The sequence below is a fragment of the Mytilus californianus genome, unplaced genomic scaffold, assembly GCF_021869535.1.
Source record: "Mytilus californianus isolate M0D057914Y unplaced genomic scaffold, xbMytCali1.0.p SCAF_1, whole genome shotgun sequence".
In the NCBI taxonomy this organism is placed as follows: Eukaryota; Metazoa; Mollusca; class Bivalvia; order Mytilida; family Mytilidae; genus Mytilus; species Mytilus californianus.
The window spans coordinates 91,345,258-91,489,436 of record NW_026262581.1 but is presented as its reverse complement, the minus strand read 5'-3'; the positions used below and the strand labels follow the sequence as shown (position 1 = coordinate 91,489,436).

The 144,179-nt window shown below is 33.4% G+C and overlaps 1 protein-coding gene and 1 long non-coding RNA gene across 3 annotated transcripts; both read left to right on the top strand.

Moving 5' to 3' along the window:
• Positions 1 to 49,189: 49,189 nt before the first annotated feature.
• LOC127726017 (prolactin-releasing peptide receptor-like) lies at positions 49,190 to 98,264 on the top strand. Of its 2 annotated transcripts, none has more exons than XM_052233324.1 (2): positions 49,190 to 49,405; positions 96,931 to 98,264. In XM_052233324.1, exon 2 carries the CDS (start codon positions 96,982 to 96,984, stop codon positions 97,954 to 97,956), a length of 975 nt encoding a protein of 324 aa, XP_052089284.1. In that variant the 5' UTR covers positions 49,190 to 49,405; positions 96,931 to 96,981; the 3' UTR covers positions 97,957 to 98,264. The 2 variants fall into 2 exon arrangements, with proteins under 2 accessions (XP_052089284.1, XP_052089276.1); XM_052233316.1 differs by lacking the exon at positions 49,190 to 49,405 and adding an exon at positions 76,113 to 76,306.
• A 31,865-nt stretch (positions 98,265 to 130,129) lies between these two features.
• On the top strand, positions 130,130 to 131,453 carry LOC127726009 (uncharacterized). Its single transcript, XR_007993286.1, has 2 exons — positions 130,130 to 130,450; positions 131,084 to 131,453. It is a non-coding gene; the product is annotated as an uncharacterized LOC127726009 (long non-coding RNA).
• The last annotated feature ends 12,726 nt before the right edge of the window (positions 131,454 to 144,179 follow it).

Below are 144,179 nucleotides of genomic sequence, written 5' to 3'. Positions count from 1 at the left end.
TTTTAACACTCCAAAAATAATTAATACCATTATTTTCATAAGCTTTATTACAGAAGTTAATAACAAGTTCTTTGATAGTAGTAAGGGAGGTAGTTAGAAGCACTGATAGATTAGTAGTAGAACACTTACTAGATGCGGAGATGAAACGGAATTTAAATGGTTTTTTGTGCAATTTAGGTAACCAGTACATAGTAGGGACTTTCAAATGTTCGGAAGAGGCCTTAAGCTGGGTAGTGGCAGTGATATGCTTGTTTACAATTTGACTCTCTGTGGAGCGTACGGACCTGAATGTAGATGAATTTGTAATTTCGTTTTGGAAAACTTCCGTGTAGTATATGCGTCACACCACCACTACATTATTTGCTGCTTTGTCTGCCGGTACGAACACAAACCGCTTTGCGAGTACTTGGAGTTTATTTTTTATTCTGGAAATGGGAATATCATGGACCCTATTACTAATTTCAGAATTGTTTTCAAAATGAGATATACGAATATTAACAGTATTCATAATTTTATTCAAATAACTGTCTAGAGATTTTTTATCAGATTTTTCACGTTTACACCAATTTTTACAGTAGACAGACAGAGCGTCTTTAATGATCTGACGACACTGTTTCCAATCTATTTTAGATGGAGGACGATATTTCGGTCCTTTCTTAAGAAAAGTTATGACCTCACGGTCTTCGACGATGTTGAGGTCTCCTGTAAGGACATGACCATAGGGAACATATCTAAAACTAGATGTTTCACAATCTCAAGTGGAAGGAACATTATGTTCTATATTGACGTCTGATGTAACTGACGTATAATTAAAAATCAAACTTCTGCTGGGTTATAGACTTGTTTATATTTTTTCATTTGGGCTTGTATTATATTTTCCTTCGGGTTTATATGATCCGTTCATCCTATTTCGACTCTTCAAAATTCAAGAGTCTTTCCTAAATTGAGGTAAATTATACGGCCTTCCAAATACTGTTTAGATTCCTAACATCGATCACTGAAGAGACATTTATTGTCGAAATCAGGATATGGTGAACAAATTTTTGAACCTCATGTTTGCGGTATACCATCTTTTCCGCAAGTTAATTGTTTTCTGTTTGGTATTAAATCAATAATTAGATCAATTTTGTTACATCTTGTGATCCGTTTATTTGGCAATCGCCACGGCAGTTAGCAGGATTTAAGAACATCAGTTGTTCGACCCCCCCACCCCAGAAAGTCAAATGGTCCCTGCCTAAGTATATTGCAAAGGGAAGAATATAAGGAGTCAACTTAATAAATATAATCTAACACGTAGACAATAATGTCTATTTTCTTTTACATGTCCAAATTACAAACCATGGGAACAATTTATTGGTATGCGTGAGAAAAATGTTTTTTCATGGTAACAAAGAAAATAATATAAGAGTTTTATTAAATCGTATTTCCGTGTCATATCATAAGCGCTGTTTCTTGTTTTAAGTCAATGATTTAATTGTATTGAACCACAACAGAAAATCAGTCTTTTGTGTGTAATTATAAGAATTGACATGTATGTAACATACAATTCAAATTTACAATAACTTGTTCCAAATAGGTTATCATAATTTTAAAAGAAAATATAATGCAGCCTATAATTAAACACCAGAGGTCATCTTAGTTCTAGGATATATCAATTAAAGCAACTAAGTTAGTAATAAGATATAATTAAACATAGAACGTAGCATTCTTCCAGCTTGTGTAATTTTTCAACTGAAAACTCAAGTAGTATTCAAGAAGTTGTACCTGCTTCGTCATATGTGTTTGTCAATATGGAACTTGTATCATTTCATTTAGAAATCAAACAAAATGTCCTTAGCATTAATTCAACATGTTCTGTTGACACTTACATGTGTATAATAAACTCACCAAAGAAAGATAGTGTTACATTTAGCTTATAACGGCATTAACTGATTTTGATATTTTGCATAATAGGAAATATTTTGAGTATTTCAAGTAGTCCTTATTTATATCTACCGCATTAAATGTATCTACCATTCAATGAGTGTCTATTATCCATGTTTCGGTTTCTTACAAATGGGATCATTTTCTGTTTGTATTTTATGGTAGATTTATCAAAGAATTCAAACCTTAATCAAGATGAATGTTAACTGATGTTATGGGTATATGTTGACATAAAACAATAAAAGTTATCTTTTATTTATTTCATGGATATATATTCAAACAACGATACGGTAACTGATAAAAAGAAAGAACAAATTTAAATTGGAAGTAGACGATCAAATTAGGGGGCATGAGGACTATGAAATATTGGAATTAGTTGAGCATAAAAGATGGAAAAAAATTAAGGAAGCATTGTGAGTCTCAGTTGGGCGTATATTCAGTTTAAGTGTTAATAGACTACATTTACTGGAATTACAACCTTCGTTTAAAAAAAAAGATTATTTTATATACGTTTTCAAGTTAAAATAAAGGTTAATACATTATAAACGTTTCATTAAGTTACTGTGTAACTTAGAGGAAATTTTTAACAAAAGAAATGCAACTCAGCCTCAAAAAAAGGAAGAAATTTTAGGAAAACCCAGTCGTCAAGTACCTGATAAAAGACCTGTTTATAGTGCTGTTTTGTACATCTAATCTAATCTAATATAATATCCAACTCGATAGTTGTGATTTGTCCCATTCTAACTTCAATGAGATGACTTTCGGTTATTTGTGTCGCTGGAATGCTGTCTCATTGACATATACCCCGCATTGTCTTAATTAATATTCTGCATCAATCAAAAACTTAAGTATTTTTTAAACTGTATTGTTATTTCTACAGTGACACTCATTCAATATTACGAGCCGCGATTTTCGATTACACAAAACATCAACGTAAAATTTGCACCCATATGACCAGATTCATATGAAATTTTATTGATATTTCAAAGTGTAAAATTTTCTAAACATGATATTTGACTGTAAAAGCAAATCTGATCAATTGAGCCTTCAATGTGACTTAATTTTTTTTTGGTGCAAATAATTATCTAGTCCAGAGGAGTTAAATGATTTTTACTGACCAAGGTCCGGGGTAGTTTTATAACATATGACATGGGGTTATGTTTTCTTTTCCAGGGATTTCGTTACCTCAGATTACTTAAAACCTTTACTAAATTCGTCTATAGATACAAAATTTGGTTTGGAAGTTTGGCTGTACCTGTACAAAACTTATTTCAAACGGGAGAGCCCATTCTGATTTTAAGGACATGTTGATTGCCGAGCCGGGAAAGTTAGATACGATCCGGGTAAACCTATCGATCCTGTAAATAAACTTATTCTAAAAGTTTACAAATTCAACACTGTAATTAGATCTGTAAATATTGTTCTATTGGTATTAATATTGATTTTCTTATCAGTAAATTAAAATCAACCTAAATAGTATTTTTATATACATGATTTTTTTATGCACATACATGGCTCTACAATCTGTCGATACCTGTATCTTGGCATTGAACGAAGTTATGTTGTTCTCCGACTGTTAATGAGGTTTTTACACGAAATCCATTTGATATTAGATATGTACTGATTGATATTTTAGTCATAGATGCATGATTTTTTTAGTAGTTGTTATTGGCTTTGAACTAGCTGTCAATAACTGCGAGTATTCTCAGATCTGTACTTTGTGTCTTTTTTGTTGTGGGGATGTATAAATTCCCTGACACGTCGGATCTGTGTTTTTGTTAGATATTTGGATGCTTTAAATTTGTTCTCGTCCTGAACATGCATGAAACATGTGTCACTTGACGTTAAGCAACCAACAATCAATCAGTCAATCAATCATCCAACGATTTAAGTAACTCCTTTTAAGTTGTATGGCCCTCATCACAAACCGATTGACCGTAAGAGGTTGTTCGTGTCCCGAAAGACAATATACCTTGCCCCTTTGTCGTAGATTCCTTCCTCGTTCCAGAAAGTGTCCTTCGAGTGTCTTTCATGAAGTGGGAACAGCTTACCTTTCCAGAGCACTTGAGTTCATCCTAATCTAACGCGGTCCGTTTTTATCAAATATCTTTGGTTTTCTGTGTAAAATCGTCATTGGGACAGGATTTGTTTCTTTATTTCCATTTGTCGGAAATAGCTTTGGTTTTCTACTCTTTTCTATTCGTAACTATGACTGTTTTTAAATTTCATTTTTGACCATACATAGGAGAGATTTTGGACCCAATTAGACTAGTAAAACCCCATCCGCATCTGCGCCTGAAACAAAACAAGTCCTGAACAGGTTGGTAATTGCTACGTCTTTGTCACGTTAGAGTTAACAGTTTGATATGTTGACAGTCTCTAACCAAAATGCAGAGCCGCTCGGAACGTCTGTTTTATGTGTTGTAATGTGTAATTTTGTTCCAACTGCGAAAGCCCAAAAAATTACAACAGAACATTAAAAATAGTTTAGGATTTTAATCTGAATCAGAAAAGACACCAAGTGCTTTCAAATGTTTTGGCCATTTTTTTGTTAAACATTTTTTGTACAACAGTTGGTGCTCGCGATTGAGATCAATTATTTGTCGTTATTTTTTTTATTGCCGTGCAACTTAAAGGCAAAACATCATCAGCTTCATCCTCATTCTGGTCATCTCCGGCATCTGGTTGCTGGAAGCAGGTTCAGCGACAGCATGTAGTTGCTTGGGAGCTTGTTCACCTATGACAGTTGGTTCATTAGGGAGCTTCACAAGCTAAGGCAGCTGGATGGTTACGCTTTGTTGCTGTCTGTTCCTCTCCAGTTAACAAAAAATAAGAATGCTTTCTCGTATGTTGTTTTCTGTGACAGGATTCTTGTTCTTTTTTATTTTTTTCCTCCATTTCCTTCACCTTCCGAATCTCATTAAATTTCTCGTATGTTGTTTTCTGTGACAGGAGTCTTGTTCTTTTTTAATTTTTCCTCCATTTACTTCACCTTCCGAATCTCATTAAATTTGACTGATCTAGTACATGTTTAAATATTTGTATTTCTATATTTCATACAGATAAACTTATATGATGACTTATGTTTTGTGGGTTGTTTTAAGATATTTTAATTGAAGACAAAATATTATAAGTAAACAATATTGTTGCATTAGAACTACTGACGCTTAGAATTCGTTCATCAAGTTACATACATAAACAAACCATTTTTATTTTATTTATTCTTTATCTTTTCGAACAATTATAAAACGGCTGATAAAAATAAAAAGATGTGGTAAAGATTGCAAATGAGACATCTCTCCACCATAGACCAAATTATAAAAAAGTTAACTTACTTTAATTGATCATTGCTGATATTTTCTGTCGAAAAAAAAAAGAAATTAATAAAAATACAGAACTCCAATGTAAATTCAAAAAGAAGTAATTCCGTAAAAACTGACAGAATCAAACGTTAGTCAGAATAGATTGATATGGTTCATTTTACATCCTCATAATCATACTGATGAAGAATATCTGTCATCCAAAATATTTATAGATACCTATATAATGCTTAATTGTTTCCTTTTTTAATGTTGTTGTTTTGTACACTTTCTAGGCGTATATATATATATATATTTTTAATGTATTCATTGTGTACAGAATCGTTTCTCATCACGATCTAGCGTCCTTCTAAGAAAGATCGCGGACTTATATCTAGACATCATATATATATATATATATATATCGTACCAACAAGCACTGGCTACTGAGTGAATGGTACCCTGGGGGCTGATAGGCAAAAACCAGAGATACAGACCCAGCGATATGGAAAAAAAACTGTTTGGTATGACTTTTGCCTGCAGAACACGTGGAAAAATATTTCGTCTAGCGTAATTGAATACTCAAAATATTAAGTACTAAAATCAGTTATTGTCAGTATAAGCTAAATTGAACACTATCTAATATACATATTGATGTTAACAGAACAATTTAAATTAATGCCAAGGACATTTAGTAGATTTATAAATGAAATATTTTCAATTTAATATTAAGACACTTATGCTGAATCAGCTAAAAGTTCTTGATCAACACTTGAGTTTTCAGTTGGAAAAATACAGAATTTGGAATAATGCTACTTTATATATTTAATTACACCTTATACATGTAACTAACTTGAAGTTGCTTTTCTTGATATATTCTAGAAGATGACCTCTTGTGTTGAATTATAGGCTGCGATATAGTTTCTTTTAAAATTATGATCACAAATGGAACAAGTTATAGTAAATTTGAATTTTATGTAGCATACATGTCAATTCTTATAATTACGCCTAAAAAGACTGATTTTCTTGTTTTACGGTTCGATACAATCACATCACTGACTCAAGACAAGAAACCACGCTTAGAATATAACATGGAAACACGATTTAATATAACTCTTATATCCTTTCTTTGTTACATTGAAAACATTACACTCACGCATACCAATCAGTTGTTGTCGCGATTTCAATTGGAACATGTAAACTAAAAATAAACATGATTGTCCACTTTACATTTTATAAAATGTTGACATTATCGCGTTCTGGTTATAGACAAACTTACTCGACATTTTAACGTCAAACAAGTCGTTTTTAGACTGGGTTGTTAGATATTTTTATTTTGTGACGTCAACAACTCACCACTGAAGTCGCGAATAGGTAACCTGTGGCGGATATATATAGTGATAATGGGAACTGTACCAATATTAATGAAAAATATCCCAATAATACATAATTTGTTTTGCAAAATAACAAAATTCTGCATTTTTTCCGACGGAATTAAAAAACGCAGCACACCATTTTTTTTATCCAAACATTGATACGATCCGGAGAAATTTATCAATCCTTTAAATAAACTTATTCTAAAAGATTACCAATTCAACACTGAAATTAGATCTTTGAACATTGTGTTATTGGTATAAATTTTAATTTTGTTATCAGTAAATTAAAACCATACTAAATATTATTGTTATAAACATATGCACATTCACGGTACTACAATCTGTCTATACCTATATTTTGGAATTGCACAAGGTCGTGTCTTTCTCTGACTGTTAATGACGTCTTTACACTAAACCGTTTGGATGTTGGATGTGTACTGAATGATATTTTAGTCTTGGATACATGAATTTTTCATTAGTTAATATTGGTCTTGAACTAGCTCTTAGTAACTGCGAGAACTCTCGGATCTAGACTATATCTTTTTAGTTTTTACGGATGTATAAATACCCTGCCACCTGTGTTTTTGTTATATGTTTCTTTTTTGCTTTGTATTGAACTTATGAGTTGAGCCCTTTTCAACTGATTTTTATAGTTTGCTCTCATGTTGTACAGTTACACCACTGTTCCGGGTGATGGGGAGATTTGACGCTTTCTAACATGTTTATCCCGCCATATTCTAGGTGTGCATGTCACAAGGCAGGAGCCTGTAATTGAGTTGTCGTTTATTGCTGATTCTTATATTTGTTTTTCGTTTATAGTTTTATGAGGTTTGTTCTGGTGTTGTGCCGTTACACCACTGTCCCAGTTTAGGGGAGGGTTGACGCCTCAAACATGTTTAACCCCGCCACACACTACATGTATATTTGATTGTCCCAAGTCAGGAGCTTGTAGTCAAGTGGTTGTTGTTGGTTCATGTCTTTGATATTTGTTTTTCGTAAATTGTTTTGTTATAAATTAGGCCGTTTTGTTTATCAATCGAATTGTTTCATATTTTTCATGTTGGGGTCTTTTATAGCCTACTGACTATACGGTATGAGCTTTTTCTCATTGTTGAATGCCGTACGGTGGCTTACATCATGTTCATTTAGATCTTGGTGGCTGGATAGTTGTATAATTGGCAATCATACTTCATCTCCTTATTTTAAAAAAAATAATCAATCAAATTATGGCTATTCATGCTTTCCATATTTATTCCTGATAAGAACAATTCATAACCTGACTAATATGAAATAATCCGACTTACCGATTGAATGATTGACGTTGCAATTAATTTCTTGACGCGAGATTGAAAACTCCTATATAATTTTGTGTTACGTAAAACATCTCTTTAAATCCCTACCCACCCTTTATTCAGAAAAAAAAATTGTTGCGTTTCAATATTGCCAAAAATGAGCAATGAAAATCTGAATGATGCCGACAGGAATGAATCAACGTGCTGTTGCTGGACAATTTCCCCTTTCTGTCCTTACAAAAACGGTACAGTCAAACGGGATTTGTTAATGACCAATCCTGATCAGATCAACTTGAAGTTACGACGTTACGCCAATAACATTTCATAAACAATGCCATTTGCCGGACAGATTAACGACTGCCACATCAACTGCTTACCAAGTCATTGGCTGTCATGGCAGACAGTTTATGCCAGAAATGTTCCCGTATCCTGAAATAACGCAGAATCCACTGCAGATAACCATTTAAAGGTTTACAGTTTAAAATGCATAATTGCCAAGACAGTTTGAAATGGCAGAGACCGCATCCTTATCTAAGTGAAAAATCTACACTTAAAAACATCTCCAACAGAACTGGTCGAATTTTTTGTTCATCGTTCAGGAAATAGGTTACAAGTAGTTAAATAAGTAAACTAACCAAAAAAAAAACGATCTCCAAGGAAAATTTAAAACGGAAAGTCCTTATAAAATGTCAAAATCAAAAGCTCAAACACATCAAACGAAAGGAAAACAACCGTCATATTCCTGACTTGGTACAGGGATTTCCTTATGTAGAAAACTGTGGATTAAACCTGGTTTGGTAGCTAGCTAAACCTCTTAGTTGTACAACAGTCGCATAAAATTCCATTACACTGACAACAATGTGTGAGCAAACAAACAGAAATAATATGTAATAAACAGCTGCGCCATTAGCGCATGATACGCCCGTCGCGTTTTCAAAGAATAAGGCTCAATAACTTCTCAATGTCATATCAAAAATTTATAAAAAACTAAAGAGAGGTTATCTTAATAGATATAAACCAGTCACCAAAGTTTCATAAAAACTGCTCAAAGCACTTTAAAGATATTGTCCGAAAACTGGAAAATCGCCCTTTTTTAATGAATAAAACCCCATAACTCGGAAACGTAAAATCTAAAATTTATAAAAATTAAAAGAGAGCTCATGTCACCAGATATAAACAATTCACCAAAGTTTCTTTCAAATTGGTGAAAGTGTTTTTGAGTTATTGTCCGAAAACTGGAAAATCTCCTTTTTTAATGAATAAAACCCCATAACTCGGAAAAGTAAAATCTAAAATTTGTAAAAAACGAAAGGGAGCTCACGTCAATAGACCAAATTCACCAAAGTTTTATGCACATTGGTTACAGCGTTTTTGAGTTATTATCCGACATGTTGATGACGGACGAACAACAATATACCATAATACGTCCCGTAAACGAGTGTGTAAAAATGTCAAAAAAACAGACTTCAGTGCAAACCACATGATTTGAACAATAGACGTGACGTAGTCAATTCAACGTTATTTAGACGAGTAAATAATGAAATTGATGTTTCTATATGTATTGAACAAGTACAAAAGATATTACATATTCGAAAGTGAAAATAAAAAAATAATATATTGTTGCGTTTTTAAGGTTCGTAAGTATATATCACGCCCCCATTAATCACTTTATAACTTATGATATAACCAGTGAGTTTTACAGCATCAACGAAAAAAAGAAAAACTTTATAAAATTGTCCTCATATTATTTTGTAGTAAACTACATATTCGATTATCTTGAAGTTTGTAATACATGGTACAATTAATTCTTATTCAAACTTTATGCTCTTCAACTTCGTACTTTATTTGGCCTTTTTAACTTTTTTAGATTCGAGCGTCACCGATGAGTCTTTTGTAGACGAAACGCGCGACTGGCGTAAATACAAAATTTCAATCCTGGTACCTGTGATGAGTTTATTTATGTAATAACTTTTTCATTGGCTAAAATTTATCGTCAAACCCACACTTAATATGTCATGGTCCGCCATTTTGAATAGCTAAAATTCACAAATGTTAGATTTATACAATATAAGCTATGTCAGGAAAATAATTTAATTATTTTCTCTAAATAATCTTTAGTCTTTGGTGGACGAGTTGTCTCATTGGTAATAACACATCTTATTTCTATACTTATGAGCTACTATTTGTTTTTTTCCCCTTAAGTTTAACATTAAATATACAATTTGTTCAGTACTAACTCAATGTTTATCTTAGTAAAATATGTATTTGGCTTTGAAACTTTTTTCTTGCTATTAGTATAACTTTTTGAAATTTCCATTCAAAATTATGTCTATCCAATATGAGTAAGGAAACAATTATTCATCATGGAAACAAATGTGCTAAGTATAAGTGTAAATCATAACCAGACTAAATCTGGTCTTATAATTTAACTGGGATTTTGAAAAAACAATATGGTGACAGCAAAATTGTTAAGATTATTATACTAATGACATGTTTAGGTAAAGCGCAGTTATTTTAAATCCTATATTCTAACTGTTAAAAAGATCACAGTTAAGCTTTTGTGGAAACCAATCTTAGTGTGAAGACATTGCTGATAAATACATGTGCTTCCGGGTATTCAAGAAGCAGGGAAATACCCGAAATGTCATTGTTGAATTGTTAAATTTAAGCAGTTTTCCATCATACTCTGTTAGCTTGTTGCTTTCTTCATCCCAAGTATATAGGATGTAGTTTCCTACATAGTCAGATGGATGATTGTTGCTTTTAACTTCATTTATGGAAGTATCCATTATATCAGTGTTGTTGCCGATGTTTTCAGTGCTGCCGTTTTCAATAGTTACTGGTTAGCTGTTTTCTGATTTTTAATGGCAATAGTAGTAACATCAGTTTCCATTTCATCTACTTCTCAATTTTAATGTTTGGAACAGGTATCGACTATATGGTTATCAGTTTCTTTTGAATATGATATTTAAGCCTTAAAAGCGTTGATTTCAAGTTGTTTGGTTTTGCAAGTTGATACAAAAGATTCGATTTGGTTAGCTTCTGACGATTTGCCTCCTAAATTGTTGATGTGGGTAATAGGCTTAGCTTTTTCTTTTTGAATTTTGTTTTCCTCCTGCTCATTTGTTCTTTTTCCTTGATTCTGGTTTCCAAAATAGTTGTTTTTTCCGTACATGTTTTTATGAAGTCTCTTATGTCTCCAAAGTAATGTGGCTTGCTGGACATGATTTTAAATTTTTCATCAGACGGGTTTGAAAATTTGCCACCATTTGAAAAACTCGTCAAAGAGTTTTTTGCTTATAATCAACAAATATTTAGTAATAAGTGTGACGGCTTCAAAAACTTGTTTGTTTTGTCAAATATTTTTCGACTAATTCGTGTTTCCCTGTTTTTTTGTTTTTGTTTTTTTTTCCAAATGTTGAAATGAAAATATTGTTAAATCTTCATCGAAAATAAGTTCTATGGTTTCTGATTTTTTTTTTTTCGAACACTGTTATCAGTTGGTTGTAAACTGAAGACATCTGCAAGGTTTTTGGTGTTAATACAGCAAGATGAAAATATGGTGTTGTTTCTTGATGACATAAAAGACTAATGGGTTGGCATATTGAAAATAAATCTGGATTTCTAATGTAATGAATGATTTAATTTTGAAGAATATTTGGCCGAATGTTTTACGAAGTTAAAAATTTGTAAAGATGTTGGTGAATTGAAACAGTTCGAGCTGCATTGTAGAAGTATGTGTTACATATGTTTCCTTTAAATTTCATTATTGATATGCGATAAATTCCATTGATGTCTAATACATGTGGAGAAATAAAAGGATCTCCAGCTTTTCCAGATTAGTTTTGAAACACAGCGTAGTAAATTTTGTGTAAACGATTCCCAATGAATTTTAAACACTAATTAGGGCCCCGCCGAATGGCGGACGCCCTATAGTGATCAGTCTGTCCGTCCGTCTGTCCTTCCGTCCGTAACAAATTGTGTTCACTCTATATCTAGAGAACCGTTATGATTTCAAAGTTTATACTTGACATGTATATTAACCAACACCAGATGGTGTGTCATAATGTATGTACAACTTCCTAGGTCAAAGGTCAAGGTCAAAAACTTTGGTTTCAGTTGAGAATCCCATGTCCTATGGTAAAGATCGTGTCCGCTCTATATCTTGAGAACCGTTATGATTTCAAAGTTTATACTTAACATGTATATTCACCAACACCAGAGGGTGTGACATAATGTATGTACAACTTCCTAAGGCAAAGGTCAAGTTCAAAAACTTTGGTTTCAGTTGACAACCCCATGTCCTATGATAAAGATGGTGTCCGCTCTATATCTTAAGAACCGTTATGATTTCAAAGTTTATACTTGACATGTATATAAACCAACACCAGAGGGTGTGTCATAATTTATGTGCAACTTTCTAGGTCAAAGTTCAAGGTCAAAAACTTTGGTTTCAGTTGAGAACTCCATGTTCTATGGTAAAGATCGTGTCCGCTTTATGTCTTGAGAACCGTTATGATTTCAAAGTTTATACTTGACATGTATATAAACCAACATAAAAGGGTATGTCATAATAGACCAGTTTCACATAAGCGACTTTTCAACCCTGATCACGAAATCATATGCGCGTTTTAGTTTAAATCTCGCTATAATTAATGATATCATACGTGACAGGGGGCTATCCGATTGACTCTAATATTTTGCAACACAATATTAAATTAACCGATAATACACATCTCTCTCTTGGTGTGTGCGTGAGGCAGATAAACAGATGATACCATCATACCAGTTCACAGTATGTTTGTCACGGAGATCGTAGTTATTTGAGAAGCTGTCACTAACTTCATAGATATGATAGCTAATATATCTTTGACAATTGCTGACATTAAACAATTGTATATTAATAAATGTAACTGTATTATAATTGGGACGAATACATTTATATATTGGTCCAAGATTATTTAATTTTAAGTTATTAATTATCGTTTATTTTATATATTCAAAATAAATAGTATGACCGTTTATACAGAATACGAATATTCAAAATCTTATTGAGAAAAAAATTAGAACAACATAAATTTAAAATAAGAAGATTTGGTATGATTACAAACGAGACAATTATCCACCAGAGACCAAATGACAGAGATAAAAGCAATCATAGGTCATCATACGACCCTCAACAATGAACAAAATCCATACCGAATACTAGTAGTAAGCTATAAAAGGTCCCGACACAAAACAATTCAAACGAGAAAATAAGTCTTGTTGACGTAAAGAGTTCATAACAGTGAAATTGTTTTAAACAAAAGTACAAATCTTGCAGTTGCTATCATTTGCTTACTATAGCTGTATGTCAGTTTGATTATTTGTGAAAAGAGAAAAATATTTCGTTAAAAAGAAAACAATCTATACAACAGAAAAACATTTAATAACAGTTCCGTTCCAGTATCGATTCGCCCTGTGTGAGTTACCGTAATCAATTCTCAGTTTTTCTCAAATATATTTTCACATCTTGTTGTAACATATAAGGGGTACGGCCTATAGTTAGAATTAGTACCATAGACCCGAACTTTTAATCTTCTTTAAAACGAAAGCCCGTAACTGTTATCGTGACTTTTGCGCGAAATTTTATGGGTACGAGGACCAGTTACTGGCAGTTAACTTAAGAATGTAGCTGCTTAATAATCGAAATTTCCACTTAAGGTATTATGGAAGTATAAACGAAAAATGATAGATTTTTCCTTACATATTCTTTGCCTAAGATGTAGTATATATTGTGATCTGTTAAAAAATATATAAAAAAAAACAAAGATAGGTTACTGAGCTTGTTTTCAAGCTACCGGCTGTGAAAATATGAAACATTTTGTATGGATTATACCGAGAAAAGGCATCATTATATGCATATTTAAAGGTAAACTAAATGATAGAATTTTAAATTAAGATGTGAGAAGATATAGCTCTTATCAAATGCTTTCAGAATACCAAAAGAAAAAAAAGGGTTCAGCGTGCGTTTTATCCTGCTAAAGCATACATGGCATATACCATAAAATAGAAAACTTTCTTGTTAATTGTAATAGACATTTACATTTATTTCAAATATTTCTGCTTCAGGGATATTTATAGACGGTCATGACTATAAATATAAGGTAGTTTTAAAATACGTATTAGAATTAAGGTTTATCTTAAACTTTCAAACATCAGACATTTAAACAATGAATGCAATACCATTTTAATTTCTAGGCCGACTTTGTCCAAGCAGTTGTTCAGTGCCAACGGCAAGAGTAATTTTCTACATTTTTTCATCTTTTGCAAATTCTATATAATGCATATCTTAGCATAATTTGTGCCCAAATTTTCAAAATTTTATAAATAAAAGGATACATATAATAACATTTCAAATTAAAATAAAAAAAAACCCTTATAATTTTGTAAAAGAGACAGTATTCGTGGTATTGTCAAGGATTAGTTTAGGAGGACCTCTATATAAAAAAATCTACTAGTAAAATCCTTGTTCTTGTAAAATCATGTGTTTGCTAATTTTTTTTTAAAACTGTATGAATTTACAACAAGATATCCGATTGAATATCCTGTATTTACCAAGCTTTACCATAAAATAGAATCGAATTGCTGAATGACCCTCCTCCTAAATTATTAAAATATATCCAGTAATTTCTCCTGTAAGGTACATGTATCTAATACAGAAACCGGGTTAACATTTTTAACACGTTTCTAGGGGATGACCATTTGATTTTTTTGGGAGGGGGGGGGGGGGATTTTAGAAAATGAATATCCTGGCCTAGTTAGAGCTAAAAAAAAATAATTTTGCCTAAGGCAGGATGAAAAAGAATAATCTGCAACACAAAATGCAGGAAATAAATGTGTACAAAAGTAAAAAAAAATCGCGCAGCAAAAAGAAAAAGCATGCGTAGCATATGGGACATTTAATATTGACAGTATATTATTCCCAGGTAGCAGCAGATGAAGATGAATATTCTTTCCGAAAAAATCCTTCTGGCTTCCGTCAGAATATCAAATGATCGTCCCCTTTGCATTAACTGAATGTAGAAAAGGATACGTTTTTATCAATTGTCACCTGGTGAGATTGTACAAGGTAAAACTAGCATTCCATATGGCTAAGGTGTTAATTAACTTCTTAATTTATGACCTTATATATGGATATAAAGTGACCCCCGTTTATTTATCTAATTTATTCTTCCCGATAAGTGAACGACCTCAGCACGATTCCAAGCATTTCTTCGAGACAATTAAAGGTACAAAGTCAGGCGGCATATCAGATCGTCTATTACTGCAACCAACAACACAACAGTAGTCCCGTGTTAAAATCTTTTAATGTGTCATTGTTAATTAATGAAGTTGCCTTGTCAATATATGATCGCACATATATATTTTGATTCAAATGATGCTCGTGTTGCATGAACATGTAAACGCAAACACTTAATCAGGCGATTGTTTTTCCAGGTCTGCATCGATATCATGTGCATGGTCACTGCTTATTAAAAGTTAGCCCCCAGTCCATGAATTATCGGGAATTATCGCGTGATTTCATAGTTTGGCAAATTAGGTCAGACATGCGCAGTTAAATGTGAAACTGGTGTATTTATATACAACTTCCTAGGTCAAAGGTCAAGGTCAAAAACTTTGGTTTCAGTTGACAACTCCATGTCCTATGGTAAAGATACAATTTTTTTAACGCACATTATTCACAGCGCGGCCCACTGAGATGGTTCCCATCTCAATGATATCTAGTTTATCGAGTTTTTTGTTATATTTTAAAAATGTTTTGTAACTTTTTCGACCTTTTCTGCAAACTTAAAGTGGGTGGACTAAACAATGAAATGATGATGCCTTTTTGTTTACCTCTAATGATCCCGTGACTTTATTTAGTAATCTCTTGGTCTTTATTTCGGTTGCGCTTGATCACTCAAAATATGACATTTTGGATATAATATGGTTGGCTGGTGAACTGATATTTTCGGACATTTCTACAGTGGCTTCAGTATATTTCAGCAATACCCATAGAAATCAAAACACACTCTTTGTATGCACATGTATATTTTCTTCATTGGTTTATTTGTGTCAAACATGTCAAAACTCATATTAATACTTAATTTTGAATGCCGGAAGGCAATAGCCAAAAGAATTGAAATAAAATTGACAATGGAAATGGGGAATGTGTCAAAGAGACAACAACCCGACCAAAGAGCAGAAAACAGCCCAAGGCCACCAATGGATCTTCAATACAGTGAGAAAATCCCGCACCCTGAGGCGGGCTTCAGCTGACCCCTAAACAAAAATGTGTACTAGTTCAATGAAAATGGACGTCACACTAAACTCCAAAACATATTAATGAACTAAAACGAAAAAACATACAAGACTAACAAAGGCCAGAGGCTCCCGACTTGGGACAGGCGCAAAAATGTGGCGGGGTTAAACATGTTTTGTGAGCTCTCAACCCTTCCCCCATACCTCCAGCCAATGTAGAACAAACAAACACACAGCAATACGCACAGTAATTCTCAGTTTAACAGAAGTCCGAGTCCGATGTCAGAATAGTTAACAAAAGAAAGTAAGCAAAATGACAATGATACATAAATTAACAAAGGACTACTAGCAGTTACTGACATGCTAGCTCCAGACCTCAATTGAACTGATTGAAAGATTATATCTTCATCATAAAGTTGCATTAAACACCAATAATCTATCAATATTGTTAACAATAGTATGTTGAAGTAATTTTATTATGCAGTTTTAACTAACATCAACAACATGACGGATGCTACATGTGGAACAAGGTCAGCTTACTCTTCGAAAGCAACTGATACAAATCCCTGTATTTGAAGAGGTTCATATCGTTCGTGCGCTCGACTCCCAATCTTTATTGACAAGGATTGTCAGTTTTCCTGCCGAAGGTTGTTGATTCTCTCCGGGCACGCCGACTTCCTCTACCAATGAAAACTGACCGCCTTGAAATAGCCAATAGTGCTGAAAGTCTCGTTAAACACCAATCAATCAGTATTTATTTTCTACATATTCTTTAAATGACTGATGTTTGTCTTTTTACTTTTAGATTGAAATAACTATTTTAAATTTGATTTTCCTTCAGTTTAGATAACATATAACAGGACACTATGGTGTCATTGATATATTTAATTAAACAATGATTTATATGTCTATTGACAAATGACAAGGGTTTCTACATGTCTACTAATTTTGACATCGGACGCCTCCATAATGTATTAATTACTTTTTAATTTTTTTAATTAAAAAATTTGAATTCTATATTCAGCAACAGTTTTCGAACTCTTTCTCTTCGACTAACGGCTAATCTGATGTGTTGTAAACGGTGTTACTAAAAAAGTGACGCTTTGGGTATATAGTGTCCTCTGGAAAATATAGCGGACATTCCTCTCCAATTTGTTACATCGGCGTTAGCTGTTGGGCGTTATTCTGATGATTCAGAAACCCACACTGAAGGTAGCAAATATACACAGTGTTGTCTACAACAACCTGTGTGTGTGTGTATGGCATGATAATGTCGATGACCAGAATAATGAAGTTCCTGTGGCTCGAGTAGCGGACGATTGATCTCTAATGATGTTCCGTCAATGGCTCCCACTTCGTCTCTCCATGCATTTATTGTAGGCGACTGAACAAAATTTTCTAAAGACCTGTTAAATATAGTAATAGACATGTTTATTCAATGTATATAGTTGCAACACTTACAATAAATATCAAAGAATGGCTGATATATGAAGGGTTTGATCTGTGCCAGATCATGTAAAACATAACTCTAATTGCATGAGAGAGCCTGTAATTTCGTACGGTATCATTAAGATACGCATTGATCGTGGACTATCGTAAGTTCAGCAGGCTTTCTGTGGTTTCTCTTGTAACGAGATAAAAAGAATATCTATTAGAGGAAAAAGTAGTAAACACGTCCTTTCCGCCCAAAGTTTCTATCTGTCCGTGGGAAATATCAAGTAATGAATCAGGTGGACGTTGGATCACTGTTAGTAAAATTTGAAGTAGTTGCTACAAGTAGGCTACGGCGTCAGATAGAAACCTACTTTAGGCTGGCAAAATACCGACAATCATCACTTGTGTATCATTATCCATTGTAAACTGAAGTAAATAAATACAAAAATAATAATAAATACATAAAGAGAAAAATAAATAAATATATAATAGATAAATAACAAAAATTGCATAAGTATACAGATTTATTTTATTTGTCAGTACATTTCATGATATTATCACAGTGTATGTTGCAAATTATATAAATTTAACTCTCCCTCTTTTTTTTTTGGTTTGAGTCGAGCACACTTTTCCAGATTTTGATGTTTACAATACAAGTAACGGTAATCATCAACATGGCAAACACTAATGATGCTATCAATGGTAAGTTCACAATATATATTACTATTTTAATGATACATAAATATTTATTTTAATAAAATCCGCATGACCCATCATTTTTCTACATTGCCCAATAAGGGTAAGATTTTTGGTTTATTCTTGAATTTTTCTTAGAAATCTCTTAAAAATGGTGAAATATTCGATTGCAGTGTAAAGATTTTAAAGATGTCAAAACTGCATTTATCTAATTAAACTCCTACTTACATTTGGGATAATGATTTTTTTAATCGGGGACGAGTGTTGTGGGGGAGGGGGGTAATGTACATATAAACATATTTATTTAAACACAAGTAAATGCATTCCCTCTCAAGTTCTAACTCAGATTGGCGTCTTCTAAGCATGAGCATATTTCATAGTTTCGTGCTCTTACAATCGAGAAGAATGCTTTTCCTCTTATTTTCATGATTATTTTCAAATGCATTTCATTTTATTTATTCCTTAAATGGTTCCTGTTTGACGTATTTAAAACTATGTGTTATTGTTTTATTGAACCATTCAAATGAAAAAGAAGAAAAATTGGGGTTTTTTTTGTCGGAAAAAGAAGTGTTTTTGCTTCTAAAGGCATACTCATAGGATAAGACAATTGAGCGTATGAAGTCTAACACAGCCTGTAGTGAAGTCTGGAACTCTCGCAACATTTTCACCCACCAACTAAATGTTTGGTCCACCATCTTTAGAGCTGAAAGGCAACAATTTCACATTCAATGGCGAACACTATTTCCAGGTTAATGGAACAGCAATGGGTACAAAGAAAGTCCCGTCCTATTCCAATATTTTTATGGGAAAATTGAAACAGTAAATTATAAATACTTCTCTTTCCCAACCTTTTTCTTGGTTCATATTTATTGACGACATTGACATGAATTGGGATACAACTGAACAAGAACTTCATGTTTTCATTGAGCATGCAAACAACGCTCCTCCCTCAATAAAATTTACAAATGAATGACGGAATTATATCTACAGATCTGTATTGAAAGCCAACAGACAAGCATCAATACCTTTCTCCCTAGAGTTGTCATCCAAAACACTGTATCAGCATTCCTAGTCAGGCCATTAGGATTAAGCGGATTTGTTTCACCAATTATACTGTGACAAAGCGATTACAAGAACTAAGTGGCCACCTGACAAACAGAAGCTACAAAAGAAAAGACATCGATTAAGGCTTCATTCGTGCTCACAACTTCAACCGAGACGAATCTTTATAATATAAAGGAAAAAAAACAACAAAAAAGTTCCGTTTGTTTTGACTTATCATCCTCAATTTGATAAATTGACACACCTTATCCGCAAAAAAATCCTAAGCTTTCCAATTCATTCCAGAGCAACCCGTACTGGTTTTACGTAGGCCCAAAAGCCTTAAAGATGTGTTAGTGGGAGCTGATATTTACATAGGTATCCACCCAAGGGTGACGTGGGAATAGAAATATGGCCACCATTCGTCTTCCTCCTACTGTCAGTCAAACCCTTGCCAAAGTGGGGCGTCCGTTTGGCTGTGCGGGATATACAAGTTTGCAGCCACATCCGGTCAGAATGGGGACGTTAAATCCGATGCATCGTGTAGAGAGAGTGCCACGCTCTTTGAACGCGTTAAGAACCCTTGTAACAACTCTTTGAGGGATCCGTAGGTGGCCTGATGCGTCGATAAATTTCTGACCCTATCCAATATACCCTCATTTTCCCGTGGCAGTCCAAATTTCCCCGACCTTTATCCCGGACAGCCCCTATTGTAGGACCTACCTATTGTATTAATTGTTAACTTGTTCTCGTCCTGAACATGCATGAAATATTTGCCCCTGGACGTTAAGCAACCAAGAATCATTCAATCAACATATGTCTCATCGTCAGCAGACTCTTGTAAGGGTTTGTGGGAACAAACGATGTCTGACTTGCAAAAAGTAAAATAACAAAAAAACCGAACTCCAAGGAAATTCAAAACGGAGGTCCCTTATCAATGGCAAAATCAAAAGCTCTAACACATCAAACGAATGGAAAACATCTGTCATATTCCTGACTTGATACAGGCATTTCCTTATGTAGAAAATGTTGGATTAAGCCTTGTTTCATAGCTAGCTAACCTCTCATTTGAATGACAGTCGCATAAAATTCCATTAAATTGACAACAATGTGTGAACAAAACAAACAGACATAATAGATAAAAATGTCAAAAAAAGGGGCACAGCAGTCAACATTGTTTTAAAATTTTAATCACTATAAAACAAACAAATATGTCAACAAAGAAAAACAAAATGGCATATAGACAAAGCACATAAGCAAAATTGAAAGACAAGAATACCAAAAATTACCGTAGCACAATAACACAATGGCGGGATGTATAAATACCGAGCCACGCCAAAGGATATTACCAAAAATGTACTAAACAGTAAAGGTTAATAATTTACAAAGACAAACAAAAGAACACTATAACACGTAATTAAGATGATAAACAACGTCAGTACCCAGAATCTATTCTTCAGGAGCTCACTGACAAAGATATAAAAATAAGAAGATAAGGTATAATTGACAATGAGACAACTCTCCACCAGAGAAAGATCTCGAATAGTTTAAGATGGTTCCAATTTTTTTCCAATTTTCGCGGATAGGGCGTGATCACTTGTCAAATTTGGATGGTAAGTCAGCTCAAAAGGCACTCTTTTGTTGACCATTTTCTCTTTACATTGTAAAAGTTCATCTCGGCTGATGTTGTCAGCACGAGGGAAAACCTCTATCAATAGATTTTCTTTTGTAGCCCCGATGTTTTAGATGACTGCAAGGTTCTTGTATTTTTGTGGTATCATTGGTGGAGCAAATTCGTTTTTTTTTACGGATGGCCAGGCTGCAGGGAATGCTTTTGGTGCAATATTTAGGGTGACAACTGAAAGGAGAAAGACATAAAAATATATATTTATGATTATATGCCTTCAAGGATGACGGGGAATAGAAATGTAGTAACTACAGGTCTTCTAACGACCGACAGTAAAAGGGCGTCCGTTTGGTTGTGTAGGATGTATCAAGTACGCAGCCACGTCCAGTCAGAAAAGAATGGGGACGTTAAATCCGATGCTTCGTGTAGAGAGAGTGCCACGCTCGCTGCACGTTAATAACCCTTGTAACAACTCATCGAAGGGTCCGAAGGTGACCTGTTGCAAAGCCAAATTACTGTCCCTATCCAATATACCCTCATTTTCCAGTGGCAGTCCAAATTTCCCCGACCTTCATCCCGGATGGCCTCTATTACAAGACATATCTACTGTATTTATTGTTAATTTGTTATATTGTTGTATTGTTAATTTGTTCTCGTCCTGAACATGCAAGAAAAATTTGCCAATAGACATTAAACAACCAACATTCAATCAATATATTTATATATATTGTATGTAAATTGACACCTCGTAAAATTATGCCCCCGGTGGATCGCTATCCTCTGGAAAAGGGGGGGGGGTGCGTGTCTCGGTGACCCCAAGAGCTGTGCCAGCTGGAGCACTGTCTCCTGATAGGTTCACCCATGCTGGACAGGTCGAAGGGTAGAGGCCAGACTAAAGTGATCCGAACATCGTACGAGTTGTCCGATGTTTTGAATAAAATAGGCATTCCAACCCGTAGGCCGTGGGTTGCTACCCGTGTCGGTGGTTGACGAGATCCTTGCGGATGCAGGCTGTAGTCAGACTCCTTACGGTAAAAAAATACCCGGACGGACGAGGCTATAGTTCAATAATCTGCTTTTGCTCCGATATCACCTAAACGGGAGGTCGGATGAACCCGGTCCGATCAATCGGCTGGTCACGTCGAGCCATTTTGTCAATCCTTAACATTAAGCTTTCTTGTAAAAGAGAGACGAAAGATACCAGAGGGACATTCAAACTCATAAATCGAAAACAATCTGACAACGCCATGGCTAAAAATAAAAAGACAAACAGACAAATAATAGTACAGATGACACAACATAGAAAACTAAAGTCTAAGCAACACGAACCCCACCAAAAACTGGGGGTGATCTCAGGTGCTCCGGAAGGGTAGGCAGATCCTGCTCCACATGTGGCACCCGTCTGTAACAATTTTCATTATATACACATGCATTTAAATTAAGCTATTTATATTTAGGATAACTGAAGAAAACGATGGCTCATGGGTCAATCAAGTGTTACGCTTTCTACTTCGCTTGATGGATACGCTCTGCTTAAGTATACTATTCTTGGAACATCTGGTGCTTTCCGCAGTGGATCTTTGGTGCTAATTTTGGAGACGAGCTACATTATACTTGGAGCTTGATTTCAGCATTAGCACTTCACCCCGGCTCGCCACGGAAACACACAGCATCGCCCTTGTAGGCACTCCGAGGTTGGTGGATGACAAGAATGGTGAGCCTCTCTCATTTCCTATGGCACACCAAAACCAACCCTCTAATCAGCTTTAATAAATAAAAAAAAGAAAATGTGATGACCCAACGCCCTGTCACGAAGATGACAGTTGGCCTCGATTTATTTGGTTTGACGAAAAACCAATTTCAAAGATATCTCCTTTTTTGATTCACTAACAAATCCAAAGCATTGTTGGCACTGTGAACAAAGTTTCAAAGATGAGATCAGGAAATTTGTTTGTTGAATGTTCCAACAAAAGCCAATCAATAGAATTGCTGACAATGAAAACGATAACCAACTTTACTGTTTCTGCCTCTCCTCACAATAGTTTGAACAGTTGTAAAGGAATCATTCGATACTGAAGTCAATATCTGGCTGACCTTACAGTAGAAGAAATTTGTTACGAACTTTCAAACCAAGGTGTTACTGATGTTGTTAGATTTCAAACCAAAAAGAATGGAAATATAATTAGACTAAACACTTATCTTTTAATCTTTAGAACTCCAACTCCTCCTTCATCTATTGAATTGGGATGTTTCGAAATCAGAGTTGACAGGTTTATCCCTAATCCAATTCGATGCTTCAAACGTCAAATGTTTGGTCATGCAAGCAAACAATGGCATGGAAGGCAGAAATGCTTCAAATCTGTAACTCTGAATCTTCTAAGTGTGTAAACTGTGGTGAATCCTATTTTTCATCATCTAGGGAATGCCCCGTTTACCTTAAAGAAAAAAATATAATTAAAATCAAAACAGAACGAAACATCAGTTACCCAGAAGCTAAACAGATAGCTTCTGTTTCGAATGATTTTCCAGTTTCAAAAAAACCCATCGTATGCCAGTAAAGTTGGCCTGTAGTCACGAGTCTACACAAACTCGCATGACCTGGCCAATTGATGCTGACACTTTTACAATGTTGCCTATTGGAACTGTATCTTCTGATAAAATTCTAACTATACGAAAACCAAATTATACTAAAACCAGTACTCTGTCAACTCAATCTTCCTTACAGAGCTCAAAGTCATCACCTAAAGTAAATGAAAATAAGAAATCAAGTAAAAAAAGGAGGCAATGGATATATCTGGGATCTTCCCGATGACAAAGATAATTCATCCGTCGTAAATTGTCTTCCTACATCTGCATCTAATAAAAAGTCTACTAGTTTATCTTCTACATCTCGTAAACAGTCTACTAAAGCCCCGTCTCCTCTTTGTTCTCCAAAACAGCAGAACGTCCCCAAAACGGCAGCAAATCCGTCCCCTCAGAAGTCTTCTGATAGGAGGTTGCGGGGTAGAGGTCGAGGTGAAGTAACATCAGCTGCGTCTAGTCAAGGAGATCGATGACTCTCCTCACAAAATAGATTTGCCACACTTAATGATGAATCAGAAATGGAATGCGAAAGTGTTGTGCCGCACAAAAAATCACAATCTCAGGGTGATCGAAATAAGAATGCTGGCAAACTCGATAGATTTCGTCCTTCTATTCATAAATCATGACAGACATCATCCAATGGAATTGCCGAGGTCTTAAAATTACTCTTGTCGAGTTAACGCTTCTAGTTTAGTCTTTTTTACCTATTGCATTTCGTCTTCAAGAAACTCGTCTAAAAGAAAGTGACAATGTATCTTTAAAAGGATACAACAACTATAGCACATTTTCTAAGGAAGACGAACGTGCTGCAGGCGGATCAACCATTTTTGTGAAGGACGTCATTCATAGCTCAGTCCAACTCACCATAGATCAGGGTTGCGTTCAATATCGTAGCAGCTACATAGTGCTACGTAGATTTATGACTATTGAACGTGTAGCTAGCCTAGCTGCTACATAGATATTGATAGCAGCTAGGCTAGCTACTCGTTCAGTAGGCAAAAATCTACGTAGCACTATGTAACTGCTACGATATTGAACGCAACCCTGCAGGCAGTTGCAATTCGTTTATCAGTAGATAAAACAATTGCATTATGTTCTATTTATTCCACCCAATTCAAATATAGATAAAGCTAAACTCAAAAACCTCACTGATAAAGGTAAGATCATTGAAGTCTTTGTCTCTCAAGAAGGATTATGCATTTTTAATGATGAAGCTAATACTTATCTTCACCCTGGAAAAGGGACTTATTCTATTGATATCACTACTTGTGATCCGTCTTTTTTTTTTACTTCTGTTCAAAAGAGAGTTCCACGTTCCAAGGCGGACTGGTCCTTGTTTGAGAATCTCTGTCGAGCGGAACTTCAGTCAAAGATGTTTGAGTCTGTACAAGATCAAATTTTATCTTTTAACAGTTTTAACGTCAATTGCTGACAGAACAATTCCTAAGACCTCGGCTAATCCGAAACATCCCAGCAAACCATGGTTTGATGACGCTTGTGATTAAGCCATAGATGACCGTAAAAAATCTGCAAGCCGGTTCAATCAACATCCTACGACGGTAAATTTAAGCAATTTCCGTATTTTTCGCGCTGAGGCACGGCGGACTTGCAGGCGAGCACGACCGACGGACGTCTCGGATAAAATTTGTCTCGGGGATAACATCTCGCACTCCGATGACGAAAGTATGGAACAAAATATAAAAGGTAAAAATTCTAAAGCGACGGTAAAACATTTGAAAGATGGCAATATTTTATTAACATCTGAAAAAGATATTGCGAACAAGTTTGGTGAAACTTTTGCGAAATCTTCTTCTAACAACTACAGGGGAGATTAAAAAAAAAATCAAAGGGAACAAATTAAGTTGAACTTTAAATCGAAAAATGGTGAAAATTATAATAAAATCTTTTCTCTGGAAGAACTTAAAACATCTCTGTCAAAGGCCCATGATACAGCCTGTGGGCCTGATAATATCCACTACCAACATTTAAAACACTTGCCAGATTCCTCGCTGGAAGCTCTTTTACAGCTCATGAATAACATCTTGGAATCTGGTGATTTACCATCAATCTGGAAGCTTGCAACCGTCGTGCCTATTCCAAAACCAAGTAAAGATCACACGGATCCTATTAACTATCGACCAATTGCTCTTACCAGTTGTGTCTGTAAAACACTAGAACGGATGGTCAATGATCGCCTTGTTTGGTTCCTGGAATCAAATGGGCTATTAGTCAATATCCAGTGTGGATTCCGACAAGGCTGCAGTACTGTTGATCATCTTGTTCGATTCGAATCATTTGTCCGTAACGGTTTTGCGAAAAATGAACACGTGGTGTCCGTCATTTAATGTCAGAGTAAATTCAACCATGTCTGATTTGAATGATCAAGAGATTGCCATGGGTGTACCTCAGGGGAGTATTTTATCTGTTATATTATTTAGTCTTAAAATCAGCAGCCTCGTTGAAGTTTTGAAAAGTAATATTGAAGGTTCATTATACGTTGATGATTTTTTAATATGTTACAGAAGCAAAATATGATATCTTAAGAACGACAATTACAATTGTGTCTTGGGAGGATTGCAAACTGGGCCTCGGAAAATAGTTTCAAATTTTCTACATCAAAAACGTTTGGGATGCATTTGTGTAACAAAAGGAAATTGGATCTTGATCCAGAACTCACCTTATGCGGAAACTCAATTAAAATGGTTGATGAAACCAAATTTTTTGGGTTAGTTTTTGATAAAAAGTTAACCTTTCTACCCCATATCAAAAGGTTAAAATCAAGATGTTTAAAAGCATTAGATATTTTGAAAGTTGTCGGGAGCACTGACTTGGGTGCTGATCGCAACATTTTACTTAATTTATATAGATCTCTAGTTAGATCTAAACTAGATTATGGCTCTGCAAGTAAGTCCTACACACAGATTATCGATGCTGTTCATCAACAGGGTTTTCGTCTCTGTCTTGGCGCCTTTAAAACCTCACCAGTTGAGAGTCTGTATGTAGAGGCTGATGAACACTCACTCTCCAACAGACATTTGAAGCTTGGACTTTAATACGCTGTCAAGCTAAAAGCATATCAAGAAAATCCTGCCTACAACTGTTTTTAATCCCATTTATGAAGATATATTTGCAAAACATGAAAATAAAATTCCTCCTTTAGGAATTCGTTTAAAACCACATTTAACCACTTTTGATTTAAAATCTGTTACTCAAGTTGAAATTTGCAAATGCCCTCCATGGGAACTTCCCAAGTCGAAAATGATATTTGAGCTCCGTAAATACAATAAAACTGAAACAAACCATCTTTTAATTCAACAACATTATGCTGAAATTAAGGCAAATTATTAAGATTTTTCAACTGTCTATACAGATGGATCGAAGGATTGTTACCGAGTTGCATCTGCTGCTGTCTTTGGAGACAGAGCTGCGACTCTCCGTTTGCCATCTGCCGGAAATGCCCTCCATGGGAACTTCCCAAGTCGAAAATGATATTTGATCTCCGTAAATACAATAAAACTGAAACAAACCCTCTTTTTATTCAACAACATTATGCTGAAATTAAGGCAAATTATTCAGATTTTTCAACTGTCTATACAGATGGATCGAAGGATTGTTACCAAGTTGCATCTGCTGCTGTCTTTGGAGACAGAGCTGCGACTCTCCGTTTGCCATCTGCCGCATCCATATTTACTGCTGAAGCAAAGGCAATAATTTTGGCTTTGAAATTTATTGCTTCTTCAGACAAATCAAAATTTATTATATGTTCTGATTCACTTCCATGCTTACAAGCTATACAACATACTAAAATTAAAAACCGATAGTTCTCAAGATTTTATATGTAATGAGGAATTTAAAAATTCTTCATAAAGAAATAATTTTTCTATGGGTACCGAGTCATGTTGGAATCCATGGAAACACGGTTGTAGAACAGGAAGCAAAAATGCCCTGGATGACCCTTTATCTAACTGTGATATACCATATATCGATTTTAGATCTAATATTAGAGAATATGTTTTTAATATATTGAAAAATAATAACTGGAGTAAAAAAGATGATAATAAATTATATAAACCTTTTAAAAATTTTATGTGCAGGGAAGATCAGTGTGTTATTTCTAGATGCCGTATTGGTCATACTAGAATAACACATGAGTATCTTCTAAAAATGAAGATGAACAAAGGTATAACTTGCAAAAAGTAAAATCACAAAAATACTGAACTCCGAGGAAAATTCAAAACGGAAAGTCCCTAATCAAATGGCAAAATCAAATGATAAAACACATCAAACGAATGGACAAAAACTGTCATATTCCTGACTTGGTACAGTGATTTTCAAATGTAGAAAATGGTGGAACTGCAAGTATACTATTATCCATGTTTTAATTAATTGTGTTGACTTTGCTGGTATTCGTGAAAGCATTTCATTGTCAATAATATGTATGATTCATTTGATAGTGTTCCAATTACAAATAATACAAGTTGGAACATATTATATTTTACATTTGCTATAGCCTGTTATTAGGTCGATACCACTGACAATCGGGCATTGGGCACTAAGGGTATACGCAACAGTCACCTGCTAATTAGTGCTTCGACACTGGTGACTGAGCCTCTTTTCTCTTGCAATAGTATTAGATAAAGGCAACAGTAGTATACCGCTGTTCAATAGTCATAAATCGATTAAACGAAAACAAATCCGGGTCACAAACCAAATCCGAAGGAAACACTTGACTTTTCTACCCTTTACGTAAGTATTCCCCATTCCCAATTCAAAGACAAATTAAAAGAATTGGCCATACTTTGTTTCATAAAAAATCATGACCAACGTAGATATAAGGAACTTGTCTTGGGGAATGATATATCGTACTTTGTGAAAATTATTGTGATTCAAACAATGAATTATCTAAAACTGACATTATCAAGATGTTTTATTATTCATTGACAACATATTTGTAACGTTTGGAGGGTGTGTTTTCAACAAACATTCGGCATTCATATGATAATCAACTGTGCTTTTCTTCTTGCCGACTTGTTCCTTCATTCAATTGAGGCTGACTCCATACAGGAGCTTCTTATGAAGAATGAAAAGAAGCTAGCTTTAACTTCACGCCCCGCTATATAGATGATGTCCTCCCAAATAATTCAAAGTTTGGTAGCTATGTTGAACGCATCTATCCAATCGTATTTGAAATAAAGGATACAACATACAGATTGTCTACCTAATATCTTGATTTACATCTAGAAATTGAGATGATTTAAACCTCATAATCGTCAACTTTCTATTTCTATTTAGCAACATTCCAGCAGCGCCTGCATATGGAGTATATATCTCCCAGTTGATACGATATCCCCGAGCTTGCATTTACTATCATAATTTCCTTGATGGAGGGTTGCTGCTTACAATGAATCTATTTAAACAAGAGTTCTAAGTGGTGAAGTTAGAATCATTTCCTCCAGCATTTTATGGATCCTATCATAAGTCGGTTGACCGTTATGAAATATCTGTTTCGCAGATGACGACCGATCGATATGTTCTAATTGTCGAAACCGTCCTCTTTTCCTCGAATATGACCTTCCGAATTAGACGTATCACCGGTTTTGTACTTACATGAGCAACACAACGGGTGCCATATGTGGAGTAGGATCTGCTTACCCTTCCGGAGCACCAAATATTATCCCCAGTTGCTCAGTTGTTAGTTTTCTATGTTATGTTTTGTATATTGTTGTTTGTCTTTCGGTGGTTTTTCGTTTTTTACCATGGCATTGTCATTGTTACTGCTTACATGAAAGTTATTAGGGTTATAGTTGGTAAAGTTGCATTTGTCTTCATTATTATCACGAAAAACTATAATGAATAGACAGAAACTCGTCCATCAATAATGTTCAGCAAAACATAAAAGTTTCCTTTAAAACATTTATTCTAATAACAGTGTATCAGTGGTTTGCAAACACTGCCAATTGAGTGATTCCCCATCACTTTTTATTATGCCATCTACAATATAAGTCAAGCAATTGTCCTATCCATGACTGTCTCTGTGTTCGTCCTCCACCCTTCCAGTCGCATACGTACATGTAAAGGAAATATGGTTTAATCGCTGAAATTCTCTAGAAAAAAAATGAGAAGAAGGCTCTTTTATTTTTCATTATAACTTGTAATTCCATTATGAAAATGAAATTTGGTATAATCGCCAACGAAACATTCAAACTATCCACTACATAAAAAAGGATATGAGCGTAAATAACTACAGGTCACCGTATGGTCTTCAATGATGGTCAAAACTCATATTGTATGTAAGATGAATTAGGCAACTGAATAGCATTATTAATACAATTCAAAAGGAGCAAACAACAGCCATATGTATGCATATTATCATGATTTCTAACAATAATGGGTAAAGCTGACCTGACACTTTGTTAGCTATTCATTTCAAGTCCGCTGCGGTTATATACTTGTAGCACATCAGTTGTTTTTAGCTCTCATTTTTTTTAAATTTGAAAGTACCTTGTAAAGTTTACATGTAACCCAGAATACACCATCTAACGCAAGCAATTCAGGATGTTCTACAGTACCTTCGATTCAATATTCAATGATTATTAATCAGAGTATAAAAAACTAAGGACTATAAAATTTTTGTATCGATAGAAGCGTTAAAAATGCACTTCCGTCTATGTTGTCATTTATCAATTTATAAGTTGACCATCGGTGGATTTGCCTATTCTTTAGAGGTCACTTGTCACAAAGCTTCTTAAGTATGAAGGTATTTCTACATCCTTGTGTTTCTAAAACGTTTCAGTTTGAGCGTTTTTGATGAATGTAAATCCAGAAATAGGGCTTTTGAGGTACCAACTGTATGGAATGCTATTTCCATTTTCCATTACCCAAATGAATTTAATTAATAGTGATACATTTTCACATGTATTTAACGGTCAACACACGTCAATAAAAAACGAGGGGGCTTGTATTTGTTATTTCAAAAGGACTATATATGAAGCCAATTATCTGGCACCAGGGGTCACCTAAGTTCTAAATTAACATACAGAATATAAAGTTAGCGCTTTACCTAGATAAATAAATAACAAAGTCTACGGAACAATATATGGTCAGTTCCGCTCTCTAGAAAAGATACCATATCCAGTGATTACTAAAATTATAGTAGACAATTCCCATCGGGTATTGATGAGGTATCTGGAAATACAACTTTGAAAATATTTTGCGTCTTATTGCACAAGATGAATTATTTTTTCTCTAATGAAAACACAAAAAATCATCGTCGGAAAAACGATCTGAAATATAAAAATTATATTGCGTACTTTTCTGGCTCGATTTTTAGTAAAATATTGCCAGGATTTTAGCAAGGTACTTCTTATTTTTATACACAATTATTTTCAATTTCATAAACCTTGATATTAAATAAGTAAGTTGGTTGATTCGAAATTTGGTCGCTTTTTATTTTATTAATATAAATCAAGTACCATCAGACAAGAGTAATTAGAACAGTTAATTAAGGTATAATAAGTATATATATGAGAATGATGTAGTAGGCAATATAACATCTGTAAATGAGAAGACTTAAATCAAAGGGCAAACCTATCCCCGACAAACAGAAACCTAATACTGGCTTTAATAAATAGATATTGACAAGCGAGATATGATTTATAATTTCCATTTAATATATTTATTTCAATGTAGACGTTGCATATCTGAGTTTGACACATGATTCGTTTAGTCTGTTTGATACACATTAACAGTTCTGTATTAACAGTTAGTTAATAATGAATGGGTTAGATATATAATGAGGAACCTGAGCATCACAGCTTGGTATTGTACAAGACTTTAGAATCAGGAGATAACAGAAAAGCATTCAATCTCTCAGAAGAGGTAAGTTTTAACAGAGATTTTTTTTTACACATGATGATTATGTACATTAATTTTGTACCTGTGAAAATGTCTATCTTAAAGATTGCACAAAATATACCGTGGACAGAAGGCAAATATATCACATAATTTCAAATTCTGTCTTAATTTCATTCACTTAAAACTCCAAGAAAAATTAAGTGGCTGTTTTATTGTGAGAACTCTGCAGTGTTAAAAGAGCTATATAAACTTTTAACTTATGAATAAACACTTAAGATAGCGGATACTAGAGCAATATTTCATTCAATCAGCTTTTGTCAATAATTGAATAATTTAATTTTAAATTGTACCAATTTCTTTTGTTTTTACTTCCGACTACTTTGATACTCTAATACATCAAACGAAATTTATAGTATTCTATTATCACGTTTTATAATATTCTGATTGTTTTTGTTCATCTGCTTCTGGCACGAGAAGGATTACTGTTGCAGAATATGACAACATTGTATCCAGAATCGTCTCACTGTGTCTTCTGTAGAAGCACAAATATATAACAGCTAATAGATAAATTATAAAAAAGGGAAAAAAAGGGAGTTTGCTTATCTGCATTAGACACGAGGAAAACTATAATCCCTAATTGTCTTTTGCAGTTAAACAACGGTCTCACATTATTCCTCTTTCAACAATGTTCAAGAACAAGTTAAGTTATTTATAACGGTATAAATCTTCAATGATAACTATGAAATGTGAATCCGAGCTGCGCCGCTGGACATAACAATCCTATTGTACTTGTTCTGCATTTTATGTATATCTATTACGATATCTGTCACATTATATTATACTGTAAAATGTTTCATGCTTGTTGCTTATATTCTGTATGTATCTAATTATGATTGTTGCTTGTAAATGCCCCTATGGTACCTTGATTGGAATAATAAATGTTTTAATTTATAGTTCGTAGGCTGAGCGGCTAAAGATATGCTGCACGTTTGTATGATTCAATGTGTTTCCTGTAAGTTAAGGGTGCATTTGAATAATCTTGTAAACCATTAGTGTCAAAATCTCTTTAAGTAGCAAGGCATATATGTAAAAAAAAATTGTTTTATGATATCCAATAAGGTACGGTGGAACTGTTGACACCTACATTTTTTTTATCTTTCCTCCTCCAAATATTTGTAATAACTATGGAATTTAGCAAAAATATGACCCTTTCATCAAAATTAATGTCGCCCTTTTCCAGGGATAAGCTAAACACTTGTTTTTCGATATTTTCGGCCATCATTTATATGTAGAAACATTTGAGGGGGAAATGAGGTTAATGATAATTATGATAATAAAAACAATCTTTTCTGGCGTATCAAATTATAAGCCTGGTACCTTTGATAACTATTTACACCACTGGGTCGATGCCACTGCTGGTGGACGTTTCGTCCTCGAGGGTATCACCAGCACAGTAGTCAGCACTTCGGCGTTGACATGAATATCATTTGTATGGTCATCTTTATAAATTTGCTGTTTGCAAAAGTTTGAATTATTCCAAATACTAAGGGTTTTCTTATCCCAGGTATATATTACCTTAGCCGTATTTGGCACAACTTTTTGGGGGGAAATTTTAGGTCCTCAATGCTCTGCAACTTTATACTTGTTTAGCTTTTTAACTATTTTAATCTGAGCGTCACTGATGAGTTTTATGTAGACGAAACGCGCGTCTGGCGTATCAAATTATAAGCCTGGTACCTTTGATAACTATTGAGACACAGATATTCCTTAAAAGAGAGGCGAAAGATACCAAAGGGACATTCAAACTCATAAGACGAAAATAAACTGACAACGCCATGGCAAAAAAAAGAAAAAGATCAAAAGACGAACAACAGTACACAAAACATAACATAGAAAATTAAATTCTGTGCAACATGACCCCCATCAAAAACCGAGGTGATCTTAGGTGCTCCGGGAGGGTAAACAGATCCTGATCCACATGTGGCATCCGTCGTGTTTCTCATGTAAGTACAAACCTGATGATAAGTCTAATTTGGTAGTCACATTCTGGGAAAAGAGGACGGGATTGTGGTTACGACAGTAGTTGTTAATAATCAAGGAAGTTATCATGGTTTACGTAAAATGTTCAAAGGGATGACTTCAACATGTCAGTTCAGACTTCTTGTTTAGTAACTTTCTTGTTATGAACTACATTCTGTAAAGATAGCATATTAAATATCTTGCATGGTAAGGATATACAAAGAGTCAATTAAAAACAATAAGTCAAAAACAGACAGACAACACTTTAGTTAGAAAAGACAAAGAAGACAACACTTTAGTTAGATTAGTCAAAGAACTATCAGTTCGCATTTGGCAATTTAAAAAAAAAATCAACATAGGATTAGAGACAATTTCAATTGTAAAATTGAGAATGGAAATGGGGAATGTGTCAAAGAGACAACGACCCGACCATAGAGCAGACAACAGCCGAAGGCCACCAATGGGTCTTCAATGCAGCGAGAAACTCCCGCACCCGGAGGCGTCCTTCAGCTGGCCCCTAAACAAATATGTATACTAGTTCAGTGATAATGGACGTCATACTAAACTCCAAATTATACACAGGAAACTAAAATTCAAAATGATACAAGACTAACAAAGGCCAGAGGCTCCTGACTTGGGACTTGTTTCACTCACAGGGTCAAAATCTATAAGTTGTGAAATCCTACTGGAAAATGATTATAACGGAGTCCATATCATATAACAGTGGGAGGTTCTTCGGAAAATATATGTACCGAGTTGGGAACATGACAGTTGTTTTCCACTTGTTTCGTTGTTTGATAACGTTTGATTTTGTCAGTTTTTTATGGACTTCCCCTGCTTAAAGTTACCTTGAAGTTCGGTATTTTTGTTATACTTGTAAACATAACTTAAATATTTCAGTAAAATCAAAATGTTATTCAATGCAACATGTTGCTGTTAACAGTATTTTGATGGAAAATTGGAACGTTCATCATGGGAATTTTAGTCATATCTCTTGTCGTAAATTTCAATTTGTATGTCAACATTTTTTCACATTTCCTAATCCCTTGTCTATGTTATTAAGACTATATAATTTTTAATTATTTATTTATTTTATAATTTTCCTGTAGTGCCTTGGTTTCAGGGTAGAAAGAAACATTTCGTAATCATCAATTATATATATAACGTGAGAATAATATAAACAATTATATATATAACGTGAGAATAATATAAAAAAAAATCATAAATTCTCTTTACATTTTAAAAGCCCACCTCTCGAGTGGTCACTTTGATACTTGAATGAGTGACTGCTTAAAATAAGTATGACTCTACTTGCGTTATATGCCATTTTAGTTGCAAAGAAATGCTCAAGAATTTTAAATTTGATGTTTAAATTTATATTTAATCATTTGTAAATGCATTTTTATAACTATGACATTTCTGTGAATGATTAATTCCACTCAAAATTGGAACTTTTGTGGGTTTAATATATTTAATATTTGGGTGAATTGATATTAGGTAAATAATTTGTCGAATGATAAGGTTAATATCTGAGAACACGAAGGAGTGAGTCCTACATGCCGTGAGGGATAGGGGTTTGAATTCCGAGATTATACAATAACAAATTTCACTTGTAATAACTGACTTAAATAACCATAAAATATCCCTGTTAAGTATTATCTTTATTCTTTTTCAGGTTAAAAAAAAAACGTTTTTGATCTCGTGGATTCGTCAAGTAAATCACTGGTAGACTTTTTACTAGTATATAAATAATAAACCTGTTTCTGAGATTAGCATTGAATTATAGATTATCGTTGGTTATCTCAACGAGATTGATTTTCTCGCTTGAGCCGGTTTAGATTCCAATATGGGACACCATTCCTAATGTCTGCCGTAGAAAAAGCCAGTAATAGGGTGTTAGTATGGTATGGGTAAGTCGTCATCTTCCTCATATGTGATAATATTTGGTGTACGGTAATTTGTACGACTTTGCCCCCAGCAGAGCTATAGAAAAACAGTACAGTAAAACACTTTTTATGAATAGAGCCACTCGTGCATTCAGTAAGTTCATAGGCACTTTATCGTACAGCTTGTGACCAAATTACCTGGTTTTATAAATATAATTTATATCAAAAGTGTTTATAAAATTTATATTTATAAAAAGCTAACTATGTCCCAAAATGCTGAAATTAAATAAAGTGGCTATTAAGTTACTGGCTGCAAGAGTAACTGCAACAATAAAATATGTCCTTGTACAAACCTCTCGTGTGTTTGCTTAGCAGATAAAAGGTTGAAATCTTTCGAATCGCTTATGTCGAACTATACGGAGGATTTCCCCTTTTTCTTCCTGTTCAAGGAATTTGTTTAAGTCGAAATGTGATAGCGCAAAATCGGTCTCAGCGTCAAATAAACAACTACCCATTTTGGATAAAGGGATGGAAAATTAGAAAAAACATTGTGTCATGTGATCAATACTTGGGTCTACTCGAATATCTCATTACTGTAATGAGCATGAAATTAAATCCAAAAACAATTCATTTCCAAAAATGGGGATCAAAAAATTTAAAACGAGACAAAATCAATTATTTTTCTTTATATGTTATTCCCAATAAAAAAAAGAGAAACACCTTTTTTATATTCATATATTTTGTTCTTTATTTTGTATTTACGTTTGTCTGATTACTCTATGTTATTTGATTTTCAAACGTCGTTGTTTATTTTGAGTTTTTTTTGGGGTTTTTTTTAGGGGGCTAATTAGCCAGGGAAGGGGCAATTGCTCCCCCCACACTTTCAAAATGGGGGAGGGAAGAGGCTAAACATATTTCTTAGTTTGGTTTTGTTTGTTTTTTCGTATGTAAGTTTTTTTTTTGGTATGGAAGGTTTTGTATAAATGCAGGGGCGTAGGAGCCGGAAAAAGGGCCATACCCGCATTACACACTTGCAAAAGTTAAAGGCAAAACTATAAGTCCCCCCCCCCCCCCCTCCCCAACTTTAGGCAATTTATTTTGTTATTAAAATATAAAGTGGCTTCGAAAGAGGACATTAACTTATTTCTAGACTTTTATTAAAATTGAGAATGGAAATGGGGAATGTGTCAAAGAGACAACAACCCGACCATAGAACAGACAACAGCAGAAGGTCACCAACAGGGCTTCAATGCAGCGAGAAATTCCCGCACCCGGAGGCGTCCTTCAGCTGGCCCCTAAACAAATATATATACTAGTTCAGTGATAATGAACGCCATACTAAACTCCAAATTGTACACAAGAAACTAAAATTAAAAATAATACAAGACTGACAAAGAAAAAAAAAATATTAGACTATTATGATGGTAAATATAGATTAAAGGTTGTTTTCTTTTTTTTTTTTGCTTGTCGCTTTAAGAAGCTAACTAATTTCCTGACGTATCAAGGCTTAATTTCTGATATAAAAAGGTATTTAAAAAAATATAATGTATGGCCCGATGATTTAGTGAAAGAAAAAAGGTTCAGTTTTGCTCTCAGTTATAAATTTTTTTTTAAATCTCCGAGAGGTTCAAAAGATATGAATAATATTTTAAATAGTAAAAAGTCAAACCTGAAACAGAAATGTGAACAAAAATGGTACTTAATTTTCAAAACAAAAATACAAACTACAATTGGAAAAATGTCCATGTATTGCCTTTTTACATCGGATGACCATGAGGGCATTCCCGTGTATTGCTGTCGCCTAGATTTCCATTACTTAACGTTCGTGTTGGGATTGTAACCGATCTATAGACATGATAAATACGCGGACATTATCGAGTGCAAAATAACATTCCTTATCGCTTGTTATAAATGCATTTTTTCAATGGATACTCCTAAAAATATTTTTTTAGAACATAAATTTATAATATGAAAATGTTTTGTCGTTAGAAATATATATATATATATAAGTAAAACATCTTTAATATCTATGCACACGTACAGAAAATGTGTGTTAACGCATAAGGAAGAATATCTCAAGAACGTTTGCAATCTCCCATGCAGAGTTATCGGTCCTCGCTCTCTCTCAAGGACCGATAACTCTGCATAGGAGATTGAAAGTTTGGCGGGAAAATATGAATGCCTACTCAAATCCAATCTATTAGAAAAATCGAATTATTACAGAAGAGTGTCCACCATGCACTTGCACTGCACTATTTTTTATACAGTAGAATAGGATGATATACAAATGGATGAAAATTATATATACATGTAACTGTAATATATAAATATTAATATAATATATAACAACAAACCAGAGTATACTGATTTGTATCACTTCAATATCATATTTATTACGGTGAGGTTGAATTCCCTGTCATTTATTTATCATCCACGCACGAACTTGTCTAAGAAAAAAAATTATATCTGTACATTAACCTCACTTTCAGGTATAGAGATGTGATTTTTTTTTCTGGGACAAGTGCTTGTGACCGTCCACAAGAACTTGCAGTCATCCGATGTTCAGTACTTCAGTACTTTGATTATATTACCAAGCATTCAAAACTGCAGTGGTTTCAATATAGTTTTGGGTGTGGAGGGGTCGAAACAAAAGAACATATATTTTGGACTTGTCCGTATTTATCGAAATTATAGGAAGACCTTAACTCCTGGGTATTTGAGAAATAGAAATAGAACTTAACTTTAAATATAGATATGGTTTTATTTGGTATTCTAATGAAAACCGATAAAAATGACATAAGAAACTTAATTATTCTGTTAATTAAATTCTATATTTATAGAAGCAAATGATCATTGGAACAAACCAATATGATAGCGCTAAAAATGATTTAAAAGAAACTTATTAATAGAAAAATATATATTTTATAAAAATAAAAAACTCAGTAGGGCAGAGAACTGCTGGAATCCCTGGACTCCTTTATCGCCATAACATAAGATAAACAACAGACACCATATGTTGTATAAATCAAAAATATGTATTTTCTATCTAAGCAGCCTTTGTCTTGCAATCATATTCTGCAATGTATCAAATTAATTTAGCTGTGTCTTTTTAATATGTTGTATATCTTCTGCCTATACATTTTATTATGCATAAAATGTGTATAACTTACCATTATGTTCATGTGCAAATAAAAAAGAAATTCATTATAAAAAAAAATTAAAAAACGGGATGGTAACAACTAGCCTTGTAGTTGTTTTGTACTTGTAGTCAGGTCAAGGTCATCAGCTATCGCCTCGGACTTTACCTGACTACTCGTGCAGAAAAAACTATACGGCGACGGTAACCAGTCTGTTTTTTTTTTGTTACCTTTGTTCTGTATATAATACATATCTTTAGTAACGACTTTCATATACGTGGATTTTTTACACAAGGAAATTAGTTTATAGATTACAGTAAACTGATGATTAAATATTTACAAATAACACAAGGACAAAAAAGCATTCTCATACAATATATGCCTGCATATGCGACTATTTTATTTGCTATGCGGTGTGTAAAGATTTTTTTGAAATTTGTTTAGGTATAATAAAACACTTAACGACTGGATAGGAGGGTAAACATAATTGTGTTGTCCCTTAAATTATTATCTTCGCCTTGATAAATAATCCTTGTAACCAGTCAATAATTGTAGACTCATCGTCTGTTATCCTCCCTCGCTTCGTTTGTGATTTGCACATTTAATAAATCTGTTAATTACTGTTCCCATTTTTGTTTGGTTTATCGGGAACTTTCAGTTTGAAAAGCAGTTTGGAAAAGAAACCGATTTCTGAATCGGTCATCCGATTGGGATTAATACCGATATTTGGTTCCTATGTAAACATGTGATCAGTAGAAACACGAATAAAATCCAGCATCAAATCTTAGCAACAACACATGAAATGTTCTTGAATTAAAATAAAAATGATCTAAGACTATTAATTTGTGTATATGACAAATAAAATAAATCCATCGCATTTAAAGAAAATTGTTCTCTTATTTCTTTCAACGTTTGTAGTTGTTACTTGTACCTCAGTTAACAATGTGAATTAATTTTAAATTATATATTATAATTCTCATTCTCGCAATTCGCGGGTTTCAAATCATAATACAATGCACCACAACGTACCAAAATAAAAAAACCCAGTCCAATAACCAATAAAAAATTCCTAACAACTACGCACCACGGCTTTTTTAATGAAGATGAAGTTGGTTTTAGACTAGCAAACGCATGTCCTTGAAAAAAAAGAATGAAGCAATTGAATTTGCCAAACATAGATCACTTCTCTTTTAACATTAGTTATTATAACATGTACTATATCGGTTGACAAAGCAAATTTTGAAAATAAATACGGTAGGTTGTCGTTTAAATCACATGCTTCGGTTTCTCGAGTGTCTTCCAGAAGTACACATTTCCTTGACGACCTTATCTTCAGTTGTTATGAAAATGAATTATCTCGTATAACCAAACAATATCAAAACACAAGTTTGTAATTACATTTAATCGTTAAATCGCAAAAAGTTACCAGGTCTGTCATTCAAATCATGTCGGTGGTTATTTTTTTTATTTTTTTTTTTTTGGTATTGGAAAACTATTTCTTTCGATTAGATCTCTAGTATATGTTCCGACCTTCAATATAATTGGCAAGAGACATACAAAATATATTTCGAAAATAAAAGTCGTTATTTTCCTATTATTCTGATAACAGCAATTTCTTATTTATTTTTAAAACCTTTTTCCACCCGTGTCATTCCCGCGATGAAAATTACATGGATCATAATTTCTATTGAATTTGTACTAAAACATCACATTGACTTCTTCACAGACATGCAAGGTTATGCTAGGTACGTTGGAATCCTGTCCAATTGTTTTCTGAAAGGGTTTGACATAAAAAAAAACTTCCGGCTCAAATGTAGGAAGAAAAATATAAATATAAAAGAGGTGTATACACTTGTGATTATGCAATCCAACGACTAAAGTAATACCAAACATCATAGATGAACGTACTATGGTCTTCAACAATAGAACATTTTATATGCAATATGTCAAGCTCTAGATCGTCACGAGGAATAAAAGATACCATAGACTATCAAAGATCTGCCAAAACATCAAATTTCCTAAAGGACAGAAACATTCCGAAACGACTGAGATAAGACCACTGACAGGGAAATGACTTGGGACAGGCAAAAGAAAATAAAACGAAAAACGAAAACACCCGTAAAAGTAAAAATATAATAAATATTGTATTTATGAAACCACTGTATTTCAAATTAGATTACATACAACGCCAAGAACAGTGTGCACTCAGACGGTAAATTTACTTTTCATTTTAAGGACCACGATACATGTTCATGCAAAAATGGAAAAAAAGGAGTTATCTATATACATGTAGTGTATACGCATTTATTGATTTTTCTGCATTTTTAGTTTCTATTTTTTTAATACCTGCCTGAATTGTTAAATCTATATTTCTTGGATATTTCAATGTAGTACTTGGAATAATAAGAAAAGTGTAACGAAATTTTTTTCTTAAATTTTTCATCTAGTTAAATGGGTGTTTGTAAGATCAAGAGATTAAATAATTTTCATGTTGACTTTTGCGATCGTCTGTTAAATAACATTTTATTTAGACTGCGATTAATTATATCAATCATATTTTCTATAGAGGTGAAATAATATAAATGCATTTATCTTGATTTAAATGATACAAAGAAATAACAATTGCATTTCAAAAGGTTGCATATTTGAGATATCGAGTTATACCGAGCAAAAAAGATCGTCAAAAATTATCACTCCGTACATGTTCATGTAGGTGTAGTGAAACCAGATCGATTGATTGTTGGTGTGTAAGGCCACTTTCAGAACTCTTAAATTGACTTTTTCGTGGCAGCCTGTTTTTATTGGCGGAGGAAGCCGAAGTGCCCGTCCTCCTAGTCAATTAAGAGTCGGACGCACCTGCCAGTGTTGACAGGCTAGTGATATTGTAGATCAACTACTGAGACCACTCGGCCAACGAAGCCCCGAAACCAGATCGATGTACCTTTCATGTTTTATAGGTGCTGGTAATGAGCTACTATATGACATTTCAAAATATAAACTTGAAAGAGTTGTTGTTGTTTTTCTGAAATTGTTTAACATTTCACAGCGGTATAATACTGTTACTTTAATTATTCATCCCTTATTTATTTTATTGATTTTGTATTTACATTGTATCACAGATCATTTATTCGTTCAGTGTATGTTCACTTGTGTTAATATGTCTTTTGTTTGAGTTAAGCCATTTCAATTGATATTTTATAGTGTGTCTTTCTATCTTGTGATGTTACGCTATTGTTTCAAATAAGTATGAAGGTTTGGTACCATTAAAACGTTTAAACCCGCTGCAATTGTTTGCACCTGTCCTAAGTCAGGAATCTGATGTTCAGTATTTGTCGTTTGTTGATGTGGTTCATAAGTGTTTATCGTTTCTCGTTTTTTATATAGGTTAGACCATTTTTTTCACCGTTTGAATGGTTTTACACTAGTAATTTTTGGGGCCCTTTACAGCTTGCTGTGCGGTGTGAGCCAAGGCTCCGTGTTGAAGACCGTACTTTGACCTATAATGGTTTACTTTTATAAATTGTGACTTGGATGGAGAGTTGTCTCATTGGCACTCAAACCACATCTTCTTATATCTATGAAAGAATAATTGACCATTTTTATCAAGTTTCACATTATTCGACATCCCCATGAAAACTAAAACGATGAGATACATTGTAGATGTCTTTCTTTTCTCTGAAAATGATATTCTCCAAGTTTATATTCTTCTGTTTCATCTTTATATTTGTTGATAAACGGACAGCATTTCAAAAGAACAGAAGCTACAAGCATAGAATGTTAAACTGAAAAACTGAGAAAATAAATTTTATAGAACTATTATAGTACCGATTTTCGAACTCGTCCGAAACCTTGATGATATGCACATTTGAAATAGATATAAATGTTATGTAAATCTAGCAAGAATTGTACGTACAAGGGCGCTTAAAAGATCGGACTGAAGGCACGGACACTGTGAGGGACTACTGGTATTAATATGATCGCCTATCCCCCTCCTCACCAGCACCACCCGACCAACACAAAATGTCTCAACTAAAAGTAACATTTGTATCTTATTATTAGAAGATAAAGAATTAATCCAACCTAGATAATCATCGCCAAGTTTCTGTATTATAAATAAGCAGATATGGAAATATACAATGTCAGTATTCACCTCAAAAGCTAACAAAACCTTTAAACAGACTTATTAAGAAGGGATATAGTTGCGATACTGTTGTCAGGTCATTAAAGATTGCATATTTTGGCTTTAATATTAATTCACTTATAGGGTCTTTGCATCGGAATTAAACACATTTATTCTAAAACCAGTTGTTGGCATGACACGGGTTATGTTTTTCTCATATATTTTATGACGGTATAATACTAAACCCCTAACAGGAGGGATTGTGCCTGATATTCATATGATGAATACATAATCTTTTAATCAGTTTAATTGAGGTCTGGAGCTGGCATGTCAGTAACTGCTAGTAGTCTGTTGTTATTTATGTATTATTGTCATTTTGTTTATTTTCTTTTGTTTCCTATTCTGACATCGGACTCAGACTTCTCTTATACTGAGTTTTACTGTACGTACTGTTGTGCGTTTGTTTTTTCTACATTAGCTAGAGGTAAAGGGGGAGGGTTGAGATCTCAAAAAAACATGTGTAATCCCGCCGCATTTTTGCGCCCATCCCAAGTCAGGAGCCTCTGGCCTTTGTTAGTCTTGTATCATTTTTAATTTTAGTTTTCTGTGTATAATTTGGAGTTTAGTATGACGTCCATTATCACTGAACTAGTATACATATTTGTTTAGGGGCCAGCTGAAGGACGCCTTCGGGTGCGGGAGTTTCTCGCTGCATTGAAGACTCATTGGTGGCCTTCGGCTGTTGTCTGCTCTATGGTCGGGTTGTTGTCTCTTTGACACATTCCCCATTTCCATTCTCAATTTTAACATTTACCAAAAAGCCTCAAATTATACATTTTCTTAGAGAAAGAGGAGGGTACATGTAGTTGCAGATTCCGCAAAAATAAATAAATAGATAACACTTTTGGGCGTTTTCCAATAAATTTTAAGTTGTATGAACCTTTGGTATCTTACGCCTCGTTTGTTTAATATTTTTAAAAACATCAGAATTTTATGGTGTGTGTATTTTTTTGATACACATATACAAAATGATAAAAACATGTAAAATGCACTTAGTGCAATCCCTTAATCTACATGTTTTTTGTTGATTTCTTTTAAGAATGACAGTATCTGTTTTGATGATCGTTGCTGATATGATTATAAAGGTTCATTAGTAAAAATTGCTGTAAGATCGAAAAGTCTGTATTTTTACGGATATCTATTTAAAAAAACATTAAAAAATTGAAATTATTGTTAGTTTTCTTTTAATACCCACCACCTTGGACAAGTTGGAAAAAATACACTTAATACATTGATAAATCACATAAAAATTCATTTTACTATACTCTGTATGAAAGTTCAAAATATATTTCAAAATACAATCAAGACAGCACCTGTGTAAAGAAAACTCGACAGAAATATTTTCACTGGACTACCCTGTTCAATTTCACCTTAGACAGGATTAGTTGGAAAGGTCCTACTTGAGATAAATATAATTTTTTATCAAAAACGCTTTATCAAAATGTATATTTTTGAGGAGATTTTTAACTATTTTCTTTTTTAATGGTTTTAAATGATTGTAAAAATCAGCAACATTAGAAGCTTTTTACCTTCGTGTTTTTATAGTTATAGTATAAATGCCAATGAAAAAACACTCCGCCAGAGACCAAATGACATATAAGTTTACAACTATAGGTCACGGTACGGCCTTCAACAATGATCAGCAAACCATACCGCATAGTCAGCTATAAAAGGCCCCGAAATGACAAATTTAAAACAATTCAAACGATAAAACTAACGCCCTGGTTTATATACAAAACAATGACCGATAAACAAATATGATATACAGCAAGAAACGACAACCACTGAATTACAGGCTCCTGACTGTGGACAACCACATATAGAATGTGGCGGGGTTAAACATGTTTGTGGGCAACCAACCCTCCCCTAACCTAGGACAGCGGTGTAACAGCACAACATATTAACAAACTATAATAAAAGAACAGAATTCCAATGTCCCCCGCGTTGCACATATTTTATCTGTCCAAGGGCAATCACTAAAACTTTTTAAAATTATCTAAGAGTTGAAGACTTAAGAGCAATTTCTGATATATTTAATATTTCCAAGGGACATAACTCATTAAAAATATTTAATTTTTGACCGTGACATTGCTGATATTAACCTTTGATATGAATTTGATACAAATTTGGCAAAAATTGTACACATAAGAGCGCTGAAATGCAAATTTCCATATAATTAATATTTCTAAGGGGCATAACTCTTTTCAAAATGATTGATCGGAACTGATTTTCAAACTTGTCCGAGACATTGCTGATATAAACATATGATATAATCTTCATAAAAATCTGGCAAGAATTCTACACATGAGAGCACTTATATTGCAATTTTCCATGTAATTAATATTTTTAAGGGGCAGAACTCTTTAAAAAAAATGATTGATCGGCCCTGATTTTCGAACTTGTCCGAGACATTGCTGATAAACCTACAATATAAGATTCATGAAAATCTGGTAAAAATTGTACATATGAGAGCAATAACAATGCAATTTTCAATATTATTGATATTTCTAAGGGTCATAACTCTTATAAAAATTGTTGATTTGCACTGATTTTCGAACTTATCTGAGACATTGCTGATATAAACCTAAAATATAAGTTTCATAAATTCTGGCAAGAACTGTACACATGAGAGCGCGAACGATGCAATTTTCCACAACGCGTCGCGCGGGGGACAAAAAATAGTTGATGTTGCTTAACTCATCAGAACGATACAAAGCAGAACAAACTAGTAACAAAATCACAAAACGGACGTGGCAGGGAAATAATACATCCCCATTACAAAAAAAAAAGACAATAAGTACAGATATTAAGAGTACTCGCAGTTATTGACATCTAGTTCAAGGCCAATAACGACTAATACAAATATCATGAATCTAGGCTAAAATATCAATCAGTACACATCCAACATCCCATATTACAAATTACATTTACCTTACTTTTTACATGTAAATAAAAATTCGACATGTCAAAAGGTAGTATTATAGAACTAATATGAACGTAAACGGCTATGTTCAAGGTCGTATTATGACGACAGAATCGATATATTGCAACCTTAGCTTTACTTGCTTAAAAACGGTTCAATAGTAATTTCTTAATATTACATTTCCAAAATAACAGTTGCTGATTTAATTAACACATCCAATACTTCAAGAAACTTGAAAGGTACAAAACTTAAACGCAGTTCAATAGTTTTTGATGGGTCGAATGTTAGTACGTTCATGACAAGGATACAATTTAAAATAAACGCCTTTGTTTAGGACCAAGGCAAATATCACATTACAGTTACATGACGATTGAAAGAATAACAAGTGCTCAATGAAATGTTAATGAGTACATTATTATGTGCAATACCTAAACAGAGATGCAAGGCTTATGGTTTTGTACGCCAGAAGCAAAACACGAGTATGTTGTATTTGTATCCCTTTTTGGGGGTATGATATATTTGTATCCCTTTTTTAGGTATACATGTAGTAGATCTATTTCAAGAAATAAGGATCTTAAGCCCAGGAAGAGGTGAATGCTTCTGTGGCATCATGGCAGCTACGCATGCACTGTGTCCAGCGTTTTAGACAACTCGGCCAGCTCTGGAAACACCTTTCGTCGTTGGTTTCATTTTAATTTGTAAATTTAGGCGACTGTAATTCACAGATGTTCCGTGTTTGATTTCTTCAAAATTTAGCATAACAAAAAAATATTTTACTAATTTAGAAAAACGTCTTGTGTCCCTTACTAATTTCTATTCGACAATAATATTGGGTTTTGGTGTTTTTATTATTCACAGATTTGCAGTGCATGACGTACATGATGTATGGTATCATTTTATATCTTGCAAATCGGAACAATTTTTTTTTTAATTTCTAAATGTGTGCCAATTATATAAAAGACACCCTCATTCGAAAAACCCATGCTTTTACAGGGCTTACACCACAGATTACATATAATTTGTTTGAAATATTGCCAAATTATACTAGATCTGTTTCATTGTGGCATATTTTTGTCCATCCATCGTAGGGATTTGCATCCTTGATTCTGTGATATAGTGTCAACACCGGATGCATATATTTAACCTCATTGTGACCTGATTATTAAAATCGATACTCATGGTTAGCAATTGCAACATCGTCGTATGAAAACTAAACTCATCAAAGATAACGCCCTTATAATTTTGTTCGCCAGACGTACGTTTCGTCTTCAAAGGACACATCAACGACGCTATAATCAAACCAGATAGGCCAAAGGAAGATTGGTTAAAGACCATTGAGGTTGAAATACTCCGAAAGGTTTTGCTAAATACAGCTATTCTTAGTGTAGAAAATAATTAGAATCAAATTCATAACAGTGTAGACGAGACCATTCGTTGGCGCGCTCAATTCTCCAATTAACTGGATCAGATCAGGTAACCGTTTGTCTGTTACGCCTACTTAAAACGTTGTTTTCACAAGGGACATTTAAACGTACGGGGTCACCAAAGGTTTTTCAACCCCATTAAACAAGTAACTCGAAAAAAAACCAGACGTATTGATTAACATTGAATATTTTTACATTCTTCACCGACAATCGATAAACAAACTATTTCTCATACCGCACGTTCTTTAAACATTAAAATAAAATGTCACTAGCTTCACAAGTAGTAATGAATGTGTAAGCAATAACCTTTTTCGAACTTAAAAGCGATTTCACAATTGTCGCTTTCTAAAGTTTGTACTGGCTCTTCGTATCTTTTAACTTTTGTCTTGTCTAAAAGTATTCATTTTAGAACGAATGAATGATAACTTTAATTGTGCAATTAAACAAATATATATATATATATATATATATATTCGTATGGTCTTTTTCGTACTTGCAAACTATAGGGCAGTATAAAGCTACATGTATTTGGACCTAGCTTAATACAATTTGCATTTACTTTATGAAATAGTAATCTTTAAATTAAATATCGAAATATAACTAGTTCGTTTCTTATGAACATACAGGAACAATATTTGTGTCGTATTTCTTTTTATCCCTAATTCTAAATTGATATGAATTAGTTTTTAGGGGGGTAATGGAGCTTCATACATGGTTAATGCATAGACTTTTTACATGTCCCACTAACCGTTGTCTAGTTTGCCCCCCCCCCCCCACCTTTTCTCCCCTTCCCCCCCTTCCTCCCCTTCCCCCCACCCTTTTCCTTTTCGAAATACTTGATCTGTATCTGATTTCCTTATACAGATATGCAATATTTAGCATTCTAATGCTTCCGCCAATACATGTATCAGTGTTTGTTTACAAATAATGCATTTTTTTCTGGGCAATTGACCGACCAGTACACTGAATCCACTTTTCTACATTTGTTTTTACATTTATAGTACAAAATAAAAATCGACATGTTTTACATTTAATATATTTTTCTATAATTTAATGATATTAGCTTTGCACATTTATTGTTATTTCAAGTGAAACTGTTGGATGTGATGATCAAAAGAATGTTTAAAACAAATTCCTTTTAAATTTGTTGAAAGAAAGTTTAATTCTATGTTTCGACATGTGACACATGTGATTATTTAAATACCCACTGGAAGGCCTCTGACAGACTGAGTGAGCGTAAAATCATTGTTATCGATAGCCGATGACAAACAAGTTAAAGGTAAATGATTCGGTCTGAGAATTCGGTATTATTAAAAACATAATCATTACGGTTGTCCACACTGTTATGGGACTACCTCTAGTATTTCGAACAGTTCAAAGTTTTGTAAACTGTAAATTCATACATGACAATGATACTATTTTTCAACATAGAAGCGCTGACTACGGGGCTAGTGATACCCCTAGACAGGAAACCTTCACCAGCAGTGTTATCAACCCAATGGTTTTATATAAAACACACCAAAGATACCAGGCAAATGGTTATGTACTTAGCAAGCAGAATTAAAGTGAAAGAACCATTATACCTTACACTTTACAAATGGCGTGAAGAGTCTAAACTTAATCCTAAATAACAATTGTGTTCTCACTTCAGCACAATACTGTTCTGTTTTAACCTTTATGTGTTCACAACCATGTTCCTGTCCTAAACATGTTGAACCTCCATCCGGTTCTCATACTAAACATGCTTAAATTGCAAAATGACTTTTGTTTCCATCATTAACTATGCTGTTGTCAGATTGTAAATACCTGTCATGTGATATGCTTCATTTCATAAGTCACTGAAGACCTTAATTAAATTAATGTTCTAGAAATTTCATTGTTTTTTTTTACATCTACATTTGTAACATATACCTATAATTGTACTATATACAAAGAGACATGTTCATGAACATTGTGAAGTCATTTCCTATAATTTTTATTATGTCATTATCATTTAATTTAGTTTTAATGAAAGAGAGTGAGCTTGTCACATGTTGAAATAATGGAGAAATACGGGTTAAGTTATCTCAATAAATTAAACGGTTAAAATACATTAAGAAACTTATCTTTAGTCGATAATCGATTGTTTTAACAAAGCTACAACTGTTGCGTCAATAAAATATATTTGCATTTCTTTCATTCATACTTAAAGCATGCAACAATAATCATTCAAACTTGAAATGGGGAGTGACGTTCTTAAACTTGATTAGATACTCACTGAAGTATAACCGAGCTCACGTTTATAAACTTATGTTAAAGAAACATTTCTTGAAATATGTTGATTATTATGCACATTGTGAACTTTTGGTGGAAAATAGGTAAATTGGTCCTGCGTCTAATTACCTAATATTTCAACATCAATATTCATTAATCTAATCTACTGTGACAGGTAAGAATTTTTTTTCATTTTTGTTATTTATTTCACTTATCTTTATCTCATTAAAATGTAACTTTTCGTTCAAACTATCTATCATACTATACGTTATTGTTGGCCCGTATTGCTTTCTATGCAGATACGGATGTATAAATACTCATCCACGCCTGCTATTTTTATTATTGCCCCCTGCTATGGTTTTACTAAGATTTCTTACAATCTCTGTTTTTGCCCTGTGTTTGTTATATGTCAGTATTGTAATACTTAAGTCTTTACGTCGGGCCTTTTATAACAGTTTTTGTAAGAGTTCTATTACTGCTTTTCCTATTATTTCCTATTCCTTAATTGTGATCCTTATTCATTGTTACAACCTCCGGTCTTTTTTCTTTTTCTTATACCTCTATTTAATTATCATGATTTTACGTAATGGAAAGAAAACTATTAACAACACAACTTCTAGGATATCCACGTCTTAAACAAACGTATTTGTAATGCCTCTACAGCCAGATTGTTTAACAAAAATGCACGTGGATATCCACAAATTTAACCAAAAAATGCCAAAAAGTGACTAACCTGTTTTAGATTAACTTCACAAATTACTGTACGGTCAACAGTGAACGGGAGAGCTTTTTCGCTCTCCTTTTCCTGTGACATTACCTGAAAAACTCTAAACCTTATATATGTGGTAACCTGAACCCAACCTAAGTGTGATATTCAATATGTGGGACAGACGGGACGAGCGTATTACAAAAGAAATCAAGAACACCTTTACCGCTTTCGTAGACCTAAAAAATTCAAAAGTTTGATATATCAACATTAAGTTAAGCATAATCACAATCTAAAATTTATTAAATTCCAACCACTTGAAACCGTTCAGAAACAACCAGGAGAATCACACAAGCAATTTGAAAAATCACGTGAAGTTCGCGAATTATTTTGGATAAAAAGACTTCAAACAGCTTATCCTCTCGGTCTTAAGGGACTGTTCAATATTTATCAGATGGATGGGCCGGTGCAAAATGGGGCGGGGCAAGCACTTTTTTGTGGAAATATTTGGATGGGCGAGATCTTTTTTTTACATGTATAGTGGATGGGCCAGAATTTTCATATCAATTGTATTTTGACCTTATAGAATACCAGGTTGTTTGATAGTTTGGTGTATTGCTGTCAAATTTATGGATTTTACCAATAAGCAAGAAAAAAAAACTCAAACTTGCAGTTTAGGCTAAATTCAGATAGTCACCTTTAATTTTTTACAACTTTTTCAATTCAACTTGGATTTTCATAAAAACTCTACACCTATCTCATTCATATATTGATCTTACAGAATGCCAGGTTGTTTGGGAGTTTAGTGTATTGCTGTCATTTTTTATCGATTTCATAAATAGGTTAAAAAAAAAAGCTTAAATTTTCAGTTTAGGTTAATACCAGATAGTCATCTTTAAAATTTTTAATAACATTTTCAAATCAACTTGGATTTTCATATAACTCTACAGCTATCTCATTAACATATTGATCTTACAGAATGCCAGGTTGTTTGGTCCTTTGGTTTATTGCTGTCATTTTTTATGGATTTAGTTAATAGGTTAAAAAAGCTACAATTTTCAGTTTAGGCTAAATTCAGATAGTCACCTTTAAATTTTTTTATAACTTTTTTCAAATCAACTTAGATTTTCATATAACTCTACAGCTACCTCATTTATATGTTGATCTTACAGAATGCCAGGTTGTTTGGTAGTTTTGGTGTATTGCTGTCATTTTTTTATGGATTTAACAAATAGGTTAAAAAAAGCTTAAATGTTCAATTTAGACTAAATTCAGATAAACATCTTTAAAAATTGGTATAAAGTTTTCAAATCAACTTGGATTTTTATATAGCTCTACAACTATCTCATTAACATATTGATCTTACAGAATACCAGGTTGTTTGGTACTTTGGTTTATTGTTGTCATTTTTATGGATTTAGTTTAGGTAAAAGAAGCTACAATTTTCAGTTTAGGCTAAATTTAGATAGTCATCTTTAAAAATTGGTGAAACGTTTCCAAATCAACTTTGATTTTCATAAAACTCTACAGCCATCTCATTTATATATTGATCTTACAGAATGCCAGGTTGTTTGGTAGTTTGGTGTACATGTATTGCTGACAAATTTAGGGATTCAGTGGCGGATCCAGAAATTTTCATAAGAGGGGGTCCACTAACTGCCTAAGAGGGGGCCCGCTCCAGTCATGCTTCATTGATTACCTATATAAGCAACTAAATTTTTCCCACAAAAAGGGGGCCAGGCCCCCTGCCCCCCCCCCCCCCCCCACACACCCCTAATTTTGGGATTTAATTAATAGGTAAAAAAAGCTGCATCAAAGTCAAAAACATGTCTGCCTAAATTGCTATAAAAAGACCATAATTTCTTTCTTCAAAATTAAAATAGATAAAGGGATATTGTATATTTGAAATATAAGCATGCTCTATTATTAAGACAATAATTGGTTATTCAGCATATGGTAATGTTACTAGTCTAAGAGTTATTGTCCCTTAATTTAAATTATTCCCTTTATTTTAAATAAATATGGTATTTTTAAAATTGTATACAAATTGGATAGTTAGATAATATATGTTTGATTGTTAACAATAGTTTGAATAAATCTTTATGTCCTATGGTCACAAAAGGGGAAAAAGTGGTGACCCTCAATTATTTAATAGAACAAATACGTAAGAAGAGATACATTAAACTGTTTCAAATTTAAGATGACCTCAGATTTCAGAAATATATAAATTAAGTACGTTTAATAGTATGGTTAATATTTCTTCATATGTTTTATGACTTGCATGAATATTGTTAGCACTTCTTAAGCCTGTATGAAAGGCTGGCTGATATAGTATGCTATTACTTATGTCTTGAGATTTAATTGTGATGTTGTATCAGAGGCTGCACATATAAAATCAAATCTATAAATGTATATTCATACTGGTTTTAAAATTAATAAAATGTATGTTTATGATACACACATAAATATATATATATATGTGGAATTACTTGCACATTTTGAATTTTGTATTTATACACCAAGGTCTATTCTTTGATTTCCAGACATAAACATACAAATATTAAAATAGAAAAAGAACCTAAATCATTTTTTATTGTCTTTAAGTTTAAGAGGGGCAAGGACTCTTTTTATAGTTTTTTTTAGATGGGCAAGGTTGCAGAATTTAAAAGGATGGTCATTAACTTTTTTAATGAAATAATATTAAGAATGCACCGGCCCATCCATCTGGTAAATATTGAAGGGTCCCTAATGACAAAATATTAGGACAGGGGAACATAACTAAAACTTCAATCGATGTCATTAATATTGTCGATAAACGACTTAGAAATAAAAGGTCTCATGGCAAACGCAAAAACCGTAATCAACGTATTAAACATCGTATAAATTATACACTTGCTGATCTGTTATCTATAATAAAAAATAATGGCAGACATCAAGTATTATGCAAACTGGGTCAGATACCAATAAGTAAATAATATGCTAATTTTTCTGGAGTGTGATAAAATTCCCTTTTTTAGCCCAATGTATAAATACACCCGTATTATTACAGTTTTTTTTATCATCATAGGCTATTTTCTAGTATCGATAAACCTGAAAATCATAAACGGCATTTTCTTAAATTAAAATATATAAATAGAGGTATTGATTTTATTAACTTATCTAGTATATTCAATGACTCTACCATCAAAAGCCAAATACCTCCATATTTTGATAATATAGAACCACCTATTATTTCGTATTCTTATAAAAAAAAAACAGCAGAAGACAAGTTTGATTTTTAATTATACGTCAGTTACATCAGACGTCAATATAGAAAATAACGTTCCTTTCACTTGAGATTGTGAAACATCTAGTTTTAGATATGTTCCCTATGGTCATGTCCTTACAGGAGACCTCAACATCGTCGAAGACCGTGAGGTCATAACTTTTCTTAAGAAAGGACCGAAATATCGTCCTCCATCTAAAATAGATTGGAAACAGTGTCGTCAGGTCATTAAAGATGCTCTGTCTGTCTACTGTAAAAATTGGTGTAAACGTGAAAAATCTGATAAAAAATCTCTAGACAGTTATTTGAATAAAATTATGAATACTGTTAATATCCGTATATCTCATTTTGAAAACAATTCTGAAATTAGTAATAGGGTCCATGATATTCCCATTTCTTGAATAAAAAATAAACTCCAAGTACTCGCAAAGCGGTTTGTGTTCGTACCGACAGACAAAGCAGCACATAATGTAGTGGTGGTGTGACGCATATACCACACGGAAGTTCTCCAAAACGAAATTACAAATTCATCTACATTCAGGTCCGTACGCTCCACAGAGAGTCAAATTGTAAACAAGCATATCACTTCCACTACCCAGCTTAAAGCCTCTTCCGAACATTTGAAAGTCCCTACTACGTACTGGTTACCTAAATTACACAAAAAACCATTTAAATTCCGTTTCATCTCCGCATCTAGTAAGTATTCTACTACCAATCTATCAGTGCTTCTAACTACCTCCCTTACTACTATCAAAGAACTTGTTATTAACTTTTGTAATATAAAGCTTATAAAAATAATGGTATTAATTATTTTTGGAGTGTTAAAAATTCTTTAGAGGTTTTAGATAAAATACATGCTTTTGATGGTCCTTTTAATTCTGTTTACAGTTATGATTTTTCTACTCTCTATACTACACTTCCACACAATCTTATCAAGAAAAAGTTTTCATATTTGATTAAATGGTCTTTTGAAAAATCTCATTACAAATTTATTTGTTGTAACTCGTTTAAAGCCTTTTTTGTAACGAAAAAGGAAAGTATGCTAGATACACTTACTGGAAATGTGAAGATATGATTGACGCTTTAAATTTTCTCCTGGACAACATATATATACGTTTCGGCGATAAAGTGTATCTACAAGTAGTAGGTATTCCTATGGGCACTAACTGCGCCCCTTTAATAACAGATTTATTCCTGTATTGCTATGAATCTCAGTTTATGACCAAACTCAGTAAAGACTCGTCATTGTTACATTTGGTTGATACATTCAACAATACCTTCCGTTATCTAGATGATATGTTTTCGTTAAATAATCCGGAGTTCTCTAAATATACTACCGAAATTTACCCAATAGAACTTACTTTAACTAAATCTAACATAAACAGCAGTAGTTGTTCTTTCCAAGATTTGGACATTTTAATCTCTAAAGGAAAACTCCATACGAAAATTTACGACAAAAGAGACGACTTTTCATTCCCTATTGTAAATTTTCCTTTTTTAGACGGCGATGTTCCTTTGGCTCCATCATACGGTGTTTATACATCCCAACTCGTTCGTTATGCCCGTGTGTGTAGTGATGTCATAGATTTTAACGAACGTAATCAATGCATCACTGGTAAATTATTAAGTCGGGGATTTCGTTACTATAAATTACGTAAAACTTTTACTAAATTCTTTCATAGATACAAAGATTTGATTAGTAAATTTGGCTGTACTTGTAGAAAAACTGATTAAAAACGGTATTACACATCCTCAATTTTACGGTAATATTGTACTTAAAGCGCGGAAATCACTATGTGATCCGTGTAAACTCATCGAACCTTTAAACAAACTTATTAGTAAAGGTTATCTTACCAATGTTGTAATTAGATCTTTGAATATATTTTACATTGGCACTAATATCGATTTTGTCATCAGCAAATTAAAACATTACTAAATTTGTATTCTTTTCAAACGGGATGTATAAAGACACACCCACGTTCATTTTGATCTATAAAGAGGTTAAACTCCTAACTATCCTACTGCCTGTCGATATATTTTAAGGCATTGCACAAGTCATGTCTTCTTTGACTGTCCATGACGTTAAAATACTAAATCCCTGGGATGTGTTTTAGTTGATTTTAGTCTCTGATGCATGATTTTTTATTTTTAATTGTTTTTGGCTTTTAACTAGCTGTCAGTAACTGCGAGTATTCTCAAATTGTAGTTTCTTGTTTATTTGACCTGTTGATACTAATTGTAATGCTTTTTTGTTATTTAATGTTATTCAGGGTTATATCTGGTCTATATACCAGCTTTGATAAGTGTTTGGTATTACTATAAATTTTCACTTCGTACTATGAACATCAAAATTATTTATTTTGTAAATTCCTTTCTCTATTTGAACTGTACACGTATACCTAACAACAAAATTATTTTCATTTATCTGTGTTTAAAGTAATTGCAAATGGCTGATATTTTTGTTCCAGCATATTGTATTTCTTAAATTGTTTAACATTTCATTGCGGTATAACATGTTACTTTTATTATTCTTCCTTTTGTCTATTTATTTTGTATTTACATTGTATCATAGGTCAAATTTATTTGTTCAGTGTATGTTCACTGGTGTTAATATGTGCTTTGATTGAGTTAAGCTATTTCAGTTGATATTTTATAGTGTGTCTTTCTATGTTGTGATGTTTCACTATTGTTTCAGAAAAGGGTGAAGGTTTGGTACCATTAAAACGTTTAAAATTGCTGCAATTGTTTGCACCTGTCCTAAGTCAGGAATCTGATGTTCAGTATTTGTTGTTTGTTGATGTGGTTCATAAGTGTTTCTCGTTTCTCGTTTTTTTTTATATAGATTAGACCGTTGGTTTTCCCGTTTGAATGGTTTAACACTAGTGATTTTTGGGGCCCTTTATAGCTTGCTGTTCGGAGGGAGCCAAGGCTCAGTGTTGAAGACCGTATTTTGACCTATAATTGTTAACTTTTATAGATTTTGACTTGGATGGAGAGTTGTCTCATTGACACTCATACCACATCTTCTTATATCTATCTAGATACTTTGCAATAATAATCCACATAAATTTGATCATTTGAACATATGTAAAAAGTCATCAAGTGTTCATTTTTTTCAATTTTCATTCAAAAACACATTCAATTGCATGCAAAAAAGAATTGGTTCTTAATAATCGCATTTTTTAAAAGATACACGTTCTCATATTAAAAACACTGGTAAATATTGATGCAGAATAGGGGCATTTAATTAAAAATTACTTGCTACTATCTAAAATATGAAGATCTTTTATAGTCTTTGTTCAAATGTTTCACAACCGTTTTAGACTCGGGACGATTTCGAGCTTTATAAATTCTAAAGACACATGTTAGGTGATCATATAAACATTTCAGAATTATTATTTAAAAAAAATAATTCGCCTAAAATGATACCATGTCTTTAAAGATATTTTCAAACATACTTACACAAATAAAGACATATGTGTGTACGGTTATAACCTGTAGAGTGGTTGATTAAGAGTGGTTGTTTTGACTGTTCTTAGAAAAATCTTTACAGTCTAGCTAGTTTGCATTACCATTAAGCTTAAAAGGTCATCTTTTTTGGTTGCTTCAGACAGGTCAGGTTGATATTTCCTGTATACATAGGTAGATTTGAAGACTCGTTTTTAACAGTCAGACCAGACCACATCTGTTGACAGATTTGCTAGTTGGCCTGACGATCCTGTTGACAGGTCTGCTTTTTTGGCTCAGTCCTTTTTGGCGGTCTTTTTATTGAAAAGATTTGTGACAGATCTGCGTTTGACCAAACAAATTGACATGTGTACTGGTTGACATTTTTGGCGATTAAAATAATCATCCTTGATGTACAATATTTCAAAACGACTCACTTTTACGCTTTGATGTACTGTACTGACCAATAATGGGCAAAAATAAAATGCTTTGCAAAATCTTTATTTCTTTTGATATTTTATCAATAAAAAGTGAAGTCTATTTCGTTTCTTCTACGATCGAAAAAAATGCAATTTTGGAGTGCTGAAACATAGTTATCTGTGTTTCATGCAAATTGGTGGAAAAAAGTGTATTCTTTTCATCTAGTTACACATGTAGCACACTATATTTCGTAGTGCCCCAGAGCTGTAATCTCACTTTTCGACCCTCGTTAATATCGCGGAAATTTGAAACATTGCATGATCACAAATCATTTTGAATCAAGTTAACTTAACCATAGAGCATACTAAACCAAATATGACTATAAACCGTATATCGGGGTTTTTATCGTGTGTTTAATTTTCACTTTGTTCATGTGCACGGCACCTAAAAAACGCAAAAATTTGACCCCGCATAAATTTCCTTGCATATTTCAAGATTTATTGCTGTTTAAACGTTTCATACATAATATACATTTAGTTATTGAGTATACACGGAATTCATATGTAAACTCTTTTCACCCTAAAGGTGAAATAATATAATACTCTTTTCACCCTATAGTATTATAAAAAATATCAGCCTTTTGGGTTGATCGACAAATCTCAAGAATGTGCATATCTAATTTAGATCTCTGTTTTCATAATTAAATTACACATGTATTACTTTTTGACTACACAGCAATCAATGACATGTTCAAAAATGTTAATTAGCGACGATCTATTGATTCTTGTCACAGCCCGAACACGTTGCGTTAAATGTAAAAATGAAATTAAAAAAAAAAAATTTACACGCATATTTGCACAAATATGCTCTAAAAATGTTCTGTTCTACCATAACAAAAGTGATCAAAACTATCTAATTTTTTGGCATGCCGCAGAAATATAATACACCTTATCGCTATTTAGTCCAAATTTGGAAAAAAAACGTCACTTAGACACCTTCTGTTTGGGGCAAGTGTCGCAAAAACAAAGGTCACCAGTAACGAAATGAGGAAGAAAAAGTTTCGAAAGCGAACATTTTGAGATTTTGATAGATCATGATCCACTTTTTTAAAACACAAATTAAAATCTTAAAAATGCTTTGTTTGAAGTGTTTACGACGGTTAAAAATGTCTCTTTGAAAAGTTTTATGCATAATACTTTGTTTAAACAGGGCCCCAGATAGGTTCAACTGGATGAAAAAGAAGTGTGATTTCAGAACTTATCCGGATTGGAATAAATAGTGATAAGGTGTATTTACTTTCCATGAAACATGATGTACACAGCGAACTGTGTGCAGAATTGGTTATGACGAAGTTAACATCAGAGGAACTACATAAACAAAGTCAAGTTGTTTGTCAGTCATAAAAAGCCATAGGAAAAGGTCTGCCTACCAGGTTAAAACTTATTTGGTCCATGGACAGGTCGAAGCAGCATAATTTAAGTTTGCGGACCGGTATAAAGTCTGGTCATCCATTGTACTTGCTACATAGGAAATAATCGTTCCCATCTTTCATTCAGATTATTTTCAAAATTAACCAATCGCATTATAAAATCTGAAGTTACTCTTACTTAAGTTATTATTTTCCGTTTAAGACCTGTATAGTTGAATTTGTCATTGTAATTTTCATACACAAATGTAAGACAAACGGTGCAACATTTCCTTTCCTTTTTCAATTTTTCTTTCCTTTATTAGGATCATGAATTGTTAGCCCATTCTTATTGATTGCATATTTCCTATTCGATTCGATATATACGCGTGTTTGCAGTAATGTATAAAGATATCAATGAACTCCATTCAAAAGATAAACAATATAATCTTCCTGTTTCAAAGAGTTATTGGATGACTTTTGGCGAATATCATTCCTCGTAGAATACTTATTGCAATTGCGAGCTTGTACAATATAAAATCTACGCGGGACAATATTCAAGTAATATTTCTACAATATAACGAATTTAAGAACGTTTGCATGGAGGATTTACATGAACATGTATACATACAGTGACATAAAAATTCAGGCTGGTCATAAACATATATAATTTATAATATAAAGACGTTTTCAACAGTGCACAATATGGATATTAGTTCCAAATTACGTAATCTTGATGCGGCGATCTTGGCTGATATGTTTATTCCTAGTAATACTACACGAGCCCAAAAATTAGTATAGTTGTGGGAAAAAATGATAAAAAAAATTTCACCTTCCTTTTGAAACTGACTTAAACATAGACAATACCCAATAAAACCCACCATTACGGAAAGAGGATGTTTGTTATTAAGTTTGAACCAGTCACTCTTGGAATGCATGTTGACAGGTTCTTTTGGTTTTATTTTCAGAGTCAATATGATGTTGAAACCATGGTAATTTTATAAAACTTGTATCTTATAAAATCTATGTTCATATTTCAAACTAAACAAAATGGATAAAGACGATGACGTGATAAAACTAATATCTCATATAATCTATAAGTTCATATTTCAAACTTAAACAAAGAATAATGAAGATGGCGGGAGAAGTTAAAAGATTTCATCCTGGTTGACCCAAGATTGTAAACAGTCTGTTAATCAAACGTTGGTATTTTTCTAATGTTAGTTTCTGATGACTCGTTATAAGATTGACAAGCTGTTCGTAAAGATAACAAAGACACCAATGAGAACATTATAAATAGTATATCAACATTTTGAATTATTTAAAAAAAAATCTTCCAAGTTCTATTACATAATTAATAAAATACAGCGTGGTATATTACAATGTACAACTATGCTTTAAACAATAAGTAATAGTGCTGTCGGACCTTGAGTGACAAATTCAATGATTGGGAAACATGAATCCCACCAAAGTGACCAATAACGTAAGTGTAAATTATTTATATTTTGAAATTAATTATAAAAATATGTTTAAAAGTCTTTGCTTACTCAATATGTAAGTCTTTGGGATTTATATTCTCTACTTATTATGTAATATGACACCTTGTTTTTTTTTTTTTCAAAGAGGTTCATGTTGCATAAAACTCATTAAAGATATCAGGCTTATTATTCGGTACGCAAAACTCGCGTGTCGTCTTCATAAGACTCATAAGTGGTGCTCGAATCAAAACAGTTGTAAAACTATTTTTTTTGTATTCTTGTCTTTCATTTTTGCTTATCTGCTTTGTCTATATTCCATTTTGTTTTTCTTTGTTGACATAGTTGTTTGTTTTATAGTGATTAAGATTATAACACCATGTTGATTGTTGTACCCCTATTTTCGACATTTTTACCTATTATGTCTGTTTTTTTTTTATCATTGTTGTCAATATAATGGAATTTATGCGACTGTCTTACAAGTGAGCTGAGGTTTAATCCTGGCGGAGGACATTTTAGCGCATTGATAGGACATTTTAGCGAAACAAATCGGACGTTTTAGCGAAAAGTAGAACCCATTTTAGCGTCAGATTTTTAACACATTTTAGCGAAAATTATAATTGTCAATAGATATAGGAAGATGTGGTATGAGTGCCAATGAGACAACTCTCCATCCAAGTAACAATTTATAAAATTATACCATTATAGGTCAAGGTATGGCCTTTAACACGGAGCATTGGCTCACACCAAACAGCAAGCTATAAAGGGCTCCAAAAAATACTAGTGTAAAACCATTCAAACGGGAAAACCAACGGTCTAATCTATATAAAAACGAGAAACAAGAAACACGTATGAACTACATAAACAGACGAATGCCCATTTTAGCGCCATATTTTTAATCCAAAGCTTAGGTGGGAACATAGAATCTTCAGTTACATAGTATTCGGTCAGATAATCTGTCAATTCGACACATCTCTTATCTGCTGGCGCAACGGACATGAACTCTTCTACAAAACAATCAGATACATTTGATCATCTAGAAATGTTATGCCGATTTAACCTTTTAGCCATTTGCCTTCATTTGACTCACCCCTTTGTATTCAGCACTTAACCCAACTTTTTTGAATTTTTCTCCACCATGCTTGAGCTAGATAAAATCTGCAACACTTTACAGTGATATTTGGGAAAAAGTCTTTCATAAATTTCATCACTTGTCCTCTTATAGTTGATGTGTTTCCCTCGGTTTTAGTTTGTAACCCGGATTTGTTTTCTCTCAATCGATTTATGACTTTCGAACAGCGGTATACTACTGTTGCCTTTATTTGCCTCAAAATCCACATGTACTATTTTCGGCTGAAACATGTAGCCTCTGTCAGAGCACAATTTAATAACAGCAGACATGCAGCTAATAAACACCTCCTCTGATTTTCCGGACAACAAGCAAAACACAAGCGGTATATAATGCCCATTTTTGTAGCCATGAATCGTATAAAACTTATTGTAGAATTTCGAGCAATATTTATAAGTTCCATCCATGAATATTTCTGACACATTGCATAATCATTCCAGGTTTGCTGAACATGTTAAGATAATTATCTCATTTTGATCATCGTTAACCTGTAAGAAATTCTCAAATTTATTTTGATAGTGCTTCATGCGTTTCTTGTCTAGATTTCGGAAGAGGAGGATGTGTTTTACGTCTTTTTCTGTAAATAGCTTTTGTAACACATTTTAGGTCCTTTGGTTGCAAATTTTCCTCATCCATACTCTATAACTCTGTGCGTATGATCTTCTTTGTGAATTTCATATAGGTATTAATTAATATTTACCGAACATCTCCATGCTATTTCTTGGTCTTTCAATATTCTTATGTGGTCTTATATCGGTATCCATAAAAAATTACACTTTTCTTTCCTCCATTCGTTTCAACAACTTGTATTTCCATGATGATATATATATTAAAAAAAGATATACGGAATTGTGTCCCTGCGCAGAAACTTGTATCCAATAATCTCAGTATCTGTGACCATACGGACTGAGTTTGTTTTAAAAATACAGCACCAGAGACATCAACTTATGATTGATCGGTATTATCCGTACAATATAGAATTTAGCAATAACAATTTTCCTCATCCATACTCTATAACTCTGTGCGTATGATCTTAGAAGGCCTTTGTGAGATATCATTGTCAGCTTTTCGTTTAGCTCGTGTACGAAGGATGTGGCGTTCAATCTGTCGTTCATCAGCTTCATGATTGTGGCTGTGCGTTTGCTTAATGATAATATATGCTTTCTCGTCTGTCCTTAATCTAGCTTTGCAGTCGTTTATCTGTAAATATAAGAGGTTTATAAAATTGATACTTGAGATGTCAGCAATTATAGGCCTTCAACAATGAGAAAAACTTCATCCTATTTATCCACTGTTGTGTGTATAATAAAATATTATATTTTTTGTTTCATTTATAGTCCTTTATCTGTAAATATAAGAGGTTTAATATAATTTTGTGAATTTCATATAGGTATTAATTAATATTTACCGAACATCTTCATGCTATTTCTTGGTCTTTCAATATTCTTATGTGGTCTTATATCGGTATCCATCACAAAGTACACTTTTCTTTCCTCTATTCGTTTCAACAACTTGTATTTCCATGATGATATATATATTAAAAAAAGATATACGGAATTGTGTCCCTGCGCAGAAACTTGTATCCAATAATCTCAGTATCTGTGACCATACGGACTGAGTTTGTTTTAAAAATACAGCACCAGAGACATCAACTTATGATTGATCGGTATTATCCGTACAATATTGAATTTAGCAATAACAATTTTCCTCATCCATACTCTATAACTCTGTGCGTATGATCTTAGAAGGCCTTTGTGAGATATCATTGTCAGCTTTTCGTTTAGCTCGTTTACGAAGGATGTGGCGTTCAATCTGTCGTTTATCAGCTTCATGATTGTGGCTGTGCGTTTGCTTAATGATAATATATGCTTTCTCGTCTGTCCTTAATCTAGCTTTGCAGTCTTTTATCTGTAAATATAAGAGGTTTATAAAATTGATACTTGAGATGTCAGCAATTATAGGCCTTAAACAATGAGAAAAACTTCATCCTATTTATCCACCGTTGTGTGTATAATAAAATCTTATATTTTTTGTTTCATTTATAGTCCTTTATCTGTAAATATAAGAGGTTTAATATAATTTTGTGAATTTCATATAGGTATTAATTAATATTTACCGAACATCTCCATGCTATTTCTTGGTCTTTCAATATTCTTATGTGGTCTTATATCGGTATCCATCACAAAGTACACTTTTCTTTCCTCTATTCGTTTCAACAACTTGTATTTCCATGATGAACATATAAACAACTTAAACATTAAACCAGTATAAATTACTGTTCATGGTTACAGTAAGGTGAGTTTTATTTAACCAGGTAAGTTTTTCGCTAAAATGAGCTATCGAAAATACAGGTGAACGGATTAATCCCGCGCTAAAATGGGCTCTAATGTCTGCGCTAAAATGTCCCTTAGTAGTTAAGAATTTTTCGCTAAAGTGTCCTGCGCCCTTTAATCAACCATTTTCTACACAAGGAAATGTTTATACCGAGTCAGGAATATGACAGTTGTTTCCCCTTCGTTTGATTTGTTTGGGCTTTCGATTTTGCCATTTGATATGGAACTTTTGGTTTTTAATTTTCCATGGAGTTCGGATTTTTTTTTATTTTACTTTTTTTAATTATTGCGAAGTTGAAGCATTAAAAAACGAAAATTCAGAAAAGTTGTGCCAAATACGGCTTATGCAATCTGTACCTGCTCAGGTGTCCTGCGTTGCTTTTTTTTGCTTATTTAACTGAATTTGAGACAGATTCACAGGCAAACTTATCTGTTGCCCAAACCCCGCAAGATAAGAAATCTGCTATCCCATGCGGCATTTTACTTTTCGAGGCAAAATTCACAATATGCAATAATCTCAGAATATGTGACCATACGGACTGAGTTTGTTTTAAAAATACAGCACCAGAGACATCAACTTATGATTGATCGGTATTATCCGTACAATATAGAATTTAGCAATAACAATTTCCTCAAAAAAGAAAACTTAACAGGCTTATTTACCTGGAGCATCTATTCTTCCCTTCGAAGCCGCCACCCCATGACATACATATCAAACACTCCGCATTGGACGTTCTTTATGATAGAACAGGCGTGCAATTTGATTGTGGTCAATAGATTAAAGGTATCATCATTATTCCATACATTTACAGTACTAGAGAGTATATAGGATAAAAACAAAATGAATAGAAACATCAATGATACATTTTGATTTTGATTTTATTTTGAAAATCTTTGAAGTTAAAAATTGAAAAGTAAATGACAACTAAAATAGAAGAATCAAGGTTTCGTGGAGCATTTGGCAATATAATGGTGAAATACAGGTATCAAGTAAAGTGAAGAAAGATAAATTTCATCTTTTTGAAATTCATAAAGAAAATATTATTAAGATCTTTGATTGGCTTTTATTTTGAAATATTCACATTTTGTTTAAACTCGAAACGATTTAGAACTTCATATATTGTATAGAAACCTGTCTTTGGTGAAAGACTATCTTTAAATGCATTTAGTAGTCGGTTCACCAAACAAAATATAATGATTAATCTGCAACAGACACGAAGTTGTCATAGATGTATTATGTAGCATGGTGTTCATAGATCCATTCAGTTTTTAAATTCTGATCTGGATCAACAACCTTACAACATTACCCATTTCAAACACTTCTCCACATTCTTGCCAATCCTCAGCTGAATCTACTAGTCAATTAAAGTTGTGTTTCTAGTTTATGGATTTCATCTAGCAATATGTTGGTCCTTTATCCTAGACTTTTTGTAGACAATGTAAAGGTCACTAGTTTTATCGTTGCCAGTTGGATTAAATATTAATGGGAACATTTTACAGTTCAATTAGGTTTGAACTTGAGAATATTTAAGTCACAACATGTACATGTATCGTATAGCCCTTTTTCTCTAAAATTATTTGAAGCAGGTTATTGCCCTTGAAGTAGAAATGCTTCTCTGCAATGTAGTTCTATGAAGAATCAACGATGAGCGGTTTTTAATCCCTGTTGATAGTAGAAATGTGTTAGGTTTATACAAATATAAAATTAGTTATGGTCTTTTGCCTCTCAACATTCTACTAATCAAACTAAGTTATAGAGCTTAAAATGTTTGTAAACTAAAGTAACACATAATTTTCTATTTACGTCTCACAAATGCCCTTTACTGCAGTGAACTATACATTTCTAGGAATATGATTGGTTAAAATCAACCGTGTGGAGACCGTGTATATTTCATATGGGTTAGTAGTGATGTTACGTCCCTTTGTAAAAGCAACACAGTGTTGAGGAAAATCTGAAAGGTTTCAACAGACGAAGAAATTGATGATGAACGATTGAAATAAATTCATAAAACACATTAAAAGCTAACAAGTTGTTATTGTTGGCATTTGTTTTTGTATAGACTAATGGAAGTAGGTTCTTAATATTGAAGACTTGATCACTTTGATATGCCACTAGTCTAAATACCACAAGTTAATAATAGTCGGTAAATAAATTCGTTTCACATTTCGCTCTCCCTCCTATGGAATTTACTGACCCCATATATATCGTATTAGGTCACTAGCACACTATGTAACTAATAGTATTCTTCCCAACAAGAACGTCGTATTCAATTCCAGTTATGAAATTATAATAGATAGCCTACTTTACGGTATGGGTCTTTTAGGATTGTTGTCACATTTTCAATCATACATCATCTCATCATTTAGTTAATTAATATATGACTAATTATATAAGATAAAAATCAAATATCTGACAGGAAGCTGCTTTATGAATGTTATTTGATATATTTATAATCATGTCTGATATTCGAGTTCAAAGGAACAAAACTATTTTAGCCTATCAATTAAATTGAAATGTTTTGCCAAAACAGATTAATATAATTATTGTACTTATAAAGTGTTATGTATATCTGAAGCGAATATCTACACGTAAGCTTTGTGCAGCGATCAACAGCTTGTTTGTCTATTTGCAACCTGGTACGACTTTATCTCATTTGATATTAGTTATGTAATTGGATGTCCTTTAGAAAAAACGATAGTGATCAAAGAAGATAATTAAAAAAATATGTAGTTAAAGCTACGTGAAACTTGTCATTCTGCACTGTTGTATAATAATGATCGTGTCAAAAAAGGCGACAGAAAGGGATAACCCGATAACCTTTAAAACCTTTGGTCTCATCTTGATCGTTGAAATCATTTTTATTCAAAATATACGTTTCCTCAATCTAACATTTTCCATCTAATTTAAAACAAAAATGTTTTGTCTGGTTAGTTTAATTAATGTCATCATGTATATATTAATATAAGCAGATGTTACATATGAAAGAGGAAGAACTCCATAGAATATTGAAATATTCATGATACTTTTTAACATCAGCTACACAAATTTGCAGGAAATCTAATGACATATAATGAATAAGTCTCTTCTGAAAACCTGAATTCAGTATTATTCTAAAGTATCTTTTTACAAATCATTTTTTTTCATCTTAATATTAAGCAATGGTTATTTAAAAAATCAAAAGTGTAAGAGAGAACAAGTATCGTATATAGCCAACAAATATTTGCTAAATTAGGACAAGAGACATATAAGACAAATCGGTCTTCGAATTTTACCAAATCTTCATCAAAATTGAAAATGACAGATATCTACGGAAACCCTATTTTATGAAACTAAGTTTCTGTCAGGAAATTTATATTTGAAAAAATCACTATTAAAGATTCATATTTTCGTCTGGTTGGTCTGATTTGTTAGTGGTCATGTCAGTCAAATACTAATTAAGGCAGATGTTACTTATAAAAGATTACGAGTACCATGGAAATCCGTATTATTTTCATGATAATATGGTGATATAATCTATCAATTTACAGGAAAAACCTATTTACAATTTAGTAAGAGTACAACTTGGTTACAGTTGGTAACAATCGGGTTATAGAGTTACATTGAAATTTACGAGATGACATGGATTAAACCAACATCAAAGCATTTAGATTGACTAGTTTTAAATATTGGATTCTCTATTGTATAATGAGAAATTCCCTTTAATTATTTCATTTTCCTTGTATATGAATGAAAGTTTATGTGGCATATACGCCAATAAGACATCACAACAACAGCAAAAGTCCAAAAATATATTGTGGTCAACATGCCGTCTTCAAAAATCGACAATTGTCTAATACAATATTTCACTCTAAATCATATTCAGTCATATAATGTTATGAATGAGTTTAACAGATACTATTAAGATCTACCATCAACACCCAACTCCTTTAATACACGTGACCTGCTTCTCGGTACTCAGTTTCCTCTTTAAATCACAATCAGTTGAATACTGCAAGTTTTATAGAAGAAAATACCACTTGCAGAAGTGTAGAAAAAACTGTTTAATCTATGATACCGGTATTAAAGATAACAAAACACATGCTTACGATAACGTTCTAACTATTAATTTTATATCGTATAAATAGGTATATTATCAATTATTTTACATGCAATTTTACACTCCATTATTGTAAATAAGCAACTTTGAGATATAGTTTTGGCCATCCTGCATTTTCTGATTGAATTAAACTAATTATCAGGTAATTGCAAATGAACATTTGTGAAGGTTTGTTGAATGTCAAGTTCTTCTTTGGTTTGCAGTATCAATATCTTTACACTGCAACAGCCATTTACCCAGTCAAAATACCGTATAAAAATTGGCATAATACAGTCATACCAATCAAAAAAGTCTTAACAGAAATACCGAACTCCAAGGTCAACTCAAAAAGTCTTGGTCTGTAAAAATGGTGGGTTAAACCTGGTTTTATAGCTAGCTATTATACTTCCCACTTGCTAACCCAAAAATATATAATAGGTTAATGTGACAATAATTCAGAACCAACACCTAAAACGCTGTAAACATACACCACAATTATCTTTGAAAAAAAATCAAACAAACATACAAATAAATCTAACAAAGACGCCAACAAAACAGTATTTGTAGTTGATAGTAAATTTGACCAAGACGCAAACAAAAAAGTTTTTGTAGGTGATAGTACTTACAATGTATAGTAAAAAGGAAAATAACAAAAATACCGAACTCCAAGGAAAATTAACATTAGAAAGTCCCTTATCAAATGGCAAAATAAAAAGCTCAAACACATCAAACCAACGGAAAACAACTGTCATATTGCTGACTTGGTACAAGCATCACAGTAAACACTTTCTCGATAAGTACAAATTAAGTAAAATATTAATACAAGGGTAAACAAAATGAAAACGACACTGTCAAAACCTCTTGTTTTCGAATCTCACCTCTAGACCCACATGTACCAGAAACGCCTAAAGCCGATAGCTGGATGCATAGATACCGAGTCACTTCAGAAGTCGTTCAACCAAAAAGAACAGAAAAGCACTAAAACAAATAAAGGGAAAACTTTAAAGTAAATAAAAAAAGATATATATATTTTTATATGTTCTGATAGTAATATAAAAATAAGATGTGGTATGATTTCTCATGAAACATCTATCCACCAGAGACCAACGGACAAAAAGATGAACATCTACATGTATGGGTCGCCGTACATTCTTTAACAGTGAGCAAAAGTTGAACCTATAGTAAGCTTTAAAAGGCATGTGATACCAATATGTGAAACTATTCAAAAGAGAAAACCAACTGAGTGATTTAGTCTTATATTATCAAACAACAAACAATTTTATGGCAAACTGCACTTCACGCCAACCACTGGACTACAGGCCCCTGACTTTGGACAGACAAATAAGGAATTTGACGAAATAAAAAAGATTTTTGTGAGGGATCAACTCTCCCCTTACCTCGGACAGTTGTATTATAGAACAACATAAAATCAACCTAAAATTGAGTATGAAACGGTTTGACTTATCAGATTAGTTCTAAGTACAACAACAACAGAAAGACACAAGACTAAGAGTACTCGCAATTACTGAAAGCTAGTGTAAAGCTTAATTTCAACTAAACGATAAACCAGGTTTTCTTGGACTAAAATATCAATCCGTACACCTTCAACAGATAAGTGCAAAGACGTCAAACGCAGTTTGATAAAAATTTCTATGACCTGGTGCAATGCCAAAATACTAATAAGTATCGACAGGAGGTAGGACCATAAGTATTAATATCCAGATAGCAATACATTGACTGTCCTTGTAATAGGTATGTATAAAATCTTTAAGAGCATGTAATGGTATTTCTTATCAAAACAATATTGAAAACGTTAAAAAATAAGTTTATTGAAAGGACCTATATAAGTTTACATGAAACACTAGAAAATCTCCTGACAATTTTATCGCGAGAACCGTTTTGGAAAGCTGTATCTATTTATATACAAGTAAATATATTTATTGTACTTTGTTTGAAATTTATCTATTTTATTTGTTTATTTTACATTATTTATTTATTTTTCAATCTATTTGACGTTATTCATTTATATATTTATTTTATACTATTTCTTTCATGTTATTTACTAATCTATTTATTTATTCTATAAAACTAATTGATTTACATATTGTCTATCTTTTCTTTTTCTTCATGTTTCTTTATTTTGTTAGCTGATAATTCCATCTTTATTATTAAAAAGTATTATTGAATGAAGCTTGGTACCAAACTTGGTATACAGTTGTATCATGAACTTGAGGTGTGTCATATACTACAGCGAAATCACTCTGATCTTGACTTTGACCTTTGACCCCTATGATAGTAAATCTGTCAAATATAACTGCCTCTGACTTCTTCATCAATGAGGACTGTTTTAAATCATTATCCGATAGCTGCTATAATCTTGTTTAGAACTGTATTATCTTTGAACAGAGTTAAACCGTTCTTCCAAAATAGATCTTGACAGTTCTATCTTAGAAAAGTTGTGGACGTTTTTACATAGAACTGATTCTGACAGTTTCTTTAGACAGTTCTTTAGAGAGATAAGAACTAATTCCAATTGTACGAGCTCTGTACGTTTAAAATAGAAATATCAAATTGTGACGAGTTATATCCTCGTTCCAGTGCTCATTTCATTTACAAAACAAACGTTTACCCAATACCCTTACTCCTTTTAAAGTAACAACAAATATATTGAACTGACAATTGTGGATGATGGATACAGTTTTTTTATAGTACATTCAAATGCATAAATAATTCTGCAATGAATTGAAATTTAATATTAAATTCTGTTTGCGTCTAAATCTAATTGGTTTTTTTTAAATTTCCCAGAGGATTCATACGACATTTAACAGCAGTCAGATATGCTTAAAAGAGAACGCTGACTTACATTTTAAATATTCAATTTTAGTTTTTCAATGATCGTAATTTCCAGGAACAATTACATACATTTGCACTTTTATTTTTTTATCGCAAATCATTGTAGACAAAATTAGTATTTTTTTCAGATACAAAGAGATATCATGATATGATATAACGGCTTTTGTAACATAATAACGGAAACGGATATTATGATTTAATAACTCATTTTGAAATTAAAAGTTATTTGCCGTATATAATTTAAAAAGTCGGAAATTTAATATGAAACATAGCAAAATAGTTTGCTTATTTAAAGATATTTCCCACGCATTATGCAAGTATAGCGACTAATTAATAATTAACAGTTTTATTTTGATTTTTTAAAAATGGGAGCGGAAGCTGTTTACATCGAGATCATTGTACAAATGTACCTTTATTTATATCAACAAACCGAGTAACTTTGGTATAGAGGTACATACATATTGTACTATATATGTAACATAACGCATACTTATGGACATACATAAATAGGACAGAGTTGAATATTTGTAAATAACAATAGAGATTACTCTAAAAAGGCATAGTACTTGGTTTACCCAGGAAAGCCTACACTCGTTTTAATTAACCTTATTGAATTGACACACGTTGTTGAAAGGAAATCAGATTTTTGCTGTTCATCAATTCATACAATTTCAATGAATTTGGTCGGTATCTATGTGAACTTCCCAATAACTGTTTACGGGTATCATTATACAGAACATTAAAACACATCTATTCCATCGAACTTGAAATAAAGGACGCAACACATACAGTTAAAGTCTGCATCATATCTTGACTTACATCTAGAAATTGACAATGAAACTTCGAAATTTAAAACTAAACAAATGGTATGAGCAATTACAGATTATTGAGTTTTGCCGAACCTTGTGTTGACGACTTAATGGCTATTTTTTTGTAAATGGGATTTCAACGGGGGGATATAGTATTTTTATCCGTCAGTCCGTCAGACATCTTGGTTTCTGTAAGGTAAATAAAATACTTTATTGAAGATTGCAAACATTCCTGTCTACGACATATCTATATTCCATGTACGAATTTGCCAGATTTTCCGTCACTAAAACTGAAAAAGATATACTGTAAATTCAGAAATTATTGCGTGCATTTATTTTTTTAAGATTTATGAAGAATGGGCAAAAATGCGAGATTAATTATTGCGATTTCAGGAAAATCTGCGTACAGAAAAATTATATTAATATGTATCATAATGCGAGCTCATATTATTGCGATATTCACCCAGTTGCACTATTCGCATTAATAAAAACCTCACAATAATTTCTGAATTAACAGTAGTTCAGATTGTGCAAATCGTTCTCACCTTTGCATATCTAATCTTAAAACATGTATTCATTTATAAATTTATTTTGTGTGCACTTTTTGTCTCGCCTGCGACAAAAGTCGCGGAAAGCGAGACATAGGAATTGCTTTTCCGGCTACGGCTGCGGCGTCAACAATTGTTAAGTTTTCTGATTAACCTAGTTCAATAGGAACTACTTGTGATAGATCATTGATATTTAATACAAAGTTGCATTACTATCAGTACACATCAGTTTGACGACTATTTCGAGGCCCTGCGCCCTTAGGTCATGGTCCAGTGACTTCGAATTAACTAGCAATTTTTGATTTTCAGTTTTCTGTTTAAGTTAGTTTGATAGGAACTACTTGTGTTGGATCATTGATATTTAATGTGAAGTTGCACTACTATCAGTTCATATCAGTTTGACGATATTTCGAGGCCCTGCCCCCTAGGTCATGGTCCAGCGACTTCGAATTAACTAGCAATTTTTAATTTTAAGTTTTTTAACTTTGAAGTTGACAATTCTCACCTCAAACATTAATTGGTTCTAAATTGACATTTTCTTTTCAAACCCTCAGTTTCAACTTGCCATATCTCATTGACAACTTGACATTTCTCAGTTCCAAGTTGACTTTTCTCAGATCCAATGTGACATTTCTCAGATCCAATTTCAGGGATAGTAACGGCGTCGTATCGAGGAGCGTTTTGTACAGTGATTTTGTCATAATTTGATTAAGTTGGACAAGATTGTGTTTTTAATGACAAACAATATCACAATATAAACATTCGGATTTTTTGCCAAAGGAACTTCTGAACATGAGTTTAAGCCCGTAAGTATCTTTGTCTATAGCTAATATATTAGTACATTAAAATATGTATCATATAGAATGAGTTAATGATTTAACACAGAATAATGCTTGCGTATGTTAAAATTTAAAAGTTGCTTACTCGTTTCTCATGCATAAACAAATTGATTTGTTTACTAACTGTTACATCACATATTTCGTTATAATACAAAATTGCCGTCAATTATTCCGATAAATAGCTACATTTGCACACAAATTAAGATAACTGAAAATACGGTGTCATGGTTTGGTTCAGTAGTGTCATGGTTTAGTTCATGTTGGACATTGTTCAGTTCTGTGATTCTGGTCGTGTATGGTGGAAGAGTAAGGATCAAAATAAACATTATACAACTATTGAAATACTGTTAAAAAAATTATTTTCGCCGTTACCTTTTTTTCTCTCGTTTAACCCATTCTATCCTATTATCGAGGCAATATATTGCCGCCATTTTCTAATGTTGTTGTTTTGTTCCCATACAAGTAGATCTAAGCTTCACATATTTAAGTTGATCTTCTACTAACGAAAATACATCGCTCGAGAAAATAACTCTTCTACAGTAAATTTAAGATATCATTATAGAACACGCATATATAAAGAAATCACGAAGATAATATATTAATGCATTTCAAAGGCAATTTTCTTTAAAAGAAGTTTTATTTGGAATACAAAAGGACCTAATAAAGCACATAGTAATATATTATAAGTAGATTCGGTGTGATTGCCAATGAGACAACTATCCACCCGAGACCAAATGACGTAGGTGTTAGCAACTATAGGTCGCCGTACGGCCTTCAACAATAAACAAAACCCATACCTCTTAGAAAGCTATAAAAGGTTCCGACAAATTAAATGTAAAGCAACCCAAAAGAGAAAACCAACGGCCTGAATCTTCAAAACAATAAACGAAAAACAAATATGATATACAGTAGCAAACGACAGCCATTGCATTACTCTGGACTTTGGACAGACACATATGGCATATGACGGGGTTAAACATGTTTGCGGGCTCCCAACCCTCTCTTCGCCTTAATATGGGCAGTGGTGTAACAACAAAACAAAGAAGAACAAACTATAAAAATCAGTTGAAAAGGACTCTACTCACCAGATCGACACAAAGCAAAAATAATCAAGTAACATAAACACCAAAGACACAAAGAACCGATATGTGAGTACTCACATTTTCCAAGCCAGTAAAAACTAATAAAAAAAATCATGAATCAAAGACAAGACGTTGCTTTTTTTTCTATTTCAGAATGGAATTCTGCTGCCAATATTCATCTTCATCCATCTCATTCTCTGCTATTAAGAACGATGATTTCTTGTTTTGTTGGGTCAAAAATAAGGTCTTTTACAGTTTTAATGTACCAAACAAAATAACACGTGTATTTTGAAATTTAAATTATTTTTTCAAAAATCACATTTAATAATGTACGATTTCTCATACTAAATACTAGATCGATAGAGCTTTTTTCTCATATTATCGAAATTTATTGGATAAAAGAAAACAGTTATACTGGTTAAGTGATTCTACAAAACACATTTATACAATATGACAAAAACATAATTCGTAATGATAATTGATAAAGATAGACATTATATCGACCTAATTCTAATTCGAAATTGTGATCTTTCTTATAATTAAATTCGGAACTTCGTAAGTAGTTTTCAAAGTAATTTCATTTATAGTTTATTAAAAAAATTAAGTATTAACAGTTGTCCATGTTAACATTTTGTCCTATGGAGGGTTAAAGACTGTATGGTGCCTTCTCGATATCGTTTGGGGTATTTTGTAGTTGAGTTACTGTATCATGGGCATACAACCCACACATCTCCTTTTATTCCTCATAGACATAATCTGGATCAAAATAAAAACAACACATGTATAGTTTGCTAGAAAAAAATGTTAAACAAAAATTATTTTTGACTAGCTGCTACGTTTTGCAACTTTAGGTAGACGTCTTTAACCATTTTTCTAGTGGCGCCGCTCACGATATCCGCGGGAGAGTCCATCCTGGACATACGGAGAAGAGATTGTAGGTGAAACAGAAGCAACGCTTTGGGTTTTTTTTGTAATGTATTTGATCGAATGCCAGTTAAAAAGATCAGTGGCTATATTAATTCTATCTTAGGCCATTGTTATATTATAGTTCGTTTCTGTGTGTGTTACATTTTAATGTTGTGTTTCTGTTGTGTCGTAGTTCTCCTCTAATATTTGATGTGTTTCCCTCAGTGTTAGTTTGTAACCCAGATTTGTTTTTTTCTCAATCGATTTATGAATTTCGAACAGCGGTATACTACTGTTGCCTTTATTTAGGAAACACAAGTAAAAATGTATAATGTACGGTTTCCCGATTACGCCTACCAAATTTGGTTAAAAGCTCTTCTTTTCTTTTTAGTCAGTTGGTAAATTGTGTAACTTCATGTTTTCGCAAGCACCTTTAAACAAACTATCAATATTAAGGTGAAACAAACACTTAGCTGAACCATGTCAATCGCCTAACCTAACCATGTCAATCGCCTAACCAAACCATATCAATTTCGATATTTTGGTTACCCTGCGTTAATTTCTTAAAAACAACAATTTCAATGTAGATCTTTTAACTTACAATATAGATTCCAACATCTTATTTGCTTTTAATTGCTTATTTGAAAAGAACTGAGGCAATATTTCTGGGAAATAACATAGCTATGACAGAATCACTGTACTAAACGCTCCTCGATATGACAACGTTACTACCCGTGAATTTGACATTTCTCAGTTCTAATTTGTCATCTCTCGGTTCCAGTTTGAAATTTCTTTAATAATTTGTCAACTTGGAAGTCAGAAATGTCAAATGTGAAGCCTTTGGGCTCAATGTGAAGTTGAAAGTCGGAAGAGAAAACAATCAACTTGGAAATCAAATAAATTAAATTGGAAGTAAGAAATTTTAACAAGAGGATATCAGTATCAATCTTTAACCGAGTTTACCAAAATACGAAGAATACGAAATGGTTATTATTGGTGGCTCCTTTGTTTCATTTTTTAATGTTGACATTCTTTTCTTTTAAATGAATGAACACTCTTACATGTACAGTCCATTTCCATTAAAGTTCTAAGTAAAGGTTGCATGAATACGGATTCAAATGATTTGACTTGAAAGATAATAATACATCATCAATGTGACGAATTTGACGAATTTGAGGTAAATTGACAGCTTATAGTTAAATATCATTTCTATATCCTGCTTTAATAAATGTTCGAAACAAAAACAAAAATCATATTCATTTATTTTTTTGTCTTAATTCGTAGCTAATACCCACTTTAATTGTTTTAATCCCACTTAATTTGTTTAAATCCTAAATTTTTTGTACTGAACTTAAATTCCACTAACTGACATTCCGTAGTCCTGATCTATGACATTAGTGTGCAATGCTTTTCAAGACAAAGCATGCGTTTAAGCCTATAAATTAATTCTTGCTTATGCACAAAGCTATAATCTAAAACACCTTAATTAAATTTCAATGCCAGAATTTGTCTTACGTGATCAATGATCATAACCATTCTGTATTGTCATTCCGATCTTCCTGCTGATCTAGGCCCTAATTGATATATATCGTGTTGACTTGTTTTCTCGGAAGGTGAATGCAATTATTGACTATCATTTTGGTTAGCTTACTTTTCTGTTATTTACTGTGTTTAAGATCTTTGAGATAATGACAATCATATCAACTTTGGATTTTATTTTTGCATTTAATTCATTGTGCAAAAATGTACATTACTTCGTGCAACTTAATAGGACTTCTTAAATGTAAGTATTTATTACTTTTAGGTATAATTTACTACTCTTCATAAAACATGGTATCCAAACGAAGACTTTGTAATGATCACGTAAGATCTTTATAAGATATCTGGTCTAAAGAGACAACAGTATATAACAGCGTTAAATGAGGATCAGTATATTTGTTTCTTCCATTGGTGATGTATTGAAATATCACACGTACTGATGGTATAGTTGTATCTGTAATTAAAACATAGCGGAAGTGGTCGAATAAATTAGATTTCATATTTGTGGTATGTTTAGTTCCAGAGTTCACAAGAATTATTTTCAAATTAACTTCCCTTTTATCACAAATACGAGTCTTTTAGAAATCATTATTAAACTAGGGATATGTAACGCTTTTTATTTAATTCATTCTTTAACGTTTCAGTATTACATATAAATCATCTTTGTAATAAAACCAAATACTTTAACAGATATTTGAAGCGTACGCTCGACGGTTAAAATATACCGTTGCCGTCTTCTCCCTCGTCCAAGCACGACTAGCAATAACTTATCCTCAACGAATACATGTGTACTAACCAATTTTTCACACAATTTTGGTTTTATAAAGGTTGTCTACCTTTTTATTTTGATGATTTGCAATTTAGTGTTTTAGAGTTATCGTGACAAATCAGAGTGACTTTCACTAAATCATATGACTTTTCCATTTTGATTTTCTTCTTTAGGTGTTAAATTTAAATACACACGAGCCAATTTTTTGTAAGTCTCGCGATAACTCGGAAAATATTTTCACGAATTAGTATGAAAGTTTTATACGCACTACTTTATTTTATTGTTTTAATGACATGTACTGTATAAACAATTCATACCCGTCCTCTCTCATGGATTGTGAATGGGCGTACTATGCGCCTCTGGTCTAGCTTTTATAGACTAAACTTTTGTTATAAATATTTGCATGTATGTTGAGGAAAAAAATATACAAATTCAGTTTTTGTAAAGAGTTTTTAACTGTTTTCCTGGATTACATGCACGTTAAAAAAAACGATGAATACTCGAACTTAAAAAAAAGAGGTAATTTTCAATATGTCTATTATATATGTAATATATTTATAACTTATAAATTGTTTAATCTTCTAAGATTGTTTTAGATCAAAGTCGCTGCACTAGTGTCATTTTGTAATAGAAATGTTCAATTTGCTCCTTTTTGTAGCGTTACGGTAGTTATTTACGAATAGCTTCTTAGACTCTAATAAACATATTTTCATCACCGATAAAAGTATAACAACAATTATAAATATTACATTAAATGAGAAAATATAATAAGATTATTTTAAACCACTTGAATTTATAACTCAGAAAATATTATAAAATTGTCAAAAATAATCTTTCAGGTGTTCAAAAGACATTAGCCAGTCAGATATAAGTATATACATTCTTTATTATTTTGTGTTAAATCATTTTATCAGGATTTCTACCTTCTCCGAAAATGGAAAGCTGCATAAACTGTCTTATTTTTGAATCTTGTCACTGATACTTAGATATGCGCAACGGCTTTTACTCAAAAAAGATATTTTGCTACAAAATATTTTATACAAAGATTATTTTTTTGTTTGGGTTGTGGCTCGTATTTAATTGTGCATAAACCCATGTGTAAAATTGCTAATAATAATAATTTTGTCTGTGTTTTTAGATGAAACCATGAATCAATTTTCTTACGCAATGTTTATGTCTTAATTGTGTTATCCACTTACTTCGGTTACGAAATTATTTCAAAGCTGAATTTTCCTTAAATGCAGTCTATTTTCTCATTAGAAAAATGCTCTCATAACAATTCACAGATTGCATATCACAATTTACCCAATCAACTCATTATGAAAAAAAAATCAGTTATTTTACAAAATGCAACCATAAATATTTTATTCTAATCTCAAATACAATGACATCACTTCTTTATTTTCTACTTACTTTCCGTTTTTGTAGAAATATTTCATATGAAGATATACTTAATTTATCAATTCTTGTGTAAATAGTGGTTTGTCTACTAAAACGATATCATGCAATTGTAACAGCATCCACTTTCATTCAAATTGACTTTTTCTTAAAAATGATGAACAAGTAATCAAAGTCGCGTAGGGTATAATTTTTTTGACCCGTCCGTCAGTCTGTCCGTCCTGTTATTGTCATCCCAATTCCTTTAGAACCATACAACTGAATTTCACGAAACTTTATTGATAATAAGGACATACTTTGTAGATGTGCATATCGACATGAAATTATGATTCTATTTTGATTCTTGGAGTTTTGTCCTTAGCACTTAGAATTTTGACCTAAATAAACTACTGCAACATTTTGTTAGCGCAACTCCTCTGAAACCATAAAACAGAATATCAAGAAACTTTGTAGTTAATTAGGACATTATCTGCGAGTACTCTAAGATCTGTAATTAGTGTCTTTTTTGTTGTGGGGATATATAAAAACCCTGCCACATCCGGTCTGTTTTTTTGTTACTTGTCTTTCTGCTTGAAAGGGTTGGGCGCCAGCAAACATGTATAACCCCCCCCCCCCCCCCCCTCCAACATTCTGTATGTGCCTGTCCTATTTCAGGAGCCTTTAATACACTGGTTGTCGTTTGTTGCTGTACATCATATTTGTTTTTTCTTCATGGTTTTGTGCATAAATAAGGCCGTTAGTTTTCTCGTTTGAATTGTTTTACGTTTGTCAGTTCTGTGCTTTTTATAACTGACTATGCGGTAGGAGTTTTCGCTCATTGTTGAAGGCTGTATGGTGCGATATAGTTGTTAACTTCTATGTCATTTGCTCTCATGGTGGAGATTTATCTCATTGGCAATCATACCACATCTTCTGATTTTTGTATTCTATGTAGAAACAAGAAATGTTTATCAGTTGATTTTTGTAGGATTTATTAGTCTTTGAACGTAGGAATCTGGTGAGATTTCGTTTGGCCAGTGAAAATGTGGGCGCGTGGGGTATGTGAGTGTTCTCACAAAGGTTCTTTTTTTAATTTTACATATATTAACAAAATATGCCTGTTTCGCTCACCTGGGAGTTTAGTTTAAACTGGCCACGTGGTTTCAGCATAGAAAATTTCAAAATAATGTTTGCCTACTTTGCATAATCAGTAAAAATTAGCAAAAAATCAGTTTTGTTTTCAAAAAGCCAGGAATATATGTTAAAGAACTTACAATTATGCATCTGTAATTCAAATTTGAATAAAATGTGTCTAAGAGTAAGGAAGTTTTAACCATTTGAAGAATATTTTTATGTTAGAGAGGCCATCTTGGGAGGAGTGCGGGGCTACCGGACATAATTTTGAACGGTGACCACCTAAGGACCACACAGGCCAAGGTTGGTTTAAATTTGCCCAGGGTTTACAGACTAATCAGCGGTTACAATAGGTGTTCATGAGACAAATATTTTACGTCAAATAGCTCGTTTGGCCTTGCATCTTTGATATGATCTACATGGCATCTTAAGTTAGTTTTATAATATAAGGCACTAGCCTTGAGTAATGGGTATAAAAGTACTGCCTGTAAATCAAGAGTCGCTATTTATACGTCATTGGATGTCTGTGCCCTAATTTTATCAGTGGTCTTTTCTGTTGTAGCCTTTTTCTTTATATCCAAACATTTTATATACTCTTCTTCAGACACAAGAGGGACGAAAGATACCAGAGGGACAGTCAAATTCATAGATCGAAAACAAACTGACAACGCCATGGCCAAAAATAAAAAGACAAACAGACAAATAACAGTACAGATGACACAACATAGAAAACTAAAGACTAAGCAACACGAACCCCACCAAAAACTGGGGGTGATCTCAAGTGCTCCGGAAGGGTAAGCAGATCCTGCTCCACATGTGGCACCCGTCGTGTTGCTTATGTTATTACAAATCCGGTAAATAGTCTAATTCGGTAAGTTTTCGCGAAAAGGGAAGGGTATTGTAGTTACGACATAAGGAACATATCCGATATCATCTGTGAAACGGTTATTCCATAACGGTCAACCAACTCGTGATGGCGTCCGTAAAATTTACGAAGGGATGATTTCAACCATTTGGAACTCTTGGTTTAATAGCTTCCTTGTGAGCAGCAATCCTCTATCAAGGAAATCATGATAGGAAATACAATAGGAATATCGTATCAATTGGGAGATATATACTCCGAATGCAGGCGCTGCTGGAATGTTGCTACATAGAAAGGGAAAGTTCACAATTGGGAAGCTGAAATCATCTCTTTTATCGTAAAGTTTTGTTTTCAACCGACCCTCATTGTCAATTTCTAGATGTAATTCAAGATATGAGGCAGACTTAACTGTATCTGTAGTATCCTTTATCTCTAGTTCGATGGGATAGATTCGTTCAACATAGTCACCAAATTTTGTATTATTTAGGGAGAGAACATCATCTATATAGCGTAACGTAAAGTTAAAGGATATTGCTAACTTCTTATCTTTCTTCCTAAGAAGTTCCTGTATGAAGTCAGCCTCATAATAATAAAGAAACATGTTGGCAAGAAGAGGGGCACAATTGGTTTCCATTGGAATTCCGACAGTCTGTTGAAAAACACGTCCTCCAAACGTAACAAATATGTTGTCAATCAAGAAATCAAGCATCTTGATAAAATGTCAGTTTCAGAAAAAATTTTGTTTGAATCAGAGTGATTCTTTACAAAGTAGGATTTATCCCCCCCTAAGACAAGATACTTGTATCTACGTTCGCCATTCTTTTTAATGAAACAAAGTAATACCAACTCTTTCAATTTGTCTTTTAGTTTGGAATGGGGAATACTTGTGTAAAGTGTAGAGAAGTCAAATATCTTAATACTATTGCAAGATGAGAGAGTCTTAGATTGAATGTACTCTAAAAGATCTTTAGAATTTTTTAGTATCCACATCTGATTCACGCCACCTTTTGAATAGGCAGTTTCACAATAACTTTGGAGCCCGACTTTGATTGCTGATAAAATAGATGTTAATAATTTAGAAAGAGGTTTCGTGGAGCACTTGGAAGACCCAGCAATATACCGTTGTTTGTAAGGACACTTATGTAGTTTAGGTATCAAATACAGTGATGGAAGATCCAGTTCTTCATCTTTGGTTAACATTCCAAAGGAACATAGAACAGACCTATGATTATCCAGGATTTCCTCTTTGGTAAGTGTCGTGAGGGTATATGTTGTTCATTTGTTCATTTTGGGTTGAAACAGCGACAAACTTTCGTCCTCAAAAATCTTAATGAAAACTTTAAGACTTATTTCTTTCTTTCCTCTTATGGTACAAAAGTTTTGATATTATCAGAACAGTTTACTAACGTTTGTGAAAATTAGTTCTAAATAAATCTTTGACGAACTTGCTAGGCAATAATGAGAAGGCATTTTAGGGCAACAATTCTAAAAATTCTTCGGCATGTGCATTTCCATCAGGATTTCGGAAAGTTAATGATCTTGGATTGTGCTGTTCATGAATACATCTTTACTTTTGTTAAACCATTTTTGTGACGTCAGCCTATTCATTTACCGTGGATTCTTTTTCTAGAATCAACGCTTACTAAATCTGTTGCTTAAATGGACTCACCAAGTTATATTCAATTGTTTCTTTTGTGTGCCTAATTTCATTAAGTTTGAATTGGCTAATTTACTGATTTCTGTACACTTAGAATATAGCAAAGTGCTCTCGACCAATGAAATTGTAGGACTTAATGCCTCTTAATTGTGAAGAATGAATGTAAATCATGTTCTTAGTAAGGGATTATCCTATTATTTGGGTTTATTTACAGTTCAAAACAAAGAGTTTCTATAAATGAGTTACAACTGCCCCGAAGCACATTTATCAGATTGAAAGGATTTATCACACAGTGATTGAAATGGACTTAAAGTTGAATTGTGAAACAAACAAAAAACTCAAAATAAGTTGAAGTTATCTGCAGTAAAATTGGTACCGTGAATGTTATGAAAATATTAATAACTTCAAATTACTAAAAAATTAAACAATATCAAAGCAATGCAAAAAAAGAAAGAAAAAAAAAGCTTTAAAATACAAAAATAACCTAAATCTTTAGCTTTCCATAACTTTGGTTACTGGATCAGCGGTTGGAAAGAATAGTTATTTCTAATATTCTGATAAAATAAAAAAAAAACAGGAATTGATTTAAGTTTTGGACATATTAAGAACTTTTAAAGGTAATTTATTTAAACATTTCCCTGACATAATGAAATAGTATTTGATGTAAAAAGCCGGAACAAAATATTGGCTGTGAAATAAAATTTAATTGTAACTCAAATGTATTATAAATTAATTTAAACTGTGAATAAAAAAAGGATAGTTCCTCACTAAAATATTACATGATTTACATTCATACACACAATCAGAAAACATATACAAATCCTACGTTTTCTTTGTACTGTTGTGTCACCTAATATCTATAACGCATTTTTTTTTTAAATATTTCTCAAATTACAAGAAAGTCCTTACATCACTAAAACTAATCCATAAATGACATGCCGAAAAAGGAAGTCATGCATCAATTATAAACATTGCACTGACAATGAAACTAATTCTTAAACACAACCAATCAAGAGATCATTTGAGCCTTGAGCACTTTACAATATTCTAAGTTTGTAAGAGAATAATAATCCCTTACTTCATGATAAGTACTCGCTAACGCTCGTACTTAATCATGAAGAAAGGGACTATCATTCTCTTACATATACTAATGGAATTAATTTAAAAACTTACCTTTAATATTTATATGCCTTCACTCAGAATCGAACACCTCCTTGCCATCTGTTATGAGTGACTGACATCAACACATCGACGATACCTCTCGTCTACCAATGGGTTGCAGATTATATGTCTATTTTATATATATAAATAAACATATGACACACATATGTACAACGGAAAATCGGGGCTTGTACCTTAATGTATACATAATAGACAATCGTATGGTATACGTTGGTAGCCACGAGGTTAACATGGTTAATAACAATGAGTTAAAGAGTCAATTTAAAGGTAGAGACTTGTCGGTTTAGGTTCGAATCCCTTTATTCTCTTTGTTGTCCCTATTCTTTAGTTTTTCCGTTTTTCTTATTTTGTATGTTACTGTGGATATTGTTGTAATAATAGCGGGTTTTCCCGTTTATTTTTGGATTATTATTGGCTATTTCACATATTTGAAAAGAATATGATTACATTCCATTTGTCCATTTTTGTTGTATGAATATAGTATGCTTTCGTCTGTTTGACTAAATATCTTTACAAATGTTTATTCACAAAGCCCTATTCGATTAAATCGTGACGTTCCTAATATTAGGATTATTGATAGAATTTTCAGTAGCATATTTGTTATATATTCATAGAAATAAGTTTGAATATATTTTATTTTGTAAATTACGGATGATATTCAGATGAATTAAAGACAGACGTGTTATGTCACATTTGAATTTTTCTAACCAATTGATGTGATTTCCGAGTATTATCACTCAATACTAATACTACTAATACAATTCAACGCCTCTAATTGTACTAACTTACCAAATATCCTCTGATATGTCTCTGGTAATATATTATTCGTTGCGTCCTTATTCCCGCCAATACGCCAACTCTCGTTACCTGGTAACTATCCGAGATCTTATCCTGAGTTAGGTAGTGTACAATGGATCATTCCGGGAACCGGGCTACGCGGTATATCTAACTACCGTAATGTCTACATAGTAATGTCACGTCCATTATACCATATTACACAACACTCCCCCCCCCCCCCCACTTTGAAAGGAGTGAGTTGACTTCCTATTCGAATATTCACTATCTTCCTTTAGTCCACCCCGTCTGGTCGCACCACGGGGATACAAATAAATCTCCATATATATAGTTATATATATTTTCCAATGTTGACATATTAACAACATACATATATTTCAAAATTCCACAATTGCTCCGTTGTCGCTCTGCGGAGTTAATTTATAACTGACATATCATTCCTTGATATATATATATAGATGTATTAAACACAATCTATTCACATCTGATGTAATTTCCAATCACAATTTACAACTGATTTCCTTCATTCTCTATGTACACACGAATCTGCTCTATATGTACATCATAGTATCCTTGTCTTATATTTTAAATTACCTTGCGGTACTGGAGTCCTGGCACCGTGGACATCTGAACTTTACCATAGTGTCTGCCAGCGCTGGTGTCAAATCTATACAAGCTCCATGGTACCACTCATCACAGAAATCACACTGTATCATAAACAGTCCATCATCTGGTTTTCTGCACAAACAGTACAAGTCTGGATTAGTCGCCTTGGTCACATCTTCACCGTCCTGTAACCGGTGCTGGCACTGTTTTAACCAGGGTGGTACTTCTCTGTCTTTACATGGCTTCAAACGGTCATGATTTATTGTCAGTACAGTTTTTTGTAATTTTATCTTGTACACATACGAAGATAATTTGGCACATACAAGTCCTGGACCTTTCCAAGGTGGGTCCAATTTCTTCGCTCTACCTTTAATTTTTGCCGTGTCTAAAACATAAACTAAATCTCCTATTTTGTATTCTCTCTCCAGAATACGTACATCATAATCACGTTTCATGGTATTCTGTGTAGTTTTTAGCGTGTTGCGCGCTATTTCATGTGCAGATGTTATGGCATCTCTGAGTCTTGTCACATACTCATCTTGTGACTCGTCTGTTTTAGCACCAGGTACGCTGTACAATAAATCAACAGGCTGGTTAACCTCTCTCCCAAGCATCAGCATGTTTGGCGTAAAACCAGTACTTCTGTTAACTGACGATCGAACAGCTCCTGCCAACTGTGCCAAATGTTCATCCCAATTGTCTTGTTGTTTAGACACGAAGCAACGGACGGCGTCCATTAAGGTTCTGTTGCAACGTTCTGCTTGTCCGTTTGATGATGGTCTGTACGGAGTAGTTCTCGCTTTGTGCATTTGCAAGATTTCACAGATGGATTTGAAAAGCTTGCTTTCAAAATTGCGTCCTTGGTCTGTAAAAACCTGAAATGGGAATCCAAAACGAAAGAAAAACTCGTTCACAGCAGCTCTTGCCGTATGTTCTGCAGTTTGTGCTGGTAACGGAATACATTCCATTCATTTGGAAAACTGATCAACCATAACTAGTACATGTGCATTCCCAAATTTCGTCTCTGGCAGTGGTCCTAGAAAATCCAAGTGGACACGCTCCATTGGTGCACCTGCATGAAACTTGGTAAGCGGACATTTAGCCTTCCTGTTTGGTTTCTTGTGTAAATTGCATGTACTACATGATTTGACAAATCCTAATTCGTTGTGTCATACCATACCATTGATATTTCGCCTTGATTCTTAATGTGGTCCTATTGATACCTTGGTGACCTGCAGCAGGAATATCATGACATAATGATATCACTTGTTCAACAAGATCTCTTGGTACCACAAGTCTTGGTGTTCTGTCTTTCTTGTCCACATTTCTCAATATTCCATTATCATCTAAATAGAACATATCTTTGTTTATCCAATATTTCTTAGCGATTGGACTGCATCTGAATATTGTAGCCTCTGATGGCTCTGTTTTGTCCCTGAACCATACCAGTATTAATTCCAAGTCTGGGTCTTTAGACTGATAATCTCGTAATTGCTCTGGTGAATAAGTACTAGCTTCTATACCTGTCTCAGTAATGGCATTTACATTTGGAAGGTCCAAATATGTCGCGTAAACTGACATACCAAGTGGTGTAGTGACAATTTCAACTGAACTGTGACAATCAGTTTGGTTCTGGCTTACTGTATCTTGATTGGTTCTGTCAAATACTTGTGGCTGGACCGGAGATGTACCTAAATTCTCATTCACGTGACTTGTCACGTTCTGGTCCCCGTCTTGTGATATTGAACTATTTGGTGTAGCATTGTCCTTTATAATCACATTTGTATGTTGTGCATTGTCCTGTTTCATTAATTTGTTCTCAGAAATCAAAGAACTCGGTAATACTGTAAGTGGTCCTGTATTGTGTGTTTGCTCAAAAGTTATACAGTCTTGATGTGAAGCTAAAGGAATAACGTTATCTACGTCTTCTTGAAAACCAAGCCAACTTTGGTGAGCACGAGTACAATAATCGCATGCTCCACAGGGTAGATTCTGTGTTAGCACGTTCCCAGCTGCTAATCTATTCTGTGAACAAGCTAAATCTGGCAGACGTGATAATGCGTCCGCATTTTGGTGTCTTTTACCTGGCCTGTGCTTTACTGTCATGTGATACTGGCTTAGCTCCTCTAATCATCGAGCTAGTTGTCCTTGTGGCTCTTTAAAGTGCAATAACCACGTTAAACTACTATGGTCTGTACGGACTATAAACTCTCTTCCTAAAAGGTAATGTCTATAATGTCTGGTGAATTTCACTACTGCAAGCAATTCTTTCCGTGTCGTGCAGTATCGTTTTTGCTCATGGGTTAATGAAAAACTTCCGTAGGCAACGGGACGCTCTACACCATCTTGTACTTGTATTAATTCTGCGCCAATTGCGAAATTGGAAGCATCTGTGTCCAAAATAAACGGATCTTTATTGTTGGGTAATGCCAATAACGGAGTTGTTGTCAATGCCTCTACAAGTTTGTCAAAGGCCTCTTGCTCTGAATCTCCCCATTTGTACGGTTTCTTACCAGTCAATTGATACAAAGGGTAGGATAAATCCGCAAAATTCTTGATGAAAGTTCTATGATAATTAGCAAAGCCAAGAAATTGTTCAACCTCTCTTGTTGTCGTAGGTACTTTCCATTTCTTAACAACTTCAACATATTCACTGCCAATTGCCATACCATCTCTATTGATTGTTCTGCCTAAAAAGTCTATTTCCTTTTTAAAGAAATCACATTTCCTGGGTTTCAATTTGAGCCCATACTCTCTGAAACGTTCAAAAACTGATCTCAAATTCTGTAAATGGTCTTCAAATGTCTTTCCCATTACTAGAATATCGTCCAGGAAGGCGAGTACAACATTCCATGTTAAACCTCTGAGAACGAGATTCATTACTCGTGAATATGTTTCAGGGGCATTGCAAAGGCCAAAACTCATTCGAACAAAGTGGAATAATCCGTATTTAGTGATGAAGGCAGTCTTTTCCTTGTCTGAGTCCTTCACTTTAATCTGATAATATGCACTATTAGCGTTCAATTTTGAAAACCATTCGTTTTCCGCCAAAGTGTCCAAACATTCGTCTATCAAGGGAAGCGGATAGACATCTTTTTTCGTCACGGAATTCAACTTCCGGTAATCAATGCACCAGCGCACGTTGCCATCGCGCTTGCGCACAAGTACTGGGGCAGATGCCCATTCTGATATAGATGGTTTTATTATACCTGCATCTAACATTTTCTTTAAATGGCTTTCTTCTTCGTGTGCAAAGCACATGGGTGTTCGTCTTATTCGTTGTTTGATAGGGCGCGCATCGCCTGTATCAATCTCGTGTTCAATGTGGTTAAATGTTCCCAAGTCAAAATCATCTAGTGCAAAAACATCAGCAAATTCATGAAGTAAGTTTGCAACTTTGGACTTTTGGTCTTCAGCAAGTGTACTGGATTTATCCAATATGTTCTGCAACTGTTCCGGTAGTGTATTGTTATCTCTGGCTATTCCAGTTGTTGCTACTGACGGGGTTGGCCCCGTTTCAACAACGTCAGCTTCAATTGCTTCGCCTAATAGAGTTCCCTTTTGCAAAACTATCTTGTTGTTCGTTACATTAAGTAAACTGACACATGGCAAAGAACTAGCATTGTAATAACCACGTGGGATTAACAAATCTATCTCTTTATTAGGTTCAACTATAAAATCAGTTAATTCCGCTGACAAATCTGACTCTAATTATACGACTGAATTAGGAGGTATGACTGTTCTATGTGGAACGGTAATTTTAGCTACTCTTGCTATCACGTTCACAGGCGGTACCAGTCCAACATGTCCATGTACCATAGGTAGTGCTTTTCCATTGATGAAAAAAATTAATTTTCTGCAGTCTAAAATTACTTTTGCTTTGACTAGAAAATCAAGTCCTAATAGCATGTCATTATCAATAGGCGCAACATAAATATCTGTCCTATATGTTCTTTCACCAATTTGTAATTCAACTGGTCCCACTACAAACGCATCCATGTGCATACCACGCCCTGCTGCATGCATTGTTGCTTTTCTTTTCATGGGTGGTTTTTTGCTAAGAGATTCATAAACTTTGTCAGAAATGATTGTTACTTCTGCTGCGGTATGTACTACCGAAATTACAGGCTGTCCATGCACTTTTAAAGTGAATCGAAGCATAGATGCTGAGCCTAACAGGCAAATAGTTCCTCCTAAGTGTACGGGATCTTGCAACTGAAGGTCAATTACTTTCTGTAAATCATTATCAGGCTCCGTTGTGTGCAATGGTGAATTAGACAGAGTATCTGTGGATGTTGACATGTCACATGTTTTTAACGGGGTAATCCCCGAAACAGGTGTCCTGTTTATTTCGTTTGAAATGGTGTTTAACGTTAGGCGGTTAGGTGTGGTCTGAGTCAGGGTTCCGCCCTTTAGCCCGACTCTTTCTGGTTTAAATGGTCTGTGTAATTTGTTCCTGTTGATGAATGTAAGTCAGGACAGTCCCGTTGTATATGTCCAAACTGGTGACAGAAATAGCAAGCCATATTTGCTAATTTTTCAGGTGGTATAGGTCCCCAGCGCCTTTTAAATGGTGATTGTCGCTGATTATCTTGCCTATTATCCCTGTTACGCCATTGTTGGCGATTACCTTGATTTTGCTGGCTGAATGGTTGGGTTGCTGGCTGGACTTCATTTTGTGCAGGAAACTGTTTTGCCTGCTGTTGTTTTTGAAGCTGCTGTTTAAGGTCTCCTATTTCCTGTTTATGAAATGCTTCCATAGTAGTCATCTTCTCTAGCAATGTTTCCATTTGTTTAGACAAATCAGACTTTGTGTCTGTCTTACCAATGGCGTGAACAGCTAGGTCGCTATCATAATCACTTGGTTCATCCTGATTTGGTGTTGGGTCACGTCTACCGGTTGGTTTATCAAATATAGCTGTGTGGTTATGTTGGAACCATTTTATCTGGTCAATTGCTGCTTCAACAGATGTTGGTCTGGCTGTGGCTCCATGTTGACCAGCTTCTTAATCTGAGCATCCCTGGCATATTTTCCAGATAGCTTGTGTATACATATAACTGTAAGTCTTGAAAATTGAACCTTTTCTCTAATTTGTGAATTAATTCAAAGTAATCCACACCTTGGTCTCTATCCAGTAAATTTGCATAGTAATCACCTGCTTTACCATGTAAACACCAACACAGTTGGTCTTTTCGTTCCGTGGTAGTCCACGATAAACGATCAGCATACCTATGAAACTTGGTGTAAAAAGTTTTCCAACTTGAGGAACCATCATACTTCAGTCCTTTAGGTATTTCTAGGTTCTTTGATTTTGGCTTTGCTGGAGGCATTAATTGCGGCGACTCCCCATAACTTAAATATGGTCTTGGAGGGTACATATTTCTGTTTATTGTAGAAGAGTATGTTGGATTTGGTGTTCTCAAGGAATATACTGGTTCCCTAAATATTTCTGGTGAAGGTATTCTGCGACGGATTTCAGGTGAAGGTATATGTGATTCTACCTGTTGGCGACGTCTAGGGACTGGAACTGGCCTTTCTAGTCTAGGTTCGTGCTCGTTGGGCCCTTGCTGCCATCCCAATTGTTTTGTCTGCTGTTGTGTATTTTGATTACGTGAATAATCACGTTTTTCAATGTGCTCATTGGGACCTTGCTGCCATCCCAATTGTGATATCTGCTGCTGTGTATTTTGGTTACGTGAATAATCACGTTTTTCAATGTGCTAATTGGGACCTTGCTGCCATCCCAATTGTGATGTCTGCTGCTGTGTATTTTGGTTACGTGAATAATCACGTTTTTCAATGTGCTCATTGGGACCTTGCTGCCATCCCAATTGTGATGTCTGCTGCTGTGTATTTTGGTTACGTGAATAATCACGTTTTTCAATGTTTTCCTCAACATTTAATCTGATATAGACATAATCTTGTCAGCTATGACATTTCCCACACCAGGTAACAATAATAATTCTTCATAAGTACAGCTATTAATCTTTGTACGCTCCTTCTGAAAAGCTAAGTCTGCCATTATGTTATTATAACACAAATACAATTCAATTTAATCACTGGTTGCTGAACCAGAAAAAAAAATTAATGTGTATGTGCTATGTGGCTAACCACACAAAAAACGGCAAATTTTTCCGAAAATGGCAAATTTTCTCCAAATTGCTCTGATAACGGCTAATTTGTCTAATTTCTACACAAAACGGCTAATTTTTCCGAAACGTGAAACAATTTTCGAAAATAAATTTGTAAAAAACTGTAATTAACGCAAGTTTTATGCTTATATTATTTCCGTGTTCAAACACTTCATAATATACCAAAAATAGCAATACGAACTTCGCAATTACACGTGACGTACTCACTTCTGTTTCTCGATAAATTCGTCTTTTTAACACAGGAAACCCTGCTCGCCAAGCGCCAGTGATGTGATTTCCGAGTATTATCACTCAATACTAATACTACTAATACAATTCAACGCCTCTAATTGTACTAACTTACCAAATATCCTCTGATATGTCTCTGGTAATATATTATTCGTTGCGTCCTTATTCCCGCCAATACGCCAACTCTCGTTACCTGGTAACTATCCGAGATCTTATCCTGAGTTAGGTAGTTTACAATGGATCATTCCGGGAACCGGGCTACGCGGTATATCTAACTACCGTACTGTCTACATAGTAATGTCACGTCCATTATACCATATTACACAACACAATCAATTGTGAACTTAGATTTATTAATGCATCGTTGAACATGATAACATGATTATTTAAACTCACTTACAATACCTTCTAATTAAAAAAAAAAGCTTTTTTGAAAAGATATCAACACAATAGTTTAAGTTAGAGATACAATGGATAAGTTATTTATTGTATCTTTAATACTTCACCCACTAGTAGAGTGTTCATTCTCCTATGGCGAAAGTAGACAAAAACGTTTTTTTGTACACCAATACTCTTTGTCCATCTTTCGTCACAAAGTATTTGAATGAGTATTTCCATGTACTATCATCCGCTTCCTTCTGTTTAGCTTCAGTATTGTCCACCATACTTGTGACAAAACCTTTTGGTCCCAGATCATGTTATACCAGAATCAATGAAATAAAGCTTACCTCTCATTTTCATTGAACAAAAACACTTTTTACACCGCTTTGTGCAATTCATTCACCAACTGTTCGCTTTCCTTTTTCCAATGAATATGAATACTTACCATCATCACCTTTCTATAAACCATTATACGTTTCATCGTCCTTTTGAAGCCTCAAGTGTGTTTTTCTCCCACTGATCGGTGTTTAGCTCGCTTTTCTTGACTATATTTTCTGTAGCATTTTCTCTAACTACCCTTAGTTCTTAAGTGTATCTTTTATAAAAAAATTTCGCTATTTTATTCTCGTCCTGTTCGTCATTATCGCTATTTTCATGTTCTTCTTTATCCTCTTGTCGAGGTACCCAATCGAGGTCCCGTGTAGAGTAATCTAAACCACCGTCCGATTCAAAACGTTCTTTATTGTCCCTTTGTTTTACAGACAGTTGAATCTTTAACGCACTTCAAATGAAAGCGTTTGTCAAATTTCGCGCAACGAACCCATTCCTCCTGATTTGAATCAAACAAAATTACTGTTTCATTATAGAGCAAGTGACAGTTTAATTTATAGGCATCGCATGGAGTTATGTTGTAAATGTCACAATACCATTTTTCATGGTTATCTTCTCAAGAATCTGACTCTGAAGATACATCTCGTTTCATCTGAAAAATAATTAGGACAAGTGTGAATGGTATTAAAATTTTGCTATGTTAGATTGATTGTTGGTTGCTCAACGTCCAGTGGAAAATATTTCATGCATGTCCAGGACGATGTTGTCATGTTAAAAGAATTCAGCGACACAACTTCATAAATCATAATTAAAACCAATAATTAAATACTTAAAACGTTGTTGATAAGGTTTTTTTTATAATTCAAACATGTCAAAGTGAACCATTTTAAAGGCACCATTGAAGCATGCATATTGTATTTATCGTTTCAGTATTTTACTTGTGTTTATATATTAAATAAGTAAGGAAATATGCTTTTGTTTGCATACATTGGTATGCCGTCTGATTGACAACTGCAACAATTTCTAACCTCTATTTTTACACGAATTAACGATTTAATTTTTACTGTATACTAGTTGCTTTTCAGTGCATAGTTCCTGATTGTACTTTTTCTCAAGTATCCTTGAATATCGAACAAAATGATAAGATTAATTACAATGTTAAGGATTTTTATCAAATTAATGTTTGTTTCGTGATCACAATAGCTTGTGTAATTAAGATATAAGACTTATTTTGTACAAACCAGGTTTCATTGATTCTCATAAGAATTTAATTAAATTGTGTAAGGTCTCATTTTCGCTATTTGTCAATGCAAAGCCAGATACATTAGCTCTTTCTGCATTTTTTTTAAAAAATATCATCAAAACAAACACCGACAAGTTTATCCAATCAGTGTATTAATAAGATGCCGTTTTACAAATTTCAGATTTACATCGGTAATATTTGTAGACTTGTCAGTGAGAGAATAAGCAAATGTGTTATATTTACCTGTGAAACAACTATCCAATAAAAAGGACAGGAAACAACCTTCAACATGAGCAAAACCCATACCGTATTCATGTAAAAGACCCTAGTATAACAAACTGTGAAACAATTCAAAAGAATTATGCTAATTATATTAAATGAAAAACAATTAAAGCAGAGACCAAACAGAGACAACAACTTGGGTAGATGCACTATAAACAACTGTCATAAAAATGGGAGGTTTAGCTAGCTAAAATCCAGGATTAACCCACCATTATCTTTGGAAAATGCCTGTACTAAATCAGTTGTTCACTTGTTCCGTTGATTGATAGCTTTTGGTTCTGTCAGTTTTTATGGACATCCCCATTTTGAATTTTGATTGGAGTTCGGCATTTTTGTTATACTTTTTTTCAGACTTTAAATATGAACATTGTGAATTAGGTTGGATTTAATATGTTTGAGAGCGCTCAACCCTCCCCTAATATTGGACAGTGGTATAAAAGAACAACATTGAAACAAATTTTAAAAATCATTTGAAAAGCACTTGACTCTTCAGATTGGTACTGAGCACACACAAATCAAACAGAACAAAACAAAAAAACATATCAGGTAGGTGGTAATGGAAGCCTTTTGTTCAATTTTTCTGCCCATCTCGTATTTAACAAAAAAGCCCTTTGTGATGCGGCAACTTCAGTTAAAAATATTTCTTTTCACAACAAAAACTCTCTGGAAGTTCAGTCCGTTGCAAATTAATAACTCCATAGTTTGTATGCCTTTATTCTATTGTTCTCTGCTCTTCAAATCAGCACAAATGTTTAGGCTCATTCAATTGATGAAAATAGCATGTCTAATATCCCTGCAGAGATTTTCTGTTTGCAAAATAAAATTGAGTACCTCGTTTAGGCGCATTAGGGATATTGACCCACATGAGTTGACACTCTTTATTTGGAGAGATCTTGTTGAATCGTTGGTTTTTCAGTGGTATTTTGTGGACTGTTGTTAATCTTTCCTTCGTTTTCTTTTGGCAATTGGTGCATGTCTATCTTCAAAATTTGTCTATTTATTGCCTCCATAGTAACTTCTTTCTTTTTGAAAGTTTTGGTTTATTATTTGATGTTGTTTCTTTATATGGTCGTATATGTCTGTGACTATATGCACGTTCTGTTCAATCTTAAGTTCAGCCGATCCACTCAACACTTCTAAGTAGTCTACAGTTACAATTATTTGAAGCCATATGGACTATATAGTGAAGATAACTGAAAGCGGGATTGGATGACTAAAAACTAGTTTAACCCCGCAATATGTTCATTTGCGTTTACCATGTCAGGAGCTTGATGTTGTGCAACATACTGTGATCGAAAATTTAACATTTCATTACCAAATTTAGTCTTACAACAGTTATGGAATAGATGTACTTAATTTAAGTACAAGAGGGAAATACTCGATTTGAAACCTTTCATCTCACTGTATTAAAACTTTGTATGAAAAATGTCAACAATTCTTTAAAAATTAAGTTCATAAAATAATGCGATAGCAGGAATCAAATGGAACGAAAGAAAATAGCCCGGTACATTATTGCTAAAAATGCACTTTTCAAACAAAACCAGGATTTCCCCGACTTTTTACTTTAGATTGGGATACCATTCATGCTTCTCAACCATTCTTCTGATCCGATTAGTCTCATTTTTAATGCAACCTTTAAGAAATACCACTTAAAACATTCTTTAATGTGTATTCTTATAACAATAAATGCATCTTTTAACACCTACACAAAACTTACTCATAGATTATGTTTTTATTTGTTGTTGTTGCATATGAATCAATCCTTTCAGTGCATTTGTTTGTAACGTTTAACAAGACAACCTAATTTTTACTTTTATTTCAAAGAAAAATAACGTAAAAGAAGTGAATGTTTATTTATCTATGAAGATTCCATTGATCTTATACTTTATCGAAGTTAACCATAATGGAAACTGTCAATTAAGGAAGTTCTATTTGAATATCTAAAGATCTTCTATCTTGCTTTTTAAAAGAGTTTCTCTGGGTTTCCACGCAATTTCAGAACTGTTATCATCACTTGTAACACAAACAAGAGTTGTACGAAATTTACATAATTCCTATGAAGTTGTGAAGCTACATTTACATTTCTTTAACTGAGATCATTATGAAAATAAAAATTATGTAAATTGTTAGGATCATTTGAAGACTTAAAGAAGACAAAGAAATCTGTTAGAAGCAAAAATATATTTTACCGGAAGTGTGGAATTTACTTGTCCTTTTTTAAATTTGAAACATTTCTTTTCCGTTTGAATGTTTCTCTATTATAACCATTATTAGCTTTCTAAATAAAGACAACAGTAGTATACCGCTGTTCAATAGTCATAAATCGATTAAGAGAAAACAAATTCGGGTCACTCACAAACCAAAACCGAAGGAAACACATCATCTATAAGAGGAAAATTTGTCTGCACTTTTCTGGTATAGATGAGGAACTTCCAATGACTAAATGTGGATTAGATTGAGTTTAAATTAGGGCTGTCTATTGCTACATTAACTTAATATAAATGTGTAATCATGGTTAATGTATCGTTTACAACAGATAACTGCGATTATAAACTGTATAAACTATAAAATTTGCTGTGATGAAGTTCTTATGGTGATTGCAATTTTGTTTTCTTAATGTTGAATGCTGTCGGTTATTTTCGACTATTGTATAAAATATACTATAAGAATAGTTTGATATACAAACTCTGTTCCTAATTGGACATTAACACAATTTGACTTAGTTGAACAATGCGTATGTCCAGGATAGTTTGAGAAGATAAAGTGATAAAGGGTCACATTGTATTACTTGAATTTCTCAATTACATTTCTTTATTCGGTAATATCAGGTTTTTGTATTAAGCAAACTACAAGTATTTTTTCAGCAGCCAGCAATAAATAACTCTGGTCATATCCCTAGATATTCTTTCGAGTATTTTCCCCCAAAATCAATAAGGTGGCAAAACAATAAAAAAAATAGTTATTGTCGAAATAATAACACTTTCAGTTGTAGGGATACGTGATTGTAAACAAAACTCATAAAAGATACCAGGCTTATATTTTGTTTTGGTTAAAACAGTTTTAACTATATTAATGATTTTAATAATAATCAAAGTACATACGATTCACCCATTTGCCAATATTGAATCTATGAATGAAACAGATACAGGGGAATTAGCCAAACTATTCTTATACAAACGAAAAAGCAAATATGTAATCAAATAAAAATGTCTAATTGAAAAACAATTCCGATAAGAAAACCGAAAACACCTATTTATTATTACAAATATATACTCACATAACAAAAAGGTAAAATCCTAGCTGATTTAGAAATAACCTGCCTTTCCGACGTTTCTATAATACATCACCTCAAAAAGAATATTTTAAGCTTCTAAAATTGTATTCCTTATTGTGTTATACATGCAAAAACTTGCTAATGAGTTTAATAGTATATATTGCACTAGGTGAGCGATCTAGGCTCTTAGGAGCCTGTATCTGTTTGTTAAATTGCAAATAGATTCAGTCTGTATTGTCTCAACGCATTTATTTCTATTTTTTTTCAATTCTTTTAATAAGTTCTGCGGCAATGCTGGATGAATTTTAGCGTCATCAGCCGTAATTCAAAAAGCGGATCATTATTCGATTATTTTCTGAATAGTTTCGATAAAAAACATGTTTGCTTTGTCAAGGATCTTACTGTATTCGAAACAGAATCTGTAATTAATCGTATAAACAAAACACTAAGAAAAGTAATATACGAATTATCATTGCGTTGTTTGCTTTGTTTTCGTGTGATTTTAAGTCATGTATCGTGTTATAGTCAGTCATATTTTATTAAATTTGTCCTACCATTTAATTTTATGTTCAATATAGTCTATGTACCATTTCAGATTACTTGTAAATGATGCAAGGTCTACAAAATACATGTGGTGCAGTTTAAAATGAACAACAGTAGTACGGATGGTATCAAATCAGAATATTTCACCGAAAATGGAAAACCTGCATTTTATGAATTTGTACATGGGCTTTATATTTACGTTATACCTATGATTGTGGTGATTGGAATGATCTGTAATGTTTTGTCTTTCAAAGTGTTTGTGTTTACCAGCTTTAGTCGCCATCCATCAAGCATTTTCCTGGCATTACTGAGCGTTTCAGATACTTTCTTCCTCCTTGCATTAATATTTACATGGATGGGAACATTGAAAAAAGCAAGAATTGACACTGGTGGATTATGTTTAGTAACAATATACATAACGTATGTCACGAGTTTCCTCTCTGTTTGGTGTGTTGTTCTGATCATGCTTGACCGATTTATTATAATTTGTTTTCCGTTACGACGACCACGAGTCTGCTCAAACAAAATGGCGAAATGCACTGGCATTGCCATTACAGTATTTTCCATCCTGATTTATAGCCATTGTTTCTTGACCATCGAGGTTGTACCTGTGCTTGGCTGTAGAGTTAAACAGGAATATTTCAGGTTCTTAGCAATGGTTACTTATATAGATACTGCTATCACGTTCATTATTCCTTTTATAGCAATTTTTGTTTTAAATATATATGTAATTGTGATAATACGGAAATTTAACTTCAAACACGCAAAACCACGGGCCATCAAATATTATTCTCCGACATACAATGTCTTATCTGTTGCACAAATGAGATTGACGATAATGTTGACTATTGTATCAATTGTATTTTTGGTTCTAAACTTACCGAGCCATGCTATCAGATTCTATATAATAGTTAACGATTTAATCGCAAACAACGATATGGCATTATTTTTAGCCCAACAGTTCTGTCAGATTTTGTATTATGTAAACTTTGCCATTAACTTTACAATTTACTTTGTGTCCAGTAATACATTCCGTAGATGTATAAAAGAAAGAGTCAGGTGTATGCGATACCAATAAATACGAAAAACTATAGTTTATAAATACTAACAATGAAAATTTCTTAACATTATCTGTATAACAAGTGGAAATTTTTAATTTCACATATCATAAGATGTACAAGAGTACAAAAAAATGGAACGAAATGTTCAAAAAGGCAATTCTTAGATTTCCTTTTCCGGAAAGCAACATTTGTATAGCTAACGAACGAGAAATGTGCAAATAAAGGCATTTTCATGATTGTTGTTAATATATTTCATTCTAAGATTTTTAATTCATTCATGGATGTAAACACCTAAATATATAGTTCAATAAATTGAAGAAAAGTCTCTGGTGTACAAGTTTCTTGACCAACCATCATTTGTGTCGTCTAGTCTTAACAGTAAGATGAAGTTTTCTGTCTCTTTGTAAATCAGAATAAAATACTGAATAGGATAAACGAAAAAGAAAGCTTTTCTTTTACTTCAGATGTAAATGTTTTTACGTGAATAATTTCAGCTTACTATTCGAAAGATATGTCCATTTCTATTGCGGATCCTTAACTTTATTGCAAAATCGAATTGTAATAGTGGCATTATTATCCATAAATTAACATTTACACTTGATAAACTTTGTTAACGAACTGGTTTTGAAAATAAACTCACCATATATACCAGGATTACAATTTATGCGCCAGACGCGCGTTTCGTCTATCACTCATCAGTGACGCTCGAATCAAAAAAGTAAAATAGGCCAAATACATGAGGACTCAAATGAATTTTGACAGTCGGTCATTTTAGTTCACACTAGACAACGTACACATATTTTTCAGGTAATAAGAAATAGAAGCAAATATTTTGAATCTTACAGAAATGGAGTAACAGTTTGAATGTAAATATATGAAACAGTAACTTGAGCAAAGCATTTGACGGGTTTAAAGTTATTATTCTTTTATGCTTTGATGAATAAAATCAACAGTAAACCTATATAAAATAGGAGGGATAGTATTTGTGTGAACATAAATGAGATACGTGTTATTTCATTCGGACAAAACAGGCTCTAAGAGAACTGTACCTTATTTCAAAAATTGTATAATGTAAGAAATGATTTTAACTAATCTTGAAGACAAAATACTCGGTTATTTTTTCAAGACTTTTAGTTATAAAAAGACATCTAAAACAATTTTGTTCTGGATATCGAGTTAGTGGTACATGTTGGAGGAATCAAGTATACTTCTGTAGTTCCGTAGCTATAAAATCATTGCGATGATAAATGGTAGACTCTCTTCTTTGAAAGTTTTTTCAAGTTACATGTTCATTTTATTTATTCTCCTGAATACTTCAATTTTATCATCTAGTGGTAGTCTTACACAGGTATTATTTGGTAGTTAAAAAAATCTCATTGCATTTTGAATTTCAGATATTATTATCGGTTCAAGGAAGAAGTCAGGTTAGTGTCAACCGACTAATTTTCGCGAACGATTTATTTTCGCGACTTTCGCAAGTAGAAAAATAACGAGAATATAAATCGTCGCGAATATGAAAAACTTGGATCTACCCTGATTAAAATACATCTAGTAAATTTTAAAATCGCGAAATTAAATCGCCGCGAAGTGGTCTAGAAAGGGATAAACGCGAAATAAAGTATCCGCGAAAATAAGTTGGTTTACAGAATTATGTATCTGTTTGAACCTTTGACGAAATTATCATTAATCCTGAAGGCCATTGGAATAACAAAAGAGGGACGAAAGATACCAGAGGGACAGTCAAACTCATAGATCGAAAACAAACTGACAACGCCATGGCCAAAAATAAAAAGACAAACAGACAAATAACAGTACAGATGACACAACATAGAAAACTAAAGACTAAGCAACACGAACCCCACCAAAAACTGGGGGTGATCTCAGGTGCTCCGGAAGGGTAAGCAGATCCTGCTCCACATGTGGCACCCGTCGTGTTACTTATGTTATTACAAATCCGGTAAATAGTCTAATTCGGTAGGTCACATTCGTGAAAAGGGAAGGGTATTGTAGTTACGACATAAGGAACATATCCGATATCATCTGTGAAACGGTTATTCCATAACGGACAACCAACTCGTGATGGCGTCCGTAAAATTTACGAAGGGATGATTTCAACTTCACCATTTTAAACTCTTGGTTTAATAGCTTCCTTGTGAGCAGCAATCCTCTATCAAGGAAATCATGATAACCCAAACTAGTACGAGTACTACAAAACATATACAATAACTTGACATTCCTTCATTTACAGTAATTGTATTTTTGTCTGAATATATTCCAGATATATAATTCTCAGTATCGTGTACATATGCAATGCATATAATGTTTGATCAAACTTGTTAAAAATTTATGTGTTTAGTGTTCTTTTCTAAGTACGCTCATTGGAAAAAAGTGAGTTCCCAAAATGACCGATGCATAGGTTGGGAATATTTTACCGAGTTTTTACCGATGCTTTTCTAAGAGTTATTCCTCTTTATATACTAAAAGTCGTTACTGACAGTGCCCGCTAGTGCCAAATATTTGGTAGATTACGTCATTTGTGTTGCACTGACGTAAATAAACAAATATTTCGTCTGCTTTAAAGATGGCACCCCACGGGAAAGAGATGACACCAGAGGAGAAAAAAATTGATTATAAGATTTTCAGAACAAAGGTATTCTGGGCATAAGATAGAGAAATGCTAGGAAGGAATAGAACCATAAACAAACTTTTTAAAGAGGTTTAGCGATTTTGGATAAAGGGAAAACAATGGGAGAAGTGTCCGGAAAAAAAATTAATCCCAGGGATGATCGGAAGCTTCAACGACTGTTGCGTTCGAACCGCCGACAAACTCTAGATGAAATCACTGATGCATTTAATGGTGAGACATTGAATCCTGTTTGTTCTGGGACAATCAGGCGGCAGCTACAGTTTAATGGTTACAGGAGGCACACCGTTTCGAAGAAAACAACGATTTCCCCTGGGGTATATAAATGTAGTCATCAGGTCTTCTCCTATAGAGCAGTAAAATCAAAGTGTCTGATTGTAAGAAAGATATAACGTGTTGTTTTCTTTTTTACATCACTGAGTCGATACCTCTGCTGGTGGACTATCAGTCCCCGAGGGTATCATAAGCTCAGTAGTCAGTACTTCGGTACTGACATGATTTATAACAAATCTTTCTAAATTAAAATTGTCCGTTTATAAATTTTGAAATTATGAAGACACTAAGGTTTCAACTCCCTCAGGCAAACATGACCTTAAATGGATTTTGCTACTTGTTTTATGTCCTGTTGGTTATATAGCTCTTCAATTGTTTCAGTTCTCATACATCCTTTGCTTTCAAATATTCGGCTTTGAGCGTCCCTGATGAAGTTAAATTCAGAAAGACGCTTCGGACGCATGAAATTTAGAACGTGTTGTTTTCATTTTTTAAGAGAAGTATCGTTTATAACGTGTGATTATGCATCAATAGGACATCAAATATTTCAAAGTCCCATTACGAGCGCAAAAATTGTCAATACTTATTGTACATTTTTCATACTGTCAAAATGTTCTACCCAGTATTAACGCTTGAGGGCACGGTCTCAGAGGAGCTGTCAAAACGTGCTATGCTACAATGGATCAAATACGTTAAATGTTTAATTTCTCATGCATATATTGTCAAATTAAAATGGCGTAATAGAATGCTCATCAACACAATGACAAACAATGCTACCAGGAAGTAAAGTTTTACAACATATATTCTAAGAGGCATAGCATTCACAAGGTGTTATTATGCTACCAAAGTCTGTAAATATCCCATTGATTACTCATATAAAATGTTACACCATTTATATTTACTAATTTCCGTTGCCACTTGTATGTTGAATAGCATTCATTAGGAACATTCGGGACCAAAAGTTCCGAAAACTAAAAATATAAATAGATGAGTGAATAAAAACAAAACAGGAATTATCAATTAAAAAGTTTTTTTTTTAAATAATATGTCATTTATTTACCACTGAAAGTTCCGTATAACTTTAAAAGAAGAGAAAAGAAATGAAACGCTTTTTAACATTTGAATAAAATTTCCTATCAGATTTGTGACTTTTTTTCCTACATTTATCAATTGTGTGATTTTTTTTCCTACCAAATTTGTGTATTTTTCCTGTGACTTTTTTTTCCGTTTACCGTTTCGAGAGTGTCCGAAGTTACGATATGTCATAACTTTTATCATCAATTTGAGACACATCGCTACATGACTTATGGTGGTCTTATGATTACGACAGCACATGAAAAATTCAATTCCAGTAATTGGAGTAAGCACGATTATCCTAGCTACTGGTAAGCTGCATTTAGTGGAGCCCATCGCCAGTCCGGCGTGATTCTCTATTATCTTTGCTAGATTCTTCTTAGTGCTGTTTACGTAGCAGGTTCACTTTTTCGAATCTCTGCCACTGTTCTAAGGTAAGTAGCGTCATTTACTTCAATCCATCTTTGCACATGCAGCCTCCCATAATTTTTTTTTTTGGCACTTTCTTTCTTTTTTTATGTTGCTCAATCTGATAAATAGTTAAGATTTATTCTTCTCTACTTCGTCAATCAAAATTTGAATCTTCTGCGACGTAAAATTTGAACTTCTTTTCTTCCTCATGATTATGTATAATAAACATATATATTGGTTCTTATTTGCATTGTAGGTTGTTAACGTATTTTCACGGGCATTTCGTTAAGCGGGTACTCAATGTACCAAATCTTAAAAGTATTCACAATTAAATAACACTTCATGTGTAATAATACAAGAACGCGAAGATCTAGAATTTTATAATATATATATAATACACAAACTAAATTTTAACAAATTATCAACTCAGATTGTAAATCCTTTTCATATATAATGTCATTTTCATTATAATGAAAACAAGTGAAACTGCGAGCTACTGCTAACTGATGATACCCCCGCCCAAAAAACTTGACGGTAAACAGGAAGTTGTTGAGTGATGAATCTGAAAACGCATCACACGGTATAGCTGACTCTAAACCCTGAAACCAAATTTCAGAAATCCTTGTAATGTAGTTCCCGAGAAAGATGCGACGAAAACTATTCATGGGACGGACGGACGGATGGACAGACAGAGGTAAAACAGTATACCCCCACCCCCCTTTTTATAGCGGGGGTATAAAAAAATATCCGTAAATGATAAGAATACTTTTATGATACAATTTTTTTACGAAGAAATGTTTAAATGTAAAAAAAATTACGTATGTATTAATTGTATGGTTCAATGATAATTGTCTCATGAATCGTTTTCAACTGGGATCCTTTGAGCTTTTGATTTTGCCATTTGATAATGGACTTTCCGTTTTGAATCTTCCTTGAAGACAGGTATTTTTGTTATTTTACTCTTTGCTTAATGTTAGGTTCTTATGACTTTGTGTATATGTATATAGATATTGTAATGGATGGTGACACTTTAATAAAATAATTCATCTCTTATAATGTTTATAGTTTTTTTATCATTTTTTAATCATTATCTAAAATAAAAGAAAATAGTTTCACTTATGACAGTCATAAGAGCATCATAGGTATGACTGTCTAAGGACAGCTTTGATTTACATTCTATAATATATTATATAATAGTTATAAGATGGTCATAAAAATTTGTCTTAAGATATATCTTGTGACATATCTTAGGATACTTTCGAAAACCAGGCTCCAGGCTTACAACATTGTATTCTAGACGCGCGTTTTGTCTTTAAGACTCATCAGTGACGCTCGAATAAAAAAAAAGAAGAAAGTTGAAGTCCATTAAGTACCCAAATTCCGGAAGTTTAGCCAAATACAGCTAAGTTTATCTATTCCTAGGTATCAAATCCTTATTATTTATAACAATTCAACGTTTGTACATATAAACTTATAAATATTCCCATATCAATGATATTCATGTTAACTCAAAAGTACAGTGCGTATATTAATTGAATTAAATATATTAAAGTAAACCGTTCATACAGATTTCTATTTTAAGAGCTGCCTCAAATCATCTGGTCTTATTAATAGGACACAAATTTATGAACTACCATTTGTATCCAGAATGACAAGATATCTTTACGACGAGTGCCACATGTGGAGCAGGATTTGTTTACCCTTCCAGAGCACCTGAGATCACCCCCAGTTTTTGATGTGGTTCGTGTTTCTCAGTCTGTAGTTAATTATGTTGTGTTTTGTGTACTGTTGTTTGTCTGTTGATTTTTGTCTTTTTTAGACATGGCGTTGTAAGTTTTATTTTCGACTAATGAGTTTGAATGTTTCTTTTGTATCTTTGCCCCTCTTTTAGCGCAAATACTAGTAGCCAGTACTTCGGTTCTGGCATATACAATATTAGGTCAATGTCAGAAAAATATTAACTTTTTTGTATGAGGCTGAGAAACTGAAAAAGGGCGAGGTTTTACCGAGCCCATCCACAGTTTTGTGCCAAATACAAAAAAGTTTATATTTTTTTGACATTGACCTAATATTGTTTTTATACTGCAACTTAAGTTAGTACATTGATAGCTATTTAAATTGTAACACAAAATTTTATGTCAAACTTATTTTCATCCCTTAATGAACCCCTGTGTGTGGAGAAAGTGGTCCATGATGAAATTGACATTGCACAAAATATAGCTGTGTTACTATATTTAGGAAATAAACACAACTAGTTGCAGTATAAATGAAAATACGGATATTTGGTAAATGAAATTTGCTATTACAAAATTTTAGTAATTATTAAATCAAGGAATATATCTCCTTCATGTAAAGCTCTTATTCCTTGTCCGGCTTTGGCTATACTCTTTGTCCTTTTTGGTTTATCAGCTTCAGTTTTTAAAAAATTTTGGATTTTTAAATATTTTTGGCTCGCGCATCACTGGAGAGACATTAATTGTCGAAATGCTCATATGTTGCAGTAAAATTGGTATCGTTAATGTTACTACATGTAACGTTTACAAAAAGTGAATCCGAACCAATAATAAATATCTTGCTACAAAACTAGTGTTTATAGAAAGAGAAACGGGGTAAACGGCGAGGCGTTAACAATCCGCAGAATTAATTTGGTTAAGAACATTGGATAGCATTCGTCATATTGAAATTGTTTCTTTTACAGATAATGAATCTATTCATTTGACAGTCGCAATACAATACAATACAATACAATATTAATTAATTGACATCTCACCAACAAAAATACAGTAAACATTGTAAAAATGGGGCCTCGATGGCCGAGTGGTCTAAGAAGTCAAACTTCTGTATCACTGGCATGTCAACACTAAAGTTGTGAGTTTGAATCCCGCTCGTGGCAGGTGCGTTCGACTCCAATCTTTATTAACTAAGATTGTCAGTTTTCCTACCGAAGGTCGGTTGTTCTCACCGGGCACTCCGACTTCCTCCACCAATAACAACTGACCGCCACGAAATAGCTAATAGTGTTGTAAATGGCGTAAAACACAATCAATTAATCAATCAATCAATCACATTGTAAAAAAAAAATAATAAAATGCATTTAAAAAAAATATGAGAAACGGATTTTTAAAAAAAAGGTCTATTATATTTACACATTCTAAAAATGCTATTTAAACTGATTAAAATTATAAAACATATTTTAAAACATCTGTTTTCGGCGAATAAAAAGTCTCCTACGGTATAAAATAAGTTAACGGGTTTTTGGCATTTTGTTTTGTATCACAGTCACAACATCCAGTTGATCCAGCTAAAATCTGAATAAATCTCATCCTTAAACACTTTAAACACAGAAATTTGGAGATTAACTGTCGTTAATATATCATCGTACTACTGAAATGTTTCCTTTTTACTGTAAAGGTCATTTATTTTATATATATATTGATTAATAAATTCATTTAAATGTGATTCTATTAAAAACCTATAATGCTGATTCCATGCAAACGACATGTATTACTTGAACAGCCTCCATCAGGTACACTCGAAACCAAATAAAAAATCTAAACGTATAAAGGAAAAACAAATCTGGAGAATCGGAAATCTGCCTGTGCACGTTTTGTCTGTACAAGGGGAAACTTGAGTCGATTGCATTGAAATAAATAAATCAAAAGTCTATATCAATATAGGTTTTAGCTTAACAAAATTTTTCTTTACAAACAAAAACTGCTGCTATTTCTTTAATTTAATATATAGAATAAAATTACTTCCTCAAGCTAGACATAAAAGATTTATACGGAGTTTTTTTTCCTTAAATCAAATCGGTAGCATGAATAACAATGCTTTTCAGGAAGTTTAATATTTTACCAATTTAGTTTAAACGAATTTTCTCTTGTCGACATTGATTAAGATATAACTTCCTTGTAACAACCGACCAACCATTAAAAAGTAAAATAACAAAAATACCGAACTCCAAGGAAAATTCAAATCGGAAAGTCCCTTATCAACTGGCAAAATCAAAAGCTCAAACACATCAAAAGAATGGAAAACAACTGTCATATTCCTGACTTGGTACAGGCATTTCCTTATGTAGAAAATCGTGGATTAAACCTGGTTTTATAGCTAGCTTAACCTCCAACTTGTATGATAGTCGCATAAAATTCATTAAATTGACAACAATGTGTGAACAAAACAAACAGACATAATAGGTAAAAATGTCAAAAATAGGGATGCAGCAGTCAAAATTGTGCTATAATCTTAATCACTATAAAAACCAACAAATATGTCAACAAAGAAAAACAAAATGGCATATAGACAAAGCACATAAGCAAAAATGAAAAAAAGCAAATGAGCAGCCCAAGGATCCAGTTTTCAAAGTTTTACATAGAAATACGATCAATAACATTAACAATTTTGAGATTTAAGTATTGGCAGTTGACTTAACCATGTAAACGGTTTTATACAGTAAACTCATTAAATCTTATTCTTTAGTTGTAATTATCCTTTTGATTTCAAAGATATTTAGAAGAAAGATCGATAATAAACAGGGGATTAGGATATATTGTATGCAAATAAACGCTAGCCAATAGATCAAACTATTATCAAACTCGTAACTGCTTATATATGACCACAAATTGGCCTATTTTGGATATCCATTTACTGGGTATGATCAGGTAAACGTCCATCCGTTACAATTTATATACTTACTTTCTTTATGTCAGTTACCATATCTGTGTTTCAATGGATATACACGAATTATATAATATGTACATATAAATTGCAGAAACACAATATCATGTGTAGGTTATTATGCCGAAGTAAACAGTACAATCATGTGCATTTTTTTTTTAAGTGCGACTATATATGTTTTTGAAAATACTTTGATAAATAATGTTTATAGCAAGACTTGAAATATCAAAATGCAGTAAAACTTATTTATACCTAAAATATTTGTAAGTTTTAGAATAATCAATAAAAAGCGTTAGAACATGTATCCTTTCTAGGTCCCTCAATATAACTCGTGTCGGTTGTAAACAAAAAATCTCCTCACATTCTGTATATGCCTGTCCCAAATCAGGAGCCTGTAATTCAGTGGTTTTCGTTGGTTCATGTCCGTCATATTTCTTTTTCGTAATTGAATTGTTATAAATCAGGCAGTTAGTTTTCTCGTTTGTTTCACATTTTTCATGTCAGGGCCTATTACAGCTGACTATATGGTTTGGGTTTTTTTTTATTGTTGATTCCGATATAAATGGGTTCCAAAATCATAGCATCAATATCAGGATGGATTTCTCTGAGGTATTAAACAGCAATAAAAAAAGAAGTGGAAGCTCCCAAGGGGACGTTCAAAACTCATAAGTCGAAGAGGAACCGAAAACGCGATGGAAAAACCGAAAAATGATGAAAAGACAAACGAATTCACAAACGCTGCATAGAAAATTAAAGTCTGAACAATATGAACCCCGCCAACAAAAAACGGAGGTGATCTCACTTAAGCTTGCCTACAACATAAACATTTTAGGACTGCATAATAAGTCGCATCATCCTACTGAACTCTGAAACAATATCTTGCTTTTAGATATATAGCTGAATCCCTTTAAACGCAGAAATTTCGAGATTAATTACTGTTTATATATTATCTTACTGCTAAATGTTTCTTTCTACTGTAAAAGTCATTTTCTTAACACTGATTGATTTAAAATGTATTTAAATGTGTGTTCTACTAAAAAGGTGTTATACTGATGGCATGGCACGACTTTATTACCTGAATAAACTCCATCAGGTACACTCAAAACCGAATGAAAAATTGAACGTATAAAGGGGAAACAAATCTGGAGAACCGGAAATCTGCCTGTGCACGTATTGTCTGTAGAAGGGTATTTTAGAAACTTGAGTAGACTGCATTGAAATCGTTATCAAATGTTTGTATCAATCTGACAAATGGATAAAGGATTAAAAAAAATTATAATACGGATTTTAGCATGAAATTTATAAATATTTTTTTATTTTACGAACAACACTGCTGCTATTTTTTGTCATCTTTATTTCAATATATAAAATACTTCCTCAATCTAGACTTAGTCTTTAAGACATTAAAGATTTATACGGAGTTTTGTTTTCCTATAATCCAATCGGTAGCTTGAAATTTTCAGGAATTTTAATGTTTTACGAATTAAGTTTAAATCTATTTTCTCTGGTGGACATTGATTAAGATATTAAAGGGAAATAACTTCCTTGTAACAACCAACCAGCCACTAGTAAGCAAATGAGCAGTCCAAGGATACACCTTACATAGAAATACGAAAAATTACGTACACAATTTTGTTTTTAAAAGTATTGGCAGTTGACTTACTTATTCTTTAGTTGAAATTATCCATTTGATTTCAAAGATCTTTTCAAGAACGGTCGATATAAATCAAGTGATTGGGATAGATTGTATGAACATTAACGCTAGTAAATAGAGCGCACTATTATCAAACCCACAAATGCTTAGATATGAACATCCATTAAGCCCTTGTGGCCATCCGTTGGATTGATCAAATCAGGTAAACGTTCTTTCATTACGTCCACATGTTACGTTGTTTTAGGATGAACATTTAATCACACGGAGTCACCAAAAGTTTCTCAATGCATAATACCAAATAACTCAAAAAAAAAAAATACTGCAAGAGTAAACCTAGTGTTTTTATTAACATTGAATACTGAACATTCTTTACTGGCACCCTATTTTTTAACTGAATGATCATCCCCTTACAATTTAAAGTACTTGCTTTCTTCTTTCCTTTTTTATTTTGCTTCTGTATCTGTGTTTCAATATATATCCATAAACTGTGCAATCATACGCATTATTTTTAAAGTTTGAATATACATGTTTTTGAAAATATTGTTTTAAATACAATGTATATTGAAACCAAGTAAGCAATCATAAACCATGACCTAACAAAAGAATAAACGAAAATATAAACATGCAACAGTCATCAAAACTCTACACAGAAAACTAAAAGAGTGACAAAAAGAAGACTAGCAAAAATCAGAGCAGTGAACCGAGGTGATTTATGGAAGGGTCAGGAGTTCTTGTTCAACTAGTGACTCTCGTCATGTTTCTATTTTGGAATCATGAAAAATCTCAAATATCTGGGAAACATAAATTTATTGTAATAATAATTGGTTGAAAAAATCCGTCCATAAATTTATCATAGATACCAGGATTAGAATTTTGTACGGCAGACGTTCGTTTCGTCTACAGAAGACTCACCAGAGACGCTCGAATCCAAAAAATTAAAAGGACCAAATACAGTGCAAAATTGAAGATGCAAGGTAGACTTTAAAATGCATTAGCCGAAGAGAAACTGACAACGATATCGCAAAAACCGAAAAACAAAAGAAAGAAGCCCACAAAAGACTACATAGAAAACTAAAGACTAAGCAACACCACCAAAATACCAAGGTAATCTAACTAAATCTTGCGTACAACAGTATATTTTTAAACTTACATAACAAGATTACAACCGTCACTGCCAGTAACTTGCTGCCTGGTAATAAAAATGCATTCACTTTCGATTGGTTACTAGTGTTTTTAATGTGACACGATATATATTTTCATTTGTGGCTAGTTTGTTATTTAAAAAAATATTCAAGTCAAAACCTGTATCCCAATTAGTAGTTATTTTACAGAAAACTGTATTTTCAAGAACATTTCGTGCTGCACGAATTTGTTACAAAACATTGCTTTTTCTTCAGAACTGCTTAAATCTTGTCTGCAAATCTTTCTTTTAATTGCGAAACGGACAAAGAATATATATTTTAAGATAGTTTAGAAATAAATAATTATACAGAAAAATTTCTTTTAAAATATGAACATTTCACCTTATCATGCCTATGGCTAAGGTGATTAAAGACTTTTTACATGATATTGCCAGTAACTTCAGTCTTTGACACGGGGAACGGGACGAAAATATATAACAGATGGACCTTTCAGTCTGGTGACCTATAAATGACTAAAAATAACATCTTAAAGGGTCGATTTGATGCTATATACCTCCATAAAATTGTAAATAAAAAGAGGCAATATACAAGTTTAAATGTGAATAAAATAATAAATTAAAATGAATGAAAACAGATGTCTGGTATGAATGAGTACGTCAATCAAACAGCAACCCAACGACACAAAAACGATAATTGAAAACGCCTATACAATAGGTCAAACTCTAAAGCGCCCGATTCAATGTAAAGTTATGCAACAATTTAACAGTGACTAGAAGATCTGCCTGCTTAAAAACACATTTTCTTAATGACAAAAAACATCATGCTAAAATTAAAGACAGTTACTGACAAATATTAAGACTTTGGAATTCAAATAAACATGTAGTGGGTAACAATTATTTGTAATCCTCCCTTTCAAATAATAATTAGGGTATAACATGAGGATCACACCAAAATGAACAATAAACGTACAATACACTATAAAAAAGCTTGAACTTAAAACCGTGTCAAAGTATGCTTTCATCTCTAAAAAGCAGGCTGAAAGTACTTAACCTGCAGGTATAAAATTATGCCGTGTTACATTGAAATATAGGCGGTTATGCTCTAGAGAAGATATTATTCAGCAACGTCATAGAAAATACAGGAGCATGAGGAGGACGTGACTTTTGGGTGATGTCCAGAGTAAATCCCTACACCTTTGTCATGCAGAAAAAAAATTCAATTACATTGCGTATTGTTTACACTACAATTAAATAAATAAGTGCTATCCCCCTTACACAATGTTTAATATTGTTTGTCATTTTGTCGTTTTTCGTATTTTGCCATCGCATTGCCAGTTCGTTTTCGACTTATAAGTTGAATAATTCCTTTGGTATCTTTCGCCTCTCCATTATAAAATGTATATACATGTGTTGTAAAGCCAAGTAGGAAGTTAAACTTAAATCTTTATAAAACAAATATACCGTAACTAGTTGGGCTGGAATTGTGTTAAAACTTACTGAAAGGTTTAACTACTTTGTAATACCTTTATCCCTGTTATAACTCACACATTAGATTCATCTGAATATGAGACATCACCACTTAGATTACCAACTGATAAACTCTTTTTAGGCACATAAATTATGATGCATAAAAGTAAGGGAACATAAACAATGCATATAAAACAGTTGGTCCAAATTGGAATACTTATTACTTGGCGCCTTATTTTTTTACCTAAATAGTTTGCACCGCAACAGGACAAATTATCAGTATCGGAATTTTTATTTTAATACAAAGTTAGTTCATTTTGGAAAGAAATTTAACAGTATGTTATCAATATGACAGATAACATGCTAATGCATTACGTTTCAAAACACATAACATGTCATAACATAGAAGTGTAATCATACCCCAATATCAGTCGACGTGTTTTCAAAAAGCGTTTCTGTTTAGAGATAAGGGTATATTTTGCATTTGAGAAATAAAACCGGAGAATATAAATTGGTAAATATTGTTTTTAAAAATATGTATTGTTTCCAGATCAAACCTGAAATTCAAACTACTTTGTGGTTGTGAGAGGTGGGTGTATCTTAGATATGGCATAAAAAAATACACCAATATTTTCAATTATTGGTGAAATGATTAGGATTTCTTTTAATATCACTTTCTAAAGTATATTACTTCCTACATAATTAAAGTTAAATTTTACATATGCTTTTCAAATTTAGGTGATTCGAGAAGGAAGAATAAGTATCATTACAATTAAATATGGTATTAATCAAAATCAAATTCGGCGACCTTTAGAAGATAAGGTTATTTCAATAAAAGATACGTTGAAACTTTATCAATAGGATATTAATTTGTAAGAGGGGCATCGATAGCCGAGTGGTCTGAGTACTTTATCTATTGTATGGTTGAGGTTGTGAGTTCGAACTCCACACTTGAAACTTTATCAATATGATATTAATTTGTAAGAGGGGCCTTGGTGGCCGAGTGGTCTAAGTACTATCTCTTCTGTAACACTGAGAGGTTGTGAGTTCGAATACCGCACGTGGTAGGTGCGTTCGAATTCAATATTATTTGACAAGATTGGCGTTTTTTTTTGTTTTTTTGCCGAAGGTCGGTGGTTTCCTCCATCTATAAAACCTGGCCACCAACAAATAGTCAATCAAGCTCAAAGGGCGTGAAACACCGAAAAGCAATCAATATGTAAAAATAACTCATTGATTATTATTTGAGAAAAATTTATACAATTATACACCTATTTTAAATAATCATTCAAGGATATTTCAAAATATGTCAGATAAAAGATGCATTTTTTTTTCGATTTTCCATTAAAAAACAAGCTTAGCAAACTAAATTTTATAAAAACAATTTCTTCATCTTGACTTCATTAAATCAATTCTTTTCATCAAAAATCACTTTGTCAAGTAATAGTTAGCATCTGATCTTGTATGCTTAAACTGTTGGTGTTTCCGTACTGTCGTGATACACACAAATGTGAAACTTTGGCAAACAAAGAATATGCGTGGCATCTGACTTCTTTTTACGTAATAGACAAACAAATAAACAACAATTTTCAAGGTTTTAACGTATAAATTCTCAATTGTCTTTGCTTGTTCTGTTCCGAAATACTTGTTATATTTTTGACATGTTTGAAGTAACAGTATTCTTTTCTGAATTATAGTTGAAAGTGATGGATGAATAGTAAACAAAAATATGCACAAAGACAAGCGCAATTTTGATGTTTGATGTCATTAGGTTGTCGTGTCATGATATATAGACACTTTGTTCTCTAATGAAGTCTGTTTGTCTTTTTCTTTTCATATCCGTTGATTGGCTGTCTAATTGAAGTTATCTCTAAAGGCACAGTATAGGCATTTCAGATTTGCATAACATTTTGTATGCTTTTCAAGAAAAAAATCATTTATGTTAAATTTATACTTTAGAGATACAATCAATTTAACAATTATGAATAAATCTTTATATGTATATAAAGGGGACATTGTTTTTTAATGAATTATTTGATTTTCAATTTATTAAGATAAACAATAGTAAAAAACAACGTTGCTTACAAATTTCTTGTTTATGTTTTGCTCTTTTTAAAGTTCAAAATTTTTTTGTCACGAGAAAACAAGCTACCCGATTAGAACCCACAAAAGATGAATAGAAGGTGGATTTCAAGGTTTTATCCCAACCTACAAAAAAACGAAAAAAAATATCTGATATTAATTATCATATTAACAAAATTTTGACGAATTGCAAACCTGGTGGTTTTTTCTGACTTGGAAAAAGTTTTCATACCAATAGATTGATTGATTGTTTTACGCGCAGTAATACAAACAAATTTATAATATGCTAATAAAACAAACCTCAGGTTCCATTGTTGTAAAAACAGTTGTTTTGGTTGTGTTTTTTTTTTTTTTTTTTTTTTTTGGCAGACGTACCGAAAAAGACAAAACTATTCCAAAATACCATCTTTGATTTCTTTAATCAATGAGCTCCTGTAATTAATCACGCACGATTTCTCACTAGAATATGTGGAACCAATGAGTGTGATTTTAATTAGAAAATCACATCATCATCTCCAGGAATCGAACCCGGGACCTCTAAGTTTGCAGTTAGAGTTCTAACCAACTGAGTTAAAGTAGTATTCTTCTATCTCACTCGTTTAAGTTTTGCTAAGTAATTACTACTCTCGCCACAGATGCATAATTTCAGCAAAATATTTGACCATTTCATTTAAGAATTTTGTCATACCGACATGTACATGACAGTATAAAGCTTCTCTGAAAACCAATTTTAGTTATTTTAGATATAATCTGTTAGTTTTTAATACAAAGTCGTCTTTGATGTTTAAGGATATCTAAGAGGATGATTAATATATATGCTTCACTATTTGAATTATCACCAAATTGCTGCCACTATTTTTTCAAAAAAGTATATTTCATATTCGATACAGAAGTACAGAAGGCGTGATTAACTTTTATTTCCGAAACAAAATTTACAGGTTTGCTTTAACAACTTAATCACAAAATTGAAACACATGATTCATAAAAAAGAAAATTTCGAATAGTATATACATACTATTTGCACTAACAACGTATAATAGGAATACGATAGTCAATAAACATGAAAGCATTATGTTACAGATACATATATCTGCACTTAAATGTGAATTTTATTGGTTTGACATTAAACGATGATTCCTGTTAACAACGTCAAATGCAATAAGAAGTATTTTTTGTTTGTTTGACAGGCGTCATAAAAGTCGTAACCATATCACATAAAGATAAAATTACACTGAATCAAAAACAATCTAGTATATAAGAATAAAGCCAACATGTCTGAGCCAGCTGATAGGTCGAAGTTTCTTTGCTTTAATTGTGATAAACCCGGCCACATGGCTAGAAATTGTAATGCTCCTAGAAATAGGAGGCAGAACAACCAAGGATTACCAGGACCTTCGATTAGGCGTATGAACAACCGTAGTGGTAAATGGAAACGTAAATCTTTGTACCTCGGCTCAAATACATTTAACAATGAAGCAGGGCTCTATGTAGAGTTATTTATAAATGGAATCCCTGCCAAGTTTCTTGTTGATATGGGAGCTACAGTTAGTTTGGTGTCGGATACTCTTTTTGAGAAATTTAAGTCCCGTGATAGGCCAAGTGTACGACAGGTCACTCAAGAAATTACAGTAGCCAATGGAGAGTCTTTAAAAATCGTTGGTAAGGCACTGTTTTCTGTTAAGTTGGGAAGCTTTCACACGGTCATTGAAGGTGTTATAGCAGGTTTGTCAGTGGAAGGTATTCTTGGACTAGAACTGCAAACAAACGGTAGTAAAGTTGATTTAGGCAATATAGTGATGGAAAGGGATAATCAACAAATACCTTTGTTACTACAGGGAAAGTTAGGCGTTTATCGGGTGGCAGTTAAAGATAAAATTAGCATAGCCCCAAGGTCAGAGGTAGTAATCCAGGGCGAGGTACTGAACTATGATTCAGCTGTTAAGGTTACTGGCATTATTGAACCAAGTGAAGAATTTCTTGATAGAGGAAAGACTCTTGTAGGGAAGTCTGTTGTAACGTCTGATAAGACAGTTCCTGTTAGGCTGTTGAATATAAGTGACAGTGTCCAAGTACTAAATGTCGGTACTGTGGTCGGAAATCTCAGCAGAGCTGAGGTTGTTAGTCAGGTAGATAATGATAAGGATTGTACTCTGAATTGGAAAAGTTATTAGATAGTCTAGTAAGAGTTTTGAGCATGGACAAAAGGACAAGGTCATAGAGTTGTTATTGGAATTAAAGCACCTTTTTGTAGCTTCGGATTCAGATCTTGGACAAACAAATATTGTGAAGCACAGGATTGACACTGGTGCTGCAATGCCAATAAAGCAGCCACCACGGCGCACACCAAAAGGTCTTAGGGAGGAAGTAGATCAACATATTAACGATATGTTGGAAGGAAAAATTATTGAGCCTTCGGAAGGACCATGGTCCTCTGGGATAGTTTTGGTTAGAAAGAAGGATGGGACCTCTAGGTTTTGTGTAGACTAAAAACAGTTAAACGCTTGTACTATCAAAGATGCGTATCTTTGCCCCGAATTGATGATTCGCTGGAACAGTTGTCAGGAAACAAGTGATTTTCTACTTTGGATTTATGTTCTGGATATTTGCAGGTAGAAGTAGAGCAATCAGAACGCCCTAAAACGGCCTTTGACACACGGATGGGTCTTTATCAGTTTCGCTGTATGACATTTGGTCTGACAAACGCCCCTGCCACCTTTGAGCGTCTAATGGAGAATGTTATGGCAGGGCTCCAATGGGACATTTGTCTCATATATCTGGACGATATCATAGTTATGGCTTAGACTTTTGATGAAATGATACATAATTTACGCAAGGTTTTTGTGAAATTACAAGGCGAAGGCCTAAACTCAAACCCAAAAAGTGTTATTTGTTTGCTAAGAAGGTTGCCTTTCTCGGACATGTTGTTTCGGAATCGGGAGTTGCCACCAACCCCAATAAAATTAAGTGTATAAAAGAATGGCCAGTTCCCAAGAACGTAACAGAACTCAGTTCCTTCTTGGGTTTGTGTGTCTATTATCGCTGGTACATAATAAATTTCTCAGATACGGTTAAGAGCCTACACCAAATGACCGAAAAGGGTCGCGAATTTCTATGGACAAATGATAGTCAGGAGGCTTTTGAAAAGCTGAAAGGCAAAATAGTCAGTGCCCCAGTCCTCAGTCATCCTGATTTCTCCCCAACATTTATTCTTGATACGGATGCAAGTAACAGAGCGATAGGTGGTGTTTTATCACAGGTTATCGATGGTGAGGAACATGTTATTGCATATGGGAGTCGTACCCTTTCAAAAACAGAGCGCCGGTATTGTGTTACTAGGCAGGAACTGCTAGCCGTGGTCCATTTTGTTAAACATTTTCGGCATTTCTTGTACGGTAGGCGGTTTATTATAAGGACAGATCACAGCTCATTACAATGGCTCATTCGATTCAAAAACCCAGAGGGTCAACTAGCCCGTTGGCTGGAAGTTATAAGTTCATACGATATGGTTATTCAGCATAGGCCAGGTACCCAGCATCGTAATGCCGATGCTTTGAGTCGTATACCTTGTAAACAGTGTGGCTTTGTCAAGAACTGGGAAGTAGTTGGCTCAGTCAATATGGTAAAATTACAGGGAGGCAAGCATGATGATCTTGAGCTAGATAATACGACAATTGCAATAAAAAGACATGGACTTGCAGACTGTCATAGATTGGTTGACTGCTGACTCAAGACCGTCATACTCACAAACCGGCAAAGACAGTTATGTTGTTAAGTCCCTTTGGTCCCAGTGGAATGTTTTGAAGTTTCAAGATGGTATATTGTTTAGGGAATACTCGGAAACAAATTTGAAACAAGTTGTCATACCAATGAAGGATAGACGTAAAATTCTTGAGTTTCCTCATGATAATAGGACAGCTGCTCATTTGGGCATTAAGAAAACTTTAGCTAGGATTAAAGAAAAATGTTATTGGCCAGGTGTTAGAGGTGATACTTGGAGTTATATTGCTGGTTGTTCAGTTTGTAATAAGCGAAATAAACCAATTCCTAAAAGAAAGGCCCCAATGCAAGTTAAAGAGTCAGGTTATCCCATGGAGAGAATTGCTATGAATATCCTTGGGGAACTCCCCGAAAGTGACAAAGGTAATAAATATATATAAGTTATAAGTGACTATTATACTAAGTGGACATAGAGTCACCACATGCTCAACATGAAGGCAACTACAGTTGCAAACATTCTTATGACTTAGGTTATTTATAGGTTTTGGGTATCAACTATTATCCATTCCGATCAAGGTAGTCAATTCGAGAGCCACTTGTTTAAGGAAATGTGCAAGTTGCTTCAGATAGAAAAGACCCGTTCGACCCCTTATCTGACGGGATGGTAGAACGATTCAATAAAACTCTCGCTACAATGCTTACGGGGTATGTAAATGAATATCACTCCAATTGGGACATATTACTTCCTTATGTCATGATGGCCTTTAGGTCCTCTCAACATGAGACCACTGGTTACACCCCCAATAGATTAGTCTACACCCCTAGACTTAATATATAAGTTACAATCTCAAGTAAAGGCAATACCTCAGAATCAATGGGCATGGGAATTACAAAAACACATGGAAGAGGCACATCAGATTGTTCAGAGACATGTCTCTGGACAAATGTTAAGGTAAAAGAAAAACCCTGACAAAAATGTCAGTTAGGCTAAATTTGAACCTGGCAACATGGTTTATGTATATTTTCCCCTGAGAACCCCGCATTTGTCGCCAAAGTTCACTAATCAGTGGCGTGGTCTATATAAGGTGCCGAAGATAAACTCAAGTGTCACATACAACGTCAATTGTGGGCGTAAGGGAGTTGGTCAAGTCATACATGTAGATTGGATGTGCCCTTGTCCCCAACAAATACTAAGGGGGAAAACCATGTTGACGAACAAAATCCTGAGAAAACAGGCGAGTTAGAATCAGAGATTCATGAAGAAAAAGTTATCATTGACTCTTTGCCCTTATTGGATCTAGATGATCATGAGGATGTAGATAATGATAGGCCAAGGAGGTTTAGAAAACCTCCATCGTGGATGAAAGACTACGAGATTTAATTGTTTAGTTTTGAGTTGTAAATATACAGTGTAAATATGTATATTTAATATCAAATATCTGTTTTATAATTGTAGATCTAAATATGGTAAATACTAAAACAACGCCATCAAAGTCCTCGCAGGAGACTTACAGATGTCCTGTCTGTGGTGATAGGTTTTCCACAGCAAAAGAGTGGGGTGAACATATAGTCAAATGTTGTGAGGAGAAGCGGGTGTCCACCTCTTTCATTTGCAAAGAACCGGCGTGTACTTATGCAGCCATTCTTGAAAGAGATCTCAGAAGGCAGAACAAGAGGAAACACCAGAAATCTTCCGCAGCTGTGCCGGAAAGTGATGCTGATTCTGATGAAATTCAGTTTAGTCAGAGACCGACTGCGTCATCCTGCATTGATGTCACCTCGGCCACTCCGGAGGTAGCATCAAGCCCGGATATAGCACCAGTGAGAAAGCCAAAGAAGCCTCTGCCAGTGTTTGGCTCGGCCAAGAAGAGGCAGTTGATGAAACGCCTGACAGATAGTGTGAGACCGGTTAAAGTACCGAGGACTACTGCCAACGCAGTAAGAAGTGATTTAGTAGTGGCTTCCTCTTTCACGTCTCCAGTTCTATTTACAAGTTTAGTGGCACATACTCACGTAACTTCGTCGCTAGGAGGTGGCGTCTTTCGTCAGCCGACTTGTGGTCAGATTGTTCCTGCCAGGAGAACAATTGAAACACAAACCCCCACGAAGTCAAGGAAATATCCTCAGACATGGTTGCTCATCACCATGTTGAAAGAACTGTCCGATTATGGTATGAAGGTGGTGTAAAGGTAGAGGAGACCACAGAAGAAACTTGGGACGATTGACTGTACATTACATACCGTGTGTAAATAATTCTACATGAAAGCCAGGGAGGCTACATGTCAGTACTTCGTGCCAGGATACGTGTACGACATCAATTATCAGTGTTTAAGAACTGTAAAAGACTTTATTATAAGACTGTCAAAGGACACATTATATGACTAAACGAGTACTATTATATGGTAAAAGACACCAGATATGATTATTGTGTTTTTGTTTTAATTTTATGGTATGGCCGTCCGGTCGGACTGGGGACGTTAAATCCGATGCCCCGTGTTCAGGAAGTGTAACGTCCTGTGCACGTTAAAAATCCCTTTGTAAAGTTCGTTAAGAGTAGGCTCCTTGGGGCCGCTACATAGGCTACTTTTTTGCAACCAGGATTATTTCGGAAAGTTTCAAGTGACAGTCTAAACTTTCCCTTTGACACCGGATCCAAATTGTTAGTTATTAATTTCAGTTCTGATGCCCACAACCCATAGTGTTTTTGTTAATATCTTTGTTTAGTTAAGTCTAAGGGACATTGTCATATATGCCTTCGGTGTTTAAATTTTATATAGTAAGTTGAGGGTAGGGTATTAAGTTAAGTAGTTTTGTTAGGAATCCATTATCCATTGGTAGTAGTATTGGTAGGAGCTTGTTGAAATCTGAGCCTATGGTAGATGTATTGTCTACGAGTTAATATGGTGGAAATTTATTTTGTTCGGTTAATTTTGTCTGGTACTTTGGAGAGTACCTTGAGAACATGCTCAGTGGTTACTGTAATAGATATAGTTGATAGAGTTTAGGTCTGAAAAAGGGCCAGATGTCGATGATTTAGCTCGCGTATTGTAAATGCGGGGCGCATTTCTTTTGAGGCGTGGGTAATGTGACGAAAATTATTCAGTTACCTTAATAATGTTAGTTCTAAGTGTATCTATTAGGAACTGTTTAAATCTAGTGAATGTTCACATAACAAATTCTACTTTCACTTTCGTTTGTTAATGACGTACGCTTATTACGGTGGTAATACGGAAAACGATTTCCGAAGATTTGGTACTGGTTCCGATCCTTTCTAGTTGAAATTAAGTGTTTGATATTAAAGTACTATAGGTGTTACATTAAAACATAATAGTAATACGGAATATATTTATTTCTGTTTAGAGATTATATGCATTTTGGTTAGAGATTATTCTAGTATATAACTAGAGTTTCTCACATCGTTAATCAGTTCGGTCGTCAGAGCTCGTAGAATAAAGACATACGAAAAGGTAACTATAAGTATTTCTGAATAAGAAGTAGCTTACCAAGGACCTGTGGTTAGGCTTACATAAGCAAGAGCCAATCGTACTATCTGAATAAGGTGGTGACATATTGTCCTGTGGTATATAATTAAGGTGACAACGTAATACTGTCCCTTTGGACCAGTGACACCTTGGCCCTGAATAAGGACCAGGGGCGCACTGGATACCATATTTTCATATATTACCTTAGAATCAAAGAGCTAAAGTATTTTTAGGGAAATAGCTGAACAGTCATATATCTAATTTCGAAGTACGGCTGTCAAAGTTCCAATAAACCGTTCCTTGTGTTGTACTCCATTGTTAGGTTAAGGGTCCCATTTAGTATACTTACCGGAAGTAATTTTTTTCATTCTCGTTAGGCTTTTATAGCTAAGTTTAAGTAAAGTTCAGGATACACGTTACCATTTGTAAGGTATAGCCAACGATACACACCAAATCCAGGGAAGTAACCCTGGTACGGGTCCACGGGTACATAAAGTACCATCTGGCGTGTAGGACCCCCCTGCACGTTACATAAGGTCCGTTTGAATTTGCTTAGTAACTTGACTTCAAAAGTGCTAATCTTTGCTGCATATCAATCGATATTTTGGAATTTTTTCCCTGACTTCTCTTATCTAGCTGCATTTATATATATACGGATAATCAGCGTTTTCCAGAGAGGTATACAGCCAGTAGAAAAATAAATTGAAGTTGGTACTCCAGGAATTTATTCGCATAGCAACATTTTAAACCGATTTTACATCAAGCTTCTATAGCCTGTTGAACTCGTCGTTTGCTATTTACGGAGGGAAATGATAACATTAAATGGAAGTTTTGTTTTTATTTCAACTAATTTCTATTTTTACTATTTACCAAAACTAGTTTTTAGTGTTACTCGGGGAGGTAATATTTTGTCACTAGATTTCCCACTGTAATGACTTGACAAAAAATTCGTAACTATCCCTTCTGAATAAGTCTGTTAAAAGGTTTGGTTAGCATTCGAGGTGAATGACGACATTATGCACGCTTAATTTCAAGTTTTGGGAGGATATACATGTAGTACTACTAACTACAAACATAATGAAGCGTGATTTTTGCTCCCTGTTATAGTCCTTATTGTGACGCTTGAGATAAAAACCAAAGATGTTGCCAGTATTTATGTGCTTTCGAATTTGTCAAGTTTGTGTAAGGATTTTGTCATGAATTACTTTAACACATCATATATCAACATGTTAAATTGTGTATTGAACTTATAAAAATAACATCTCTTATCCACTTCGAATCGTTTCACGCACAATCAATGTATGTTGTGTTTTCTTCGCGTAAAAACAACTATCCCGTATCATACATACCCAACACACCATATTGGCACTCTGCACGGTGATATATGTGTCATTTCTCAAAGTGCTACGAGACAAGTTGTTTATTTCACCCAATAATCGAGTCACAATTCACTGATGTCAATGTAATCCTCATTATAAAATAATCTAAGAAAGTAATGAAATAGATATCCATTGATCACCCTAATGACTGAAATCCTTTTAAGTGTACATTTTATTTGTTATTCGGTATTTCTTGTCATTAAGTGGTATTTAGTAAAGGACAAAACATAAAATTAAGGATAAAACTACCTTCCCACGAAAATAACTCGTTTAATCCTAACAATAATTTCGAAGATTATTATGGATTATAGAATTCACCTTGGGTATTATTATATGATGTCATAGGTGTGAACAAGCTCCCAATAAACTTAATTATGAAAACAAGTGGCATGATGGACAATTAAAGTCATGTGAAACTTCAAATTTATAAAAAAAGTTGAATATGTTTTTAAACTTGAATGGCTAAGTTTTTCTTTTTTACAATTGTACGTGAACTATCTTGTAAAGGAAAATCCTCTGTCTTATCAAAATCTACATAAATGTACTGCTATTGAATTAATGTCTTCCCGTACACTAATTCGCAGATATTTTCCCGTATGCAGTGACCTTGACTACGACCTCGCGTTGGAACTTCGGCCACCGCACAGCGCAAGTGCGATGGAAAACCACGAAGAAAGAATGTAAACAAACGTGTACTGGAAGGTTAATAGTAATAACTGATTCCAAAAGAACAATTTAAAAAAAAACCAAATCGTTTACTTTAAACATATTTTATTTGCTAAATTAAAGCAAAATGGATTAGACACACAAGTAAATCATACTTATGAAGTCTTCTCCATAATACAATATTAATATGTACAATAATAATATAATGAACATGCATGTAAAACACACTGTTTATAGAATATTATTAATACGAGCTATAGGTATAAAAGAAGAGTACAGAAAAATAAGAATGAAATATTGTAAGGTCATATCATCCTGTGACGTTGGTGTTGATTATGTCAATGATGATGATGTTCCGTGTCAGTATCAATAACGCTTTGTAAAGGTACAAGAAATCTGTTTTACCTTTTGATGAAATTTTGAACATGTTTGAAAATTTTGTTCATCCGAAAGTTCCAAGTTTCAAAAATTAATAGTTTTGTATCTAAAACAAAGTTTTCAGAGAGCAAATTAAGATTATTGTGTAAAGTTTCCCTACATGAATCGTATTTTGTACAAACGAAAAACTAATGATGAACATCCTCAACATCGGACCTACATTGACAAGATGGATAATTTATAATGTTAGCCCGAAATAGGTCATTAAAATGAAGCAGAACATCGCAATGAAGTAAAAATAATATTCAATTCTTTCTTAAATTTATATATAAAGTCGCGCTGCGAATTTTTTATCAAGATTAACATATTCCACGCACGTATTGTGGTTTGAATGAACGATTCGGTAGTAAGGGAAAGTCTGCAAAAAGGAACAATAATATCATGACCATTTCGCCACGGATAGTTTGTTGTACTTTGTACACATGGAGGGACAAGATTACATAGGTACTCTTGTGCATGTTTTTGATTCATATTATAAATCATCTGTAATATGTTTCTTCTTTTTCTTTCGAAAAGAGATTCCCAACCAACCTCAGAGTACAAGGTTTTAGTTTTAGTGAAAATTGGTAGACCGGTTATAATTCTTGCGGCCTCTAATTGTAAGTTTTCTAATTTATGTGAATAGCATATTCAACAGTTATCCCACACTTTCGTGGCATATTCAAAAATGGGTCGAATAAAAACTAGGTACAGTTTTTCTAAATTGTTTCTGTATTTAAGTTTACGCAAAACATTTCAGTGTTTCTTTACGCTTGTACATATATTTTCAATGTGATTCTTCCATTTTTGTGTCACTACTGAAATTAACTCCCAGGTGCTTATGAGATGTACTGAAAGGGATATTATTACCATTTAAGGAAAAGTTGAGGTCTGGAATCTCAATATTTGAGAAAATCATAATTTCGGTTTTATCAGGGTTATATGACATCAGCCATTTGGTTGACAAATCCTCCAGCTGATCTAATCTGTTCTCCTTCGTTACCAGAATAACTGAATAAAGTGTCATCAGCAAATAGCCGACACATGTGATATAAGCTTGTCGACAATACCATTAATATATAAGCCAAAGAGAATAGGGCCCATAACTGATCCCTAGGGAACACCAGCTGAAACATTGCAAAAGGAAGAAAAGACGAATTATGCAATACTACTCTCTGTTTTCTGTGATGTAGATAATCTTCAAACCAGTGTAATAAGCACCCGTCAATACCTTAAGCGTAAACAAATCATTTAGCAACTGTTGTTGAAAAGTTTATTCAACAAATGGGAACGCATGGAAAATATAAAAAAAAACAATTATCCTTGCTCTATTAATTCACTTATTTGTCAAGTACTCTACATGCTCAGTGTTGATTGTTTATCAATGTCACGATCCGGTTAACCTCGGCACCATACTAAAAAGTTAATTAGCTTGCAATCAACAATCCCTGAATGAAATATTATTTGTCGATAATACGTCATAGATTCGTAATGAATATAAAAAACGTGCATTCAGGACTTAGTTTAGTATATATGCATGTATTGGTTCTATAATTTCGATTACATTAAAATTACAAGAAACTCGTTTCTTATGACTTTAAAGATAATTTTGTGCATGCATTACACTATGAAAAACCATCAAGATGTCAATTGCCTTCATGGTTGACATATTTCCTTACACAATGGTCAAATGTAAATTGTTTTATCTATTAATATTGAACTCTTGTGTTCAAAATCACAACGTATCTTCAAAATGGTAAAACACACGTTTCTTGCAGTGTACAGAGAGAGAAGACTTTTGATAAATTAGCAATATGTACCCTTTTATCATATCTGTCATATAATAATTAATATGATAACGAAAACAATATCAGTTTTGTAAAGTGCAATTAATTGTGGAAACCAAGACTACAAAAGAAAAATCCATCTATGCTAGAAAAAAGAGGTTATTTCACAACAACATTCATAAATATAAATTTGTCTATCCTATACTTTTATCTTGTTACTATGGAAAATGTTACAAGATAGAATGATTTGGTAACAGGATACTAGACTACACTTTTTCTGATACGTTTTTTAACAGTGTAACATTTTGTTTTAAATATGTATTATTTATTTCCACAGAATAATATTTTTGATTCTTATATCACGATAAAAGTACGATATACCTCATTAGTAAACCAAGTTGTATTTTCATGTTCTACTATTTGATCTTCTCTTTTCCAGAACCCAGGGCTTTGTATATTGCAGAAAAGCAAAGACGCAGATCAACTTAGATGAGCTAAAGAGAGTGAAAGCTACCGCTACAGAAGTTACAAGAAACTGACAGAAGAAAGAATAAAAACGAAAGGACTCAAAGAGAACTGCGTCAAAACAGACAAAATTAAGAGTTCTTAAGTGCACATGAGAGTATTTTATTTTCTCCTTTTATATCCCTTTTTTCGTATTGATGGTCTTCTACAAAATGTACTCATTTTATCCAAATCGAATGTCTAAAATAGTAATATTTCTTTTTATTACGGATATATTTCTTCCCGTTATTATATTGTAACTAATCAAAAAAATTTATAAGAAAGACAAATTTAGGATTTTTATCGAATGTGTACCGAAAATTTTTGTTCCAAGACTATCGAATTTGGAACTTCAAACGCGCATTTCGTCTACATTTAACTCATAGGTGGCACTGGAATCAGAATAATAAGGAGGTTAAAATCAAATACAAAGTTGAAAGGCATAGAAAACAAAAACATCCGAATAGTTGTGACAAATACGGCTACCGCTGTCTATGTTTGCGGTTAGAAAAACCTTAGTGTTTCGAACAATTCAACATTTAACAAAACAATAATTTAACAGAATATCAACGTATCAACGATTTTTTATGTCAATATTATGTCATGATATTCTCATTCATTCATAAATTCATGTTATGCTATTTCATGAGTATTTTGATATTTTTAACGTTTCTAGAAAAAAGTGTATATGTGGTTTTCGCTTTATTGTTTAGTTTGTTGTTGTATTTCAAATTAAATTGTTGTTATTGTTTAGCAGTTACAAAAAAAAATAATACCGAACTCCAAGATTAATTAAAAAAAGAAAGTTCATAAAAACTGACAAAATCAAATGTATCAATCAACGGAACGAGTGAAAAACAAATGTCATATTCCTGACTTGGCACAGGCATTTCCGACGAAAATGGTTGGTTAAACCTGATTTAATGGCTAGCTAGACCCCTCACTTGTATGACAGTTGTTTAGAGTTCCGTAATATTGACAAAATTGGATGAGCAACCAACATAAACAGATATAATATGCAAATGTGACAATAATTGGGATCCAGCAGCTAAAATTGTGTAAATAACCATTCGTTTTAAACAAGTGGATTTATAAGTTGGGAGTTAATTCAAGATTTTTATCAGTTTCCTATTTTATTCATCTACAGCATAAGCTGATCTTAAACAACATAAATTACTAAAGAACAATATAACTGATTTACTTTATATTTTTGTTAACTGTTTATGTGTTTCAAGAGTAGGTTTCATCAGATAAAGGTATGAATACGTCTAATATATTTGTGCAGAACAGTGCTATCTGCAGGGCCACACATAACTGCTCGATAATACATACAATTTGTTGTTATGATATTGTTATTATCATGTTTATTTATCTTGGCCTAATTTGTTTTGTGCGGCCTCATAAGATATATAATTAGGGTGTTTACTATTATAGTTGTTTACAAAATGATGATATAATTGTGCAGTTTAAAAATTACTGGAACAATCATAGATACTGATGGAATGATTAGAACTTTCTATTTGAGTTACATAAAAATTCCGTTATGATCATAATCTGCGGTTCGTAATTTTCCTTTCTAAAGTTTTCTAGGAGTTTCTCTTCTGCAGTGTTCCAGAAGTTTCCGTGACAACTATATATACAGACACCGAAATTAGACAGACAGACATTAATACACTTGGATTCACAGAAGTTCTCTGGAGTTGTTGGATTGACACTTTTATTTACGTTAAGTACATCATACTAGATTGGACATATTCCGTACAGTTAAGAGAAGAATTCCGGATAAAGAAAAGACAAAGGATCGGACATATATCTTAACAGTTAAGTTGACATTTCAATTTGTATAATACTTCTTGTAAAATTGTATAATAAATCTTGTAAAATTTTATTATTGATTTGTGTCTTTTGTTGGCTACAATTTAAAGGTGATTTCTGGCCGTAACATTGTCTCTCCTGTAAAAAAAAACGCAATTAATATTGTCTTCCTTGTTACCACTCTTACTTTTCTGCTATCCTTAACGTGCGTTCCACAACAAAATTTAAAAACTAAAACGATATTTGAAAGGATTTAATTGACGTTTTGGTTATTTAAAAGAGAATTAACAACTGATAATAAAGAACTGCCATATTAGATTTGTATTGCTGGTAAACATTTTTACAACCATTAAAAACCCATGTTTTGAGAACTTTTTGTCAATATGAAAAATTGAAAAAACATTCTCTTAATTCCAAGAGAGAAAACATGAAGAAATGATTTTTTCCTGAAAACCACTGTTTTATTCATAAAAACAATTGAAATGTACCCCTACTTATTTTATTGACCACACTATCAACAATATTTTAATATGTTTTTTTTTAAATTTCATTTTTATACATAACACTCAAAAAGTAGTGTGTGTTATAATTTATTAATACAGATGATGGTGTAAACTAGTTAGTTTGTTAGATCAATTTTGCAATTTTGCAATTTCGGTATTTCCATTTAAAACGACGAAAACAAATCCAAATAACTTGTAACTGTGAAGAAGATTTCATTACTTGTGTAATATTCACTCATTTGCATCAAAAATAAAAAAGAAATAATTGCTTGACAGGAAAAACATTAAAAATAGATGTGTGAACAAACAGGAGCCTGTAGTTTAGTGGTTGTCGTTGGTTCATGTTTTTGATCTTTGTTTTTCGTAAATTGTTTTGCTAGTTTTCTCAATTGAATTGTTTCAATTTTTTTTATATCGGGGCCTTTTATAGCCGACTTTACGGTATGAGGTTTTCTCATTGTTGAAGGCCGTACGGTTGCTTATAATTGCTTACACTTCATTTGAACTTTGGTGGATAGTTGTCTTGTTGGCAATTATACCACATCTCCCTATTTTTACAAACTTGTAGCAAAATTCCCATCCTTATTTCAATCATTTTGACATCAATGAATGTTTCTAGCGAAACAGGAGCTCTTCATACCATCGGAGCACCTGAGTTTGCCCTATTGTTTTAAAGTGTTTGTTTGTGTCAAAATACTTATAGTTTCCATTATAAACTAGTTAACAAATAAATACAAATTAACAGCATAAAACATCATATGATTGCTGAAAACCGAGCAAATAATATTTTCAATAACTATAAATAAACGGAGAAGTAATTATATGTACCTTTTTCTTTGTACAATTATATACCAAATGTCACCGCATACATTTACTTATCATTTTTTTTTTCATAAGAAACGACACTCATTTTTGAATCAGTCACTTATCATTATACAATTTAAACATTGTATAACCTCAAAATCTGCATGGCGTTCCAATTTTAGGTTATGTAGGCTGAAAAGAATAATGACTGAAAGAACATCCTCAATTTTTACGATGAAATCAAAGTGTTTTGCTCAATGTTTGATTTTGTTTTTCTTGTCTTTAAGATGGTTTGGTATATAATTTCTACCTCATATGAATATAGATGAACAATTTAAATAGCAAGGGACCACAATTAAAACTAAATTGATAACCAAATGTCTGATCAAATATCAATACATCAAACTAGACCAAATGTCTCTTTAATCACATGTTCAATCATATTGATAAATATTACATCATTGATCGGGAACAAAAAATACTGGTATCTTCGCTATTCTTATAGATTTGAACATCTGTACACTAGTGTTGCCATAAATTGACATTGCTACATACATTTAGCAGTGATGACGACACTTAACGGACCATAATTAAAAAAAAAAGTTTCAGAAAAACTGCAGTCAATAAGTGCGTGAGAATGCTTGAATATCACTTACATGGTCTTTCTCAGTGTTAAATAAATCTCTAGGCGTTTAACAATGAAAACATATTTTATTTGAGTTGAAAAACCGAACCTGATACTGTACTTTATATAAACTTACATTTATATTAAAAGCTTTTGCAGCAGGTTCTATTCCTTCAGTATCATGTCTATTGAAGTCAGGAATTGTTCTCTGTAAGACTTGCGTGAAGTGGTTGATATAGAGTTTCAATTCTTCAGTACTCCAAAGTCGTGAAAATTAACTTACTTAGATTATGACGAAACGTTGGTTTAAAAAAATCAACAACACTGCCATTGCATTGTTCATTTAGTGTTGGTAAAGTGGAATTAGAATGAATAATACATTTACAAAAGTTTTTTTATGATGCTGCGACTTTCTGTAGAAAAATACAGTAATTACCTTAGCATAATAGCTTATGTATTCTATATAAAAACAAGGGATAATCCAAATAGAACATGTAGTTCTAAATGCATGCTAACATATAAGAGTTGCCTAATCAAAATAGAACATGCAGTTCTGAATGCATGCTAAAATATTAAGAGTTGCCAGCATGGCTAAGCAAAAATAATATTCATTTTTTCTACTCAATTTGTTATAGAAATCTTGTTTAGGGAAAGCACTTAAACTTGAGGAATACACATGTAAAGGTAGCATACAGGTACAGAACAATAAAACATTCATTATGTAACAATTCTTGTCCCAATAAAAAACTCCTAAGTGGCAAAGAGATCATTGACAATAGTTTGAAGCATAATTCGAAGAACAGTGTGTTACATCGAAATACCTCCCTATCCATAACCTGTCAAGCTAGCACAGCCCATGTCAAACAATAAGTAAATTAAGTATACATACTCTGCAATTATTTATTTTTCGGCATGTTGAGCGCTTGCCCAGCCCATGCTCACAATGTGCTCACTTTGCAACATGAGGCGGCTATTCAAGAGTAATAAAACCATTACTTATAAAAGGTGTATCCAAAAGAAAATTTCAATTAGATAACCAAATGATTAGTGTCACAAGGGTGACTTTGTTTACTCACATATATGTTGTTATTTTGGTTGTTAATTCTATTTCGATTTGCAGAACGTCAGTATCTTATAAATGCTATATTCTGCAGACTTCGGTGTATAATACATGTCCACATTTTACATCTAATTAATTAAGTAGTGTCCACTATTTACTTGGGCATTTACCTGTAAACTTGTCGAAAGGGTTGAGTAACAGTGATACCTGTATTTGATGAGCTGACTATTCACTCTCAGGTAACACCTTAACGAGTCAAGGTGTGGTCAGAAATGTTTGTATAAAGTTAGTTTACAATGTGGCGTGGACACACACACTGGATTTCTGAGGTAGGATTCAATTTATTCTTATTTATTTAATCATTATTCGTTCTAAAGTGTTCAGTTTTCTGCAACAACGCAAATATAGAATAATTATTTCAATTGTAATTGTAATTTTTGACATTGCTATTTTATAAATGTAATAAGTTAATTAATGTTCATTATAATGAAAGTTTAACACGGTTATATGTTTCCGGCTGTAGTAAATATTCGAGTATCGAAATTGTTTGGTATTTTAGGAACGTTTGCGTACGATAATGCAATGATGTATGTATCTCCATAAGTATGTAAAGTAATATGCAACGTATAAGCATAAATGTATATTCAGCGTTAAAAGCTGTATATTGTGTGTAGTAATTGTATAATGATAGTATACAATAAAGTCAATTATGTGACTTGTAAAGTAAGGCATTGTACGATATGCCGTAGTTTGTATTGTGTAAAGTAAGGCATTATACGATATGCCGTAATTATTTGTGTATAAGTAATGCATTATTCAATATGCTATAATCTTCTATAGATTGAACATAAGTAGTCGTACTAAGTATTTGTCATTATTTATGCGACATGTGTAATACATAAACATATGTATATTTCTTAAGTATAGTATTGTATCTTAACGTACAGTATGTATTTCAATAGGTCCCAGTTTGCGGGCTAGGTGTATGTAGTTTTGTATGGTAAAGTATGGAGATATAGTACAGATGGTGGTGAAACCTGTTGACAGTGCGGAGTTCCGTGTTTATCATCAATAGTTTGGCAACATAGAATATTTGGAGTCGAGTCTAGACAATAGGGCAGCCGTAATGTGTACACCGCTTATGTTGGGCCAGTTTTGTGTAGTTACCGAAAACCAAATACGTAAAATTCCGTAGTATCGTTTATCCAGATTTCATAGTTTAATATAAAGAAGAAGGAACAGTTCATTAAACATTTGACAGTATTATTTCATTTGATTTCATCTATTTATATTTGTAAATTTGTACCTAATTAAATTGTTATTTTGTTTAAAGTAGTAGTCATTTATTATCTGTAAGTACAAACTCCTAAGTCAGCTCTCGTCTATCCGTGACAATTGGTGTCAGAAGTGGGATTTGTTTAAAAGGCTTAGAGAGTTTTCATTAAATTTAAATTTTCAATCTTATGTATTTTTGATTGTATTTTTTTTTTTCACCATGTATTTTTCCATTTGTATTGTTTTATTATATGTTTGAATTGTATAGCTTCAGGTGTTTGTGAGGAGAACTGAATATTTGGGACCCAGATTTCACAGTTGTGTCTATGTTGGTTCGTGCCTTGGAGGTTTGGTGTTGTTTCTGCTCTACATTGTAAACTGTGAGTATCGGTACTTACATATATTTAGTAATTGATTGTAGTACACTGAGGGTTGCAGTAGGTACATTGAGTGCTGGCGTTTTGTTTTTTGAAATTGGTGTTTGGTTTGTTGACTGTTCAAGATGGAACAGATTCAACAGATTAGAGATTTGGGTACTTCATTAGGGTATGAAGATGATGAGTTGAGAAGGTTTGTTAAAGATCAGCAGGATAGGGTCCGAGATGAAAGGGCTGCTTTAAGGCAAGAACAGAAAGACGAACGAGATAGAAAAGCAGCTATAGAAAAAGTTTTGATTGAGAAAGCTAAGGTTGAGAATGAATTGGAACTACAAAAGTTGACGCATAGTCAGAAAATGGAAGAGTTAAGTAAACAAGCTGAGTTACCACAATTAGTAAGTACAGGGGGGTCACATGATACAGTTCGTGGACCTAAAATTCCAGCTTTTGAAGAAGGTAAGGATGAGATAGATAGTTATCTTAGGAGATTTGAGCGTTATGCTACTGCTCAAAAGTGGAAACCTGATATTTGGGCCACTCATCTTAGTGCGTTATTGAAGGGCAAGGCTCTTGATGTATATGCACTTATGCCGGTTGATAAAGCTCTTGATTATCCAGCTTTGAAAGATGCTCTACTAAAAAGGTATGATATGACTGAAGAAGGATTTAAACGTAGATTTAGAAGTTGTAGACCAGAGCCAGGTGAGACTTTTATACAGTTTTCTGTTAGGTTAGATAGCTATGTTAAGCGTTGGATTGATATGGCACATACAGATACTACTTATATAAGTTTGTATGACTTGATTATACGGGATCAGTTTCTACATATATGTTCGAAGGACTTGTCTTTGTTTTTAAAAGAGAGAATACCAGATTCTTTAGAGAAAATGGTAGCTTTAGCTGATCAGTATCGTGAGGCAAGACAAACAAGTGCTTCCAATCTTATAGATAAAGGTAATCAGTCAAACACATCTTCAGTAAGAAACCAAAGTGGTTCGAAACCAGTTGATTATAGTACAAAGAAAGAACAGAGAAGTATAAAACCAACAGAACGTACTTCATTTGTACCTAATAGGGACAGAAAGTGCTTTAGGTGTGGTAAGAATGGACATATTGCAACGGATTGTAGAGTTAATCTACAAAAGACCAACAGTGGATCGTCAGACGATAGAAAGAATTTTAAAGGTAAAGTATGTAATACCTGTACTATACCTACAGATTCTATAGTAGATGCTATTCCTACTGGTTGTACAAGTACACTTCCGTTGTCTTGTCAGTCAACCGCAAATGTAAGTATGCCTGTAAGTTCAGGTTATGTTGATGGTAAACCAGTCACGGTTTTACGAGATACTGGTTGCAGTGGTATTGTGGTTAAACGTGATATGGTTGGCAATGAGTCATTAACGGGTGGAAAACAGGTATGTATTTTGGCAGATGGAACCAGAGTTGAAGTGCCAATAGCTAGAATTGATATAGATACACCATATTTACAGGGAGAATTTGAAGGATGGTGTATGGCTAATCCTGTGTATGACTTGATAATTGGTAATGTAGAGAACGCTAGAGAACCAGGAAAGCCTGATCCTTTGTGGCAACAAACGGGAGCTGTTGAGACAAGAGAACAGGTAAGAAACAAAAGTAAGCCGTTTGTGCAACTGAAGGTAAAAGATATCATCACAGATGAGGTAAATCCAAATGTAATCAAGAAAGCTCAACTAGAAGATACAACGTTGGATAAAATAAGAAGGTATGTATTAACGGGTGATACAGTTACACGGAAGAATGGAAAAGTAAAGTGGATTTTAAAAAGAGGTATGATATACAGACAGTTTTCGTCGTCAAAACCTGATAGGGTAAGTTGTACTCAGTTAGTAGTTCCGAAGTTTCATCGCGAGACAGTGACGAGAGTAGCACATGAGTCGATTATGTCAGGTCACATGGGTACACAGCGTACACTTGATAGAGTATTATCAGCTTTTTATTGGCCAGGTGTTTCGGCGGATGTTAAGCAATTTTGTCAGTCTTGTGACATATGCCAGCGTACAGTTCCTAAAGGAAAAATAGGTAAGGTACCTTTACAGTCTATGCCGTTGATAGATGAGCCGTTTAAACGCGTAGCAGTTGATCTCATTGGACCTCTTTTTCCTAGAACAGACAGAGGTAGTAGATATATACTGACTTTGGTAGATTATGCTACACGTTATCCTGAAGCAATAGCTTTGAAGGATATTGAGACAGAGAGTGTTGCTGAGGCATTAGTAGATATATTTTCTAGAGTAGGAGTTCCACAAGAAATGTTAACTGATATGGGAAGTCAGTGAACATCTAAGCTTATGGCTGAGGTAAGTAGACTCATATCGCTTAGACAGTTAACTACAACTGTTTATCATCCTATGTGTAATGGGTTAGTAGAGAGGTTCAATGGAAGTCTAAAACTGATGTTGAAGAGAATGTGTCATGAACGACCTAAAGATTGGGACAGGTATGTAAATGCATTACTGTTTGCATACAGGGAAGTTCCACAGGAGAGTCTGAAGTTTTCACCATTTGAGCTCGTGTATGGTAAACAGGTGAGGGGACCTATGGCAATATTAAAGGAGCTATGGACTAAAGAGATAGACGATCCTGAGGTAAAGTCTACATATCAGTACGTGATAGATTTAAGAGAGAGATTAGAAGCTACCTGTGAGCTTGCTCGAAGTAATTTGGCGTCTGCATCAAAGAAGAATAAGGTATATTATGATAAATCGACCAAGCAAAGACATATGAAGGTAGGTGAAAAGGTTCTTGTGCTCTTACCTACGGATAAGAATAAACTGTTGATGCAGTGGAAAGGTCCTTTTACTATTACTGAGAAATTTGGTAAGGTAGACTACAGAATACAGATGAATGGGAAGATTAAAACGTTCCATGCAAACTTATTGAAAAGGTATGTGGAAAGGTGTGACGTAGATGATGATTTAACAGTGGTAAATTCTGCAGTGATAGATACTGATAGTGACCAAGTGGATGTTTATGATGAGATTCATGAAATACCTTTTACTGGTTCAGGTGAGAATGCTAGTCATATTGATGTTAATCCAGACTTGGATGAAAATCAGATATTACAGGTAAATGAATTGCTGTTTTCATTTCCTGAAGTCTTTACTGATTCTCCAGGATGTACCGATCTTCTGGAGCATGACATTAAATTGTCCAGTGAAACGCCTATAAGGATGAAACCGTATCCTATTCCATATAGTATGTTAGACACAGTAAATGCTGAGGTTAGTAAAATGTTAGACCTTGGAGTTATAGAAGCATCTACGAGTCCTTATGCGTTACCGATCGTCATTGTTAAGAAGAAGGACAATACAAACCGATTTGGTATTGATTTTAGGTCGTTAAATAGCCAGACTTTGTTTGACGCTGAACCGATGGGGAATGCAGAAGAGATGTTTTCTAAGTTAGCAGGACATAAGTACTTTTCACGAATCGATTTATCAAAAGGATATTGGCAGTTACCGTTATCAGAGGATGCCAAACCGAAAACCGCTTTTCAAACACCTAAAGGTTTGTTTCAGTTTCGTAGAATGCCGTTTGGACTGGTTACTGCGCCAGCTTCTTTTTGCAGATTAATGAGAATATTGTTAAAAGGTATGGAGAATATAGATAATTTCATAGATGATATAATCATCTTCACCTTGACATTTGAGCAACATTTAGAGGTACTGTATGAACTTTTGGTCAGACTTAAAGGGGCAAATCTTACAGCTAGACCTAGTAAGTGTTCCATAGGTTATGGTAGTCTAGAGTGTTTGGGTCATTTTGTCGGTGATGACAAACTTAAACATCATCCAGACAAGGTTAAAGCGATAGAAGAAGCTCCACGACCAGTTACAAAGAAACAGGTAAGGTCTTTTCTTGGATTAGTTGGGTTTTACAGGAAGTTTATTCCAAGCTTCTCCTGTATTGCACTTCCACTTACTGATCTGACGAAGAAAGGACAGCCTAGTACTGTTGTTTGGGAAAATGCACAGGAGAATGCATTTCAGTCTTTAAGGTGTGCTTTAGTTAGGTTTCCTATATTGAAATTACCAGATTTCACTCAGATTTTTGTTCTGATGACTGATGCATCAGATAGAGGGATTGGGGCAGTACTGATGCAGTATCAAGAGAACTCCAAGATGCCTATTGCATATGCAAGTAGGAAACTTAAGAAGAGTGAAGTGGCTTATTCCACTATTGAAAAAGAGTGTTTAGCCATCGTTTGGGCTGTGCAGAAATTTCAGAGGTATTTATACGGTAGAGAATTTATACTTGAGACTGACCACCAGCCACTTACTTATCTTAATAAGAAGAAAGTAGAGAATGCTAGACTTATGAGGTGGGCATTAGCTCTACAGCCTTACAGATTTAGAATTGTAGCAGTTAAAGGTATAGATAATGTGGGTGCAGATTATCTCAGTAGAGTTTAGGATGTAAATATTACAGTGTTTTGTTTTATAATGAATAGTAAGTAGTGAAGATTTGATAGTGTTAGTTTTATTTTGTTGAACAGTCTAAATATCACAGGACTAGATTTGAAATGGTGACAAAACGTGATGTTGTGGGCAGGATATGTCGTGACATAACACTTTGAATAGGTTTAAGTTATGAGGCGACAAGACCTGATAATGATCCTTATTCATCTTTTAGGTGAGTATATGTCGATTTGTTGTAAGGGTCGGTTGGTATTTTATTTGGAGCTGGTCAAGAGTCGAGTACTGTCCGGTAGTGTCGTTAGTATGATTAGTTTGTCTTTTGATTTGGACTAGTTTATTTGCATTGATGGGTTTTTGTATGTAAATCTATTTCTGTTTATATATATTTTTTATTATCAGTACTTCGTACTTCTTTTTGTGGGGAGGAACTGTCACAGGGTGACTTTGTTTACTCACATATATGTTGTTATTTTGGTTGTTAATTCTATTTCGATTTGCAGAACGTCAGTATCTTATAAATGCTATATTCTGCAGACTTCGGTGTATAATACATGTCCACATTGTACATCTAATTAATTAAGTAGTGTCCACTATTTACTTGGGCATTTACCTGTAAACTTGTCGAAAGGGTTGAGTAACAGTGATACCTGTATTTGATGAGCTGACTATTCACTCTCAGGTAACACCTTAACGAGTCAAGGTGTGGTCAGAAATGTTTGTATAAAGTTAGTTTACAATGTGGCGTGGACACACACACTGGATTTCTGAGGTAGGATTCAATTTATTCTTATTTATTTAATCATTATTCGTTCTAAAGTGTTCAGTTTTCTGCAACAACGCAAATATAGAATAATTATTTCAATTGTAATTGTAATTTTTGACATTGCTATTTTATAAATGTAATAAGTTAATTAATGTTCATTATAATGAAAGTTTAACACGGTTATATGTTTCCGGCTGTAGTAAATATTCGAGTATCGAAATTGTTTGGTATTTTAGGAACGTTTGCGTACGATAATGCAATGATGTATGTATCTCCATAAGTATGTAAAGTAATATGCAACGTATAAGCATAAATGTATATTCAGCGTTAAAAGCTGTATATTGTGTGTAGTAATTGTATAATGATAGTATACAATAAAGTCAATTATGTGACTTGTAAAGTAAGGCATTGTACGATATGCCGTAGTTTGTATTGTGTAAAGTAAGGCATTATACGATATGCCGTAATTATTTGTGTATAAGTAATGCATTATTCAATATGCTATAATCTTCTATAGATTGAACATAAGTAGTCGTACTAAGTATTTGTCATTATTTATGCGACATGTGTAATACATAAACATATGTATATTTCTTAAGTATAGTATTGTATCTTAACGTACAGTATGTATTTCAATAGGTTCCAGTTTGCGGGCTAGGTGTATGTAGTTTTGTATGGTAAAGTATGGAGATATAGTACAGATGGTGGTGAAACCTGTTGACAGTGCGGAGTTCCGTGTTTATCATCAATAGTTTGGCAACATAGAATATTTGGAGTCGAGTCTAGACAATAGGGCAGCCGTAATGTGTACACCGCTTATGTTGGGCCAGTTTTGTGTAGGTACCGAAAACCAAATACGTAAAATTCCGTAGTATCGTTTATCCAGATTTCATAGTTTAATATAAAGAAGAAGGAACAGTTCATTAAACATTTGACAGTATTATTTCATTTGATTTCATCTATTTATATTTGTAAATTTGTACCTAATTAAATTGTTATTTTGTTTAAAGTAGTAGTCATTTATTATCTGTAAGTACAAACTCCTAAGTCAGCTCTCGTCTATCCGTGACAATTAGTTCACCCGAACAAAAGGGCTGCTTAGTTACCCGTTTTATTCAGAGCTGCCTGAGAACTCGATTACTAATTTTGTGACAAGTAAAAAATGGATAAAATCCATTATTACATGTTATTACATTATAAACGTGTTGTCAATAGACAGCTCACTATCTCTGAGGTGACAGGAGGTGGCGGTGTGAAAATTATTACAAAATAAACGTCTATACGTCGCACATTTACGATTAGAATCTGTCGAGACGAAGTGATCTCGAGAATTATCACGACTGTAATATCAATCAAGTAGACTATCAAAACAACGAAGTAAAATATATGCAACTACAATTAATTAAGGCATGAAGAGATAACAGTATGAACAAACAGCACCAAGGATAGAAACATTTATATATACCATAATTAGTTATCAGTAAATCAAAACCATACAAAATATTATTGTTATACACATATGCACTTTCACGGTTATCCAATCTGTAGATACCAATATTATGGCATTGCACAAGGTCAATTTTTTCTATGACTGTTAATGACGTCCATTTCATGTTGGATTTGATATTTTAGTCATAGATACATGATTTTTTTTGTTATTGGTTTTGAACTAGCTGTCAGTCTCTGCGAGTACTGTCGGATCTGTACTTTGTGTCTTTTGTGTTTTGAATGATGTAAAAATTCCTTGCCACGTCCGGTCTATGTTTTTGTTTGTTGTTTTCTGTTTGTTCCGTTGATTGATAGCGTTTTATTTTGTCAGTTGTTATAGACTTGCCCTTTTTGAACACATCTGTACACATCCATTACTGTAAATGCGGCATAAACAGCCGTAAAAAACATGGCCTTTTGTAATTATAAGTATGCCTTTTTACAGAAGTTTGTACAAGAAAGACAATGCATACTTTTTCAATAAAACTTTTAGTTTTGATTTAGCATCTTATTTTAATTTATTTCTAATGAATCACTGAAAAATTCTATCTCAAGGAAAGTTGTCTGGCATCTAAGAATCAGAAATATGTTTTTATATCCTTACAAAACCCATATATAATTTCTTGTTTGATATGTCTTTATAAATTATGTGTTCCTTGCTAAAACATGATAGCTGTATCTAGATTGGTGAAGTTTAATAAATGTTTTCAATATGTCTTAAGTTTACTAAAGTAATACTGTACATCTTGATTAAAGGTCAAGAAGGTCTAAACATGTAATATTACTCCACATGAAATTTCCTATTTCTTTAAAAAAATGTTGTCGAGGTTAAAAGTATTTTTAAAGGACATAAACGTCAATTAAGGCATTCTCAAATGACCATAGTATGTCAATGCGAAAACAAATCAAATAACTGTAGCAGTATCCGTCATTCGATTGATAACAAAAAACATATTTTGGTTATATTAGTTGAATTAACTGCATTTTGGAGCGTTTACTCATAATGCTTATCTTATTTGATGTTAACAATTATTATACGATTTTTTTTAGTATCAACAATAGCCAGGTTTATCAACTGTAAAGTTCGTTGAGACACTGAACATACATAATATAAAAACACTATGCATCAACTTAAATGTGAAAAATAGAAATAAAAGTATATGATATTCAAAATGGACCTGTAATGCCATATCTTAAAATTTGGTATTTATTTTTTTTTATAATGAAATTCAAAAATAGACTTTCTCATCTACAGACAAACTGTGTACAATGCTGATTAATCTCTTAAATAAAAATGTGTGGTGTTATTACTTGTTCCCCAACCTGTCATAATCTCATCGTTTCTAGACAGTACCATAATGATTTGTTGTCTTATAAAATAAATTATTAATATTGTTTCTACTATCTGAGACTGAAATATTATATGTCCTATAGTAACAAAGAACGTATAAATGCATATCATATTTTGACTTGTACGTCATCTTACAAACCGTGTCTGGATTTTTTGTTTTGTTATGCAAGATAATTTATTAATGTTGTCTATCTAGTAGAAGTGGTTTTGTTTAATATTATGTTACATCTATCTAATTTCTCCTAACTGGTGGAAATGTAAGAAAACTTATTTATAGAATAACCAATTACTTTTGAAAACAAATCCTTTGTTTATGAGATGTTGGTTTGAACAAGACTAATCAAACGAAATTACATAAAGAGAATTGAAAATACATTGATATCACAACTATATATATATATATATATATATATATATATATATAACCAGTCTAAAAGGGTACAACATCACCAAAAAATGACAATAAACGAACAAATGTAACTATAAATATTTCGGATAACAGATATCCTTCATCAATATGAGCACGATGTAAAATGAATCAGATAAATCTATTCTGATTATTAAACTATAGCAATCTTGAATTCTATACAATAAAAAAAGTGAAACAGTTTCACCCGAACATCATATGTAGAGACGCTAATAAATTTTTAAGTGGCAAGTAAATGTTTGAGTATTCAGTATTTGTTGGCACTGACGTCTCCTCTAATAAAAGCTGTTCAACTGCAGGATGGTGCAAGTCGTGTGGTAACAGACGATGTCTGACTTGCCAACAAATACTGAATACTCAAACATTTACTTGCCACTCCACTGGGTCTGTGTACACTATGTTTTGTAATGTAACTTGCAAAACACAGAATGTTGTATACCTTCTTCAGTGTCGATGTGGCATGCAGTATATTGGCGAGACAGAACAGCCTTTCAACAAACGCATGAATGGTCATCGAAGTGACTGCACCTGCAAGCCCGACCTCCCCGTAAGTCGTCATTTGAGATCACCTGGGCACGCCCAAGCTGATCTCAAAAACCTTACAATCACAATCATAGACCACAACGAGGGTTGGTCAAGGGCCGAAAGACTTGCTCGGGAAAGGTTTTGGATAAGAAAGCTAAGGACAGTTTCCCCAGAGGGCATAAATGAAAAAACATAGAATGAGTCACTCATTGTCCCTACCATCACTCATTTTCCTGACATCATTTGTTTCCAGTTACTCCGGCTTCCTTACTTGACTCTTACAGTTTTAAGGATTCTTTTGGAATTTTTGGAATTTTACTAGTTTAAATACCAGGGTTCTTTTCATTTGGTAGGGATATACAAGTACGCATCCACGTCCAACTTTTAACCTTAGCCCAAATTTACTATTATTTTTTCTTTTCATTATAAAACTGCTATTTATTTGGAATGATAAATACGCAGTCTCTGTTTGTCATATTTTACCAGCTTATATCGATCAGTGCTGTTCTTTTGGGAATGTATTTACACGCAGTTGTTATAACATCTTAACTGACGTCATTTTGGAATTTTAAAGTTGTGCCAGTTCATATCTATAATTACTATTTTCATTTCAGGCATGTCTTTGAGTCGTTTTTTGGAAATTTTAAAAATTTATTAGCGTCTCTACATATGATGTTCGGGTGAAACTGTTTCACTTTTTTTATTGTACAGAATTCAAGATTGCTATAGTTTAATAATCAGAATAGATTTATCTGATTCATTTTACATCGTGCTCATATTGATGAAGGATATCTGTTATCCGAAATATTTATAGTTACATTTGTTCGTTTATTGTCATTTTTTGGTGATGTTGTACCTTTTTAGACTGGTTATATATTATATTTTGTAGTGTACTGTATCATATTTATATGATCCGTCGCTACGTAAGATTTATCGTTGGCTATTATTCAGTCATTTTATATATATATATATATATATACAACTCGTCTAAACATCAGCCCAACAATGTTAGATCTGTAAATTTGTTTTCGCAAATTTTTTGTTCTTCCCTCGCCGGGATTCGAACTCATGCTACTGAGATATCGTGACACCAAATCGCCTGCACTGTATCCGACGCGCTAGACCACACGACCACCTAGGCTTCACAAATTAAAGCTTTCGGTGGTCGGGTGTTACCTTTCCTCGTCAGTTTTAATCTAGCGTCGTAATACAGTACATGATATATAAAGCATGAAGATGGAATTGTTACAGATCAGCTGAAATATCTATTGTAAAGGATCCTACAAATTAATGCAAGATACAGTCACAGAATATATATATATATATTATATATAAGTGCCTAAGAATGTAACTTTAACACACTAATGAGTGTTATAAAATTAGTTGTTATATTTTATATTATTCACGAAATATTTCGCTAAACAAATTAGCTTCATCGGGCGTGTGCATCTCTCAAGGTGAAATCGGATGCATGACAAAAAAATATTTTTGTAGCTTGAACTACACAAAATTTGAGTAAAAGTTTAACAAAATTTATTGATGTTCTCTAAAAAATATATGTTTGTAAATTGTCTAGAAAAATACTTTTGCCGCTAATTGTTAGATTGAACTACACAAAATTTGAGTAAAAGTTTAACAAAATTTATTGATGTTCTATAAAAAATCTATGTTTGTAAATTGTCTAGAAAAATATTTTTGCCGCTTATTGTACATAGCATTTCTTAAATCAAAACAAATAGTTGTTTTAGTTAAATAGAATGAAGTTCAGGATTTATTCCTTTGGTTTTGGGTAGAACTGTTTTTCATCTCTCTCATTAAGTCCATCAGGTTCAAGAGTACGTAGCTGATGCATCCAGAACCTTTCTCTCTGTTTTCTCCCTTGGGAGTCCCAATTTTGGTTTACCTCAATTATTTGAAAGGTGATATTTTCAAAAGTATGCCCTGTTCTTAAGAGGTGTCTCGTAATTGGACAGTTTTTTCCTTTTGTATAAAAAGACCGGTGATTGTTAAGTCTGATGTTGAATTTCGTTTCTGTTTCACCAACATACTGCAGCTTGCAAGTTCCACAAGTAAGAATATAAATACTATTTTCCGTTTTGCAATTAGATGTAACATAGATGTTGTATCGCTGCTTTGTTACTGTGCTGCTGAAAGAGTGGTCAGTGTTGGCGACTTTACAGCACTTACAATTGGTTCTTCCGCATTGTTTGTAACACCCAATTTTAGAAGTCTCTTGTTTCTTTACTTTAGATGTGACGAGTATGTCTTTGAGAATTTTGGGTCTGCGATAGGCAATAACAGGAGGTGATGGAAACATTTCTGTTAAGGAAGAGTCATTTTCGATAAGACGCCAGTGCTTGCGGATAGTAGATGAAATATTTGTCAAATCGGGATGGAAGGTGACAACAAACGGAATTCTATCTGCGCGGGTCGTCTTATCTTTGTATTCAATGAGGATATCTCGATCTTTTTCTTGGGATTTATCTAAAGCGTCTGTGATGTTTTTGCTTTTGTATCCTCTTGATTTTAGTTGTTTTTTTGTTATCAGTTCCATCATTCAATTAAATTTACATCTGAATTTTCAAGCGAGAAAATTGCTTTTCTCGACACCACCACATTTGTAAAAAACGGGGTCATTACAACTGATCTCCACACAAAGAAAACTGATAAACACCAGTTCCTTTCTCCAAAAAGTTGTCACCCGAAACACTGCTCCAGAAGCATACCTTACAGTCAAGCCATCAGACTAAAGCGAGTTTGCTCCTCGGGATCCAAACTCGACTATCGTTTGGGACAACTAAAAAAACAACTAAAATCAAGAGGATACAAAAGCAAAAACATCACAGACGCTTTTGATAAAGCCCAAGAAAAAGATCGAGATATCCTCATGGAATACAAAGATAAGACGACCCGCGCAGATAGAATTCCGTTTGTTGTCACCTTCCATCCCGATTTGACAAATATTTCATCTACTATCCGCACTTATATGATTTAATGTAGTAACTGCATCAATTTATTTACAAACTGATCCGCGCCTAGATAGATTGAATGTTGATTGTTGCTATTTTGATAACGATGGTTATTGAGCCGAATATTAAATTTGTCCATTGTTTCTCCCACATACTGAATGCCACAAGTGTCACATGTTAGTATATTAATTGAGTTCACCGTTTTACAGTTGGAATTTGAGTAGATGGTATAATTTTGTTTAGTAACAGAGCTGGTAGTGAGAGTGGGAGAAACAATGGACAAATTTAATATTCGTCTCAATAACCATCGTTCATGGTACAAAACCAACAAAAACTGTCCTCTCACAAGACATCTTCGTTCAACGAAACATTCTTTTGATAATGTTACTTTCCAAATCATAAAAGTCAACACCGAGTGGG

Bases quoted from the DNA above. Each gene is read 5' to 3' on its own strand.
- LOC127726017 (XM_052233324.1), top strand. From the start codon at position 96,982: ATGAACAACAGTAGTACGGATGGTATCAAATCAGAATATTTCACCGAA.